Source organism: Crocuta crocuta, unplaced genomic scaffold (assembly GCF_008692635.1).
Source record: "Crocuta crocuta isolate KB4526 unplaced genomic scaffold, BGI_CrCroc_1.0 scaffold14, whole genome shotgun sequence".
In the NCBI taxonomy this organism is placed as follows: domain Eukaryota; kingdom Metazoa; phylum Chordata; class Mammalia; order Carnivora; family Hyaenidae; genus Crocuta; species Crocuta crocuta.
Window position 1 is genome coordinate 4,294,827 of NW_027530209.1, and position 131,805 is coordinate 4,426,631.

The following is a 131,805-nucleotide window of genomic DNA, read 5'->3' on the forward strand; positions in this document are numbered from 1 at the left end:
AATCCAAAGTCCCTTTTGGCTGGTTTACACAGACGTGCTTAAAAATAATAATCATTATAATTCATTCTTTCTGAAGAAGGACAATATTGAGTAGATCTATTTCCAGCCACCCCTGAGATAGAATGAACTAAGCACAAGCATTTGCTAGGTAATTTTATATAACAACAAGGAAAACTGAACTTCTCTTTAAAATCGGGTAATGCCCAGCCCAACGCCTACCTCAAGTGAAATAAATGCCAAGAGCCAGGTCAGAGTGTCTTCAGCAGTAAAAATTCCCTGAAGAAGAAATAGCCATGGAAACAGCCACTCCCATCCAAATACTTTTAGAGGCACACATTCATACACATAGAAGTGGTATTTTAAGAACCCATGGCCAGTCTAATTCATGCAGAAAAATCCCTAAAAAGAACATTTCCATTATTATTGTGTTGGTTAGTATACCTCCTCTATTTGCCTTAACTTGCACTGTATGTTCTCTTTATTCATTTTCATGACTAATTTTATTATTTTTACAAGGTGACATCCCGTTGTAGAAACAATATGTCACTGTATGACATCAGGCCAACAGGAAAAAGATTTTAATTCACAATGACCTATCAAAAGGCTACTGCTTGAAATCATTAGGAAGTACTGGAATACCATCTGAAACTCACCGTGCCTTCAGAAAAGCAAACAAACACAGTATCTTACTGATGAGCACTTATTTTTGCAATGCAAATTAAGAGTGAAAGAAGAGCTATTTGAGTCTACTGATGCTTTAGAATAATATTCATGTTTGGCACTCTGGAGCCTTTATTTGGGAGCACTGCAGATCCAGTATCAGAGGGCAAAAGACAGCTAGAAAAATCTACAAAGGAAAAAAAAGAAAGAAAAAGAAAAACTTCCAGCTGACCAGGCAAAGTAATGCTACAGAAGGGAGCCATCATCTGCATACCTGACTATTCCGGATGGGTGCATTAACAACTCAGGCTTACCCTGGAGGACTCCGACAGCGAAGTACAGCGCTGGTTCTTCTTGGCCCTGAACTCCACTTCCCAATCTACCACCAACCTTGGACACAGCCCTGAGTTACTCTTACAGTTTTTAAATGGCCCAGTAGTACTAACTTATGCGAACAGAAATAAATGTGAGTCAGTATCGTTATATCTGTATCTCTTTGCCCTCCCCTGAATAGAGGTGCTCTTCCCCAGTCTCAAGCCATAAACACACCACCAGCTCTGCTCAGAATTACTCAGAGTACCCTACTTCACCTCCCAACCCACCAACGTGGCTGGTAAACCTTTATACTTCTTACAGTCCTCCTAAATCTTCTCCTCTTTTGAGGTTTCTCCCACGCACTATTTCTCAAACTCTATTCCTCCAAAATGTGGGCCTGACCCATCACGCTGCCTCCCCGTACTCTCACCAGGTCTTACTTCCTTATCTTCGTGTTTCTTCTCCTCACAGGACCCCAATGCCATAGATATCTGGATCTAGCGCTCAGACCCATCACCTTCCCCTAAGGGCCCCATTAGTTCACCCATCTGATTTTGCAACCGGTGGATCAAAGACAATCAACTCTCTCTTTATATCTAGCTAATTCCTTCACTATCTCCCATTTACTAACTACCAGTTATAAACCAAGCACTAGGCGAGGTGCTATTCAGGGAAGGCCGGAGAAATCTAGCAGATGAATAAGAAATGGTTGCATATGATTTTTGTACTTAAAAGTTAACTGTATAAAAAACAGCGCCTTTCGTCATCTTCTGCTTTATTGCCCCAGCTTGCCCTTTGCCTCCGTAATCTCTATTCTTGTAAATATTTACCAGCCTTAGCCCTGTTAATTAAGACTCCTGCATACACACCCCACCCCCATCTCCAGACCTATCCCTGTCCCTTCAATCCATCTTCTACCCTCCATCAAAGTGGCCTAATACACAAATCCAATCATGCCTTTCTATGCCCAAAATCCCTTCTCGTGACTGCTAAGTTTTCAGAAAAGTACATAAACTCCTAAGTCTAACACAAAGGAACCCTCCTGATCTGAGCTTGCCTTACTATGCACCGACCATATTAAACTACTCTAAAATCTGTGACAGAGAGGTGCCTAGATGGTATAGTCAGTTTAGCATCCAACTCTTGATTTCCGCCCAGGTCATGATCTCACAGTTCATGAGTTTGAGCCCTGTGTCGGGCTCTACACTGACAGCATGGAGTCTGCTTGGGATTCTCTCTCTCTCTCTCTCTCTCTCTCTCTCTCTCTCTCTCTTCCCCTGCCTCTCTCATACACACACTCTCAAAATAAATGGGAAAAAAAAAAAAAAAAGATCTGCAACAGATAACATGTTTTGCTCTCCTCTGTGCCTTCCTACTACTTTGTACACCTGCCCCTTTTCTCTGCAAACACTTACTAAACCTTCAAAATTTAGCTAGGGCTTCACCTTTTCCCAGAAGCTTCTCCTAACTTAGGTCCCAAACCCCGATGCTTTTTCCCTGCACTCACTGTCCCGTGCAAANAAAAATGGGAAAAAAAAAAAAAAAGATCTGCAACAGATAACATGTTTTGCTCTCCTCTGTGCCTTCCTACTACTTTGTACACCTGCCCCTTTTCTCTGCAAACACTTACTAAACCTTCAAAATTTAGCTAGGGCTTCACCTTTTCCCAGAAGCTTCTCCTAACTTAGGTCCCAAACCCAGATGCTTTTTCCCTGCACTCACTGTCCCGTGCAAACCTCTAACACAGTGCATCTCTTACTGCTTTATAGCTGGTGAGTTACCTGTCCATCTCTCCCACTGGAATTCAGACTCCTTGAAAGAGGATATGTTCCAATATGTAATTCAGGCGATTAGCTGAGTCCTGGCTTAAAGCAGATGCCCTCATAGCAAAAGCAATTTGGACTAAGAATTTGTCAAGTAATTGAAAACAGCAGTTAAAATGGGGAATCATAAAAACTGATTTATATTTTATCAGGTCTATAGTAACATAAGACATCTAAATGTATATTCATTCACTGACCTTAATATCGTGCCAGGGCCTTTGCTTTGAGTTTAGGTCTACAGATTAACAACTGGCATTATCCACTGGCTATAATGGCCGGTTTGGCTTTCTTAAAGTGGACCAAAAACTTAAAGACACTTGAAAAATAACTGGAGTAGTTTACCATTTTAGATATCTGTTCAAACAATGTTATTAATCCATATCACTCACATTTAATTCAACAGCAAGATTTTTAGGTAACCTCTTTATCATATCTTTCTGAAGATCTGAATATATGGTTTTATAGAAAAAAATTTTTAACACTCATATTTCATCGATATACCTAACATTCCATTAAACACATACCTAGAAAGATGAGAAACTACCAAAAATAGGTTTAGAAATGTACATAACCAACTCATAGCCTACAACTCAACTTAGCAGGATGAAAAGTGAGGATATACTAAAGAGCAGACTGCCATCCAGAATCAGTCAGGTGGGCCCCATCAGTATGTTTTATCCTGCAATGGAAAACATCAGTTAATCTGGTAAGTTGGTTCAATAAGTTGGTAGAAAGCATCTAAGATAAATGTTTGTGCAGCGGGAGAGAAAGAAAGAACGGAGAACTGATGGATTTCCTCCAGCTTTCCAGAACCAGCAACAATTAAGAGGAAGGCACGATAGCAAAATGATGAAGTCAACTATCCCTTTAAATTCTTCAATGACACCCCAGAGTTTGCATTTAATTCCAACCACTTAGTATACAAGTCTCTCCTTGAAATATTACCTGCCTATATTCTTACACAACACACACGCACACGTATGCACACACACACACCCTTAATAATGTTCCTTAGTTCTGGTTTCTGTACAGTTACCTCTAACGTACTTCTCTTGGATATAGGATTTTCTATTTCTCTAACTGATTAACTCTTATTCATCTTTGAAGTCAAGTGCCAGAGTGTCCACGTAGGTCGGCTGGTTAAACCTCCAACTCTTGATTTCGGTTCAGGTCATGATCTCAGGTTCATGAGTTCAAGCCCCACATGAGGCTGTGCCCTGACAACGCGAAGGCTTCTTGGGATTCTCTCTCTCCCTCTCTCTGTCCCTCCCCTACTCATATGCACACTCGTGCTCTCTCTCTCAAAATAAATAAATAAACATTAAAAAGAAATAAAGCCAACTGCCATTTCCTCTAAGAAGTTCTTCCTGATGATTCCCCTCCTCCTAACGAAGGGGGACACCTCTGCACCCTGTTAATATGCAGGTGACCATGTGTACTGACCACCCTGGGTCAGTCCTAGGTTGTGCCTGTTGTTGCTGCCTAAGTGTTAACAGTAGTCCTTTCACCGTCAGAAAGTGTCCCAGTTTGACAATAAATCATATGGTCACCCTAGACATTGTATGATATAAAGAAGACTAAGCAATGGCCTATGCTCTTATTTAAAATATGAATAGAGGTCCCTGGCAAGCTCAGTGTGTGGAGTGTGCAACTCTTATTCTCAGGGTTGTGCGTTCAAGCCCCACATTGGGTAAAGAGATGACTTAAAAATAAAATATTTTTAAAAAAATAAGTTAAATTAATAAAACATGTACATACACGCAGAGTATCTAGCTTCTCAAATATGTATTATTATTATTATTATTATTATTATTCACCTCTTTTTTATTGTGAAAAGTGTCCCAGTTTGGAGGATAAATCACATATGGTCACTTTTTGAATATATGTCACAATACTTACGGTACTATCCTATAAATGTTTTATTCTCTATCTCCTTCACAAGACTAAATTTCTTGTGAAGCAAGAGTTTGCCTTATTTATCTTAATATCCACACATCAGAGCCCAATGTTCAACACATATTAAGTGTATTCAGTAATGTTTGTTGACCGTTATCAATCAATTAGAAGACAATGCTTCTCTAAATAGCTTCAACATAACCAGTTATTTATAAACACCTGAATAATAAGTGATCTATCAACCTTGACTAATGCCCAGACAGTAATTATAAAATGTTATAATCATATTAATCTCAAAACAAAAATATCGTTAGCAGTAATACCATACAGTACATACAGTATTTCATATACTGGCTCAATTCATTCAATAACATGAACATAATATTCTGTCACACAGTCTTACCAACACCACTAACACTAAAAGGTAATTTTTTTTTTTTTTTTTTACAGAACACTGTTATGTCACCAGGCATGTACATAAACCCCCAAAAAAGCTATTGTATTTTTATTTAATAAAAATGCAGAAAACAGCTTGGCAATTCTCTTCTTCAGAGTGCCATTAAAAGCTATGTCTGTCTGGGGAAAACGACATGTGTTTGTACCTAAACATATTTACATGAGCAAGCAAAGCCATGTCATATTTTAGCCTAGTAACAATTGTCAGACTTCTCCCCGATAATATAATTCATGGAGGAAACATACAGACAAAAAGTATGATTTGAAGACCTTGGACTATTTGTTCCCATTCAGTTTATTACTAATTAGTTACAAGTCACAGAGAAAAATGGAAAGCTGTTTTCTGGATAAACAAAAGTCATACTTCGCAAGAATCTGATTATAGAACGAGACAAATGGCTACCAAAAGAATTACAGAGCTACAATTTAGGTCTGCAATTAAAACCAAAGACATCTCTAAAATCAATTATCATGGGGAGTGGGGGCAGAAATGATCCCCCCCAAAAAGTATTTCCTCTCTAATCATAGAAAAGTACAGAAGAAACCACATTTTAGTAAACAGGTCAGGAAATAAAAGGTGAGGAAGAGACTAAACAGTAAAAAATAATTCAGTTCCCTTCTTTAATTAAATTTTCAATAATTTTCATGTAAGAATACAGATATACTCACATATACAATTTACCATAGTTGTGGCAAATGACTGAAATTTCTAAGTAACTTTACAACTTTAGTATGGAGCCTCAATTTCTGTATTTTCTTACAACTAATTACAAGCTTGGTCGATCACTCAAAGCAGAAATAAGGTTGAAGTAAAATGAATACTCTCCCCCTTCAGCCCTCACAGCTATATCTCATGCAACCATACTTTAATGACTGTTTCTGGTTACTTATAAACTGTCATTATCTTACAGGGCAATAGATTGAGATTTCCCAAATGAAAGGGCACAACAGCTTCAGCAAGCCAGAGCAGGGGCCAGAAAAGATTACAATCTATAATGGAATCGCTCAGCTTTCATTTATAACTGCTAACGTGAAGGATTTTCCTTATAAATAAATTGTACAATCATTATACATGTACAAATATTATTACCATCACCCTTCAGATGAGGGGAAGGAAGAGGAAAGGGACACGGATGAGGGATATCAAAGGTTACTACCACTGACTGTACCTACTGTGTGCCAGGCAGTGTTGATAGTCGCGGAGACACAACCATAAAACAACCTGCTTGGGGCTCAGTCGGTTAAGCATCCAACTTCAGCTCAGGTCATGATCTCACTGTACCTGAGTTCAAGCCCCTCGTTGGGCTCTGTACTGAGGGCTCAGAGCCTGGAGCCTGCTTTGGATTCTATGTTCTCTCTCTCTGCCCCTCCCCACACTCTGTGTGTCTGTCTGTCTGTCTGTCTGTCTGTGTGTGTGTCTCTCTTTCTCTCAAAAAAATAAATAAACGATAAAAAAATTTAATAAAAAAAACTAAAACCTCTAATTGCTATATCTGCAAATGGGGTAATCTCCTGAGAGTTCTCTAGTTCCTTAAAACTACTACTCATCACAGAACTCATTATTCAGAGAAGGAACCAGCAACATAAAAATTCCACAAGCATCAGAACCTCCAATGGAAAAACACAAATTTCGTCTCAAAGTTAGTTGGGTGCATAATAATGTTGCCTTTTTTCCTTTAAATAATCCTTAAAATTATATATAATCATATAAGTGTTACTACTATAAAATCAATAGTCAATAAAATACCAATAGAATTTATTAGCCACATTGTAATAAGGTGTACGTAAAATATATCTAATGAAAAGTGGTGATGCAGCACCAGACTACACAGCAAGAGAATTTAATTAGGACTTCACTAGAGCCTACAAAATGCCAGAATTGCTTAAAAATGTAAGATTTGAGTTATCAATTGGTCTAATTAAACCAGAAGCAATACTTTAAACTTCTAATTTCAGAAAACTCTACCACCCAACAAAAATATTTTTCTTATCATTTACACGCTCCAGAATTATCTACCAAAGGGTTTCAAAGGTGGAATGCTATCCAGTGCATGAGAGGAACTGACCCTTTGACTCTAACTAAAAACATTATATTCTACCATGCAGTCTAATCATACATCAAATGAATCTCTTTTCAGCTAAAACTTTTGTTAAAAAGAACAACAGGAAACGACATATTGGCTGGTGTTTTGGAACAGGAAACACATTCAAAAGGATAACGTGGAGTCCTAGAATTCAAATTCCTGTTTTTAACTGACAGCATGCAAGTGTGTTCATAGGATTACATATAGTCAAGATACTCAACTTGACATCTCTACTCTCTCAATTCCTGAGAGAGAAAATCTGTTGATGCTCAATAATATTTTTTTCTAATTTTTTTCAAAAGTTTATTTATTTTGAGAGAGACAGAGATGGCACGAGTCAGGGAGGGGCAGAGAGAGACGGAGACAGAGAATCCCAAGCAGCCTCCACACTGCTAGAGTGGAGCCCGATACGGGTACAAACGCATGAAACCATGAGATGATGACCTGAGCTGAAACCAAGAGTCGGACACTTAATGGACTGAGCCCCCCAGGCACCCCTGATGCTCAATAATTTAACAGATCAAAAACAAAGACATGGTTTCATGTGGGAAAACTGTTAGACTCTTTAAAACACTTATTATTTTTAGTAAGACTACTCATCAAAATATTTTTCACTTTAAATCCAGGATATATGCCCAGGTTTTTTGTTTTTTGGTTTTTCTTAATCCAAAGACTCCTTTAGGTTACACATTAGGGTATCATGAACACAATAGCAATTCAAGGAAAATATCTAACATTTATGCAAGTGTTATCATCATAATTTGAAATACATTGGAAGATCCTCCCTCCATAACATTCACAAGCTTACCCACAAATGTAGGATCAATTTTACCAAGGCTTAAAAGTATATGCACTTAATGAATTCAACTGTCAAAAAATCACCCATTTTCTTAAACTAACACTTTCTTCAGTACTCCATTAATTTATACTCTTCAACCAAAGTTTTCTGTGACATAAGGGTTAACTATTTGAATCTTGGACAATATTAAAAAATGTTGTTGTCAACTTAAGTTATTATTACTGATTGTGTTTCCATTACCTTTTTTTACATATAATTAAAGTAACATATGCCCGTTGTAGAAAATTTAGTAAATCTAAAATAATACAATTTTTCCACATCAACTTTATTCTCTCACCCAGAAATTACTAGAGTTAATATTTCACCATATGTGCTTTTTTAAGTGTTTATTTATATTTTTAAAGAGATAAAGAGAGAGCATACACATGCGTGTAAGCAGGGAAGGGGACAGAGAGAGAAGGGAACAGAGAACCCGAAGTGGGCTCTGCTCTGACAACAGATAGCCTAGTGTAGGGTTTGAAGTCACAAACCTTGAGATCATGACCTGAACCAAAGTTGGGCACTTACCCAACTGAGCTGCCCAGGAACCCCACTGCTGTATGTGCTTTTAATCTTCGTTCTAGGTAAGATATACATACACTAACAATAAAATTGTGATAAAAATGCATATTAAGTACTTAACCAGGTCATTTTACCCGATAACATACAGGGTACAATAATACTTCTTATCTTTAAATTTTTAGAAAACATGACTTATAATAGCTTTGTCCTATTACCCAAATACATGCATCAAAATGAATTTAACCATTCCTCTATTATGAGACATGTGAGTTCTTTTAACTTTCTACCAAGGCAAATAACAACTCCTATTTACTCCTTACTAACAATCATGGATCAAGAAAACACATTGACCAAAAAGGCCTGTAAACACATGAAAACATTTAGCCTCATCAATAAATCAACATAATACATGGGAATTATGAGAGACACTTTTCACCCATCAAACTGAAAACTATAAAGCATATAAATAACACCAAGTGTTGGTGCAGGGATTGTGAGAAAACCATTCCAACGCAATGCTAGTTATACGCTGATAACCTTTTTAAATAATAATTCAGGCAGTGTATTTTAGCCAATTTTTAGAAATCTATCTTAAACAATCATAGATAATTCTAGATCCCAAACCAAAAAAAAAAAAAAAACTGTATATAGGGTTAATCCCCTTTTAATGCTAATTTAGTGTTATGCACATATATCAAAAGTTAATGAAGACTTAATCTATATTGTCATCATTCTTGTGTTCTGCTTTCCCTTATTATATTATAGATTCTCATTTCTGATCCAGTTTTTATTTTTCATAAGGCTTGTTTGTGTGTTTGTTTACTGTTTACTGCTCAATCTTAAAATTTCTAAGAGGAAATGGGTGCTCTAGGCATAGCATATTATAGAATATCGTGCACAACTTAAAGCCCTGTACTCTATTATTCTACCTCCAGAAGAAACTTCGAAAAATAAATACATCTTCTGTATCCGTGCACAAGGTGATAGTCAAACACTCTTCAGTAACTTATGGAATGAGGTTCTTTAACACATATACGTGTGCGTGTGTGTGTGTGTGTGTGTGTGTGTTGATTCAAAGTGAACAGTGTGAATTTATGTCTTTTTCTCTCCACAAAACAACTCTGCACATCCATTTTATCTGAAACAAGTGCCTAGTAAGAGCACCCATCAATACTGCGTTGTCTCACAAGTGGATTTTAAATGCCAACCAATAAACCTGTTTTTCCCTCTCCTCAACTGAGGTCTCTTACATAGGAAAGAAAACTCTTCAAAACCCTGAACAGGGTCCTCTGACTCTGAGTACTATTTAAAATCCTGGTGTTCAAGATTAGATAAACTTTCCAGCATGAATGTACCCCCCACAAAACTCTATGCTGACATACTTTTGAAAGAGGAGTAGAAGTGAAAAGTAATTTTTAGAGGAGAACTCTGAAGTGGACAAGGGTCCCCCTCGCTGTACAGTGACTGGTTGAAGGCACCGAGTCACCCAGTTTCTCAGGGCCAGGCCAGTCCAAAGCATCAAGGGGAAAACAGAGAGCAACTGGAAGCCTCTGACCTGGTCACTCGGGAAAGAAGCCTCCATAATCATGATTTCTTCATCTTTTTGACCCTCGTCAACCTATACATGTTCCAACTAGCCACTGTATTTCAGCTGGTGTAGAAAATAACTTAAAAGACCGCTTTCCACAAAACAAAACTCATTATCGGACTTAAAAAAGGGAGGAGACTAACAGGTCTATGAGCCACTTCACTTAAAACCACTTTTCCTGAGGCATAAATATATGGAGGAAAGTTTTAAATCTACAAATGCTTTTCTCGCTCTCTGAAAACAGACTGAAGTAAAGAGAAAAACTTTCATCCTCCTGAAAAATAAAATTTCCAGATCTTTACACTCTGCCTGTTTCATGGTCCTTTTTGTAAGAATAGATGCGTGACAAAGAGAGAGCAAGTTAGATGGAAAAATTAGGAATTTTGCAAAAAATTATCAATATCTCACTCGTGGTGAACTGTGCTATGAAGCTATTTCCAGAACAAAAGTGAGTGAAGCAATTAATATGTCAGCAACTATATTACAAAACATTTCTTTATTCTTAGGTTCTTCAGCAGGCTGTTTAATATATAGTTCAACCCATACTTTCAAAAGTTGAGTTGCTCTAAAAAGCCACTCTATAAAAGTGTACTCCCTTGGATTTAAAACTTTAACCATTTTAAAGTTTTCACTATAATCTATAGCATAAATAACATTCCCAAGAGCGATGTAAATCCACTTCCAAATTCCAACAAATGATGTCCAAAACTTTCCCTCTGAAATAATAGCATAAACATTTATGATGACGGTTATTATTATACAACTATGTTTAAGAGATAATTGGAGGATCACAAGATGTTAAAGCTCAGAAGGGGTCTTTTACAAGTAAGACAGTCTCAGTTATAAATAAGAAAAGCAAGGCCTCAAGAGGCAGATTTGTCTAGTTTACAGAATAACACGTCACTCTTGGTGTTACTTTCATTACCAGCAAATAATATTTAATGGCAATATATACACTATGCTTCAGTAAACAATGTGCAATTAACTAAATAAATGCCTGCCCCAAATTACTCATCTCATAAATGGTTATATTACAGATAACAGCAAATACGGCACATGATGTCTATATTAAAATATTGGAGAATGGGGAGAATTTTAAATATCAAGAGACTGTCTATGAACAATCTCAGTCAACATAAAAGGATAATGAGAGCAACAACATAAGAGCTGGAGCACGGAAAAAAGCTGATCAGATCATCAGAAAAGGGCAAGGGTCCCTTGTGCTAAAACCATATGTAAAAACGGAATCAGCATTAGTACTATTTGTGCTTTTAAAGATCCCCCATGTTGAAGCAAACACTCAGGCGTCAGCAGTAACAATTCCAGATAACACGCACAGAAGCGCAGTGTCCCACACAAGGGAGTTATTCCAACCATCCTCTTTGCCACAGACGGCATTCTTCCTCAGTTCACAAATACCCTCCTGCCTTCCTGGATCCTGCTGTCTCCTCAGACTTTTTTCCCCCTCTCTCCATGAAACTGCATAAGGGGCAGGGCCACCCCCCTGTCACTTTAGACCATGTCAGCACCCAGAAAATTCTCTTGCCCCTGCTCTTTAGACCTTCCCATAGTCTGCTGTCCTCAGGATATTTTCAATTTCAACATATCGCAAGACAAACTCCTTGTGTCTCCTACATCCATTTTTTTTTTTATGTTTATTTATTTTTGAGACAGAGAGAAACAGGGCGTTAGTGGGGGAGGGACAGAGCAAGTCGGGGAGGGACAGAGACAGAGAGAGAGACACAGAATCCAAAGCAGGCTCCAGTCTCTGAGCTGTCAGCACAGAGCCCGATGCAGGGCTCGAACCCAGAAGATCCGCAAGATCATGACCTGAGACAAAGTCGGACACTTAACCAACTAAGCCACCCAGGTGCCCCCTTACATCCCTTTTAAAAAGCATGCCCCTGATTCCATTTATATGAATGTCCAGAAGAGACAAATCCATAGAGACAGAAAGTAGATTAGTGTTTGCCAGAGGGTACAGGAAGAAGAGAAATTAGGAATGACTGCTAACAGGCACAGGGTTTCGTTCTAGGGTGACAGAAATGTTCTACAATTAAATAATAGTCATGGTTGCACAGCACTGTGAATATACCAAAAACCACTGCATTGTACACTGTAAAATGGTGAACTTTATGTTATTTGAATTTTATCTCAATTAAAAAAAATTGCAAATTAAAAATAAATGAAAATAAGCACATTCACAATGTTTTACAACTACACACACACACACACACACACACACACACTTCTTCTAACTTTCCTTTCACCCTGAAAGATAATAAACTCCCCAAGGTGGAGGCCATTAAAGGTGGAATTATTAAAGCAGAGGCCAAATGATCATCTGTCAGCAATGTGCTATTGAAGAGCTAACTGAAGTGATGGGAAAATTACACTAGATTACTTTGAAGTATTTTTCATCTTTAAGTTTCTATGTCACAAACCAAAATGAAAAAATGAGAACCAGGAGGAAAATTTTTAAGTGACCAGGAAGAAAAAGTATGAATCATTTGTTCCCATTCAAAATGAGAACTGTACAATATAAGGAAGCAAAAGAATAAAAACGAAATAGATCCAAAAAGGAAGAGCACAGAAAATTATGAAAAAAAAATTAAGTAAATTAAATAACAGCACAAAAACCAAGAAGTGGTATTCAGAGTTTAATATACCAATACTTGTTTTGCTCATACAGAATTTATCCCATATCTAACTGTATTTCTCTCGAAATTCCAAAACCTTTTTTGTCCTTGAGTGGTGAAGTAAGATGTTAGGAAAAAAATCTAATGCAGATGAGATTTAAATCAGATTACTATTGATGGGCATGTAACTGGGTTAATGAGGTAAATAAGGTATAGATAACATATGTTATAGAAAATTACTTTCCCCTAAATACAGCTACTCTTACCTTTAAAACCCATTAACTCAACAACTAGCATCCTTTGTAAGGAAGTTTAGATGGGAAGACAAAACATTATGGATGATACAAAAACCGAAAAGCTAAATCTTTCTATCACAAAGAAATGCCAGCAAACATCTATATTAGTTTGCTGTAGAAAAGAATCCCTTTTTAAATACCAAATGACCAACACTTAGTGAATAGAGGAGAGGTATTAGTGTACACACTCAGTATTAGAAAAGGGATTCATTCAGTAAGTACTCTGTAAATTATTTGATTTACAGAGCATACTAAAACACTTTATGTATTTACCTAGTTATAAACCACAGGTTATAAGACATCAAAATTTTAAAGTCCAACTTAAATATTATGACATCAAAATTATCCAAATTAAAAAAAAAAACTAAATAAAATGACCATCCTTATATTCTGTCTAGTTTATTAATTTAGGCTGCCTCCCAAAAGAGAAGGAAATGGAATTTCTGAGTCTATCAGGAACTTCTTGCTCCTGTTCTTTCATAATTAAAAACTTAGACCACACAAGAGTCTAGGATGTGACATTTTAATGACCCAAACTTTTTACAAACTTAGGAATCACAATCCACTCTGGTATCCAGAAACATCATGCACATTACAACTTTACACCTGTTTCAGCTTCAAAGAATATTATTTTGTACAAAAAGCTACAGCAGATGGACCTGGAAAGCAAATGTGTTAAAAGGGCTTCCCCGGCATTTTGTGACCAGCTCCTTTCAGAAGCCAATAGACTGTACTTCACAATCAGATTCCAAAGAGTGATCTGTTGACCAACAGCCTCAGCATCATCCACTTGAGAATGCACAATCCCACCTGAGACCTAATGTTGTGTAAATTTGCTGTATTATTCAAGAATATTAAATTCTGATATAAAGATCAAGAAAAATGAAACTCATAAGAAGTGATAGTCACTGATGGTAAGGAAGCTAATAGTTTATGAGGTAAAGGCAACACTCAGAGAGACTCGATTAGGTATAGATCATAAAAGCCTATGAACTTCAAAAACAAAGGCAAAATTCATAAGATGTGTTAAGAATAGTCAGGTTAGCAAGCCATAAGACATCCCAAATGAAAATACGATAAACAAAGGCAGAGAAGGACAAATATCATACGTTTGCACGTATAGGAGGATTAGGAGGAACTTGACGGAGGAACAAGGGGGAGAAGAAGGGCGGAAATGGTGGGGGAAAGGGAGAGAGGCAAACCATGAGAGACTCTTGAATGCTGACAAAAACTGAGGACTGATGGGTGTGGGGGGAGGGGGGGATGGGCATGGAGGAGGGCACTCGTGGGGATGAGCACTGAGTGTTATGTGGAAACTAATTTGACAATAAACTATTTGTAAAGAAAATACGATAAACAAATGAGAGGTTCACTTGTGGAAAGAAAGGGATAGAAAGCCCAAGTAATCATCATTCTATCTCTGGATGGGCAGCTACGTCATCTCCGTGTCAGCCACCCACCGAGGATGCCCAGCCTAATCTATTCCAGACCCACAGGTGCTTTACCCAAGAAACACAAATAAAACTCAGGCAAACGGGCCAAACTACAGCTGTATGTAAGTGTACTTGTACCTACTCTCTTCTACAGAGCAAGAATATCTCATGAGCCCAGAGCATTATCAGTATGTAGAGCCCTTGCTCAAAAATCAACTCTGGTCCTCATAACCACACCCTCAACGGGAAGGGTGATATGAAATCGAGTCAGGACACATGAATATTGTGTACCCAGGCCTCCGGTAGTGTGGTCCTTTCAATCTTTGCACCTCAAGTGTGTTTTAACTTACCCTACGGTTTTCCTCTGGCTTCTGGCTGCGTGTTTGATACAGTGTGATTCAAACACTTAATTTGGTTGCTGAGCCTATCTATTCCATAACCTGTAGGAAAGCCGGTAGTGTACATGGAGTCTAATCATTGCATCCAGGTAATTTCCCACAGAATACCTACTGAATCGGAATTCTGCACTTTCAAAGATCCCCAGGTGATTCATAAGCATATTAAAGCTTAAGAGCACTGAGGGAGACCATCTGAAGAAAGAGAAAGATGAAACCTGGATCTCAGCACTATACTCTGAACAGTATCCTGAATAAAAAGTCTCGTATATGCCCTGTGTACCAACTCAGAGTCTCAAAAGAGAGAGAATGCTAAGAGACCCACTTTCAACAGGTATCAAGTAAGGTTTAAAGAAGCACTACTTGCCCTTGGGGATTCTCCTTTGAACTCTTTGAGCTCTGTAAAGCTCCATACAGTTTGAAGAAACACTCAAAAAAGTACAGCGCACTGTATCTTGCCTTATCATTAACCCTATAATCTCCTTCTTGCTGGGAATTAGGAAAATACCCTTTTTCATCTATGCTATGTTTCAAGAGCACCTATCCAAAGTACAAAAGGCTCCCGGAAACAGAGAAAGGGTTATGACTTCCTCAAAAAAGGCTGCGGTGACCTTAGAAAGAATATCCAAGAACAGTTTAGCAGAATAGCCTGAGAAGCGTCCTTAATGGGCTGCACACTTCCCATCTTCCAGCGGTTGCTGACCTGATCAGCTCCAGTCATTTTATGTATTTATTACATTTTATTCTATATTGCATTGTTCCTGACACATAGTAAGGGCTCAGTAAATGTTCTGAAATAATGAGGGAAAAAATGAAAAATGTTACCCTTTCTATCCTGGACTCATTTAAGGCAACTTTAATGAACTGAATGTCTTGGTTTTGAGAAATTCCTGAGAATGAAGGCATAATTCCACATCTCAAATTAGCATGGTTCACAAGACTCTCAATCCATATCTCAAACTTGGATTTTATACCTTCCATTATTAATCCCATTTTCGACAACACAATGAAACACATCAACCTATCCATTAAGAAACCATCCATTTCTAAATTTCACCAACAATTATTTATAAGTAATATGCTACACAGGAAAGATCAGCTAATATTCTGAATTTTTCCTAGGCCCAGATGTAAGGTATCTTAGGAAAATACCTACTTAAGACATCTATAGAAGAATTGAAATAAAAACCAAGGACATGGTCACACATACAAAAATAATAAACAAGACATAAAACAAAAGTCGGAAAGTGTTGAGGATATCTACCCCGGTGAAGACTAAGATGAGACTATCAGGAAAAGAATGTAAAAGTTCTAAAGATCAGTTTTGTAGGGAATATGTCACCTATTGTTGCTAAAAGAGGGAGTGTATTTAAATTTCAAAGGAAATAGATTTAGGTTGGAAATAACAATCTACCATCCCGTAAGTGAATCTTTATAAAAAGAATAAGGAAACATTCACAGAGATGGCTCAGCAAATTCCCTTCCAAATGGTCTATCAAATTCTGTTCCTTCCATGCATTTAGCACAGCCAAGGACAGTTAAAGTGCTCACAGGACATTAGACATTTCGGCACAGGTTTTCAGACTGTTACGTGGGTTTTAAATACCAAGTTTAAGAATTGACTCCACCAGCTCACGTAGGAAAGAGGTAAGATTTGTGTGTCTTCTGCAGCTAACAGCATGAAAATACACACATGATAAGCCTTCAATAAATACTTATTGAATTTAATTATTACCACCCTCTGAGGCAAACATCTTAATTGGAAAATAATCTAAACACTACCATCACCACCACAAGTAGAAAAGTAGCTCTCAAAATTTCCAAGTGAATCCACTCACATGCTAAACAATCAGAACAACAACAAAGAGCAATTGTCTTATTCATTGCAAAGGGCTAAGAATGACTCTTCTGTTTGCAAACTTAATCCACTCCAACTAGTGCTGCTAACTGCCCACTAAAACTCAGTGCATTATTTTTGTTTCACAAACCTTAATCTTGATCTATGTTCTTGATAGAATGTGTTAAACTTATATATATGTAATCTACTTCATTCTTTGTTGTATGAAATACAGTTTCTTTATTACATGAAAGTTAAGAGGCAAAATGTTTTTTTTTTTTTTTTTAAGCAATNCACATAAGAACAGCTCTATTTCAATGAGAAACCCTTTAAAATTCACTAAATCTATTACTGTGCAGTTATGTTTTAGGCAGCACAGGACCAAATACCAGGCTGGTGCCCCATTTGGTTGAGTGGGTAGTGTTCGACTTGATAAATTTTCATAAACTGCTATCCCCATTAGGGAGTTAGTCACTGGTTTTAACAAACTCCTTGAAGAGTTCATTTCAGTTATTCCTGCCTTGCTCAATGTGAAACAATTTAATCTTACTGCTTTCTTCCTAAGGGGGGAAAAGATGATGTCCAAAGAAGGGCACTTGGGAAGGAAACAGGCATGGTGAAATTTTAGAGCTCTCTGGTTAGGCTTGCGGGGAAAGACCCCTCTAAGGAGAGAGCCTAGAATTGGGGGAAGGGGGGGGAGTAGGTGAGAGGCTCACAAAGGAAAGTGGGAAGGCACAGCAAAGAAACTTAGCTTACTCAGAAACCCACTATATTAGTTATTTTTGTAACACATCTACAATTATTTTAAACATAGTTTAATTTGACATGGCCCATTCTGATCCAGGGCTTCTGTCTTATACTAATGAAATGAAAGTTTCCCTGCTAACACCTATAAATAATTTCAAAGGTTATCACTTTATTTCAAAATAGTATTTCATAATTAAGGCAAAGTCAAATGTCCCTTTTCTTTGTAAATTACAGACCTTACAACCTTATATGTAAGTTTCAAAAGGTAGAAGTAACAACAGTGATTGTAGATTCTTTTAAAAGATATCATATCAAATTCCAAATCTATGATACATACACACACACTGCATAAGCCAGGAGTCCCTAGAAAGTGGTTTCAGACTACACATTCTACCACCACAACCCTCCAGAGTCCCCGAGGAGGGCATGCCACAATCTTAGGACGGAGCTGGGGAACAAGTACACTTTGAAAAACCACTCCAAGGAGATTGTGATATTCAACCCACCACCCCCTGCCCCTATTGCCATTATCAGCTAATAATGTTTCACCACCCGCTACTGATGTACATTGTGCTATTTCTTCTATACCAAATGTTAACTAAGTGAAGTCATTAGAATACAGAATCTGAATTCAACTGGCATTTATCCAGTTTTTAAGAGGTAAAAATATATCCAGGAATGACAAGTCAATTTAATTTCCTTACATAAAATTCCATTTCAGTGCTACATCACAAATCCTTAACTCAAAGCTACTAACAGTCATAGCTTTCCAATTAAAGCATTTAAGTCCACTAATATATTTCCATGAATCAAACTTTCACTACCAAGTAGCAGTACAAAAAAAAAATACGTTTCAACATTCCTAACAATCCACTTACACTCAAGTAAGAGATAACTCAGATTTTTTTTAAGCAAGTAAATAAGACTATTATTTCAAGGTCACCATAACTCTCCCGTTGTACATTATACATCATATCCTAGAGTGTTTGGATTCAGGAAATTTTATTACGTATGGCTAATTTTAGGTAAAATCAGTTAAGGAGGTAATTCTACCTCAAACTAACACTCCCGGTTTTCAGTGTTCATATTATTCACACTCCAGTCCATTGGAATATATCTCACAACCCCCAAACTTCTCCAACTTTACTCTTAGCCAATACTGGTTTGTGCAACCATAAAGCATATTAAGGAAATATGTGGATCTCTCCCAAACTTTTCAAATCACCTGACAACAGGTGTATCTCAACAACCTCGAAATCCTTAGAGCTGTTCAAATCTATGCTGCAAACATTTAGGCCCAAATGCTAAAAGAACAAAGCAAAACACAAACACAAACAAAGTTAGAAAAAACTTCAAAACCAAACTGAGAAGACATACTTACCTTAATTGGAGCACTACTAAACTTAATTTTCCTGTTTGCTGGGATGTCTTCTTCTTCTGGCAGTCCAACAATTTCCGAGTATTCCATATCAGGTTGATAGTAATTGTTTTCATCACTATCTTCCTGCTCACCCTGTTCCGTGCTGGTCTCTCCCCAGTCTGAATTATACCTGGATCTTACCCTATACACGTTATAGTCACTGTGCATGTAAACATGGGAACTCTCAAAATTATTTGAATCTTCGGGTACTTCCTTTCCACAACTCGATCCAGGAGCATCAGCAGAGGTAAAATCACCACCTGCAAGTTCCTTCTTCTGATGCATTGCTGCCTCACTCCCAACTAAATTAGCTTCAGCATCTTCTAAAGGTTCGTTCTGTGGGGAAAGGATTTCAGACTCTGGCATTGCCTTATCTGCAGCACAACGTTCCTCGGGAATGTCTCTGTCGATTCTGTCAGGAGTCTCTTGGTTAGATGTGGAGTCGTCGGCTTCCTCCTCGCTCTGCTGTGTTTCTTCACCAGGCACTGAAGCTAGAGAGGTACTTTTCGAAGCCACTTCTGGTAGTGGACTCGTATTACTCTTCTGAGCATCCTCTGCATCGTCACCGTGTTTGGTTGGAGGAGACCAAGAATTCGAATCCTTAAGGTGACCAAAGGTGTCAAGATTTGTAACAGTAACAGATGGTAGATTCAGGGGATAATGCCCAGTCACTGAGTATTCGTTTTCAGCCTTCTCAGAAACCATGGCACTGGGGGAATCGGTGTTCTCAAATACTGCACTCAGTTGACTCACAGTTGGGGAGACAGCCTCTGTCCGGGAGCTAAGGCTGTCCAAGGAATCAGTACTGCCTCTGTTGGACTTGGAACCACCCCATTCATCCTGAGGCTCATTCCCTCCAGCTTTCTCTTTCTTTGGGGAATAGCGGTTGTTTTGCCCTGACTCATGCACACTTCTCTCAAACATCTTCCGAGTCTCTGTGAACTTAGAATATGAAGGGCCATCGTACATTGTGTCAAATCTGCTAATTCGTTCTGAAACAGAGGACTCCAACTTAACAACTGAGCCATCTGTTTTTTCCAGGAATTCTTTGGGCCTCACTCTTCTCTGTGGAGATGAAGGTCCACCTTTCCCTCTTGTTTTGGCTATGACTGCAGCATTTTCACTGGGTTCCATACCCATCTGCATAAATAGATTTTTAATTCTGTTGACATTGGAGCCATATTTCCTCCCCCTGCTCTGCTGGGAGCCCTCACCTTCTTTTGTTTTTTGTTCCCCATCTGACTTGGGTTTGTCAAAGGTACTTTTCAGCGCCTGGAACTCAGTTCTATATGCATTCCTGTGAGGAGAGGCACTTCTGAGAGTGGTTCGTTCACCTGAAGACTCGGTTTTCAACATTTTTACTTCAGGGGTGAAAAGCCAATGTTCATAATGACCAGGAAAACAAAAACAAAAAAACAAAAACACCTCTCTTCTCTAGTCACCAAGAGAGTATTTGGTCAAGAAAAAGTACCTCTCAAATGGCATACTGTATCAGTGATCCTCCCAACAGGTGTGTTAGGAAATTATTCAGTCAAGAGTTACACAAAATGGCTTTTTCAAAGCAAGACTAGAGGTTCATCTGTAATAGAAAAGAATGAATTTCTGAATTCATTTACTTATTTGAAAAGTTATGTTTAGTCAAGCAATAATACACTTTTCGAAGTGGCTCAGCCATATATCAAACAGAAGAAAATCCCTTACTGAAATGGGAATTTAAAAGTCAAGAATTTAAAAGTTATAACTCTCACTGGTCTTTGATAACAAAAATGTTTCAAACACCATTTAGAGATCCCTCCCCAAATCACACACTAATACACACACCAGTTACACATAAGCACACATTAGCCTAAGTTTTGGTTGCTATTGTGAATGACCGTAAAAGACACCGGCAGTCCCTAGATCTTTAAGATACTATCAAACTGTCCAGAATAAAAAAAAAAAAATCAATTTCATTTGGGATGCTCCATATCAGGCAGAATTTATTCTTTCTGGATAAGCACAACTCAAAGTTGGGATCTAGGTTTACAAAGTCCAAATTATGCCTACAGAGGCTTAGTTCACTCTTTCTGGTCCAATATTCTGATGTGTAGCATCCCCAAAGCAACATTCGTACATTTCAGACCAAAACAAGCAGAGGAAAAGTTCTCACAAGAAAATGAGTTTCACTCTAAGTTCGGTTACATCTGATATCTGAAAGTTTCCTAAGGGTGGGTACTATTCATTATCGAGTGAGGTGTAGAATATCATGGGAATAAATGTAGGAGAACGTGACGATCAGAAAGCAAATACAACATGAAACCTCCTCTCATAGCCCTGATTTGTTTATTCCTACTTGCCTCTCACTTACTACAAGCTCAGAACGCAACGCAATGCTTGCTTGCTGGGCTCCACTACCCCACAGCTGGATTTTATATCAATAAGCCAGTAATCAAATACTTCAAGAGCTGCTGAGGCGCAGACAATGTCGTGCCAAAGATTTTTCATTTTGTTTTGCTTTGTTTTGTCTTTTAATATTAGGCCGAGCCATATCACCCTCACGCACAATCAGCTGAGGAAGCACACACTTTCACTGAAGCCACCTCCAAACTCAGCTTCCTGGCCCAGCACGCATGCATGGCCCATGCAGACAAACAAGAAAGACTTCAGAGTGTGGTGCCTGTTTTTTTGTAAAGCATCGACAATCTCCTTGTACCCTGACATTTGTTTAAGCCTTACACACCCTCCCCTCCCCCCTACACATACACCCCACTCCCTCCGCGGCCNGGCAGCCGGTTCCCAAGCCTGGTTCGGGACGCAATCCCTCGGCCCCCCGGGGCAGGGCCGGGAGAGCAGGTGACGCCAAGCGCTATGGTAGGAGGTCGCAGTCTAGCTTTGTGCCAAAAAGCACCTGAAGTCCTAACACATTGGCTGCGGCTCCCGGCGGCTGCCAGGNGGGTAACAGGTGCCTCACCTCGGCTGATGGGATTAACTCTAGGGCCGCAGAGAGAGGGAGCCCGGCAGCAAAATCCCAGGAGAGGGAGAGAGAGAGGGAGCCTCTGGCGGCCAACGGAGGGCGAAAAGCACCGGCCCGAGGCGAGGCCGCCCCACCCCCTCGGCCGTGGGCTAGGGGCCTCCCCGGCCCCGGGCAAGGCCTGCCCTTCTGGGGCCTGTCCGCCTTTCTGCTCCCGGGGTTGGTTCGACCGAAACTGGGCCATTGGTCCGGGCGCTGTTGGGCCCCCACAAAGTCTGCAGTTAACTTCATGACCCCAGGGCATCTAAAACCCCAGGCTGCTCTCCAGGCCTGTTAGGCCCACGCCTAGGCCGCCTTGGCCTCGCCCGGCCTAACACCCACCTTGACCTTAAGTCTCCATTGTTAAAGGAAAAGGATGAGGTCTTCTGACTTGCCCAGCCCCCCACCCTCCCCGTTCGTAAATGCTCGGCGCCCACTCCTGCCCCCTCCCCAAATATCCTTTTTTCGCGGCAGTACAGAACTGATCATGACCTTCAATGCAGGTCTTTAAACCAATCCTCCAAAAACTCCGTAGAGTAAAAACGGCTAAAAGATGGTTTTTCAAGAGGGTAAAACTGTAACTCTCATAGACATAGAAAATGAAAACGTGTCCAAAATGTCATTTGGCACATTAATTAGGGAGGGAATCGCCAAATATTACAACCCATTCAAGCAAGGATGTGAAAAAGAGACCTTTAGGGACAAACAGTAAAGAGAGAAAACTGGCTCATATCCTATAAGGCACAGAAATGTAATGGTTTGAATTATCTGTTCTACAGGGCAGTAATCAGCTGTATCGCTAAACAACAAAATAATTTTGCATTTCTATAGATAAGAACATTTACATTACCATCAGTTTCTATAGCCTATAGAATAGTAAAATGGCTTTGTCAAAGGCCGATGGTGCAGACTACTGTAGATAATGTCCAGCCTTCCATTGAAAGGACACGCAGGGATATCCGCCCCTTTCAAAGGCTGACGCCGATTTTTCCAACAGAACTATTATTTACATTTTCCAGATGGGAAACCTGAGGTTTAGGTTTTGTAACTTACCCACAACTTTATCAACTAGTAAAGAAAGTCCGATATGAACTCCAGCGCATCTATACCTACGTACAGAATCTCTACTCTGGGAGCAAAATCTCTTCTTGCTTCATTTCAAAAGGCCTTTGTAGCTACTCAGTGCTATGTATCTTTTATTTTGAACAGTGAAATTTTTTCAAGTCTCACCAAATTCTGGGTGCTTTCCCAAGAAATTGGCATTCTCTGTCTACAAGTGGATGTCACTTCTATAAGCATAAACAGATGTAGCAGGCAACGTGAGGGGGCTGTGACTCTAGTCCCCATTTTGGAAAGAACATTTGTGCTGTCTGGGATAATTTAGTGGAAAAGTTCCTGTCACTTATTTGCAGTATGGGAACCATGTTTTTTTGGAGAATAACCTAAATAAATGCAAGAACCTAATCACTGAGTTCTGTCTGGAGAAGAGGGGGCAGAGTTGGCAATAAAATCAGTCTTACACCTCTCTGCAAAAAGATGATTCATACAGAAAAGCAGCCTAAAGAATTTGGTTGCTTTGGGTTTCTCTTTCTTTTTTCTTTTTCTTTTTTTTTTTTAATGTGAACCTTCTGGAAAAATTCATACTGAAGGAATGAATGACAGAAGTTTTAAAATATCATGCTGATAATTTTAAGATTTCTGGATTGCTCATAACCTACTTTACACTTCTAACACTTGTCTGAATGTTTCAGGGGTCAGTACTAATCCAATACATGTGGCTATTTAAATTAATCAAAATTAAATACAATCAAAAATTCAGTTCTTTACTCCCACTAGTACATTTGAAGGGCTCGATAGCTGCAAGTGGTTAATGGCTACCATATTAGACGACGTAGATACAGAACATTTCGATCACAGAAATGTCCTTTGGACAGTGCTATCCTGAAAAACATTTGCATTTCTATAAATTAGAAAAGATGTATTGACTTTCCAAGGGTTAAAACTTAGTTCAACAGATCATAAACGTATTGGGGATTAAGGGTCATAAGTTTTGCATGTTCCAGTTGGAAAGGAGCTGGAGGAGCATTAGGGTGTAAACGATGATATTTAGTTTGATATGCAAGGTATACAAAGTACAATGTATGGAGGGAGAGTAATTTTCACATATGATTTCTTTCATAAATCCTGGAGAATATTGTGTGCTGTTATTCTTATTTCCTCTGTAACCATTAATATCATGTTTACTAAAAATGGACCATAAGATCTGTCAATAAAAAGTACAAAATGTGGGGTGCCTGACTGGCTCAGTCAGTAGAGCATGCAACTCTTGATCTCAGGATGGTGAGTTCAAGCCCCATGTTGGGCATGGAGCCTAAAAAAAAAAAGCTTTTTTAATTAAAAATAAAATGTATTCTACGTTGCTTCTGGGGTTTCCTCAATGTATGCTTTAAGTTTTCAGAATGGATATTCTGAGTAACTAGTCAAAAATTAAATTATTCGTGTGTGTAAGTGAAACTTGGGGTACAGTTATGAAATTAAGCCTAAATCAAGCCTGAATCAAATGTTAAGACTGAGTTAAATTAAGCTAAACCTGAAGACTGCCTATCACTCCGTAAAGCAGGAAGGCGAAGGGTAATCGTATATTAATAGAGGGTCACAGAGAGAAAAGAATAGAACAAAGTTAAAGGTCTCTACAGTTTCTTTATGGAATAGGCAAAGTAATGGAAGAGCAATTTGTGTGGATAAGTTTACACATAACTTTAGCATAAAATGATATTTTACTCATACCACTGTTTCTTTACCAATACTCGTAAGAAAAATGTGTTGAGGGGTGCCTGGGTGGCTCAGTAGGGTAAGTGTCGGACTCCTGATTTCAGCTCAGGTCAAGATCTGAAGGTTTGTGATTTTGAGCCCCACCTCGGGCTCTGTGCTGACAGTTTGAGGAGCCTGGTTGGAATTCAGCCCTTTCTCTCTCTGCCCCTCCCCAACACCACCACCTTGTGCTCTCACTTTCATTTAAGCTCGCGCTCTCTCTCTCTCTCTCTCTCAAAATAAACTTTTTTTAAAAAGTGTTGATAGTAATGAAATAATGAAGCAACTTATTTACCAAAAGTTTATAACTGCTTATTTTCACATTTGCAAATATCAGGGTGCTTTGTCCCTTTCAGGTGCAAATGTTGGTATTCAGTTATCTTAAAGGTCCATCATTTAAAACAACCATCCCTATTTAAGGGTAAAAATTTAATTCTGTCTTACTGTAGGTTTTAAGATTTTTTAATGTTTATTTATTTATTTATTTTTAATTTTATTTTATTTTTTTATTTTTTTTTACAAATAGTTTATTGTCAAATTAGTTTCCACATAACACTCAGTGCTCATCCCCACAAGTGCCCTNATGGTGATACCTCCCTAATGTTTATTTATTTTTGAGAAAGAGGTGCATGAGCAGGGGAGGGGCAGAGAAGGAGAGAGAAAGGGGCTCAAAGTAGGCTCCACGCTGTCAGCACAGAGTCGGTCGTGTGGCTCGAACCCAGAACCATGAAATGAAGACCTGAGCCGAAGTCAGACCCTTCACCAACTGCGTCACCCAAGCACCCCTATCTTACGGTCTTTTAGACTTTTGATATTTCACACACACTCCACTGTAGAGGTGAAATATTATTTCTGTGCAATAGTGATAGAGTCTTTAGGCTTACATTCAGAATACATCAGAGATCTCTATGATCAGTCTGATTTTGTGGTACTAGCTATAAAATTAATCTTAAATCAATAAACAGATTTTCTAATCTAGAAGGTGTCATTGCTTCCTAGATAAAGTGACAATGATTCAGCATTGCTTTCTACCTACATTCATGGCTTGGGCATGCCATTGAAAATGTTTACTATAATCCTGATCCTTTTCTTAGTCTCCAATACTTCCACTATCTTGACTTTTGAGCCTAAAAGTAGCCTCATGATAGGTTTGGCTATTTACTTTTATTTGCTACAAGTAATAAACTATAGAACTTCTTGGGATTCCTAAAGTCATTTTTCAAGCTGTTATTAATATCTTCATTCTACAAATAAAGCTTAATAGATTTACACAGTGTGATTAGGCCAAAGCGATGCATCTTCTCTTTTTCCCGTTTTTTACTTCATGGGGTTGCCCACACAAAACACAATAAACCAAGAGTTTTATTGGACTAGATATTGGTGAGATGTTTTCATTACTGTCACTGCTTCTAGCTTGAAACAATAGCTGCTCTAATCATTCTTCTCAGTTTTCAGTTTTATAATGGTATAAGTTGCATGTTAAAAGCAAATGTGAGGTATTTATCGATTTCTACAGAAGGCCATTTTACTGTCAGCAGATTAGCCCCTCTGGCAGGATTCTGGTGATGGTACTCCATCTGCCAATTCTCCTCCCACAGGGTGCCCCTGAGCTCTGGCATCGTTGGGATTGACATGTTGTCTACTCTGCCTCAGAATAATTTTATATTTTAAGACTGAAACAAAATGGGAGAAGCAAAGTAATCCTTCACTGAAAGAAGTTAGCAAAGTATCAAATTGAAATTCAAACTGAAAACATTTCACTGGAATTCATATTCACTATTCTTTTACCTTAGAAATGCCAAGCTAGGGGCACCTGGGTGGCTCAATTGGTTGGGTGGCTGACTTCGGCGCAGGTCATGATCTCACCGCTCATGAGTTTGAGCCCCACGTCAGGCTCTGTGCTGACAGCTCAGACCCTGGAGACTCCTTCAGGTTCTGTCTCTCTCTGCCCCTCCCCCACTCACACTCTGTCTCTCTCTGTCTCTCAAAAATAAACATTAAAAAAAAATTTAAAAAAAGAAATGCTATGCTAATTTCTCTAGCTATATGATTGCATGCATAACACTTCTTCACAGCCAACTGTTGGAGGAAATAATTGTCGCAAACACTCTTACTTGTGAAAATATAGAGAAAGGAAACAAAGAATGACAAAGGTATGTCAGCTTCTCTATTCCATGGCATTAGTCTCGATGAATTCATTATTAAAGTAAATAAAGTTTGTCTACAATTTAGCAGGAAATTTTATTTCCATTTGCAGTCTGGTTCTTGTATCAGAACTAGACCTTGAAGAGGTCCATTACAGACTCATTTGGTATAAAATCCAAGCTATAATAAACTGCATTTTTAAAAAACCCTAGTATTTGACCTGCAGATGTGATTATCTATTTTTAGATATAATAAAAAAAAATGCACAAAGCTATTCTTACATTTTCAATAGGTTCTTAGCCATAATCCTGATGTCCAGGATAGACTTTCATCAATTACTATTATTTTAACATAAAGTTTGAAAATATATCATAATGCCTTACATGTTTCTACACTATTAAATTTTTGTATTGGATGAATAATAAAAAGTATTTACCCTAATCACTGGGCAGATCCAGAGAAGCCAACACTTGTTCACATCCTAGGACAGGACCCAGCACTGTACTTGTATATGGAAAGGTTGCTGGCTTTAGTTTCTTGATTAAGTCACTACCATTTCTTCACTCAACTAGTGTCTTTGATTAGACTCTAAATGTGTGGATGGATCACCTACTTTCCGGGCTTTCTTGGTATTGTTAGAAGAAAATACTTTCACACTGAAATTGTAAACTATAGTTTTCTAAAAATATATGTGTAATAAGTTAAAATAAACTAGGTAGTCTAGAAAATCTTGTGTCTTAATCCTCCTCTTGACTTTTGTTTAATCGAGCAAAACACTGTTAAATTCTACATTAATAATGCTCTACCCTATAAACCAAGTGTTTATTCCCTTATACCAAGTTACTTATATTAAAAAAAGTTTTTTTATTGTTTATATATTGTTGAGAGACAGAGAGAGACAAAGCGTGAGCAAGGGAGGCACAGAGAGAGAGGGAGACACAGACTCTGAAGCAGGCTCCAGGCTCTGAGCTGTCAGCTCAGAGCCCGACATGGGGCTCCAACCCAGGAACCTCGAGATCATGACCCAAGCCGAAGTTCGACTCTTAACCAACTGAGCTGCCTAGGTGCCCCTACCAAGTTACTTTTAAAAGAAAGCTATGGACACCATGGACACAATGGTATATGTCCACACAAACAGACAATATGCTATTTATTTCCCATATTGAATTGTGACCAAAACTTAAACAAGAATCTAAATGTCTTATTTATTTTATGAATACAGAAACAGCAGAGTGAACAGCTGAAAACAGCCTAACACCTAGCTAGATCCTCAAAGGAAATGAAATTCATATTTTATGATACTGAGAATAGAAACAAACACATTAACGTGAGATGAAACTGAGCTGATATTAATTAAAATTTTAGAAGGGAGTTAAATACTACAGTTTCAACAAAACAAAAACAAGATACCATCTTTGCCAGAAATATAACTTTGACCTGTTGTAGTTTTAAAGGGAAGGGAACCAAATTTCAGGGATTTTTAAAGAATTTTTGCATTGCTCTAGATTTTAACAAGCTACTCTGACATGATTTTGTGAAGCCTGAATAATTTTCTTGTAATAAATTACATGTATTTAAGTACAATGTGCTATGATATAATTTAGCAAAGTATAGATATTTTGCAAATTCATAAGCTGAGCTCATCTCAAGAGTCTCAGAGATGAAGCAAAGCCAACAGCATACAACCAAATGACAGACTACCACATGCTCACCCAGAGTAAAGTTGGACCAAGGCCAAAAGAGGCATTTAGATGCATAAATAAATAGTCAGTTATTATGTGATGTAGCTTTATTTTTTGAAAGCCAGTGCACCTTTAAAAACCTGGCACTAAGCTTAAAATTGACACTGAGATACTCTCAGATGAGTGTTGACCCAGAAACTTACATATATACATATAGACAGTTTCCAAAATATTTGTATGTAATCATCACCTCACTGAAACCTTTCTGATCACAAGGTCAATGCATACTATAATGACTTTTATTTTGCTTTCAGTGAAATTTTCTCCAACTATGGAAGATGTGCCTTCTCTGTAAGAGTCTAACCATGTGGTGGGGATGTAAACCTATGAAATACAAGAAACAAACCATTTAGACCTGACACAAAACATTTCTTAGAAATTACAATCTTTTAGGCTCAACATGTAGAAATCAGATACACAATTGATTTTTAATAGTTCTTGGTAGGATTTAGAAATTAAAAGAAAAAACATAAATGCCTTGTATATTAGTTAAGTTCAAAAGAAAACAGTTATGTGGCTTATAGAAACTTTAAAAAAATTTTTTTAAATGTTTATTCATTTTTCAGAGACAGAGTGCGAGCAGGGGAGGGACAGAGAAAGAGACATAGAATGCGAAGCAGGCTTCAGGCTCTGAGCTGTCAGCACAGAGCCCAACACAGGGCTCAAACTCATGGACCAGTACTCACGGACTGCGAGATCATGACCTGAGCCAAAGTCAGACACTTAGCCAACTGAGGCACCCAGGTGCCCCTAGAATCTTTATTATATAATAAAACGCTGCTATATTCTTTGCTCGTAGAAAATTTGACTATCTAGATTCAATTCTCTGGCATAGTGTGAAGCATGAAAGACAAACGTTAGCTATCCTTGGCTTGGTAAAAAATCCTCGGATAACAATGTAAGAAAACGCATAAATTACATTGCAAAATTTAGAAAATATTTCTCTTTGTTAGTAGTATCGTATCCACTAGCTCCAAACCTTGTGTGAAAATCACAATCACCTAAAGAACTTAATCAGATTCAAACACCTGGATCCTATGCTAACCCTCCTCATAAGAATCCCTGGGGTAGAATCTAGTAAATTGCAAAATGCCCCAAAGGTGATTCTGTTGTACAGCTGGACTGAGGATGGATGTTTGGGAAACACTAACTAGATGACATAACTGATATTAGAATCTAGTAAGTTGCTAATGTCTAGTACATTCAGTTCTCATTCCTGAATCACTATTTGGTGACCGCAATAGAGAGGGTTGTCATCCATGTGGGGAAGCCTCTGGGACCATGTGTTGGAGGTATCAGAAACCACGCTACATCATCTTCCCTGCTATGTTTTTAATTACGGAGGTCTACTCTTAGCTTAAGCTGTTAAGCTATAACATTATTTTGGTTAAGATAATAATGACAACCATCGCTAAAAGTACTGTTTTGATTGGCTTTCTACAATGATCCAAGTAGGCTAGAAAAATTTATAAATGTGGTACTCAACATTTCTAAGAATTGAGAGGTCTCCTTGAGTCCTGCTCAAAACTTCCCTCTAACTTCAAAACTATCCAGGAAATGTTTAATCTCTTAGACAGAGTGTCTTTAAATTTGAGGGGCACCTGGGTGGCTCAGTCAGTTAAGTGTCCATCTCTTGATTTCAGCTCAGGTCATGATCTTGCAGTTCATGAGTTTGAGCCTCACATTGGGCTCTGTGCTGACAGTGCAGAGCCTGCTTAGGATTCTTTCTTTCTCTCTCTGACCCTCCCCTGCTTGCATTCTCTCGGTCTCTCTCTTTCTCTCTCTCTCTCTCTCTCTCTCAAAAGAAATAAATAACCTTTAAAAAAAGAATGTATTTAAATCTGAGAGCACAGTGATATGTTAGCAACCTTTGTTGAGATTTCAAAATTTTAGGGACCAACTGATGGGTACTTCTCAGAGCCCCTGAAACTGATTCCCTCAGAAAATGCAGAAGCTTTGCAGGCAGACAAATATTGAGCATGTTATTGAAAGAACATTTTCAAACAGATAAAATCATGACTCCCATGCATATTTAAAAATAAAAACATGTTCATGATTTTCACTCATTAATGAGGACACTGGCAAGATATTACAACCAGTTCAAGGGAGATTATTTTTTAAAAACACACACATATAGATTAGAAATATTCAATTGAATGCATACATGAAAACAAAAATGGTAGGTCTGTACATGGGAACTATTTTGCATTGCTTTCAGCTACCTATACTTTAAAGAGTTGTAAAATAGCTCAAAGACAATGAAAAACTAGAATCAGATCCCTGAAGGAATGTGATCTAAACAATGCATAGTTTTCTGTTGAAGCACAGTGTTCTTACAATGTCAGACATCCATAAGGTTTCCCTTCTTTATTTTCAAACACTTACATCGGTGATCTTTGGCCTATATATAGAAATGTTTATCACATCATTATTAACAAATAGCCAAAGAAGGAAAGCAACACAAGTGTCCATCAAGTGATGAATAAATATAATACTGTATATCTATACAATGGAATATATTTAGCAACAAAAAGAAATGAAGTACTGATACCTGCTATTACATGAATAAAGCTTGAAAACATTAAGCCAAATTAAAGAAGTTGATTACAAAAGGCCACATACAGTGTAATTCCATTTACACAAAATGTCAGAATAGGTAAATCTATAGACGGAAATTAGATTAGCTATTGCTTAAGGCTGGGACTAGGAGTGTGGAGCCGAGACAGCTAATAGGGTATGGAGTTTCTTTTAGGGGATAAAAAGTTGTTCTAAACTTCGTGGTGGTGGTTGCACAATGTGAATATGCTAAAACACATAGATTTGTACATTTTAGATGGGTCAAGTGTAGGGTATATATATTTTATCTCAAAAAAGCTATAAGAAAAACTCTTTGGCTAATCTATAATGAAGTCCACAGCTCCCCTATCAATTGCCTAGATTTAGTATGATCTCCATATTTCAAACTGAGTTAATTTTATTGATTAACACTGTTGTCTTCCACTGAACGGTTCTCTTAAGGTACTAGATATATCAGTCAGGGCTAATTCTCATTCTACCCTAAGAATTGCTAAGCTACAGTGTGCCTGGGTGGCTCATTCAGTAAGCGTCCCACTGTGGCTCGGGTCATGATCTCACGGTTTGTGGATTCGAGCCCTGGGTGGGGCTCTGAGCCGTCAGCACAGAGCCTGGAGCCTGCTTCAGATTCTATGTCGCCTTCTCTCTCTACCCCTCCCCTGCTCTTGCTCTACCTGTCTCTCTCTCTCTCTCTCAAAAATAAATAAACATAAAGAAATTAAAATAAAAAAGAATTGGTAAGCTAAAACTAAGTGGAATAATTTAAACTTTACAGTTATATGAGAGCCTCGACACCATAAGTCAACAAAATTGGAAATAAAAATCTGTTCATCAAAGTATCATGAAAAAAATGTTCATCAAAGTATCAAAACATTAGAGAAATAAATACATTCTGTATTGAGATTTACAGAATCTGTGACCTGGGCCGAAGTTCACTATTCTTGCCTAAAATTATTCTTAGGAGGCGCCTGTGTGTCTCAGTCAGTTAAGTGTTTGACTTTGGCTCAGGTCCTGATCTCATGATCTCATGTTGGGCTCTGTGCACTGATTGCACAGAGCATCCCTGGGATTCTCTCTCTCTCTCTTGCTCTCTCTCTCTCTGCCCTTTCTCCATTTTTACTATCTCTATCTCTCTCAAAATAAATAAATAATAAAAACAATTAAAAAATTCTTTTTGGAATGTAGTGAAGGTAAATAAATATATATAGAAGTAATTCTTTGCCTGATTTGATGTATCTAAAACAATAGAAGGAAATATTCATGGGCAGATAATCTCTGTAAACATTAAATTTTTTAAAATTTATTCTCTAAGATGTCTCACAATTAGTCAAAATTTTTATATACATAAATAACTATGTATCAGGCAATGTGAGTGATTTTTAAACAACTATGTATAAAATTTGTATCCAAACAAGTCTTAATCTCAAAGCAATCTTCTAAGTCTAATTAATGAATGCCTTCATTCTTTGAAATACAATTTGACATTTATAAACAATCTAAAGTCATTTGAATTAAATATGATATGAGAAATGAAAATAGTGAATCCAGTTTTATTAGGTAGCTCACTGACTAGATCAGAGGCTAGTTCATAATAGAACAGGAGCTCAAAAGGATAATTTTTGGCATTATTTGAAAAAGCATATGCTTGGAAAAGGATAACATTCATTTCTATGCAAAATTTATGTGTTTGTTTTATTTTTCATTTTAAATTACATTTCATTATTGCCATTGTATAGATTAACAATGTTTTAGTACTAATTATACAACAAATACTATAAAAATAAAACAATCATTGTTTATGATGTAGTAGGTAATACTACACAGTTTCCTTATACAATAGGAAGTTGTCCCTAGCACACTGGATAAAAACGTAGAAGAGGCTGACACAGAGTAGTATCTCAAAGTCAGTTTTCATTGTTAAAAGTGCGATGGTCTCCTAGTCAATTTTCGTTTTTCATTTTCATTGTTAAAAGTGTGATTTCATAAATAAAAACTTAAAAAAATTTTAAGAGGCGCCTGGGTGGTGCAGTCAGTTAGGCATCCAACTCTTAATCTCAGCGCAGGTCATGATCTAACAATTCATGAGTTCAGGCCCCACATCGGGCTCTGCACTGATGGTGTGGAGCCTTCTTGGGATTCTGTCTCTCCTTCTCCTGACCCTCCCCTCACTTGTGCTCTCTCTCTCTCTCCCTCTCTCTCTCTCAAAATAAATAAGCAAGAGAGAAAACATTTTTTAAAGTGTGATTTTATCTTGAGAAAGAAAAGCAAAACTGAAGGCTTCACACCTTTTGATTTTAAAACATATTGTGAAGCTATAGTAATCAAAATACTATGATACTGGCAAAAAGATATAGAGACTAATAGAACAAATAGAGTCCAGAAATAAACTCTTATGCATATGATCAGATGATCTTCAATGAAAGTGTCAAGACTATACAAGGGGGAAAGGAAAGTTTCTCCAACTAATGATGTAGGGAAAGTAGAACATAAAGCTGTATAAGAAGGAAGCTGGATGCTTATGTTACATCATACACAAAAATTAACTCAAAATGGATTAAAGACCTAAATGTAAGACCTGAGTCTATAAAACTCCTGGAAGAAAACATGTGAGAAAAGCTTTATGACATTGGAATTGGCAATGATTTATTGGAAGTAGTACCAAAATGACAGGTAACAAAAGTAAAAGCCGGCAAATGCCACTATATTAATTTGAAAGTTCGGTGAAGCAAAGGAAACGACAGAGTGAAAAGGAAACCTACAAAATCGAAGAAAATACTTGCAAACCATGCATCTGACAAAAGGTTAGTATCCAGAATATATAAAGAACTCCTACAACTCAATAATAAAAAAAATAATAATTAATTTCAAGAGGAGTAAATGACTCAAATAGACATTTCTCCAAAGAAGATAGAAAAATGGCTAAAAGGCATATTAAAAAAGATGCTCAATATCACTAATCATCATGGAAATGCAAATCAAAACCACAATGAGATATGACCTCATACCAATTAGAATGGCTACTATGAAAAACAAAACAAGAAAAGTCTCACTGGTAATGAGGATGTGAAGAAATTGAAACCCTGTGCACTGTTGGTGGGAATGTAAATTGGCACAGCCACTACGGAAAAAAGTATGCAGGCTCCTCAAAAGTAGTTTTTTTAGTATTATATAGCTATATATAATAAAAAGTTATTATTTTTTAATTTAAATTTTAGTTAGTATACAGTGAAATATTGGTTTAAGGAGTAGAATTCAGTGATTTGTCACTTACATACTACAGTTAGTGCTCATCACAAGTGCCCTCCCTAGTACCCATCACCTATGTAGCCTATCTCCCACCCACCTCCCTCTGTCAACCCATAGCTTGTCCTCTATCATTAAGAGTCTCTTAATGGTTTGTTTCCATGTCTTCTCTTCCCCCCTACCACTTCCCATATGCTCATCTGTTTTGTTTCTTAAGTTCCATATATGAGTGAAATTATATGGTGTTTGTCTTTTTCTGATTGCTATTTCACTTAGCATAATACATTCTAGCTCCATCCATGTCATGCTAAATAGCAAGCTTTCATTTTTTTTTGATGGCTGCATAATACTCCATTTTGATAGATAGATGGATAGATATAAAGATAGATATAAAGATATACATACCTATATCTTTATATATACACATATATCTTTATCCATTCATCAGTTGATGAACATTTGGGCTCTCTCCATAGCTTGGCTATTGTTGACCCTCAAAAATCTTTAAATAGAATTGCCAAATGTTTCAATAATCCCACTTCTGGGTACTTACCCAAAATAATTGAAAATAGAACCTTGAAGAGATATTTACACACCAATGTTCATTGTAATGTTATTCATAATAGCCAAGATGTGGAAACAACCTGAATGTCCATCAACAGAAGGATGGATGAAGAAAACGTGGTGTATGTGTACAATGTTCAGCCTTTAAAAAGAAGGAAATCTTGTCATCTGCTACAAAATCTGCTACAACCTTGATTGCATTATGCTAAGTGAAATAAGCCAGTCACAAAATGACAAATACTGCATGATTGTACACATATGAGGTAACTGCAATAGTCAAACTCTTAGGAGCAAAGAGAGCAGAATGATGGTTACCAGAAGCTGGTGAGGGGAGGCAAAAGAGGAATTGTCCAATAGACAGAGTTTCAGTTTTGCAAGCTCAAACAGTTCTGGAGTTCTGTTGCACCCCAACGTGTATATAGTTAATACTACTTTGTTGCACAATTTTTAAAAGTTGATTAAAAAATTATGTTATGTCTTTTTGACCACAATAGAAAGAAGTGTGATTTTGTTGCTGCCAGGTGAACCTATAACAAAGAAAACCAGTTTTACGTGTATGATAGTCCCTGAAGAATCATCAAAATCAAGGTTAATTGGCAGGAGAAGGTAACTGATACACAAGTGTACTTTGCCAGGTTCCCCATTTCTAGCTTCGCAAATGCCTCAGAAGGTGTGGAAATTACTTCCTTACTTTTCAGGAACTTTATTATGCATCTGGTTTATAAAATCTGAGTTCCAAATACTTTGCAAGTATATAAATGCTTAAGCTCTTTTAACCTTGACTTTTGTACTTGTAATTGCAGGTCTGACTGTAGTATTGCAGAACAAAATGTCAAACAACTATTTCCTCATAAATCCAGATGCGATTTTGATTCTGATTCCTCTTCAGCGTAGTGGATTAGGTGGAGACACTGTGTCCACGTCTCATAAGGAATTATTTTAGCTGGTCTGATCAAACTCAGATTTATCTTTACTCTAATGAACGAGATACTATCAGTTCTCTGGTATTTCTTCCATAAAGTTAATCCCCTAAACTTGAGCCAGAGAGGTATCCAATAGTGTTGAACTCTGGAGTTCTAATGTCATTGGGCCTTACCTCTCCCTATCTTAAAATTCTTTCTCTCTCATCATTCTTACCAGCAAACAACAGTAGACACTGTGTATCTAGTTAACCTTGAACATCTATAAATGGCAAATACATGTTCATGTCACTGTTTGACTTTAACTTAAGGAATCAAGTTGCATTTATTTACTTTCTGAAAAGCAAATTAATAATACATTTTACAGGTCTAGTACAAATCAAGCATCTTGGTTATTTGTCTGTAACTTTACATTTAGTTTTATTAAATATTAAAAATTTTAAATATTTCTTGTAAACTACACTGAAATTCCAAACATATTAAAACCTTTCCTGTATATTTAGGTGTCTACTAGTTTTTTTAACAGATTTTTTAAAATGTTTATTTAAAAAAACTTTTTTAATGTTTTATTTCTGAGAGAGACAGTGAGAGAGAGATCAAGAGAGACAGCATGAGCAGGGGAGGATCAGAGAGAAAGAGAGATACAGAATCTGAAACAGGCTCCAGACTCTGAGCTGGCAGTCAGCACAGAGCCCAACCCAGGGCTGGAACCCACGAACTGTGAGATCATGACCTGAGCCGAAGTCGGACCGTCAACCAACTGAACCACCCAGGCGCCCCTAATGTTTATTTTTGAGAGAGAGAGAGAGAGAGGGAGAGAGAGAGGGAGAGAGAGAGAGGGTGAGTGAGGAGAACGGTAGTGAGAGAAAGGGAGAAAGAGAGAATCCCAAGCAGGCTCCACACTGTAAGCACAGAGCCCAATGTAGGGCTCAAATCCACAAACCATGAGATCATAACCTGAGCCAAAATGAAGAGTTGGATGCTTAACCAACCAACCATGCCACGCAGATACCCCAGTGTATACTAGTTTATAAAACAAATGTGAGAAAACTGAGGTACTGTATGTATGGTGAACTGATAATGCTTAATTTAAAAACAGGCTTTGCACAGGGATTAGGGGGGCTGTGGTTTGCAGTATTTGTCAATTTCCATGGTGTCATTCTTCCAACCATGGCCAATTTCAATTTTTTTTAATGTTTTATTTATTTCTAGGAGAGAGAGAGAGAGAGAGAGAGAGACAGTGTGAACAAGGGAGGGTCAGAGAGAGAGCGAGTCACAGACTCCGAAGCAGGCTCCAGGCTCTGAGCTGGCAGTCAGCACAGAGCCCGACGCGGGGCTCGAACCCACGAACCGCGAGATCATGACCTAAGCGAAAGTCGGGCGCGTAACCAACTAAGCCACCCAGGCGCCCCAACCATGGCCAATTTCAAACTACCAACATATAATTCATGTAAATTTAATACTCAACTCTCAAGCCAATAGGATCCAGTTCCAACTCATTCATCACTAGCTAAAACCCATATATTGTCAAAAAGAATATATATTTTTTCAGGAAAAAATATATGTGTGTATATACATTTCAGTAAATTTTAAGCAATATATTGCTCAAAGTAAAATATAAGATTTAAAGTATGTTTGAGACTATATTCCTTCTGTATGAATTTATAAAAGACAAATAAAATACAATAGTGGGTTATGTCATCAGCAACAACTTCACGTTTATCGGATAACATGATTTGCACTGTTATTTCTTTTAAAATTCGAGACATAGATGGATGGTGTGAATGTAAAAGATTATTCAATAAAAGAAAGTCACTGAGAGATTCAAACAGTTAGATTTGGGACTTGGTTTAATTTTGAATGTCCAGTCTTCTCCAAAGGTGGTTTATAACGTAGATTATTATTCAGACAGATCAAGAGATGATTGCCACCGTCAAGATGGTTTGTGACTCATAGCAAGGAGGGAGGCACACCTCGCCACACAGGACCGCACAGGAAAGCATCAGTCCGGAAGCAGAGGGAATGAGAAAGAAACATGGTAAGAGCCTCTCTGTGTTTTCTGGGGGAATAACAAGTGAAAGGGTAAGCAGGTTTAGGATAGGATTTAGTTTGAATAATCTCAGCAGGCTCTGGGGTGTAAAGGCTGTCTCTAGCTGTCTGATACCTGGCCTTTGGGTGATTAGGGCAGGGGAATAGTGGCCCTGGGTGGGAAAGCCCAGTAAAGGGGACCTTCCTGGGTATGGGCTCTGGGTTGGTTGGTTTGCTTTTGAGAGGCGCTCCCACAGGTACATTGTTAACGATAATCTCTATGCAGTGGCTTGGAGGAAGCAGTCCCTCCAGGGTCAGTAAGGCTCCGATGTCAAAATATCAAAAGCCCAGAAAATAAACAGGTTTGTTTGGTACAAATGAAGAAATATACTTGACAACTTTCTACCAATCTTCCAATAGTTTTTCTCCCTACAGGGATTGTAAGAAATGGGCAATTACTAGTCTAAGACATATTCTTTGGTAGGAATTTGAAGTGAACATATTGTATTTTGCCAGACAAAAACAGACTGATATGCTCTGACAAGCAACTGATTGTTGAAGTAGGAAGATCCTTCTTATAAAAATTAAGGCCACCAAGGAGTCACATATCTGAATAGAGGGCCACAGCACAAGAATCTATTTTTAGACAAAGCCAAGATTTTCTTCCAAAAGTAATTCTGGATCTTCTTAGTACTTAGATAAATGGATGAGGGAGGCCTCAGTGTCCTACTTTAGAGAGCAACAGTATATTACCATAATTATTTTTGCCTGGGGAATATTTATAGGAAATGATACATAAAATAACTCAATAAAGCACCCATAAAATATTGGGCTTTTTAAAATATGATATTCTAGTGACCCTCCCAAGATGTAGTTGCAAAATATACCTTCTACGTATATTAACTTAATCTCCTATATAAGATCAATGCTGTATCATTAGCTATAAGTTTATCAAATATTGGCAAATATCTACCCCAAATAATAACTTACATCTAATACTGGTTGCTCTTAAATCTTTCTTTCTGGGAACGATTTAATAGTAAGATAATGAGTTGTTTGTTGACAATAAATCTATTTAATCAGGATATAGAATATTCATATTTATGCCCCTTCGGTCAACAATGATTTGCAGAACATTTACCATATATGAGGTATTGTGCTAAACACTAGGAACTATCACCCATAAAAATTTTACCAAGTCATTGACTTTTTTAAAGTAGGCTCCATGCCCAATGTGGGGCTTGAACTCATGGCCCTGAGATCAAGAGTTATATACTCTACCAACTGAGCCAGCGAGGAGCCCCCAAGTCATTAATTATTTAGTTAATATACTTTCTCTGATCTTTGGATACACCTATGTTTATATATATATATATATACTCAATAAGTACTGACCAAAATACAAATTTTAATTTAGCTCTATCTCCTGGGTATTTATGTTTATTGCATAAAGCAAACTATATCATGTATGAGTATGCTAAACTTACACAAGTGATCAAATCCACAAATATAAGCACACAGATGCATGTACACAATTTTAGGCTTGGGTTTCTTAGTCTGTAAGTCTGTAAGTGCAGTAGCTTCTCAAGTTTAAGGTTGATGAGTAGAGGGAGTAAGAAGCAGTAATAGACCAGCCCAGATGGCAAACTGTGTCTTTAGTTCATCAACATAAATGTCTGGCTGGTTCTGTTAATACTCTTCAACTCCCAAGGCACCTTGGAAACTAGTCACCTTGTTTTCTCCTGGCCACAAACATTTCCTTTCCCCAGTGGGATCTCCTAATGCAGTGTTTCATTTTTGGACTTCCTCTTCTCCAATGTCAAAACTTTCCAGGCTGGTGTTTCATCACAGCAACTTTTGGCTATTGTTGCCAACTAAGCCTTGTTGGCCATTCAACAACTGTTGAATTCATTTTAAAAAATGTTTGTGGTTCTCACCAATTAAAGGCAAGTGGCTGGACCTTGGGACAAAGTGGTATGTTACAATGAAAGAAACTCTTACATAAAATTCTAGGTCTGTTATTTTATTGGGGTTCGTGCTTTTTCCTTGCTACATTACCTATTAGTTCCTTTCTGGTTCTAGACGTTCTGAACATCACATGTCCCAATATGTCATGTCTCTAACTTTGATCCTTAATTTTAACTTACTCATGTTCATCTCCTTTTTTGCCCTGCAATCTGTGCCTTTTGAGTTTTCTTTAAGAAGTCATTCCTTATCTCAATACCACAAAGATATTCTCTTACGTTACCTTTTTTTAACGTGATTTGTTTGCTTTTCACATTTAGGTCTTTCATCCATTTGGAGTCTGCCTTTTGTAGTGTTAGGTAGTGATCATGTTTCATAATTGTAGATTATTTTTACGGGAAATTACCACATACTCATTGTAATAGCCAGGAAAAAATAAGGAATGAGTTAATTGGGTTGCAGAAAAAATATTTTGTACAAGAACAAAAAAGTATAATAATAGCCCTGTTTATTGTCTTTAAGCTATTTTGCACCTCTTTTTAAACTGTAGATAATGAATGGATATGCAAACTCTGTTGTCCAGTAGAGTTTTGTTTGCACTTCTCTAACTCTGTAGAAAAACCGGTTTTGCCTCCCTTTCCAATCTAATTTCTTTATTCCATATAAATTTGTGCTTTTTGACTTTTCCTTTGAACCAATTTCAACATCTGTCTGGTTCTCTCATTGATTAATCAATAAAATAAAATCTTTAACATCATATGAGAATCACTGTTTTATACCTATATGACAGTCATTATTTTATTTTCTTCTGAGAATTCTCTTTCAATACAGAACAATTATTCATATATTAACTAGCCAACAACTTTTTTCTCCAGATTTAAAAGTGTCATATGTAAATTGAAATGGTTCTTAAGATGTGACAGTAATATAACTATGTTTTAAGGAAGAAGCCTTCATTGATCTTTTTTTTAAGTTTATTTATTTTGAGAGAGAGGGAGAGGACCTGGGAGGGGCAGAGAGAAGGAGAGACAGTATCCCAAGCAGGCTCTGCGCTGTCAGCAAAGAGCCAGATGCAGGGCTAGTACCCATGAACTGTGAGATCAAGAGCCAAGACCTGAGCTGAGATCAGGAGTCAGACACTTAACCATCTGAGCCACCCAGGCATCTGAGGAAGCCCTTCATTTATTTTAAAGCATATCATATATTGACCTCTGGTCTGCTTGTGTATATGAGATGCTTGAGCAAGTGATTCTGAGGTTGCTTTTTTCAGTTTGATGGCCCTGGATTTCATTCCTTCAGCTTCATTTCCATTCCTCTAATTCCAGACAAATAGAAAAGGATATAGTGGTTTTCTAAAGAAATATTGTAGCCAGGGTGCAGGGGTGCAAGGGTACAAGAGCACCTACCTCCAGGGGTCCCCAACAGATTTGGCCACTCACTGCTGACAAAATCCAAAGTCAGAGAAATGACTGGTGTTGAAACAAGAAAGGAACTTATTTCAATGAGGCCAACACTGGAAAGACAGTGGACTAACGTCTCAGAGGCTGCCTCCAACATCCCCAAATACGTCCAGGTTCATACAAGGAAAATGTGGGGCAAAGGTGGGTGGGTAAGTGCAGGTAGGCAGTGAAGGTCAAATCCATTATTGTTTTGGAGTCTATCATGGGTGGGGTCTTGCTGGCTCAAGGTAATCCTTATTGCTTGAGGGGCTCGTTTCAGTTCCCTCCAGGGAATGCTTTACCCTCAGGGTATTCCACCAGAGCCTAGAGACCAGCTGAAAAGAAGAACCCAGCTAGAAAAGTTTGAGGTCAAAATGGAGGCAGTTGAAGTCCTCTTTCAGTAGAAGTTAAAAAAAAGAAAAAGACTAAACTTGAGAGTCAGAAGTTTGGAGTTCTAGTCGTATATATCATTAACCAATAGATCCTGGGTAAGTCTCTAGCATCTTTGGACCCCAGTGTTCTAATCCATCAAATGTAGAGGCTGGACTAGCCTTGTGACCGACTTGACTTGATTTCATCGTTTATGATGAATCAGGACCTTTTTTGATAGTTACTATATGTAGCCACCAATATTTAGAAGGTAAAGCTAGCACAACCTCGCTATTTGGTGAGAGGTGTTACAATGAAGGAAATCTCAGACAAAATTCCTCCACACACGTGCATACTTATTAGGAAGCAGACACAAGCAGTTCTGTGAGCTCATGGAAGTTCCAGTTCTCTGTTCTGCTCTTTTAGGCACTCCAACAAGCTCCTTGTATGGAAGTTTCATTTGGGGATGCTGTACAATATTATAGCAGCAGGGTTCAACTAACATGTTAGGAGGAAGAAGACAAAATCTTAAGTTACATGGTTGAATATGGAACTCGTTCAAAATATTAAATCTAGGATGCCATTCACCGCATTTCAATCTTTAAAGTACATACAAATCTTGTTCAAATGCAGATCTTGTTAAAAACCTAAATCTGCATCTGTAGATCTGGAATGCGGCCTGAGATCCTAGATTTCTAACAAAAACCTTCCTGTTGCACTAGCAACAGGAAGTCTAGACCACATTAAAAAAAGTTTTTTTCAATGTTTATTCATTTTTTGAGAGACAGAGACAAACAGAGCATGAGCAGGGAAGGGGCAGAGAGAGAGGGAGACACAGTATCTGAAGCAGGCTCCAGGCTCTGAGCTGTCAGCACAGAGCCTGATGCAGGGCTTGAACCCACGAACCGTGAGATCATGACCTGAGCCGAAGTTGGAGGCTTAACTGACTGAGCCACCCAGGCGCCCCTAGACCACATTTTGAGTACCAAAGACACAGACCATTGATCTTGGTAAATTCTAAAACCCTGTTCATGCAGGGACAGGAGGGTCTAAGTAGTCTTCCTAGCCAACCACATGTCTTGGACACCAGCGAAAGGTTGCCCATATTTCTTATGCTATTTTTAAACACACCTGTGTTGATAGTAGTTAGAATAGCTGCCTCTCTAAAGCCCAGAGTATAGAATTGCTTAGCCTTTCAAATAGAAACAACCTCTCCCTGGGCTATGCATTCAGGATTAGGGTGCTTGAAATGTTAGCTTACTTCTCTATTACAATGCTTATGCTGGGGCATTTGATGGAAACTAGGCTCTTTCCTGCTCTGAAACTCTAAACTTAATCCTCCCCCTGCCCCTTTCCTTTTCTTCTCTGTGTCAGATCTGAAAGTTAAGATTTCCTCCCTTACTACCCTTCCTCATTCCCAGTTTGAATTATGGCTCTAATGCCTATTTTCTCAATCCTGGCTGCCATTGTATAAACTGGGTAACCTCAGAACAATCCAGTGAGAGTTTCTGGAACTGGATCTCCAGGTAGCTGTCTTTGTGAACTGTCCCTATGATTCTAATATGGAGCCAGAGTTGCGAATCAGGACTCCAGCGAATGGGGATCCTTAAATGTAGTTACATGTTGTAATCCCTTAAGGACCTTTTAAAAAATACTTGGGTCCCACCCCAAAAGATCTCGACTTCATTGTTCTGGAGTGTGGCCTGAGCATTAGGATTTTTTAAGAGCTCTCCAGGGAATGCTAATACGTCTCAGAATAGAACTCAGCTTGGTTCTGTTTATAACCGCAGTTTCCAGGCCAGCATTACCTTGATTCTCAAACCAGACAGAGACCCCACAGAAAAGGAGAATTATAGACCAATATCCCTGATGAACATAGGTGCAAAAATTCTCAACAAGATACTAACAAATTGATTTCAACAGCATATAAAAAGAATTATTCACCATGATCAAGTGGGATCTGCAGGCCTGATTCAATATTTGCAAATCAATCAATGTGATACATCACATTGATAAAGGAAAGGATAAGAACCATATGATCCTGTCAATAGATGCAGAAAAAGCATTTGACAAAATACAGCATCCTTTCTTAATAAAAACCCTCAAGTGAGTCGGGATAGAAGGAACATACCTAAACATCATAAAAGTCATATATGAAAAGCTCACAGCTAATATCATCCTCAATGGGGAAAACTCGAGAGCTTTCCCCTTGAGATCAGGAACACGACAGGGATGTCCACTCTCACCACTGTTGTTTAACATAGTGTTGGAAGCCCTAGCCTCAGACAACAAAAGGAAATAAAATGCATCAAAATTGGCAAGGAAGAAGTCAAACTTGGACTTTTCACAGACAACATGATACTCTACATGGGAAATGCTAAAGACTCCACCAAAAAGCTGCTAGAGCTGATATATGAATTCAGGAAAGTCGCAGGGCACAAAATCAATGAAGAGAATCGGTTGCATTTCTATATACCAATAATGAAGAAACAGAAAGAGAAATCAATAAATTGATCCCATTTACAATTGCACCAAGAACCATAAAATACCTAGGAATAAACCTAACCAAAGACATGAAAGATCTGTATGTTAAGAACTAGAGAACTTATGAAGGAAATTGAAGAAGTCACAAGGAAGTGGACAAACATTCCATGCTTATGGATTGGAAGAATAAATATTGTTAAAATGTTATTATTACCCAAAGCAGCCTATACATTCAATGCAATCCCAATCAAAATTGCACCAGCATTCGGCATTCTTCTCAAAGCTGGAACAAACAATTCTAAAATTTGTATGGAACTATAAAAGACCCAGAATAGCCAAAGTAATATTGAGAAAGAAAGGAAAAAATGACTAGCCATGTATTATAGGAGCACATGTGTACTTACCAATGATATTGGTTGTATGGGAATCATGCAAAGTTGTAATTTTAGTGTCAATTAAATTTGATTGGTCAAAATAAATCAGCAGTATGCTTAGCAATCTCTTTTACATAAAGGAAAAGAATTCCATCTACTTCCAAGACACAATTTATGACTTATTATGTAGGCCTTACTGAAAACCTGGTAAATGTTATTTGTAAGAACATTATTGCTTGTTGTATGATATGTATGCCTAAGGATACATTAGTGGAGTCCTTAAATTTTAAACTGCATAACAATCACCTGGGATGGTTGTTGGTGATGAAGAGACAGATTGGAAAGAGGGCCTAGTAGTCTGCATTTTTAAGGAGATACGCAGTTTATACTGAAAGCATTTGTGAGGTCATGGTGAGCATACCATGCATATAGAACTGGCTGAGTAAATAAGTGCTTGGGTAGCCATCTATCTATATGGTGTCATGTGAAGTTGAAGAAAATCAAGATGTGCCACCCCACAAGGTGCCACTTGGACTTGCTATCGTGATGATAGTTTCCACTCTGGACTCACTCCTAAGTTAAGGGATCTTTTCTCCAAATACAGGTAAAAATGCCAGTATGTTACCTGAAAGTCTGTCACTGTTATCTACCCCTTTTGGTTGGTATGTTCCCTATAAAATATATAGGATAGGGAAGTAAAGCAATGGAACCCAAATAAAAGGTAAGTGATATTTTTAAAACAATGGAGTCAAGATGTATTAAAAAATAACACACAAACAGGAAGAGGAAGGCCAGAGTGGAAAATACTAGGCTCCATCAGATACCTGGGGGAAGGGATGGATGTGGAAGTCATGGGGGTAAGAGAATGAGCAGATAGGTAAGCATGTGCTGTATTTTAGATGAAAACAATAAAAAGCATTAGGAAGTAGTGAGTAAAGAAAGGCATGCACCTTCGCCTACATTAATATTTGCCCTTTTGCTAAATAATAACTACCATTTACTAGGCAATGTGTATGCTAGGCACTGTACTAAGCATATTACATTGATTCATATCATATCAATTTCTATTAAGACCTCTATGCAGAAAGCTGTATTTTCCTACTATGTTAGGGAAAAAAAAGTCTCTAAAACTCAGAGAGTTTACATAATCTCCCTAAAGTTATTAATATGGAGTAGGGCAAGAATATGAACCAAACTAGCACAATTCCAAAGCCCTCTTTCCTCCCTAATATCTTCCATTATAAATTTAAAAAAAAATTAAAATTTTGTGGATGAAGAAAGAAACCCAGCAGAATCTAAGCTCTATTTGTTTTAACCAGGGTGATTGAATTAACTAACTCATCAACATTTGCTGAGAACTCAGGAATTGTTAATGGGATTGTGAAAGTTCTGTCACCTTTGCTGATGTCTACTTGAATACAGCTCCTTCATTTAACTCCTGGGTATTTAAATCTTTTGGCTTCTCAGAAGCTTCATTTAATAGGCCTTGACCTGGAAATTGGCAAGAGCTCTTGACAGTAGAATTGGCCACTACACCAAGAAAACTCATTTCTTGTACTATTAAGAACCAGAGCAAAAAAGAAGACTATTGTTGAGTACATATTGCTCTTTTGGTCCAACTTATATGTCCTGTAAATTATTAATGGTAGGCACACATTACCATAAAAGTAGAAAACAACACAAACAAAAAGTCCTTATTTGAGACACAAAGTAGCTTTACAGACTCCCCAAGACTATAGAAGTCAGATGCTGTGGCTTCTTCCTCTATATTGCCCCCATTCCTTTAACACTAATGGAATTGACAGCTCAGGGGCATTATAAAAAAGCAAATGAGGCTGACAACTCTAGAAATAGTTTGAAGTACAGAAAGTACGCTGGCCCAAACCCCTTCATAAAAATTCTTGAGTTTGAGCCCCATGTCCATTGCACTTTGTGCTTTGGATTCTGTTTCTCCCTCTCTCTCTGCCCCTCCTCTGCTTGTGTTCTGTTCCTCCTCTCTCTCTCTCTCAAAAATAAATAAATTAAAAAAAATTTTAAATAAAAGGGAAAATAATGACTAGCCATGTATTATAGGAGCACATGAGTACTTACCAATAATATTGGTTATATAGGAATTATGCAAAGTTGCATTTTCAGTGTTCCTGAGGAACTACAAATAAATAAGAAAAAGAAGAAGAAGGAATAATTATGAAAAGGAAGATTTACTAATATTTAATATCTCTTCTTTTTGTTGTTTTTTTTTTAATGTTTTTTATTTATTTCTAGGAGAGAGAAAGAGAGAGAGAGAGACAGCGCAAGCAGGGGAGGGTCAGAGAGAGAGGGAGTCACAGACTGAAACAGGCTCCAGGCTCTCAGCTGGCAGCCAGCACAGAGCCCGACGCGGGGCTCGAACCCATGAACCGTGTAATCACGACCTAAGCGAAAGTCGGACGCTCAACCCACTAAGCCACCCAGGCGCCACAATATCTCTTCTTACTGAGGCAGAATAAATGTCTTATGCCAAGCAAAGGACAAGAAAGGTCTTATTTATTTCTTTTAGTTTAGATTTCTTAGAAAACCAATCTCAGAGATAATTTGTGAATCTTCTTTGGGTGATTGCCATGATAACTCACGGGTAGTATTCTTTTTCTTTTCTTTGACAATCTGTATCAGCCCACAGAAAATTCAGATGGAATTTTAATGAATTCCTAGGTTTTTGTAATCAGCATTTTAGATATTTAAATGAACTCACAGATAACCTAATCCAATGTTTAATAGTATTGTAGTCCAGAGACTTCCTGAATCAAAATTCATTGGAATGATGAATAAAAATGCATACTCCAAGAAATCACACCAAACACTGAATCAAAATGTCTCCTGGAGGAAAGCTTGCTAACTTGGAGTATATACAATGCTTTCTTTATTCATAGACACCATAGGGGACTCATGGAGGAATGCCCACGGCTCTTCTCTTCCCATATTTCCCCCAAGGTCAGAGGATTTGGTTTGAGCACCTACTGTTATGAACTGAATGTTTGTGCTCCCCCCCCCTCACCACCAATTCAAATGTTGAAACCTCCCCTCCATGTGATGATATTAGGAAGTGAGGCATTAGAGTATAATTAAGTTTAGAATCAGGTTTAGATGAGGTCACAAGGGTGGTCACAGTCACCAAGAAGGGATTTGTGACCTTAAAAGAAAATGAGACCATAACTTCCTCTCTCTCCCACATGAGGACTCAGCAAGAAGGTAGCCAACTGCAAGCGAGGGGGAACTGAAGCTGAGGCATGTTGCTCTCAGACTTCCCTGCCTCCAGAACTGCAAAAAATAAAGGTCTGGTGTTTAAGCCATCCAGTCTATGGTGTTTTGTGATACAGCGCAAGTGAGACCTTCATCCCAAACTTGTCTTCTATGTGGTTTTTTGTAACTAGGACATGTTTTTGCCTTTAATCTTCTATCAAGTGTCTATAAGATGATTGTCATAAGATGATTTCTTGTTGCACATATTTCTATTTTTATCAGTGGGAGAATGTTCAGACTTCGTAAGAATAATAGGCATTTGGGATTTGTAAGACCTCTGCCTGTTGGATTTTAAGTTTTAGGAGGTTCATACATACTCTTGAAAACCAAGCATGTGTGATCTTTCCAACTTGGCAAGGGGCATAGCCAAAATTTAAACTCATTCCTGACTCGTTACTTTTGTCTATATGATACCATCTCTAACAATTGTGAAGACATTACACAATTTATGCCACATGAAGATAGTGTTACGGTATTGAATTAAGAACCACTACAACCATGAAGGTCCATTAAGTTGTTGTTCCTGTTGCTTTTGATTTAAGTGAGCAAATTATAAAAAAGGATTTGTTTCAATAGAGGATTACAGATTACAAGGATTTCTTTTAAAAATAATAAAATATGATCTTCTTACTTTATATGTGAGGAAAAGAAAAGATTAATAATCGATGCTTCATCATGAAAAGTGTTAATACTTTAGTTGCCATAAAAGGCTAATGAGGAAGGTAGAAGGGTGGATTATTATTTATTTTTGGCTAATGAAATATATTTAGAAAACTATTAATGAAAAAGAGAACCACACCTGCACTCTACTATCAAAGTATGACAGGTAAACAAAAAATACTTCTCAAGGCTAACTTAATAATTCTATAAAGAAGATCTAGTACTATTGCAATTTAAAAAAATGAGTGATTGTTTAAGGAGGAAAACCATAGCATTAATAGCCATAATAAAAAAATTCACGTGTAGATGGATTTGAACACCATGTATCCATTATTAACAAAGAGCAGTGTTCACAAAAATTAAGTATTCATTCAGCAAATATTTGTTTGTCTACTACGAGTTTGAATGTACAAGAGTATTTGAAATTCGGATAGGAANCTTGCTTAAGGAGGAAAACCATAGCATTAATAGCCATAATAAAAAAAATTCACGTGTAGATGGATTTGAACACCATGTATCCATTATTAACAAAGAGCAGTGTTCACAAAAATTAAGTATTCATTCAGCAAATATTTGTTTGTCTACTACGAGTTTGAATGTACAAGAGTATTTGAAATTCGGATAGGAAAGAGACAGGTTCTTAACCTCTAATGCCAGAGAAAAGAGAAAAGAGAATCCCATGTAAATATGTAAATATCTCTTAAATAATTTCAAAAGTGTGATAGTACTAATAATTAGTAACTATGAAGTATATTATCTTTCCAATGACCCAATAATGCTTAGCTTATTAACCCTGCTGTAAGAAAAAGAAATCTTGAATTCCTTTCAGTAGTCAGCAAGAAAAATGCGGCCAGGAAGTTTTGTGTTTTAATTATAGCAACCAAAAGGTAAACTAGAATTAAAAAGAATGTACCCAAAACTTGGATATGGGGGAGGGGGGGCATGTATTATTTTTCAATATGATATAGGCTACTGTAGTAAAGGCTCACCCAAGGACTATTTAATTCTCTAAGAAAATGTACCTGTGCTGGAATTTGCTATTTTCCTGCTTAATTAGAACATACATGCTACGAATGACATGTTACCTTATAGATTCCTATCTGTCAGAAATGGTAACGATAAAGGTTATGGTTTAATTGTCCTATAGGACATTAGGAAACATTCTTCCCCTACCACTCCCAAAATGCCAGTAAGTAACCAGTTTCTCAAAATGATCTTTGAACAAGTTTGACCTAATATATCTATGGCAAGTATTTATTCTATATGTGTATAAGAATCATTTTAAATTTTTCAAAAATTGTTTTTTGACACTATGCTAATGATTCAGAAATTTATTGAATTCCGTAATTATGATAATTAAAAATAACATTATTACTCTGAATTTCAAAAACAGAGTATTTTCTGACGAATTCAGCAGCCAGTGATTAATACTTTTATAGCATCCTTTGTGGCCCTCATTGTGCATTTTATATGGAATGATGACTTTTTCTGTGTATAATCTCTCACCCTGTCCAGATTTTAGAATATCACTCTTGTTTGCATCCTTCAGGATGTAAAATGAGTAAGCATGATAGATTCTCACTATTTATGTTGGCAATAAACTGAGTGAAATATGTAAAACATTAATGTGCATGAAGCAAAAATGTCCAGATTGGTATTTAGAGTGAGTTTTAGACAATTCTAACAAAATAGAACTGGAATTGGCTGTTAGGGAGTGAAAGAGAGAAATGGTAAGATTTACGTGTTTCATACAGCTGCAAGCCTACATGTCTGTGTGACTAGTTTGAAGAAGTTAAGATTTCATGGATGACAACAGCAAAAAACTTACAAGGCCTATAGTGATGTAGCATATATTAATTAAAAGCCGGGTAAAAGAACAAAGAAAGTGGGAATTTTAATTAAGGCTGGAAAAAATTGGCTCAGAATGACAGATGCTGACAGATATAACCAGGATTCCAAATTAAAAACTGATCACAGTGAAGGTAAGCAATTTCCTAGGCTTGCTCTGTCTATGTACAGTCATGATAAGGAAAAGCTGTTTTTAAAAAGCAGAACTAGGGGCGCCTGGGTGGCTTAGTCGGTTGAGCGTCGACTTTCGCTTAGGTCATGATCTCGCGGTTCGTGGGTTCGAGCCCCGCGTCGGGCTCTGTGCTGACTGCCAGCTCAGAGCCTGGAGCCTGTTTCAGTCTGTGACTCCCTCTCTCTCTGACCCTCCCCTGCTCATGCTGTCTCTCTCTCTCTCTCCTAGAAATAAATAAAACATTAAAAAAAAATAAAATAAAAAGCAGAATTAATTAGTTCTTTACTTTTAATATTATTATACTGCTATTAGAACATAAACATTCTAGTTAACCCTTTTTTCTCCCCATCCTCCTAGGCCCTATACCAGTATAAGCAGTATTATACATTAAAGATATATTATTAAATTACCAAGTTTTTTTGTAATCTTCAGGTCAAAAATTTGTGGAGGTCCCACTTTTTCCTCAAAAATGGCTTAGAAGGATAGAGGTGAAAGGACAGAAGAACACTTGGTAATTGGCCAAATATTGGCAATAAAATTAATCATTCCTAACCAGTCCAAATCATCTCTGAAGTTCTATTTTTGGAATAAGCTGTACGCAGTGCTCAAATAGGAAACATTCACAGCACTAAGAAATCGAAGATGACATGCAACTCAAGGTATCAAGCATATTTAATTAAACAGCCTTCGTGAAAAATTCAAGTAAACAATTGTTTTAGAGCTAGCAAACAACCTTGTATAGCTTTACTCATTTCATGTTTGCTTATTTCACAAAGACATGGTTTTTCTTCTGATTTGTTACAATGCCAAACTGCATGCTGGGAACACTCATAACAGTTCTGCAATTTAGCTAAATATTTGTACAGTTTTATTACAATGTTGATTTTTGTGAATTTGTTAAATTATCTCCCCTGCAGCATTTGCTTAGTTCCTCTTTTATTTCACAACTGTAGTCAACTCATTTTATCTACACTAATGCTTAAGAGAGAGAACGCTGATATCTTAAAACAAAAGAGGATCCAGGGGCGCCTAAGAGTATCATTTACTGTCATCCTGCTACATTTCAACCTCAAACCTGCACAAAACATCCACCTTTACCCAGCCTTAATGCTCTTCTGGTTTTGCCTTACAGCACTCTGTAGGGGAAATATCCAAGAAAATGGTGAAATGAAAGAGATAATTTGTGAACTTGGCTGAAAGGTATGAGGGTGATGCATATTGTGTGTATGAGTATTCATATGTTTTAATAGTACACTTGCCGAGAACATGATGAATCGGGATACAGATATCATATACATCATTTGGGATACAAATGAGTGTAATATTCTGTACTCTGGCTAGGGAGATAAAATACAAACAGGAAAAATTATCAAGCATTTGATTCAATCACTTGATTTGAATTCCACCAAGAATCCTCCAAAAACCTCTCTGCTGAAGTATCTGCATTGTTACCAAAGTTTTGTTATCAATGATCTCTCTTGCAAGCACATGCCCACAAAGTGTGAGTGAAGTTTTGCAAAAAGTTAAAAAGACCAGGTAGGTAAAACAACAATCTGTTGTTGCAATGTTTCGGTCACAGAATAAAGTATGTTCAGCATGTTCCAGAGTATGTCTCATCTAGCTAACTGCAATGACCTCTGGCTGCCCAGGTCCCTTTGATGTGAAGTGATGGCAATAGCCCATCTCCACCATCTCCACTGTCACCCTGGTGTTAGTCATTGTAGAATCCCTGTTGGTTATACTGTCCTCTGCTGGTGCAGCCCAACATTTCCTGGTCATGCCTTCTCTTAGGCATCCAAGTCATCCGCTATCTTTGGGGGATTTACAGTAACAAACATCTCATGAACGTCAATATTTGCCAGGCCACTAAGCACCTTAGATATTTGCAAGAGAAGTTTTAGGAGTTTTAAAAATCTAACTGGTGTTCTCAGCAGCCAGTTTACACTGCAATTTTAGCATCTGGGTGCTAGATCTATGGGAATCTAGCCCTTGAACTAACTCCTTATTTTACAATTCAACCCCTACCCCAAACACTGGACTCAGTAGTGGGGTCAGTGTGACTCCAAATGCCACCTATCTCATACTCATTCTAAATCTTAGAACAATGGACAAGTAATAGAGAAAGTAAAAGCAAAAACTCTTTTGAAAAGAACAACAAAATTATATGTAATGTATATAATATATATGTATGTATAAATATACAATTCTATTCATAGTGATCTAAAGAAAAAAAAAGAAAAGAATATAAAAATTACCCATATCAGGAACAAAAAAGGGGATATCAACCTATACATCCTACAGACGTAGAAGGTGATAAGGAAATATGAACAACTTTATGCTGATACATGTAATAAATTAAATGTCATAAAATAGCAATACTAATTTGAAAAAAATTAGAAAATATGATTGCTCTTATCCCTTTTAAGTATTAAAAAAACCCTCTAGGCTCAGAATGGTAAAATTAATAAACACTTAGAAATGAGATAATCCCAATTCTAGACATCTCGTTCAGAAAACAGAGAAGGAAGAAACTCTTGTCAGCTCACTTTATGAGGCTAGCATTACCCTCCTCCCAAAATCAGATGAAAACATTACAAGAAAGGGAAACTACAGATCAGTATTCTTCATGAACACAGTCACAAATATCCTTACCAAAATATTAAGATCCCTTTTGGTTAGGTGATTTTATTTAACTATGTTTGGTTAATGTTATGGGTAGAATCTGTATGTATCACTGCTCTGTTGAAACATTTATTGCTGATATAAAACTCTCCAAAACTATTTCTTTCCCTCAGCTACACTTCAGAGGCATTTTTTGAGATGGTAGCTATTCCCTGGAATGAATCTGCAGCTGAAGCAGGACTTCCAGTTGACCTGCAAAGGACTCACTGTGTGAGAAAAACAAAAACAAAAACAAAAGCAAAAACCATCCCAATCAACCAAACAAAAACAGCTTTACTGTGTACAGCCACTGAGATTCTGAAGATAGTAGCTATTCTCTGTTCATGCAGCAAAACCTTTACTCTCCTGACTGATATGCTATGAGATGTGCGTGTATGTTCATCATAGACATCAATTTTGTAATACCTATATTAATGTTATTGTGATATGTAATCATGGGATTAATAAATTTTAAATAAATCCTACAAACTTGATAAAACATGAGATCATTCTAGATCAGGACCCCCAGAAGATGTGGTGAAAAAGCTTAGAAGTGAACAAAAGTGATGAGTTTGGGTTTTTAGCTGATTCTAGAAGATTATACAATCCTGTCACCTCGTCTTGTTCTTCCTGACTGCCCTGTGTAACCACTGCCCAAAGATCCAATTTTGTTTATTATTCTCACTCTCATTACTGCCTTGATTATTTGTCTGTCCCTTGCACTAATATCATACTGCTTTAATTTTTACAGTTTTATAGTAGGTCTTAAAATCTAGTGCCACATGCACTACATGGGTCTTTTACAAAGTTGTCTCGAGTATTCTACATCTTTGTAGTTTCCTGTCCATTGTTTTCTTATTGCAAGGTAGTCATCATACAGTATTACATTAGGTTCAGGGACACAACACAGTGATTTAACATTTATACACATGACGAAGTGATCACCATGATAAATCTAGCCACCATCTGTCACCACATAAAGTTGTTACATATTATTAATTACATTCTCTGTGTTGTATCCCCATGTCATATATATTTTTAAATCAATCTTTCAATTTCCTCCGGACATAACCTTCTGAGATTTGAACTGGAATTGTATCACATATATCAATAGTTTTGCTAATAACTAAGATCTTGAAAATATTGTCTATGGGTATTTATTAAGGCATTTTAAGTTTTTATTTGAGAAGTGCTGATGGAGCTATAGAGAGCCTATTTATTTATTTATTATTATTATTTTTTAAATGTGTTTGTATGGGTAAGGCTTCCTGAAGGAAAGAAAACTGAAACCTGGGACAAAACACAAGCCTTGGAAATTACATAATAACCAAGTAGTGAGAATTGAAAAGATTTACTTTCACACAGGTCTGAGTTTTCATTTCAAGGGGATGAGTCCTGAAGCCCTGGAGATAAAAACCGTGGAGGTAAACTCAAAGGTGCCTTTCTTATCTTCCTCTAATGACATCCATTCCTGTTCTGAAAGGTAAGAGTCCAGTTTCATTCCTTTCTCTTCTCAAGGAATGTTTACCTTAAAGAGCAAAGTTTTCTCTCCTTTTCTCTGAAGGGAAAGTCAGGCCACTCTCCTTCTATTTAAAGTTTCTGTTCATATTTTTATGGTTCCTAGGCCACAGTATAGACCTCAGTCCAGTACTGTAAGGTGACATCCAGTCTGACTCTTTTCATATCTTCTCAGAAAAGAATTGGGACAGAGGAGAATTAATATGTTTACCGCTATGAGTATGTATCTGTCCTGCCCTAGAAGACTCACTTTAGCTTCCAGACAATACAAGTAAATATAGTTACTATGAACTTAACAGTATTTTATACTTTTTAGTGAAAAAGCTTTTCACGTCTTCAAAAGATTATATCTGAGAATTTAATGTTTTTCAAATTCTAATATAAATGGTATCTGTAAATTTCTTGTTCCAGTAATTTGTTGCTAGCATAGAGAAATTCAATTGATTTTTTTTGGTATATTTACCCTGTATCAATCTTGCTAAATTCATTATTAATTTATTGGATTTTTTTGTAGATTATGTGGGGGCTTTCTGCATATAAAATAATATAGCTCAGTGTCTTTTCTTTCTTTTCTTTCCCTTCTTTTTCTTTTCCTTGTTTTTCTTTTGATTTTGTGGCTTTTGTTCTTTCTTTTTCTTTCTTTTTTTCTTTCTTTCTTTCATGATTATATTAGTAGTAGTAGTAGTAGTAGTAGTATTTTGTTTTGTTGTATAGACAAAGGCCTCCAATACAATACTGGATAGAATTCTCTTTATATATAATTTGTCTTGTTCTGGATTATAGAGAGAAAGTATTCAATATATCCCCATTAAATACGATGATAGAAATAGATCTTACTAGGTACCCTTTTTCAGATTAAGGACATTCTATTCCTAGCTTCCTTAGAAGAATAGATTGTCATAACATGAACAGAATTTTAATCTTTGTTTAAATGCTGTTTTTCCCATTTATTGAAATTTGTTTTATTAATGTGGCCAATTAACATTGTTTCTTTTTCAAATATTAAACTAATCCTGCATTCCTGAAATAAGAATCAATTGTTTCTGATGTAAAACAATAGCATGATAGGATATGTATAATGGTTGTGTATAACATATTCATATTCATTGTTAGATTTATTTGGTAATATTTTGTTGAGGATTTTAAACTTTGTATTCATGAGAGATGTTGCCTGTAATATTTTCTTCTAATGTCCTTGCAAGAATTTGGTAGTTTGGTATCAGGGTTATGGTAGCCATGGAACTGGCTGGGGAGACTTTCATTTTTCTCTATTATGTCAAAGATTTTGCATTAAATTCACATTATTTCTTCCTTAAACGTTTGAAAATATTTGGAAGTCATTCTTGCCTGGAGTTTTCATTGTAGGATGGTTTCAGTTACATTAATAAGAAAAAGACTATTCAGATTTTCAATTTTATTGTTATATTTTTCAGGAAATTGTTTTTATTTTAACCCACTTGTTAAATTTACAATATTCTCTGATTTTTTTTAATACATATAGTATAGAGTACCTTCCTTCCTTTTAGTAGTGATATCTCCTTTCCATTCTGGATAATGTAATTTGTGTTTTCTCTCTTTTTTTTTTTATAATTTCTGGATCAATGTTCCAAGGTATTATCAGTTTTTAAAATATTTTCAAATAAGTAACTTAAGGTTCTATTGATTATTGTGTGTCTGTTTTTCATTTATCTTATATTCTTACTTTTATTATTTCCTTCTTTTTATGTTTTTTAGGTTGAATTTATTTTTCCTTTTCCATCTTCTTGAGATAAAGGCTTCATTTCTACATTTTTCATTTTTTCTAATACATGAATTTAAAGCAAGCAATTTCTCTCTATGCACTTAACTCTATTCCTCAAATTTAGTCATATATTTACATTATGTTCAGTTCAAATGCTTTATAATTTTCATTGTGGTTTTTTTCTTACCTATGTTGAGAATGGCGTTAATACATTTGGAGGATTTTCTGCTTCTGTTTCTGCTTTAGGTTTTCAATTTATTATTCCACTATTCAGTCTTTTGTAATTTTTGGAGACACGCTTTCACAGTACAGGATGTAGTGTTTTTTGACAAAGGTTCTTGTGTACTTAAAAAAAAAATTTATTCAGCAACTGTGCTATGACACAATCCAAACATGTTATTTAGATCATGTTGCTTAATAGTTTTATCTACTTCTTTTCTATCCTTGCTGATGTTTTTGGCTTGCTTGTTTTAATAGTTGCTGAGAGAGTTATGTTAGTATCTTAGTTGTATTAACATTGTTAGTATTTTATGCTTTCTGGTGGGTTGACTCTTATGTTCAGATGTCTATCTTTAACTATGGCAATGACACCTGCATCAAAGATTTGTCTTATATAATGTATCTACATAGGCTCTCTCTTGGCTAATATTTGCATGATATATATTTTTTCATTCATTTTTTTCAGTCTATCAGCTTTCATATTTTAAGTGTGTTTATTGTGAATAGAATATGTTAAGCCATTTTTAAAAATCTGTCTTACCATCTCTTCATTTTTCATCATATTCCATCAAAGTGTGATTACTGGTATAGCTGGATTTAATCTGCCATCTTGTTTATTTTTCATTTTTGTTCCATCTATTTTGTTCCACTTTTTCTCTTCTCTGCCTTTTTGTTGTATTAAACAATATTTTAAAAGTTATTGTATTTTATCTCTTCCAACATTTTAGTTATACCTTTGTATTAATCTTTAACTGGTTATATTTCCCATTATGAGTCATCATTGGACTTATTTCAGACTTTGTCATATTGGTAATTTTACCATTTTATGGAAAACTCACAAATTATTTGACAGTTTAACTACATTTACCAATATCCTGCCCTCATGCTATTACCAACATGTATTTCACTTCTACATTTGTTATAAACCCTAGAAGACATTGATTGTTACTGATTTAAACAGATCATTCTTTTGCGTTCATCTACATGTTTATATTTCCAATATTTTTTATTCCTTTCTGCAGTTTTATGCCTCCACCTGATATCAGTAAAAAAATCTATTTTACTATTTCGTTTTTTAAAAATGTTTCTTATTTATTTTATTTATTTCTGAGAGAGAGAGAGAGAGAAAGACAGCATGAGCAGGGGAGGGTCAGAGAGAGAGGGAGACATAGAATCTGAAACAGGCTCCAGGCTCTGAGCTAACTGTCAGCACAGAGCCTGACGCGGGGCTCGAACCCAGGAACCGTGAGATCAGGACCTGAGCCAAAGTTGGATGCTTAACCGACTGAGCCACCCAGGTGCTCCTATTTTACTATATCTTGTACTGTAGGTGTGCTGACAATTATTTCAGCTTTTGTGGTCTATAAGCATCTTTACTTCACTTTCATTTTAAATGATATTTTTGCTGAGTTTAAAAATTGTAATCTGGTGGGATTATTTTCTTTCAGTGAGTTAAGAGATCATTCACTTGTCTTCTGCTTCTGTTTCTTTTGAAAAGTAACCTGTCAGCTTTATTTCTGTTACTATAATGTAACAGGTCTTCTTCTCTGGCTGCTTTTATGAGAATTTCTTATTTTTGTTTTCAGCAGCTCTGCTATAATGTGTCTAATGTGTGGTTTTCTTTATTTATCCCACTTAGAGTTTCTTGAAGGTCTTGAATCTCTTTATATGTTTTGCTGGTTTAAGGAAATTCCTGAATATCGTTTCAAAGACTGTTTCTGCCTCATTTGCCCTCTCCCTCTCTCTTCCATCTGGGTCCTCAATTCCTTAAAATAAACCACTTGAGCCCACTTTCATTTATTTTTTAAAATATTTTGTTGTTACTGCATAGAAATGCAGCTGACTTTTGTATGTTGATTTTGTATCTTACAACCTTACTGAATTTATTAATTAGTTCTAACAGTTTTTGGGTTGAGTGTTTAGAATTTTCTATATATAAGATCATAATATTTGCAAATAAAGACAAATTTACTTCTGCCTTTTCAACTTGGAATGGTTTTAATTTTTTTTTAAGTTTTTAAAATGTATTTATTTGGGGGCCCCTGGGTGGCTCAGTCAGTTAAGCTTCCGACCTCAGTTCAGGTGATGATTTCACATTTGGTGGGTTTGAGCCCCACATAGGGCTCTTTGCTGATAGCTCAGAGCCTGGAGCCTACTTCAGATTCTGTGTCTCTCTCTACCCCTCCCCTGCCCATGCTCACTCTCTCTTTCTCTCTTTCAAAAATAAAATAAACACTAAAAAAAAATAAAATAAAATGTATTTATTTTGAGAGAGATAGAACACAAACAGGTGAGGGGCAGAGAGAGAAAGAGAGAGGGGACAATCCCAAGTAGGCTCCGTGCAGTTAGTGTGCAAAGCCTGACACAAGTTTCAAACTCACAAAATTGGAAGATCATGACCTGATCTTAAATCAAGAGTCAGATGCTTAACTAACTGAGCCACCCAGGTGTCCCCGGTTTTTTGTTTGTTTGTTTGTTTGTTTGTTTTGTTTTTATCTTCCCTGGTTGCTCTAGCTAAGACTTCCAGTACTTTGTTGAATAGGAGTGCTAAGAGTGGGCACCTTGTCTTATTCCTGATCTTAGAGGAAAAGCTTTCAAGCTCTGGCCATTATATATGATGTTAGCTGTGACTTGTCATTGATCATCTCTATTATGCTCAGGTATGCTCCTTATATACCCAAGTTTTTGAAATTGAAATTTTGGAATTGAAATTTATGAAAGGATGCTGCATTTTGTCAAATGCTTTTACTGCATTTATTGGAATGGTCATATGATTTTTATCTTTCATTCTATTAATGTGGTAAATCACATTTATTGGTTTGTGTATGTTAAACTATTCTTCACCCCAAGGATAAAAACCATTGGCCATGATCCTCTTAACATGCTGTTGAATTCAATTTGCTAAAAAATTTTTTCCCAAAGAAATCATACAAATGGCCAGCAGGTACATGAAAAGACACTCAACATTACTAATCATCAGATAAATGCAACGAGATATCATTTCACATCTGTTAGAATGACTGTCATCAGAAAGACAAGAGATAACAAGTGTTGATGAGGATGTGGAGAAAAGGGAAGCCTTGTGCACTGTTGGTGACAATGTAAATTGGTGCAGCCAGGATGGAAAACAGTATGAAGTTTCCTTTAAAAAATTAAAAGTAGATCTACCATATGATCCAGCAATCCTACTTCTGGATTTATATCCAAAGGAATGAAAATAGGATATTGAAAAGATATCTGCACTCCCACATTTATTGTGGTATTATTCACAATAGCTGAGATATGGAAACAACCTGATGGAAACATCCATCAGTGGATGAATATATATACTACACTACACTACACACACACACACACACACACACACACACATACAGCCATGATAGAGAAAGAAATCCTGCTATTTGTGACAACTTGGATGAAACTTGAGGGCATAGTGCTAAGTGAAATAAGTCAGACATTGAACGACATATACTGTCTGATACCATTATCTGTGAAATATAAAAAAGCTAAACTGATAGAAATAGAGTATAGAATGGTGGTTGCCAGGGGCTTTGGGGTGGAGGACTTAGGGAGATGTTGGTCAAAGAGTACAAACTTCTGGTTCGAAGATGAGTAAGTTCTGGGGAACTAGTGCATAGCATTGCAATTAGAGTTGACACTACTGTATTTTATACTTAAAAATTGCTAAGAGAGTAGATCTTAAATGTTCTCCCCAAAATAAATTATAATTATGTGACATGATGGACATATTAGCTAATGCTACAGAAGTAATTATACTACAATATATAAGTGGCGTCAAATCAACACACTGTACACCTTAAACTTATACAATGTCAATTATATCTCAACAAATCTGGAAAAAATTTAGAGACTCGCCTCTAGGAGTTTACAATCTGGTCAAAATGATAGGACCCACCCATTAAATAACCCTCAGGTATACTTACAAAGCAACATCAAAAAGTGTGCTAATCAGTGGAAAATGTAAAAGCGAGAAGTTGATTAAATTGGGCAGAACTCAATCAAGGAGGTTTGGACCAGATGTTGAAGTAGAGGAAGACCTTGTAGTGCTAGAGTGCTAGCAGGAGTGAAGAAGTTATTTTCAACTGGAAGAAGATCTGGAACAGAGAGAGAATAGGAGACAGATACATTCTCCTGTTTTAAAGGAACAAGCAGACAAGAAAGTTCATGCTGTTCTCCTGGTAGGCTGTAGTCTCTGCAAACAAGACTTAGGTATTACTGATCTGCATTTCATGGACAGCATGCCTTTGTCCTGCTTAAAAAAAAAAAAAGAACCTGATACATTTACTCCAATACCTGCAGATTTAATTGCTGTTATCAACTGCTGCCCACCTACCTCACATTCTCTTGCTAAGCAGTTTTAACTCAAGCTTTGCTTATGTGTGCTATCAATTTGATTTGGATGCTGGGCATGCTGCTGCCCTAATTCTGTACAACACACAGACACCATTCAGCAGTATTTCTCTCATCTGTTCTCATACGTGTCTCAGCCAGCTGACTTGTAGTGCTGTGAGTTCAGCTTTTCAGTGTTAGCAGATTGACTGCATTTGTGGGCCGCAATGTAGTTCTTTCTTAAGGTAGTGAAGATGAAGAACTTTGGGAGGGCTTTAGTCTAGGGTGGGCAACGTCAGTTCCATGATACTGCACTGACTCCCTTCAGCTCTCTTGGTTTTAGGGAACCCACCTCTGTGAACTTTACTCTGTTGGCTTGGACCTGGCCTCCTTAACTTCATCTATCCTTAGAATTGTCTTATAACAGCAGTCTGGCCACTAGCCAGCCCTTCACAACTTCTTTGTAGAATAATCAGGAAAAATTGGTCTTATACAATTGTTTTATTTTTATTCTTAACTATTGTGATTCATGTGGTGTGAAAGCTGAGTGCCGGAAGCAGAGCTAAACGTCTATTTGTCTGTTTTATGAATTTGTTGGATTTTATATAAAACAATTTTTAAATTGTAAAGGTAAGCACAATTGTAGGTGGTTAATTATTGGATACATTTTAGTTACTCCAGACAAAACATGTGCACTAACACGTTATGCAAATTTACAAACTTATTAGCACAATAATCATCATCCTAAAATATTGAAGTATTTTTTTTAAAGCACAGTCTTTGCTGATTCAGAAGCCTCAAAAGTCATGTTGCATCTTCCCTGGCACATTCTACTCATAGACAAACCTTCTCAGGTTCAAGCGGAAAACTCATAGAATGGGAGAAGTCAACGAATTCGTTTATGTCAAAGAATTTGTGTAAGTGCTTAATAATCACCACAGTTGAAGACCCTGTCCAAAATCCAGATTTTTTTTGTATTTTGGTAGATTCCATTATTGGCCCAGTTCTTCACGTATCCTTTTAATGACAATCTGTCTTAGCTCCATCTGCTGTAATAAAATACTAGACTGTGTGACTTCAACAGCAGACATTTGTTTCTCATAGTTTTGGAACTTGGACGTCCAAGGCACTAAGAGATTTGGTAATTGTAAAGTCTCTCTCTCTGGCTTGCAAGAAGCTGCCTTTTTTTTTTTTTTTTAATTTTTTTACATTTGTTTATTTTTGATAGGGAGACAAGAGTGTGAGTGGGGGAGGCAGAGAGAGAGGGAAACACAGAATCCGAAGCAGGCTCCAGGCTCTGAGCTGTCAGCACAGAGCCTGACTCAGGGCTCAGAATTCATGAACTTTAAGATCTTGACCTGAGCTGAAGTCACCCCAAGAAGCTGTGAAGACGCTCAACTGCCTGAGTCACACCGGCGCCCCAGGAAGCTGCCTTTTTTGACTGTATCCTCATATGGCAGGGAGATGAAGCTTTGGTATCTCTTTCTCTTCATATAAAAGCACGTATCTCACCATGGGTGCTCCACCCTCATGACCTTATCTGAAGCTAATTATCACCCAAAGGCCCCACATCCCAATACTATTACGTTGGGAGTTAGGGCTTTAACATATGACGTTTTGTGGGGACAGAAACATTCTGTCCATAGTGCAATTTTTCCACATGACTTTGCAGTCCCTTCTACTACTCCGTAGGAGGAGACATTTTTTCCTGCCCATTGACGTTGTCCTTGAACATGCAGACTTGCGTTGGCCAACGATGTATTCGCAGGAATGATATAAGCTGAATTTGAAATGCTTTTGAGTCACAGGCCTGTCTTTTGAGCTCCTGCCACTGCCAGTAGGAGAACATTGTCCATGTTTACTAGACTCCCAGCAAAGGATGAAGCACGTGTAGAGCAGATCTGTCCCCGTCGTCACAATCTGAAGAAGCAGCACCCCAGTTTGCAGAATCGTAGGGAGACGCAGAGCTGCCCAGCCAAGCTCCTCACTGGCCAGCTACACCCCAGCAAAACTACAACGAAGTAAATATTTTAAGCCACTTACTTTTGGGGTGATTTTTTAATGCAGCAACGGTCAACCAAAATAGTCTTATTTTATTAAAGTCTGTCTTGTGTTCCATAGCAGAAATGAAAAATAATTTTCATATATGTCTTATATATGTCCTTTCAAGTATATACCTAAGGTTTTGCTTATACATTCTTACTTTGAATAAAATATTCACCACTGTATTTTAAAATTGTAAGTAGCAAAGCAATTAAGATTTAAATATTAATTCTGTGTCCAGGCACCTTACTGAACTGTCTTATAATTACTAATACCTTTTGAATATTGATGATAAAAAAACTGCATTCTAGGCGCACCTGGGTGGCTCAGTTGGTTAAATGTCCGACTTCAGCTCGGGTCATGATCGCTCGATTTGTGAGTTCGAGCCCCACACTGGGCTCTGTGCTGACAGCTTGGAGCGTGGAGCCTGCTTCTGATTCTGTTTCTCCTCCTCTCTCTGCCCCTCCCCGCCTCATGTCTGTCTGTCTGTCTCTCTCTTTCTAAAATAAGCACTAAAAAAAACCTGCATTCTATTTTGTATGGATTCTAGATGATTATGTTTCACTGTATTCAAATCCAACACCATAGTTTTCATGCACCATAGTGCATTGTTCCTTTACCTATGAGTTTGTTATTTCAAGTTGTCCTTTATGTAACTGGACTGTATCCTCAATAAACTGTATGCAGACATAATTTGTATGCAATAAAGTACCCATACTTTAAGTGTACAGTTTAATAAGTTTTGACAGATGTATACAACTGGATAACCACCACTATAATCAAGATACAGAATGTTTCAATTACTCTAAAAGGATCCTTTAGCTCTGTGAAGTCAAACTCTATCCTGAACCCCAAAGCATATATTGATCTCCTTTTTGTCACAATAGATTATTTCTGTCCCTTCTAGAATTTGGTATAATTAGAATCATACAGTATGCTCTTTTGCATCTGGTTTCTTTTGCTCAGCGTAATATTTCTGCAGTTCATCCATGTTATTGTGCGTATCGGTACTACCCTTGTTATTTTTTAAATTGCCAGGTAGTAGATGCTCAACATCTTTTCACATACTGAGTAGCCATTCAGATAGCTTTTGTAAAATATTTAAATCTTTTGTCTATTTTTAAATGATTTGTATTTTTATCAGGTAGTGGAAGTTATGTATACATTTTGAGTCGCAGAAAATGTTACATGTATGTATTATAAATATTTTTGTGTGTCTGCCCTTCTTATGGGTGCACTTAACAGTATCTCTGGAACAACAGTTTGAGAAGGCCATTCTTCATAGGTTTCTCGTGTTTCTACATTTATTGTGAGCAAGTTGCTAATTGAACTTTTCCCTGGAGTATCTTTTAATGGATGTTTGTAGAGCACTCAGCCTTGAAAGAGAGCGATAGTGTCTCTCTCCAGAGCAGAGGGCAGGTATGCTGACTGTCCAGGAGAATAAAGGTAATGTTTCCTTCTGGAGCAAAGGGCAGTCATGTATACTGCACATCATAAAAGATTGAGTTCCCTAAGGTCAGGGTTGCTTCTCAGCAGTGCAACTCAATGCATGTTCAGGCATCCATCTGGGCCCAGCTGCCTCACCCCAGTGGGATTTGGGGACAAAAAGAATTGGGGGAAATAGGCTAATGGTCACGCTTCTTCTGTTTTGTGAGTAATTAAGTGCTGATGCGAGAGTCTTGCGTGACAGCATCCATGGAGCCCAGGCAGGCTCACTTATTGGTTGGCAAGTTAGATAAAACATCAATTCTTTCATAGTTCCTGGCAAAAGGCATTTTTAATGTTGATGAAGTAGATTTTGCCAGTTTTTCCTTTTGTAGTCCCTGCTTGTTCTATTAAAGAAACATACCCCAAGATTCCTAAGATTTTCTTCTAAAATTTTGTAGTAGTAGGCTTTATGTTTTGGTCAACGATTTATTTCAAGTCAGTTTTTGTGTAGGTTATAAAGTACATATTGTTTCATTTAAAAAGTATTGAAATTGAGTTGTTCTAGTGCCATTTTGTAAAGACTCTTCTTACCCTCTGAATTATCTGGGCAGCTTTGTGATATTGCAGGACCGTGGATACATGGGTTTACTTTTGGGTTCTCTACCGGGTCCATTGGTCTATTTATATCTACTTATGTACTATAGCTTTCTCATGTGTCTTGATATCAAGCAGCTTAATACCTCCACCTTCATAATTTAAAAAAATTAATTTGGCTCTTCTAGGTCTCTGCTCTTTCATATACATTTTTAAATCATCTTGGCAATTTCTACAAAAAGCCTTGTTGTGGTTCTCATTGGGATTGCATCAGATTTATTTATAAATTGTGGGAAACTGAACCTAAATATTTAGTTTTCCAGTCCACTAACAACCATCTATTTATTTCAGCCTTCTTTGATTTTTCTCACCAGTGTTTGGTAATTTTCAGTTACACTACTTTCAGTTACTTTGCTAAATTAATTCATAAGCATTTCATGCTTTGGGATGGTATTGCAAATGGTATCATTTTATACAATTTATTATTTATTTATAGCATAGAGAAATATGATTGCTTGTATCTTGCCTTGAGTCCTACTATATTGCTGACTTCACTGATTAGCGCTAGTAGCTTTATGTAGATTCCTTAGCAGTTTTTACATAGATGATCATGTTATCTGGGAATGAAGAAAGATTTACTTCGTCTTCACTGATCTTTTTGCCCTTTTATTTTGTTTTCTTGCCTTTTTGCACTGTGCAGTTTCTTTGTGGAAGGATATTTAATTAGAAATTTAATTTCATTAGAGGTGCCTGCCTAATTTCATTAGTAAGTTACCTTCAGTCAGATAAGTGTCCAACTCTTAATTTTGGCTCAGGTCATGGTCTCAAGGGTCATGGGAATAAGCCCCACATCAGGCTCTGCACTGACAATGCAGAGCTTGCGTGAGATTCTCTCTCTCCCTCTCTTTGCCCTTCTCTGCATATGCACACGTGTGCACTCTCTCTCTCTTTCTCAAAATAAATACACTTAAAAAATTTAATTTTGCAAGTACGGTCTTGTGGGGGGAGGGGAGAGGGGCATGGAGGAGGACACTTGTGGGGATGAGCACTGAGTGTTATGTGGAAACTAATTTGACAATAAACTATTAAAAAATAAAATTAAAAAAAAAAGAATAAATCACTGGAATCCCCAAAAAAAAAAAATTTAATTTTGTTAATAAGTTTAGGACTTTCTGACTATTTGGCTTTAAGGGTCTGTTTTGTAAATGTGTTTTTCTTGGAAACGTCCTCAAGCAATTTGGCTTTCCTGTTTCCTTTTGAGTCTATTTTGTAACTTGTGTTTTTCAAGGGACTTGTTCATTTCATCTAGGTTACTCAGACTACCAGCATACATTTTTTAAGTAATCTCTAATTCTTTTAATGACTGGCATATTTTTAGCCATTTTTCTTCCTTTGTACCTGATGCTGATAATCTGAGTTGTCCTTTTGTTTTGTTACTGTTCAGTTCAGCCAGAACCTTGGCAACTTTATTATTCTTCAGAGAACAGATTTTTGTTTCATTAATTTTCTGTATTTTTTCTGTTTTATTGATTTCTGCTCTTATCATTATCATTTTTACTGCTGTCAGGCTTAATATCACTCTTCTTTTTATACTTTCATAATGGGGAATCTTGAAAAATAGATTTTAGAATGTTACTTTTTTCTAATATAAGGATTAAAAACTACAAATTTCCCTATAAATAATTGCTTTATTTGCATCTTATAAATTGTATTATGTTTTCTTTTCTTTTTTTTATTTTAGAGAAAGAGATAGAAGCAGGGTAGAGGGGTAGAGAGAGAGAGAGAGAGAGAGAGAGAATCTTAAGCAGACTCGATGCTCAGTGTGGAGCCCAATACAGGGCTTGAGCCCACGACCACAAGATCATAATCTGAACTGAAATCAAGAGTCTGATGTTCATTCGACTGAGCCACCCAGGCTCCCTGTTCTGCGAACTCTGAAAATTATTTCTTGTAGTGCATGTCTTCTGGTAACTAATTCTCTCAGCTTTTGTTTATCTAGGATAACGTCTTTAGTTTGTCTTCATTTTGGAAGACAATTTCAGGTTGACAATACTTTTCTTTCAATATTTAAAATATGCCATTTCATTGATTTCCAACTTATTTTATTTATGACCAGTGATCTGTGCTCATTCTTATTTTGTATACTTAAAAGGGAAGGTATGAAGAAGATAACCCTACAGCTCACTGCCTGGAGACAGGGTTTGCTTGGCAGCACACTGAGGCTAAAGCCACACAAAGCTGAACACGAGTAGTGTTGGTGAGTAAAGGATATGGTTCAAAGTTGGTAGAGGCTAAGGCGGCTACAATTTTCAGGATGTTATACTGAAGAGGATGCAACTGTCAGGGAAGAGTTCTGTTCTTCTTTCTCATAATTGATTTGGCTATTTGTGGTTCAATAAGAATTATAGAATTGTTTATTATTATTTCTATTTAAAAACTATCATTGACTGGCTCAGTTGGTAGAGCATGACTCTTGGTCTTGCAGTCATGAGTTCAAACCCTATGTTGGGTGTAGAATTTACCTTGAAAAAAGTGTCATTGGAATTTTGATAGAGATTGCAATGAATCTGTAGATTGCTTTGGGTATTAAGGACATTTTAACAATATTAAATCTCCCAATCCATGACATGAAATGTCTTTCCATTTGTTTGTGTCTTCTTTAATTTCTTTCATCAGTGCTTTGTAGTGATAAATATACAAGTCTTTGACCTTCTTAATTAGGTTTATTCCGAAGTATTTTACTTTCGGTAATTTTAAATTGGTTATTGGGATATTGTTTTCCTAATTTCCTTTTCAGATAGTCCATTGTTAGTGGATAGAAATGTAACTGACTTTATTTGTTGGTTTTTTATTCTACAACTTTATTGAATTCTTTTATTCTATTCAGTCTTTGGGTGGCGTCTTGAATGTTCCCCACATATAAGATAATGTCATCTGCAAACAGAGACCACTTCACTTTTGACTTTCTGACAGATGTACCATGTATTTGTTTATTGATTTAGCTTAATTTCTCTACCTAGATTTCTGGTACTATGTTAAATAGAAATGGCAAGAGTGCACATTCTTGCTACATTCTCAATCTTAAAAGATTGAGATATTTTCCTAGTTTGGTGAGAATTTTCATTATGAAAGGGCATAGAGTTACCAATGCTTTTTTCATGATTTCTTGAGACAATTATACAATTTTACATTTTATTATGTTTTTAAAAAAAAATTTTTAATGTTCATTTATTTTAGAGAGAGACAGAGTGCAAGCAAGGGAGGGGCAGAGAGAGAAGGAGACACAGAATCTGAAGCAGGCTCCAGGCTTTTAGCTGTCAGCACAAAGTCTGATGTGGGGCTCAAACTCATAAGCCATGAGATCATGAACTGAGCCAAAGCTGGAAGCTTAACTGAGCCACCCAGGAGCCCTTACACTTTATTTTGTTAATGGGATATACGACATGAATTGATTTTCTTATGTTGAACCATCCTCAAATCCCAGGGATAAATCCTACTTGATCAAGATATATGATGCTTTTAATGTGCTGATGAATTTGGTTTGCTAGTATTTTGCTGAGGATTTTGGCATCCATATTTATCAGGAATATTGGCTTACAGTTTTCTTTTCTCATAGTGTCTTTGTCTGGCTTTGGTATTGGAGTAATGCTGGTCTCATAAGATGAGTTTGGAAATATTCCTTCCCCTTCAGTTTTTAAGAAGAGTTTGATAATGATTGGTGTTAATTCTTTGTTAAATGTTTGGTAGAATTCACCAGTGAAGTCATCTGGACCTGGGCTTTTCTTTGTTGAAAGGTTTTTGATTATTGACTCCATCTCCCTACTAGCTATAGTTCTGTTCAGACTTTCTGTTTTTTATGATTCATTCTCAGCAGGTTGTATATTTCTAGGAATTTATCCATTGCTTCTAGGTTATTCTGTTTGTTGGAATACTGTTCATGCTAGTCTCTTACAATTCTCTTTATTTCTGTGACATCAGTTGTAATGTCTCTTCTTTCATTTCTGATTGCTTCCTAAGCTGCCTTTTAGTTCACATATTTAGTCTTTCTTTATTTCTATGATACCTCATTTGTTAATTCAATGAATTTTTGTTGAGACCATTGTATTTTACACATTGATGATGCAGGTACAAAAACCAATCAGACAAAAACTCTCCTCATATGGATGTTGGAATTTATTAATACGGTTATGACAATGCTTTTGTCTTTTGAAATAAAATGAACGTATGTTAATACCAAGTTAAATTCTCTTTATTTTCCTCATCCAAATCCAGCCTCGTCCAGTTCCACTCCAGCCACATTGCCTTCCTCTTCTGCCCAATAGATGTCTCCCTTCCTCTCACATACCATTACATTATCATTCGTATCAATATGCAGACCTTATGTCACACACTCTCAATTTAATTAATTAAATGTACTATAATAGCATTTTTATTCTGCATTTTTTTGTTTTTTAAAAAAGTTTTTATTTAAATACCAGTTATTTAACATACAGTGTAATATTAATTTCAGGTGGTCATTTTTAAACATTTTTGTTCACACAAAAGTATTATTTTTAGGTCTGTCAGAGATAAATATAGTCAAACATTATTTAAAGTATTGAAAACTGATTTTGTTGCATACATACAGACAGCAGGGGAAAGAACTGAGCTCCATTCCAATTTGTGCAGAGGTGGATGAATGTCTTGAAGAATGAGGGATTAGGGAAAGGGTGTACCCAAGCAGTGTCTGGGGAGTGAAAAATTACAAAAAGTAGGTAAGAGGGTGGATCAATTAGGCCAACTGTGTCTCCTAGCTAGCAATTATTGAGGTTAGGATTATGTCCTCCTACAAGGACTGGGAGACAAAAACCGCTCTCCTTCCTGAAGGTTACATTTCAAAGAGATGGCTTCAGATTCTTGAGAAAGACCTTCCTAAATCGTAGGAGGTAAGCATATATCTCAAAGGGACAGGGTAGGATTTACAACTGTAAGATCTATCGATCGATCGATTTATTTATTTATTTATAAATATTCTAAGAAGGTGGGGGTAGGGGCCTATTGTCAGGTGTTGAACAGAACAAACAATAAATTCCTTTGACAGCCTTTAGTTTTTTCAGGCAGGAACTCATAGAAAGACTGAGTAGTCCCAGAAATGTGGCCTTAGGCTGCCAAGAATCATGATAGGTTTGGAAAAGTCTCTTAGTGTAGGAACTTGAAGTAGTTATGTACGGAGAGTTCTTTTGTGCTTCTGAATTCCCATCCTCGTATCCCTTATGTTGCAACATTTTTTACCTCAATATCAAGGAGTCATTGTCTCACCGCTTTGAAGAATGAAGAGGTGGACACAGAATGAGCAATAGGCAAAAGTTTATTAGAGTGTTAGATTAGAAGATAAGGATAATAGGAAAGCTCTCTTTACAGGGAGTGGGCATTCGAAGGTGAATCCTATAGGCAAGGATTCTGGTTTTATAAGGTTCTGGTCAGCACTCCTTCCCCTTCCTCCTCCTTTCTTCTTGGGTTCTACCCTTACTGGCTGGATAACTCTAGGTGCTGGGCTGTCCATTCCTGATTGACTCGACTTGACTCCATTATGTGAGGAGTCGGACTGGTCATACTGTCCCTCCTGTAATGTAGGTTTTATGGTTTACTTTTTTTAGTTAGGTATTTTGATTGTGAAATTCCTGAGAGAAATCTGAGGGGGAGCAGATGGTGTCTGTTACATTCTTAAGAGGGACCTTACGCTAGAGGGGGTTTGCTGTAGTCAAACGTTCCCAGCATTGTTTCAAAATATGTGTTTTTCCCCACCCGGGGACGTCAGGTCCTAAACTTTCCCTCTCTGCCAATTTTAACCTATCATATCCTATCATACTTACACAATATGTCGGACACATAGTAGCTTCTTGGTGAATGTTGACCAAATTCGTTTAAATACTAATATTCCTATAAAATAACCAGATCCCAATCTTTTTTTTTTTCTGTTGGTATCCATTGGCCTGCTCTACTCATCACTGATACTCAAGACCCCCTGCTAGAACTGTCTTGTACAGTTTATATACTGCACAAATATGTCTGGATGAAGGGGTTTAGGGTAGCTTAAATCCAGCTTCTGCTTTACTTTGCTGTGAGCCCTAATATTAGCATTCATACCCTCTAAATCACACAAATACATCATATGGGCTAGTGGCTGTGCTGTCAGTTACAATACCTGGGTCACAGAGTTCTAAATAAGGCCACTGGATGTGTTCTAACTTCTGTTCTGGAGAGTTGCCATGAAAGCAATTTTAAACCACATTTTTCAACAATTACCTTGATTTTTGCCTTCTTTGTAACAAGTTTCATTTGCCAAGGTCAAGTGTTTGAGCACTAAGGAGCACAAGTTAGTCCTTTATAAAGGTCTGTTTGATATAGATTCTACTGAAGGCCTTCAAGAGATTGGATTTGTAGCCAGGGCCTCTCAAATATAATCATGACCTTGGTAACCACGGTCACAACCAAGAAAGACACAGATTCCTCTCTAGAGAGTTAACTGTCCTTTTTGTTGATTTTGTTTTGAGGATTTATCTATTTTTGCTATCTTTTGTTACATACGTTTATGTACAGATACTTGCAGGTAAGGTCATAATTTGTTCTTGAGTAATACTAATTTTCTTTTTTATGTTCATGGGTATTTTTTTAGACTTTGAAAGGCTGGACCTACTTTCCAGCTCAATAGTTTGCTGGTGTTTCATTCCTTCACATACTGACTACATTCCCATTAACCCACCCCCAATTTTTCTCTACCAAAAGCAAATAAATTCCTCATACACACATAAAAAATTAAACACCATTTTGACTTTTTGCAGTGTTTATAAACAGCATTTAAATTCTTTAGGAAGAAACTAAAACATTGACAATAACAGTGGAAAGTGGTGTATTTGTTTGGATTTAGAAAATTGGTTTTTAGAGTTCTTCATGGTAGTGTAAAATACTTAATATCAGATAATAATATATTCCTTCTTTTGGAAAAAATTATCTTGAAAAGGCTAAAACAGTTGGGATATATATCAATATCTTTTATTATCCTCAACTTTACTAACATTTACCTTTTAAATTTTGTGTAATTGACAGAACTAGCTTTTTTCCAGCTTTTGTCTAAACCAAAATAGATTCAAATGTCTTCCATTAAGCATCAGAGAGCATCCAGCTTTAAGCATTAAATTGTTGCCCACTTGTAAGAAGCAAGAATTCTTATTTGTCTGTTTCAAGACTCATCAGAGCACATTCTCCAGTTACCATGGAAACTATCTCCAGCTAAATTTGAGAGGGTCTCTGAACAGAACTGAAATGCCAACAGTAATAGAAAGAGCCATGTTTTAATTCTGGAAATTATTTGCCTTTTTTTTTTTTTGGTCTTAGTTAAGGTGCCAAATTATTCAGACAGAACACAATGACTTGGCGATTAATGATTCTGAAGATAATACTTGAGCGAAAATTTGTTTTGATAGGAAAAGAGTGAGAGAATTGGAAAACAAAGCTGACAGAATTCATACTGATGAACATATTTTTTAGTTTTCAAAGTTGGGCATCTCAGCTACGTACATTTTACTATTGATTTCATATTCATTTGTATTTGTGTGTTCTCAGAGAAATAAGTGACAGCCTGTGAGATGCTTATTTTTAGACATTATTTTATAATCTTCATCACTTGATATATTGCACTTTTAGCCAGTACATCAAAAATATTGCAGAGTTTCCAAGTGTAAGAAATATTTACAATTTTGTTTTACTTGGTACAGTTACAGGTGATGTTACCATAAATTGAACATTTCTCCAGTAATAGAAATTCATAGTTGTATTATAAAGGTTATTTTAGCTTTTTGTAGTAATGTAAAAACTAGGTATAATTATGACAACTATTTTCTTTTTTCCCCCAGTAGAAATGCTATTTAAACTTTAGATGTTTGTTTATGTTTTCATAAGTGTATGAATTTTATTTGGAAATTATTTTTCATCACAGATGGGAAAATTTAGAGAAGGCAATGAATTGTGAGACGGAAGAGAGGAACCTAGACATTTTGTAGAAGTCACTCCAGCCCTCCGGTGTTCCACTTGAGGAAAACAGTCCCCGGTGATTTCTTACTTTCACCATGTCACATCTATAGCATTAGTTCTGTTGAAACCTGAGTGTCTTAGTCCCCAATCCAGTGTGGTTGGCCTTTCCATGTGACCTATTTCATAAGTCATCTTTTTATTTGAAGACTGTCCAAACGATAGTGTAACGTATGCCTATTAAAGTAGTCGAAACCCCAAAGGCTTACTAAATTTTTTTGGCCTTTTGGTTGAAAGCGATATTTGCCTTTATAATAAAGGCATTACTTGAGTAAAAGAATGATACACCTCTAAGTTTTCTGACTATGTATACTTTGAGAAACCTTAGTGTGGGTGGCACTAAATATTTTCGACTAACTGTATGTGGGAGACAGAAGTTGGGTTTGTCAGGAAACATATAAATGTAAATGGACATGGAAATATATGGTCACTTCTTTGCAGGCGGGACCTGTCTCCATTTCAAGTGTCATACAAGTTAAGAAGTTTTCATTTCTCATGCTAATGTTTTTATTGACACGGCTAATTCAGAATTTACTATATATGCAAACATCCTGTTCCTGTGGAATTAAACTCTGAAAACATTGTTTCCCATGCTGAAACATGAAATGAGGTTTTAATAAACCCTGATATCAAATAACCAAAAGTTAGAATATGGATACTATCATCTTTTGGAGAAAATGCTAAATGTAGAGTTAAAAGTCTTTAATTCAAATGTTAGCCATGCCACTTACTGGTTCTTGAAAGTGACTTGTAAATTGCAGATTCTGTAAGAACCTAACAAGTGAACGAAAGCAGGAAAAGCAAGGGATTTTTCCTGGGACAAGATTTGCACTTATGTGACTGTTTATTTGTAAGGTGTTGACTGCCTTATGTAAAGGTCTAACAATCAGGGCCTTCTCGTCCTCAATACTGGCTACACCACCACAGGTATTTTGCTGACATTTCTTTATTTTGTCCCAGAAACTACACTTAGGAGGGTTGCAAGGACGACCATCACCTTATGGGACTTTATTCCTGGGCTAACAGAGTAGCCAAACATTTGTTCATGAATTTGTCTAGATAACTATTTAATAACATTTAACATAGTAGTTACTCTGTCCCCATTTTATGTATTTTAATTATTTAACATATTTCACCTTGTGGTTATTATATCACAAAAGGGACAATTTATAAAACTGACAACTTGTTAAATAATAATGTTAATTATGTTAGTTCCCCCTGTATAATTGACAGATTAAAATCTATTTCATTCCCTGAGGATAATATTTGATGAGAAATGAGTAAATACTAGCCTGCCTTGGATTCCGTGTCTCCCTCTCTTTCTGCCTGTCTCCCACTTGCATATGCATTCTCTCTCTCTCTCTCTCTCTCTCAAAAATAAACAAACAGTAAAAAATTTTTTTTAAAAATAAATGAGTAGGGGCGCCTGGGTAGCTTAGTCGGTTAAGCGTCCGACTTTCGCTTAGGTCATGATCTCGCGGTTCGTGGGTTCGAGCCCCGCGTCNATAAAAAATAAATGAGTAAATACTGATTTTCCTTAAGAAGTGGTTTTCCTTTAAAGCGTAAAATGTTAAATAAACAAAAGCATTTTCTCTATCTGCTTCAAAGCTCTGCAAGCTTCTGGTACATTCAGCTTGCTCACGCATCTATTCAACTTGATTCAAAAATCAAGCCACTTCTGTTCTGTCAGGACTTACGGAGCTCACAAACACTGTCTTCAGCCACCTCATAAGCATAAATACCTGCCGGAATTACTGGCAGCAGAGAAGAGGTGAACTCTAGTGGCAGTTGGGTCGCTCTAAACCAATGAACCTATGCATAAATCTTTTCTCAGTGACCTGTTTGGCAGGTTGAAGAATATATGTGGAAGCCCTCACCCAGAGAAGAAGAGTAACTAACTTTGAATTATTTTATTATAGCAGGATTCTCATAAAATTTAGAATCAACGTGTGTCGGAGATGTAGTTGACTTATCAATAAGGGGGGCAGCAGAATGGTTAAGCTAACCTAAAGAATGTTTGAGATATATATACACTCGTAATATATGTTATACATACATATTATGTATCTATATGTGTATATCTACCTGTGCACGTGTGTGTACATATATACAGAAAGAGACAGAGATAGAGAGAAAGAGATTGAGATTGATTTGTATTAAGTCAGTGAGGAAAATAAGACTTGCTGAAATAAGTATACTCAGCGAGAGACACAACTGATTAGTATCCTACAGGGCAATAAAAACTACAACCTTTTGGGTTATCTTTTCTACCAAAGAGAGATCATTTGCACCTCTACTGGAAAAAAAAAATCCATATCATTGACACGTAATTCACAGAACCTGGGCCTAATCAAATGTAACTAGTAATTCAAATACAGGTACAGCCCCTAGAGAATTAGGTAATCCTTGGGCGGTTGTGTTGGACAATGTTCTGATAGTATATTGAAAGGGTGTATTGTTATGCTTTTGTCCTGTTTTGAATTAGTACGATTTTCTTTGGTGATACCAATTTCTTCTAATATCTAAAGGCTGCTGTCTGTAGTTCTAACAGCATCGTACTCTAGTGAAAGCCCCTATTTTGAACTGAATTATCCCCCTTTAACACCACAGAACAGAATTCTGCCCAAATGGAAAAATAATTTTCTTTCCGGAATTTGGCTGAGGTTACGCAGAATTTTAAAATCTGGGGAGAGTCTTTGATCTTAATAAGTATGCCCCAAACAGAGAAACAGGAATTGGCTGTAGATTTCGATAAATATGGCAAACAGGTCCCCAAATATATCCCTATGCCACGTGGAGAAATTCTGAAAAAAAGTGAAAAGCTTTATTACATAAATGTTTATGAATATTTTCAAATAGTGATGTGCTTTTTTTGTTTGCTTATTTTGTTTTGCTTTGCTTATTTATTGTACTTTCATTTTGCCCTGGCTGCTACCATTTAGCCATTGTTGGAATAATGTGTACCGTGCTGTACTTGGTGTTCCTCATTTCAGGGTCATGTTCAGCCCTGGAGACACACAGTTGTCACATACTGCGCTGTATTTTGTTTATCTCACAAGGCACATCTTCCTTTTCAGAGCAAAAGTAATATATGTGAGATCTGCATTTTGAATGCAAGATTTATTTGAACCTATCATGGGAAGAACTAATGTCCTTCACTTAATAAAGCTGAAAATCCAACTCCATAATGTATTGTTGCGGAAGAGAATTTTTATTAAAAAATATTGCAATAAGAGGTTACCGAACAGTGTACTGGAGAGCATATGTGGAAGTTCTCACCTGAGGGAGTGAAAGTAAATAACTCTGAATCATTTTATCAAAAGAATGTAGTTAACATTGCAAACCAAGGAAAGAATAATAAATCATAACTCAATACAATTGACCTTTAGACTGCTAAGAGTTTGTACACACAATCCCAAATCACGTGGCTTTTTATAATTCAAGATATACTTTAAAAAATACAGACCTCATTGTATAAATTTTAGACTTACAGAATATTGAGATTATACTACAGAATTCCCTTATATCTCAGTTTCCCTTGTTGACGTATTACATCAGTATGGTATATTTGTCACAACAAACTAACACTGATATATAATTATTATCGAACGTCTGTATATTATTCAGATTCTCTTAGTTTTAACCTATATTCTGTTGTAGGATTTTTTCCAGGATAACATATTGCATTTAGTCACCATGTCTCCTTATACTCTTTTAGACTGTGACAATTGTTCAAGCTTCCCTTATTTTTGAGGACCTTGGCAGTTTTGAGGAGTGCTGGTCAGGTATTTTGGAGAAGTCTTTTCTGTTGGAATTTGTCTGGTATTTTTCTCATCATTAGATGGGGGCTATGGATTTTTGGAAGGAAGACCATAGAGATAAAGTGTCATTTCCATTACTCTCTACAAACACACTTACTATTAATATGATTCCTCACTATTGACATTAACCTTGACCAACGGGTTGAGGTAGGGTTTGCCAGGTTTTTCCACTGTAAAGTAACTCCCTCCCCCCCTCCTTTTGATACTGTATCTTTTAGGGGCAAGTTACTATGCACAATCTACATTAAAGTGGGGGTTATGCCTCCATTTCTTTTATTTTTAAGCTTATTTGTTTATTTTGAGAGAGAGCATGTGTAAGTGAAGGAGGGGCAGAGAAGAGGGGTGAGAGAGAGAGAGAGAGAGAGAGAATCTCAAGCAGGCTCTGCACTGTCAGTGCAGAACCTGATGCAGGGAGTGAACTCACAAACCATGAGATCATGCTCTGAGCCAAAGTTGGATGCTTAACCAAATGAGCCACTGATGTGCCCTGCCCACCAGTTCTTGACAGCAGAGTAGCTACACAAATGATTTGGAACTCTCTGCATGGGAAACTTGGTCTTAAGCTCTATTTATTTATTCAACCAAATACTATCAGGATGGACTCTTGAATACTTATTTTATACTTTGTCTTATGATCCAATCCTGTTTTCTTTTCTCAAATTGCTGCAGCTCTGACCATTGGAATATCTTTCATTTTGCTTATGTGGCCTTTTGATATGCCTCTCTAATTTTTTTTCCCAGCACTTGCATAGTTTGGGCATTACAAGGTGCTCCAAGCTCATCTTTTCTACTTCCTGCCCCAGCCCTAAAATCAGACATTTCTCTAAGGAGCCCTGAATGTGGATTATATGTATGTATGCACTTGTCTAAATTCGTCAATTGCAGACTTAGGTTTTTGTGCAGCTAACTATATATATATTTTGCCTCAAATCAAATTTGTGAACAAGCTTCTTGTTAGTAGGCTTACTTTCCTCAGTGGAATGAGTTAACAATTCTGAAATTAACTTCTGTGCATTCTAGACTTGTGCAAATAGGTAAAAGTATTGAGGATAACGGAATCCAGATTTCTCACTATTCAGCAACAGTGAAAGAGGGATAGTATTATAGGAAGAGGAGAACCATATGTGACCTGTGGTATTGACTTAAAAGTGTAACTGTAGTTATATAGATATAGAAATAGAAACACAGATATTGCAACAAATACAGATATAATATGTAGATATGAATTAAGATATTTCCCAGATCTATGGGGAAAGGAACCAGAAGAACATTAGTAGCAGTGATCAAAACTACCATGCAGATCTCAGTATCAAAATGCCATTCTTTACTAAAAACAGTCAAGACATCCTGGGAAAATGGAAGTAAGTGTTCAAAGAATCATGGAGATATGTCAGAATGAAGAAGAGCCTAAGTGGAAACATGGACTGCAATACCTGGCCATGAGGGAATTGTTCTTTATCTGAGCAGAGAAAAGAACAGCCAGGGACATTGGTTGGGAATGATTCCATAGGGGCAGAGTCCCCAACAAATACTGGCTCTTTGAGAGCACTTTTAGCAGGCTCATTCACAATGACAGTTAGGTAGCAAATTAAGAAAAAAACAAAAACACCACCACCATTACAAGTCAAGAACCAGAGACCACAGGAGAAAGAATCCCAGTGTACATGCAAAGAGGGTTAGAAAAATTCAAGACAAAGAGAACAAGAAGCAACAGAGAATTTCCCTTCACAAATGTATAAAAGTGGATCTGGACTCCTCTTTCATTTTGTATACCTGGGACAGAAATCTAGGAAGAAATTACATTGCCTGTGGACATTTACAAATGCATTGATGAACTCAAAAATAATCCTGTCTACATCTGAAAAATGAAAGCATGGAGTGTATAAAGATCTACAAACTCTTATAAGTGAGAGTAAAATGGTTCCTGAAAACCAAAATTTGTGATGGATGATACAGACTTGTGGCTTAAACATGAAAATAGGTGGGGTTAGAACAGTTACAAATCTAATGAGGGCCTCCTCCCATGTCATAAAAGAAAATACTTATCCTAAAGATAAAACTCAACAGATGCTTTTCCATAAGGAGCTGCATTAAAAACTAAGATGGTGAAAAACAAGAGAGAAGGCTGGTGTGTTTGACATCTAATAGGATGTTCTGTTTTACCTGTAAATTATTTTCTAACGTAGAAACCTTCTTACCAGGTCAGGATTATGCTGTTTGGAGACCTTTGAGCAAAAGGCTGAAATTTAATGAGGCATCTCCTATACATCAACAATTCAGTATACCCTTGAGTACACACAGAAACAAACTTAACAACAGGAAACAGTAGAAGCTCTAGTGAAACAACAACATAATTTGAAGGTTAAAAAACAAAGAAGAAAGAAGACAACTTTAAGGGACTCACAGTGGGTAATTTTGGAATGAGTTGTAATCAAAATAAATATAGTAATGGATTACAACTAATTTAATAACATAGGAATCCATGACCCCATGCAGGTATAAGTAACTAGGGGAAAATACATAGTCTTTCTTTTAGTAGACTGTCAGTAAATGCAGAAGGAATGATTGAGTTAAAAATCATCAAGAGATGTTAAAATTAGTAAATGAGAGGGATCAGGACATTTTCATAGCCTCAGAGTTTCTCTTCACAAATTACTTGTTCCTGACAAAGGGATACACAATTGCTCCAAAGTGTAGAAAGCTGCAGATACGGCCTTAACCAAGTGATCCAAACTAATGTCACTTTACCCCATACGTCATGCACTGACAATAACACAGTATCATTTCTGTGATATTTTTTCCAAAATGTATGGCCCACATCTTAACACAAGGAGAGACCAGACAAAGTCATATTGAGAGCCATTTTGCAGAATAATTGCTCAGAACTCTTCAAAATTTGAAGTCAAGAAAGATAAAAAAAAGACAGGAATTCTTCCAGACTAAGGAACAACTCAAAAGATGTCCTAACTGAAGCAATGTTATAAAGGACATTATTACAGCACAAATACATTTTGAATACAGACTATGGTTTATCAATAGTTTATCAATGTCTAACTTCCTAATTTTAACAACTGCACTGTGCTTACAAGAAAATATCCTTGTTCTTAGGAAATGCATATATTTAAATTCTCTAATATTTAGAGAAATATAGGTATGTCTTCAACTTGGTCCCAAAACACTTCAGAAAAAATTAGTATAATGTATATTAGCACTAGAAACACATATATATACATTTTAGATATAGCATATTTATATAAAATAATACAAACAATGGGCAAAATGTAAACAATTGGTGAATTTGGGTAATGAGCATATATGGGAGTTTCCTGTCTTACTTATCAACTTTTGAACAAGTTTGAAATTAAATATATTTTTTTGAAATTAAATATGTTAAAATAAAATTTTACCAGGAAAGTTTTTACAAGTATTGATTAAAGAAAAGAGAGATAAATATAATAACCACTACATATCCTAATAAAAAATAGTAGAAGGTAAACACAAATAAACAAATTTATGAATGAGGAAGTAGATAAATACATAATCCAGTGGATACTGAAAGGTGAAAAGAAATTATTAGCACAACTCTACTGATACATTTGAAAATAATTCTCCAGAAATATGGAAAAAAATGGAATACTAAGTAGCAACAAAAATTATGCTGTTGAGGAATACTAAATAGAATGAGAAATGGTTGTGATATATACATTTAAAAATATAGAACAGTTTGCAAACAGATTGACTCTCACATTACAAAAATAGATATAAAATCAGAATTAGAATAATATGTAAAAAACAATCTGATAACAGAAATTACCTCTATGTAAATTGTTTATGGGTATTTTCTTTTGGGGGGGGCTTTTTACATTTAGAAATGTTCGGCAATATTGTATGCTACTTTCACAAGAACTACTTTCACAAGACCCTCCAAGAATTTATGAAATATCTACGAAAACACACATTAGGAAAACATGTGCAATGGCTCTGGAAACTAAGGATTAGAATTTATCATATATCAGAATTTTGGAAGGATTTATACTAATTACAAGCAGATGTTAAGGTTTAAACTAGTCTAATCATAGCCAGTGAATGCTTGACCTTTTGCCCTGGAACAATGCAATAGGGAATGGATACAGTCCTCTAACAGGAAGAGGGTCAACAACGAGGAAATTGGCGGGACACCATCTTCTCACTGCAGATACTTTCCGAGGGAGGAAATTCTTCTCCCTGTACCCAGCCCCTCATTAGTTCATTCTTTCTACATTTGTTTAGAATATCTAAGAGACCTTAAGAATTATCGGAGTGGATATTTTGCCTCCACAGCTCTGCTTTGTAACAAGCTCTCTCAAAGACCAGCAATCCCAGCATCAGAAAAAGCAGAGAGAGTGACATCAAGACAACTGCCACAAAACTAGTCTAAGCAAATTCAAGAAGATTGACATCATATCAAGTGTCTTCTCCGTCCACAATAGCATGAAACTAGAGATCAATAAGAAAAGGAGAACTGGAAAATTCACAAACACATGGAAAACTAAACATTTTCTTGAACAACCAATAGAAGGTGATCAAAAGGTACAAACTCTCAATTGTAAGATCAATTAATACTAGAGATGGAATGTTCAACATGATGACTATCACGAACACTGCTGTGTGACATGTAGGAAAGTTCAGAAGAGAGTAAATCCTACGAATTCTCATCACAATGAGAAAATATTCTTCCTTTTTCCTTTTCTTTCTCTGTTTCTTTTTCCTTTCTTTTTATTTTATTGTAACTATAGGAGAAGATGGATGTTGGTGGAATCCATGGTGATAATCATTTTACAGTATCTGTGAATCACATCATCATGCTATGTATATCTTAAACTTACACATTGATGTATGTCAATTATTTCTCAATAAAACTGGAAAAGAAATTCAAGTTAGAGAAATAAATCAAAAGATAAAAAAAAAACACAGAGAATGATAGAAAAGAGAGTCGAGGCAGAACAATACAATGATTATTATTCCATTTTGGCAGATCAGTAGCAAAACTTAGAGGCTTAAATATGATTCATTAAAACATCAAAAGAGAGTAATATAATGGAATAATTTATTAAGGAAAGAAATTTTTTAAAAGTTCAGTGCAAGAAATATATGAAGGGAAAACTAGTCTATATCAAAATAAACTAAGGAGTAAGTATAAAATAAGTTCAATGAAACAAAATAATCTTGGGGTGGCTGGGTCAGGCACCTCCTGGCTCAGGAGGTTAAGTATATGACTCTTGATGTCAGCTCAGGTCATTACGTTATCTCACGGTTTGTGAGTTAGAGCCCCCATGTCAGGCTCTGCACTGGCAGTGCGCAGCCTGCTTGGAATTCTCTGTCTCCCTCTCTGTCTACCCCTTCCCTTCTCCTGCATGTGTTTCTCTCTCTCTCAAAAATAAGAAAACTTAAAAAAAAATCAAACTGAATAATCAATTTGGTTAAATTCCCTCGTAAAAAAAGATAGACATTCAGATTGGTTTAAGAAGGAAAGATTGGTTTCAGAAATAAAATCCGGAAACAAGAAACAAATAAATAATGAAAATAAGGAGATAGAGAAAGATACATCAGGCAAAGGTAAACTGAAAATTCAGGCAATGATATATTTTTTTAAATATTTTTATTTATTTCTAGGAGAGAGAGAGAGAGACAGCGTGAGCAGGGGAGGGTCAGAGAGAGAGGGAGTCACAGACTGAAGCAGGCTCCAGGCTCCGAGCTGGCAGTCAGCACAGAGCCCGACGCGGGGCTCGAACCCACGAACCGCGAGATCATGACCTGAGCGAAAGTCGGACGCTTAACCAGCTAAGCCACCCAGGTGCCCCCAGGCAATGATATTTTTAATATCAGATATGATAAAATTAAAAAGTATTCAACAAAAGTGATATTTACAATGATAAAAATATAATAGAAATTGATATGATGTCACTAATATGTATATACCAAATAGCTAAGTATACAGAGATTTTGAACAGAACAATCACCAACATATGTATACGTATACTGTATTTTGTATCTAGCTATCTCTACCACTACACGTGTTTAGTTTTATTTCATTACTTTCATAGAACAATTGTTAAACATTATCTGAAATTGGGCAGATAAAATACTTGGAAAATCTTTAAATGAAGAGAGTAATACTCTTTCACTAAAATGTGAAAAAACTAAAATCAGTAACAAAAAACAATGTAAACTTGGTTGCTTTGTAACTAAGAACACTCTTTAATATGACCCCAAGAAGAACTATGAATTTTATAATTAATTGTAAAATCATTAGGAAATTAATGGAAAACATAATATACTTGATAAAAACCTAAAAGAACACAGCTAAAATTCTATTTGAATAAATGTTTCAAGTAGAAGTCTTGGTATTCATTTTGGTAAAGTGAGAAAAGAACAAGAGTAACTAGGGGCGCCTGGGTGGCTTAGTCGGTTAAGCGTCCGACTTTCGCTTAGGTCATGATCTCGCGGTTCGTGGGTTCGAGCCCCGCGTCGGGCTCTGTGCTGACTGCCAGCTCAGAGCCTGGAGCCTGCTTCAGTCTGTGACTCCCTCTCTCTCTGACCCTCCCCTGCTCACACTGTCTCTCTCTCTCTCCTAGAAATAAATAAAACATAAAAAAAAAAAAAGAACAAGAGTAACTAAAGTAACAACAAAGAGTCAGCAAACTTCAGCCTATGGACCAAATCTGGCTGCTGCCTGTTTTGTAAATAGTTTCATTGGAACATAGCCACATTTATTTCTGTGTGTATTTCCTACTATTGCTTTGCAGAACAGTGCCAGAACTCAGTAGTTGAAATAGAGGCCATAAGGACCACTACCTTTCCCTTTATGGAAAAAAATCCATTGATCCTAAAATAGAAATAGCAAGAGAATTACAGCTTTAAAAAACTGATGTAAAGCAAATAAATCAATTAATGAGATGGCAAGTACCCAGAAGAGTCATGCTTAGATAGATTGGTCAGGGAAGGCTACCTGAGATCTAGAGGTCTGTAGGATGAGACCATGTTCAACATGTGAAGAACTAAGCAGAGCGCATTCCTAGCAGAGATAACAATAATTAAGAAAGACTAATGCTCTCAGGAAATAGAAGGTGGGTGGGCTAAGGGGATGGAATAGTAGTAAGCAAGAGCCAATGTAAGAACCAGACCTGCAGAGCAGGAGATGAAGACTGGCTTCTACTCAGCAGTAGAATTTACAGTAGAAAGACAATTATAGTTAGGTGATCTATCAATGTAACATTTGTAATTATAAAAAGCAAAAATATGTAATGATATTTAATTGGTAGTGGTTTTTTTTTTTAATTTGGTAAAACTCACCACCCGTTCCTGATTACAACTCTAACCAAAAGGGAACAGAAAGCAATTTTTTAAAGACGGAGTCTTTATCAGAAACCAACAACAACAGAAATTACACGAAATAGGAAAATACTGAAGTCGTTGCCATTAAACCAGAAACAGGACAGGAATATCTGCTATCAGTACTATTTAATTTTTTCCTAAAGATTCTAGCTACTGCAAGGAGCACAAGGAATGAGTACCACTATTGAAAGATGAGAATTATTATTATTTATAGTTATTATCAATCTAGGTCTAGAAAATTCAGGAAACTCAACTTTGAAAACTATTATAGCTACTGAGAATTTAATAAATGGCTAACAATAAACCTATAAAAACCAATAGTTCTTATATTAAAAATCACAGATAGAAATTAAAGTAGAAAAAAGTGTTGCATCCATATCGGTGAAAAATTATATGATATGTAGGAATATGTTTGACAATAAAAATAAGATTTTGGTGAAAAGAGCTTTTGAGAAAATGGTAAGTACCATAAAACAAATCTGATTAAACTGAAAGACATCGTTTTCCAGGTTGAGAAGACTTCGTGTCCAGTCTTCCCAGAAAACTACATACATCTATTGTAATGCCAATTGGAATCTCAAAGATATTTAACTTTTGCACTCAATAAAATCATTCTCACGTTAGTGTAAAAGAATAAACACATGAAACTTTCCAAGAAGTTTGTGAAAAAGTGTAGCATTGAAGAAGTTGTGCTACTAGATGTGAAAACTTTTCTTGAGGCTGCTTGATGAAAATGGTAGGAGACTGGTATAGAAACAGAGAAATAGATCAAGAGAGTCTATAAATGAATCCATGTATATACTGAATCCTAAAGAGAAAGTGTGGAGAGTGGGGGAGAGAAATGTAGCATTAAAAGTTAGTGGAAGGAAGAATATGTTATTCAATAATTATGTCAGTGCAACTGGTTAAACATTTAAAAGAGAAAGGTTTTAGGTGCCTCAATCTCTCACACAGAAAACGTAAGTTATAGATGGAATTAGAAGAAAAATATGACAGAATAATTGTATAATCTTGAGGTGAAGAAAGTACTATTAAGCAATACAGGAAACCCAGGATATAAATAAACAAACAAAAAGGACAAAATTGCTAATATAAAAATGAAATTATCTGTCAATAAGACATAAACAAAGCCATAGACATGCAGATCATCCCCACGTGGATGATACAGACACGTATATGTAAAAAATATTTGAAAAATCAGAAAATGAGCAAAAATTTATAGGCAATTAGAAGAAAAAACAAAAGTGGCTACTAACAATAGAAAAAGTTGCTCAGTCTGAGAGTTTATTGGATCTCTTGGAGGAATAGATTTGTGTCTTTCTTAATTTGGAAACATTTCAGCCATTTTTTTCTTGAAATATTGAGTAGTTTTCAATATTCATCTTGCCCCCCCTCTTCTGAGCTATTCATTATGTGTTTGTTGATACGCTTGATGGTATTACGCAGATGGTGTTCTCTTAGACTCTGTTCATTGTTCTTCATTTTTTCTTTCTGTTCCTCAGGCTGTATAATTTCACTTGACTTACCTTTAAATTCTTTTATTTTTTCTTTTCTCTGCTCAAATCTGCTATTGAATCCCTTCAGTGAATTTTTCACTTCAGTTATTGTATTTTTCAGCTTCAAATATTCCACTTGGTACCTTTTCAAAAATGATTTCTCTTTGTTGGTATTCTCAATTTATTGAAATATTGTTTTCCTAGTTTCCTTTATTTCTTTGCCTATGGTTTCCTTCAGCTTGTTGATCACATGTTAAGACCATTTACTTAAGTCTTTGTCAACTTAAGTATAATGTTTGTGCTTCTGCAGGGACAGTTCTTGTCCATGTTGGTTTTTCTTCCTGGGAAAGAGCCATACTCTTTTCTTTCTTTGTACGTCTCATAATCTTTTATTGAAAACTAGACATTTTTAAAAATGTTTATTTATTTATTTTGAGAAAGACAGAGAGAGAGAGAGAGCCAGGGAGGGACAGAGAGAGAGACAGAGAGACTCCCTAGGAGGTTCCACTCTATTAGTGCAGAGCCCAATGTGGGGCTTGAACCCACGAACCATAAGATCATGACCTGAACTGATATCAAGAGTCAGATGCTTAACCAACTGAGCCATTCAGTTGCTCTGAAGACTGGACATTTTGAACATTACAATGCGAGAACTCTGGAAATTAAATTCTCCCCTCATTCCAGTTTTGCTTTTTGTTTGCTTCATGCTGTTGTGGTTGGTGTTTGTGATTTTTCTAAACTATTTTTGTGTTTCTTTCTAATGTTTCATTTTTATTTTTGAGAGAGAGAGAGAGAGAGAGATAGTACGAGCGGGGCAGGGTTGTTTGATGTTTCATGAGTGTAATTTTGACATTTCTGTAATACCATGTGATTAGAAAATATGGTCCCCAAGCTTTTTTTTTCTTACCAGAAATGCTCTTAATAGACCAGCTAGTGGACATGACTGGACAGCCACTGGATATTTACTACTCACGATCCATACCTATGGTTACAAGGTTAGTTTTCAGAGCTGACTTGGAGAGTGGGATGACCATAATCTGGTTTCATTAAAGAGAGAGAGGCAAGCATGGATAAGTTAGCTTGCCTCTAAGGACCACTGAATTTGAGACCTTCATCATTTTTGGATAAACTCATAGTCACGTGCAGCTTTGGGCACGTATAAATGATTACATATATATAAGAGTAAGGCAAAATGCCTTTTTTACTCAGATGCATTGACTCTGGTGTTGGAGATCAAGTAGCATAATCTTTGTAACAGCTCTGGGTATGATGGATGGGGCTCAGGAATTTTTCTCTGTTAGAAACCAACATTTTTCAAATGGGAAAATTCTGAATGGAGGATGTAGAATGAACAAAGATAATCCAAGTGAGAATAGACAGGAGTTACTTACTCAGTTTGCTCTATCAAAGCAGTCAGCTCCTATCACTTGCATTTGGCAGGAACTCAAAGGCAGACAGGGTAGTATAAAAGCCTTATGGTAAAAAAAAAAAAGGGGGGGGCTAACTAGAAAGAGGGCATCTCATGTGATTCGTTTGGGGAAATTATTTAGTTTTCTCTAGTTCATCCGGAGTTTGAACTGAGGGCAAAAATGAGGGAAGCTGACAGTCACTGACTAAATTCTGATCGTTCTGGGCCGATTGCAGCAGGGGTGGTGGTCAGAGTTGGATTACATTTAGGGTCTGGCCATCGTCAGTTTGATATTTGGTCTCCCAGTCTCCCTCCCCACCAATCTTTGGTAATTTTCTCACTTGTGAGAGGTTGACCAATTCACAGATGGCTAGAGATCTAGATCTTCACCAGTTGGGGACTGTTCAGTCACCTCTATTGTCAACTGTACTGAAAGACCTCCTTCAATTCATGAAGAGATGTTATAAGCTCATAAAGATTTGGCACCAAATGTCTACGATATCCAGTGAAACATTGAAATCCCCTCAACCATCTTCTTACAATGGGTATAGGATGCATTTGGGTCATCTTTCGTCTATTAGGAGAGAGCGTTTTTCCCTTTTTAATTAGATCATACCCTAAATAATGAGGGATGTTTTAGTAAAACTGTAACATCTTTTGAAACTTCATGTCTCTTTTTTGCTATGGCTGAGAGCAAGTAATCTTTTCTACAGGCCTCCTCACTCTCTGAAAAAGCTATGACATCACCTACGTATCGTAGCAGAACTAAATCACAGGGGAAATTTAAATCGTTCAAATGTTGATTGAGGACCTGTTCCTATAGTTTCATGTTTTCTCTGTTTCCATAATTCAATTATGGTCCAATCAAATTTTACTGGAAATGTTTCAGACATGGCTTTTAGAAGACTTTAACCTCATTTTTGGGCTTTTTTCTGACTCTCAGATTTACTGTCAAAAGAGAGAATTTGTAGGCTTCATTCATTCTGAGTTGATCCAATCAATGTTTGCCATCCAGGATTTGGTGTCTGAGGTTCTGATCAACAGGTGCATGTACATGTAAGTCAGGTAACCCTGGGGTACATGCACCTGAAAGAATTCTAAACTCATCTACACATAGCTGTAAGTTTTGTCTGGGTGGAGGGAAGCCCTGGATCAGGGGAGGAAGAGGAAAGAGTCGGTGGAGGTACAGAAGGAGAGAGATCAGAGGACGAGAGCAAGGGGGAGGTTGGCTCTAAGGAGGCAGCTGGAGGACCAAGGGGTAGAGGGTTTACTGGGGAAATGAGTCCAGTCTGTTTTTGCTTAAATTATTTTTGTTAAATTAATCCCTGTCTTTGGCCAAAGACTCTTCTAATAAATTTTTTATTCAGAATTTCATTTAGGTCTCTCTATTTCCATCAAAACTTGCTGCTCCTTAGACCTGAGAAATCTTATTCCCTCTTTTTTCTCATGTACCTCTCAAGTGAGCAGTCTTGCCCATATCAAGTGTTGCCAAGTAGAGCCACTGAAGGCCCAATTATGCCATTTTGAAAGACAGGTGCAAGAGTGAAGACTGTGATGAGGGGTATATAAGAAGACATTGTACTTGGGAGGAGAAGGTTTTGGCTGAGAGTGGCCAATAGAAACGTGATGCTCATGCACCTAATATTTCAGGCCTCTAACCTGAAGGTTGGCCTTCAACTGTAGAGCCACTAATCTGCCCCCCCGAACTCCCCCTCCTCCCCCCATAGGATAAAACCAGAGGAAACACTCTTTCTGGATCAAAGGCAAGCTTTTAAGACCAAAGTCAAGACAAGAGGGGAAACTTTTTGGTTTTTGGCGACTCTATGCAGAGTTTGTCCAAACGGACACCTTTCCAGTAAGAAGAGGAAATTCACGACTCCGCGAGGTCAGCTGGAGCACCAGGCTTCTAGGGCCTGGGCCTGTTTTCACCCATGATTTTCCTCCTTAAAACAAACAACACTTCCAGGTAGCACAACCCAAAGCAGAAGCACAAAACACAGCAAAAGGGATGAAAATAAGTGATCTGATTACATCAAGAATGCCAAACAGATGGGAACCAGTAACAAAGTCTGTCTATCAAACAGAGGACGAACAGCCAGGGAACTTATTGCAAAGACAGCAGAGTTCAGACCCGGTGCTGACTTCCCATGTGGGCTGGTATTCTGCAGGTCAAGGGCAGCAAGACATCAGGGGCCTCCATGGGTATGCGAGTAGTCAAAGTCTGTAGCAACAGGTGGTGCTGATCATATCATATCTAGGTGGGGCTCCCAGTGAAACTGTGGAAATAAGTGAATACCACCCAACTAAGAATTTTAAAAGACTATTCAGAGCTTTCTGTGGTTGCAGATGGGCATGTGGGTCAGCCACCATCACTTGACTTTGGCAGAGACTCCAAGACAAGGAAGCTTAGCTAATTTTTTTTTTTTTAAATAAATAGATGGGGAAGGCTTCAGCTATGCTCTGATTGGAGGTTGCTGACATGCGGAAGCCAGAGGGGCTAGCTTGACGTGGGGCACCTGACATGACTGATTTGGCAGATATACCTGGCTTTCTCTGGTTGGTCTTTAGCCGGGAGCTAGGGCAATAATTAGAGGAAGCTGGCAGTCGTTAAGCCCTGATCATTTGGGCCTGACTGCTGCAGAGGTTGTGGGCAGAGTTATACTGTCATATATGGTCTGACACTGCCCGCTTGTCTTTTCACTCTCTCAAGGAGAGCAGTGATTTTTTTTAAATCTGAAAAATCTCCACAGAACTGACAGTTGGATAGGTCTTGTGCTTAGTAAGAGGTATAATTTGGGACAGATTTATCTAGTCCCTGCTTGACATGTTCCATTGGACCATTGGTCGGAGGATTTCTTTGGAGGCACTTTCATTTTTATAGTGTACTTCTGGTTCTCATTTCCTTCCCTCTTCTGCTGTGTGACCTGGTGCCCCGAAGCTGACATATGGCTACAGCATGTTGGCCTGGCCTTGCCCGCCCAGAAGTGTTCCATATTCCAAAAAGGCTGTTAGGAACTCTTTGAAGTCCAAGGCTTTTCCTTTTGTTATTCTTTTAAATTGTCAATAATACTAACACAGTCATCTACACACAGAGAGTGATCAATAAGTGATTCAGAGTCATTTGAAAATGTGCCTCAGATTCACCAAAGCCCACAGCTCAGAGAGAAAACTGGCTCATTAAAATGGTATCACACCAGGTCATCCTTATTATCTTCCCCCCAAATTATTAAATGTACATGTTACTGAGCAGGGTGCTTTGCAGATTACTTAAAAAGCAAAGAAAATCTATTTTTGATTCTGAGAAAATCTTTGAGAATCAGAGACATAGTCAGTTTCAAACTGCTTTTCGCACCTGAGCAGAATTATCAGTTACTCTGTCCCGGGGAGGAAGAGAGAATCAGGTTGTTCATTATTAAGGCTCCTGGTACCCTTCGCCCCACGGGTTCAGGCTGACCCTCGAACTCACAAATTGCCTGCTGGTGAGGCAGTTAATGAATAAAGAACTGAGTAAAGGTTCTGGGGTTAAAAATTACCAAGAAGGGTTCGATGTAGTTCAAATAGGAAGACAAAGACTCGACATTTACATTTTTAGCCATGGTTCTCTGTAATCATTGAACGTAGCTCTATTTCTGTTCTATAGGATACCTGCCTGACTTGCTTACACTTTGTCAGTGGGACTTGTTAACTCGCTACGATTCAGTTCTCTTCTTTACAGAAAATATCATTACCAGTGTGAAAGCAGAGTTTGCTTGTTTGTTTTTTTTTTTGAAAATGAGTTTTTGATGCCCTCAATAATAGCTTTTATGCGGGGGAAAGACCACTGAGAGGTTTACTTAGGTATCTTTGTAAATGACTATTTTATGTACTTGCTTCTTTCTTAAACTTTTAATTTATCTCATACTCTAAACTCTTTTTAAAAGTTTAGCAAATTTTTACAATTGCTCTTAAGGGGGACTTTCGACCCTTGTTAAACTCCCTTAAACATCTCAACTTACTAATTTCCTTTTATGTTTAACATTTTACGTTAAAAATTTCAATTTTCTTTTCAATAATACAATTGCCCAACTTAAGCGGTCTTCCTCACGACTTAACTCTGATATTCTCATAAACTAGATTTATAAATACATTAAGTTATCTTAAATCTTTCAAGAAAGTACACAAATTTAATAAGAATTGAATTTAATATCACTATACGGATACACTTTAGAAAATGAAATTACAAGGCAAACATTGTAATGAAACATAGTAGCAAATATGCAAGATTCCTTAATGCAACATATACACCATGGATTTTGTTCTTTTAAGATGTTTATATAAGCTCCGTATTCTTCCTGGGTGAAAAGATGCACCATCACTAAACAGGTATTTATGTCATACCAAAAAATTGTTGGAAATGCCTTCTGAAAAAGGTGAAGTTCTAGAATGATTCTTTCTCTCCCTTTTGGTCTTTTTTATTGCAGTAAAAAATACATAACATAAAATTTACTATCTTTACCATTTCCAAGTGTACAGTACAGAAATATTAAGTATTTTCATATTGTTGCGCAACCAATCTCCACAACTTTTTCACGTTGAAAAAGTTGAAACTCTATATCTGTTAAATAATTCCCCATTTCTCCCCTCGCAAACCACCGACAGCCACCTTTCTACTTTCTCTTGCAATGGATTTGACTGTTTTGGAGACCTCACAGAAGCAGCATCATACAAGTTCCAGTGTTTCTCTTTGTGTGACTGGCTTATTTCACTTAGCATAATGTCCTCAAGGCTCATCCATATGTCAGAATTTCCTTCCTTTCTCAGGCAGAATTCTTTTTTTTTTTAATTTTTTTAATGTTTTATTTATTTCTAGGAGAGAGGGAGAGAGAGAGCGTGAGCAGGGGAGGGTCAGAGACAGAGGGAGTCACAGACTGAAACAGGCTCCAGGCTCTGAGCTGGCAGTCAGCACAGAGCCCGACGCGGGGCTCGAACCCACAAACCGCGAGATCATGACCTAAGCGAAAGTCGGACGCTTAACCGACTAAGCCACCCAGGCGCCCCTCTCAGGCAGAATTCTTAATGACAACAGTGACAAACTAAGTCTTAGTTATCATCACTCTACCTTTAAAGGAGGATGGAGAAGAGTTTCACAGAGTTCACGTCCATGAATTTAAGTTACAAATAAGTAACAGGTTTCCTAACATAGACATAAATGCTGATTCTCTCCTGAGTTAAGATCTTTCCACTTGGCTTGTAATACCCTGAACTTTCTCTCTCAAAACAATTTTTAAGCTGGTGTTTATGGGGTGGGGGAGAGTATATTTATGTCCCCCAAACTCAATGCAATATTTTTTTAAATCAAAATGATGAGAGGGAAGAGCCTTGAGTTGAGGTCCAAACACAGTTGACAGAATGACGGGGTCCATGTAGAAGCCTTGACAAGTATAACATCATGCCAATAAAAGAGATGTGATTCTTAGGATATCTAAGGCATAAAGAGAGACATTACAGCATTACTGCATATGATACAACGTTTAGTTATAATAGTTTCACATCCTGATAATAGAGTCTGTTACTCATATGCATTGGTTTCCTGTATTAAAAAAATGATTGGAAGCACTGAGTTGATGGTTAACATATTAAAATCTTTCAATTTAAAATATTCGGGCATGAGTCTCTGTTAAAATTGTGTGTGAAAGTGCTGATTGTCAGGAACGGTTTACTGACATTAGTCAGGGAATGCTTGAACTTGTCTTCTAGAAGTGTGCGGCCACACTGGGAGTGTCGCCCCTTGCTTCATCCTATCAGGTGGATTTACGTTTCTTCGTCTCCTGGGATATTTAAATATCTTCCTTTCCACTTTCATCGATCTTTGACTTGACCATATCTTACATTCTTTTTGTGGTTTATCTTCTAGGATCATAATTTTTGTAAATATTGTAAGATATTTATAAAATGAAGTTTAAAAGCCAGGAATCCCCATGGCCTTGTCTGGTTTCGCTATTGACTTTTGTTTTTTAAATTATTTATTTAAATTCAAGTTAGTTAACATACTATGTAGTATTGGCTTTAGGAATAGAACCCAGTAATTGACTACATACATATAACACCCAGTGCTCATTCCAGTGAGTGCTCTCCTTACCGCCCATCACCCATTTAGCCCATTCCCCCCTCCAGCAATCCTCAATCTGTTCTCTGTATTTAAGAGTTTCTTAAGGTCTATCTCCCTCTCTGTTTTTCATCTTAGTTTTCCTTCCCTTCCTCTATGTTCATCTGTTATGTTTCCTAAATCTCACATATGAGTGAAATCATATGATATTCGTTTTCCTCTGACGGACTTATTTTGCTTAGCATAATACCGTCTAGTTCCATCCACGTTGTTATAAATGGTAAAATTTCATTCTTTTTGATTTCTGTACATACTCCTGACTTTTAAGATCTTTCTGCTGACACTTGTGCGTGCAGTACCATCATTTTCTTTATAGATCTATATTGCCTGTCTATGTCTGCCTCTTAATCTGGCTTGTCACACTAAAAAGCTTTTTTGGATAAGTTGTAGAAATGTTTTTGATATTTACTGGGTCAAATGATGTTGTAATTTCTCTGTTTTAATAAATGTAAGCAGTAAAATATGTATAGTAGGCTTCCAATCCAAACTGCTTCACTGAATTACTACTGACAGACATTTTTGCTTTAGTCCAAAACAATGAAATAGTTCCTGTTACAAAGTAGTCTGAGTCATTGTCATCTATAATCTTATTTACCCGTCAGGTTAGAAGGAAAATGTCCAAACTGTTTGCTTTACAAAAGAGTCTTAAGGGCAAGCTAATTTTCTTTACCTAAATTTTTATGTAAATAACTGCAAAATAGGGGCACCTAGGTGATTCAGTCAGTTAAGCATATGACTTCTGCTCAGGTCATGATCTCACAGTCGTGAGTTCGAGTCCCACTTCAGGCTTCGTGCTGACAGCTCAGACTCTGGAGACGGCTTCAGATTGTCTGTGTCTCTCTCTCACTCAAAAATAAACATTAAGTTAAAAAAAACAACTGCAAAATATTAAAATCAGAAGAAATTGTTACTAGCCTTAGAAGTTTGGTGAATTTTTGGGGGGATGCCTGGGGTGGCTCAGTTGGTTAAGTATATGACTCTTGATTTTGGCTCAGATCATGATCTCACAATCATGAGATAGAGGCTGGTGTGGGACTCCAAGCTGCATGTTGGAGTCTGCTTAAAATTCTCCCTCTCCCCAGCCCTCTGCCTCTTCCCACCCCCTCAAACTTTCGAACCTCTTCAAAAAAGAAAAAAACAAAAAAGTTTGGCGAATTTTTGCTAGATACAAATGAGAGCAAGTTCAGGAAGGATAGAGCAGTGTGCCCAGGAACGCTAAAAGGACATGAGATCCTAACTCTGATGAAGCCTCTTTTCACTTCAATGTATTAACACCCTTGCCAGACAATGGAAACAGAACTATTACTAGATAATACCACCCTGAATAAGGGTATATTACAAGGAGACAGAAGAGAATTATTCCTCTGAAAAATACGAACTGATTTTTATGTGGAACAGCATCTTAAGGCAATAGTGCCTTGCAGGTACGCCCCTCGGCGAGCTGCAGCAGAGTCACAGAATAGAAAGGCTCTGAGATCTCAGACCCCCTGTGCCATCATGACACACTGTTTGTTCCAGAGGACTCTGGTCCGGGGAGATAAGACTATAGATCAGTAAGTTTTACTATTTGCCCAGGGAATTTCGGCAAACTAATTTTGTCCCAGCAAATACTTGGCTCATTTGGCTAAACACATCTCCTCTCAGGACAGTAGGTAGCTGAGTTGGGCAAGCAGCTTCCTTATCCTTTAATGGTTTACTCATTAAGACACCTTGCTGTGTCCATCAGTCACAAATTATTGTATCAAAACTATCGAAGTCAGTTACTTGCCATGCAAGACTGGCTCTAAACCTCCTAAACCTAGCCACCTAAACTCTATATACTGTTTCTTGAAATCTCCCTTCTGAGATGAGACTTTCTTTGAGGGTGGTACTCTCCCTTATCACACTAAGTCTAATAAACTTAGTTCTGCTTGATCAACAGACTTTTCTGATGTTCTTCTAGGGGATTGACATTGACAGTCCTGGAGACCATGAAAAGATCTGATGGAGAGCCCCTGGCCGACACTGCCCAAGGTCCTCAGCTCAGAAACCGCATGTACCCTTGAGGTTTGAACTTCATGTCCAGGGCTGTCTCCCCCTGCAGCAGTGAGGTAGGTCCTGCACAGGTACTTAAGACCAAACGATTTATGTGAAGTCCTCTCTAAAACAGTTTATTTTGTGTCCTGGGAATGAGGATTCCTCTCAGAAATCCTTTGGTTATCTGGTCAGCTTTGAAAACTCTTATATTTGGAGGGAGGGCTGGTGTGTTATCAATAAAAGAATGTCTTGATTCTTTTTTTTCTTTTTTTTTTTTTTGTCCTGGTCACTTTTTGTCATGAGTCCATGAGAGAAAATTTGGAGGGGAAGGGATGAACGTAGCTTCAATAGTCTGTCTCTCAATCCATCCTCTAGGGCTGATAGGTTCAGAAGGTCCCATCAGACCAGCATCCTTACTGGACCAGTTTTGCCATGGGCCACCTATCCAAACCTAGTAAGACCTTTCCTCCCTCTTGCCTCTGTTTCTTCGATAATTACTTAAGGTAGTTTCTTTGGCTTGGAGCCAGCAGTCTCAAAGCTGTGAGACTGGCTCATCAGCCAGATTCCTACAGGTGCTGCAGAAATTTCAGGGTCTTCTTTGACACCCTGAGCTACACCGGTGCTGCCTTCACACTTTCATTCAGGTGCATATTTCTCTCACTGGCCTAATATTCACCAAGGAGCATTTAGAAGTATTGTGACCACTTTGGGATATTTCTGACATGAACTGGCTAAATCATTTAAGGGACCATTTAGAACAAGAAGGAAGAAAACCTTGGGAAGACATTTCTGACTTCTTTGGCTAAATAACAGATCATTTTTTATCATAAGAGAGAACCTCAGGTTTTCCTACTTTGGTGATGAGCGGGTACGAACTTTTTAATCCTATGGTTTGATTGAATCGTTAAAGACCCTAGTTATTGCTTCAATAAGCTGTACTGCTTTTTCTTTGGTGTGTATACATGTAAAAATAGGGTTTCTTTCACCTAATCCTCCTTTCCTGGTTAGAGTTTAGGTAATTAGCCTTTTATAGTGACATTTTGTAACTGTTGTAAGCTGGCTTCCTCCACTTGTTTCTTTTATTTTCTTCTCTTTGGAAATTTGGAAATGAATCTGTTCATGCACATGCTCTGTCATTATGTGCAAATACTAGGACTATCTGGTGCAGTCACAAAGTGAAGGCTTTCCAAAAACAGAGGAGGAGCAGAGGGGAAATACTAAATTGTGCCTCTTCTGTATGTTTTCCCTTGCCAAGAGCGAAACTCAGAGAAAAGTTAACTGTGAATTCAAGTAATAGACGTGGTCCTGAGCTAGAAAGAAAGTTTCGACACTGAAAAGTTTTGGCAAAACTCCAGTCTTTACATTTTTTGATATGTTAATACAGAGATTTATTTATATTTGAAAAATCAGGAAATGATATTCTTCTTGAATAGACAATTCCGTGGACAAATTAGAGTAATTGTAGCTTAAAATCAACATTGTCTTCTTACTAATTTTATCAACTTGGAAAAATCTTTAGCAAAATATTTTAGTTAGTATGAGGTGAGTTTAATTTTTCATCATTTAAATATTTAAGATTCCCTACATTAGTTCCATGGATCCAGTAAGTTATCTTTGTTTCCACAAAAATTTTAGGATTACAAAAATAAATAAAGCTGTGTTTCAATGAAAATGTAATGAGAGATGTCTTTGGAAAGAGCTTAATCTTTGAAATTGTTATCTTCTAGTCCAAAATGTCAACAGTACCAAAGTGGAGAAAACCAAAATTATGAATCTAGTCTAATTTGTCTAAGATTTCACCTTGATAATGTGGATGTGGATTCTTATGTAAAAGTGCTTCTGAACTAAGTCCTCTAGAAAGATTTTTTTCAAAAAGGTTTTTTTTTTACATTTTTTCATTTATAAAATATTAAAATTTAGTTTCTTTAATTTCTAGAAATTCTAGGAATATATTATATTATTGTAACATTAACTTGTATAAACCAATCAGAATAGAGCTCTTTTCTTTTGTGAGCCTTTGCAATCTAATTTATTAATACCCTCTGGAATAGGAAAACATTTGAAGTCACCCCCCAGAAAAGCTAAAGACTTTCCTCAATCACAAAAGCACAGAGAGAGCTTGTAGCTTTGGGTCTACAACCTCAAGTAAAAGTAAACACAGAACACAAAAACTCCAGAGTTCAGATATCAAAGGGCTATTCTCCCCTCCAACAAACAAAAATATTTTCTTAATTGATATGAGTTCACAAATAGTCAAACAGAAAAATAAGCCAGATTCTCTGTTGTCTCTTACCTGACAAAGAACAGATCTCCATCACCCCTTGAAGATTACTAAATGACAGGACCATACGAACAGACTACCAATAATTGTTGCAATCAATTAGGAGACATTTATTGGCCACACACAAATCAAGTTCATGTAAACACAAGGTGCTCAACTGACTGCACTGTCAAGACTGACTATTATGCCATTCCTCCCTGCTCTTGGTTATAGAAAGCAACCAACAGACTTGACCAAACACCAAAAATAAAGCAAAACTCGGGGGGTGGGGGGAAAGGAAAGGAAAGAAACAGTGTAGAAACTGTGAGTAAGCAAAGATAAGTTTCCACATTTGACTGGGAAACCCTGGGGAGCCAAGAAAAAACATGGCTTGGCCTAGCAGGTCACTGAGTTCACTTCCTGGACAATGCCATTCTATTGAATCCAGCAGATAAGTCCACTTGGGTATCTCAGTGGATGACCTATCAACATGTTAAAGTACAATATGTTCACAGAATTGAAATACAGCTCTTATAGAAATATAAAATGAATACAAGTCAAATATTTTGTCCAACTGTTTATTTATTTATATTTTTAAAAAAGTAATCTCCATACCCAACGTGGGGCTCAAACTCATGACCCCAAGATCAAGAGTCACATGCTCTGCCAACTAAGACAGTCAGGCATCCCTTTTTGTCCATTTTTAAAATATTGAAATTGTCAAGAACTGTGATGGGTCTGGGGCACCTGGGTGGCTCAGTTGGTTAAGGGTCCGACTCCTGATTTCGGCTCAGGTCCTGGTCTCACAGTTGGTGAGATCCAGCCCTGTGTGGGGCTCTGTGCTGGCAGCATGGAACCTGCTTGTGACTCCCTCTCTCCTCTCTCTCTCCCCTTCCCTCACTTGTGCATGAACGCATGCATGCTCCCTCTCTCTCTCTCTCTCATGCTCTCTCTTTCAAAAAAAAAAAAAAAGGATCTGAGATTTTACCCTATTTGCAGGCAAAACAGTTACCTGCAGTGGATTCATGGATGCTGAAAGAAGACACAAGTTGCCTGGGACAAAAACAAAAAGAAATGTATTACTTATGGCATAGCAAGCAGCATGAGCATAAGCATATTTGGTGCCAGTTCTTCAAACCCTAATTTCTACACAGTGATATGAAGATGGCCCGGTGCCACCCGCACATGTAGTGGGTTGCATTCTAGGAGTGGAACTCTGGGTAACACACACCAAGCATGCCTGACCCCCAGCTCAGGAGGGAGACCTAGCTCTACCTTCCAAGGCTGTACGCAAAACTGCACTTCGTTCTGGAAGCAAGTAAATGTATCATCCAAGGCTATTGCTGTATAAACATTTTTGGAATGATAATTCAGAACAAAGGCAGTTAGTACCTCTACTCATAAGACACACAGGTACATGAGAGACCCATGGAGAATTGTCTCCTAACAATAACAATTAAAATGGTAAAGCTAATTCTAAAAACATTTTGAGAAACTACCTATTTATAGGCTTGAGTAAAGTAATGTTAGTATAAAATTGTTGGGTTAGGTATAAAACTAGTTCCCTCACAGCAAGAAACAAAGAAATGCAACACAATTTTGGAAGTTAACTTTTCTTTCACACAGAAATCTGTAAGATAACGTGAATTTCACGGTGTCTAGACTCTAATCACACAGTGAAAGAAACACTAAAACACAGGTAAAAGAGCTGTTTAATTTTCTTAAAGAATTACATAATTCTCATTTTTAAAAATTTAATAATGATCCAGTATGACATTGAGAATATATCTGTACTCTCTTGGCTTTATTTCCAAGCTTTGGATAAATTTTCATAAACTGTGAATATAAAATGCTTGTTCATAGTTTCATGTCTCTGTATGAATACTGAGAATATACTTCCTTTCACTGCTTATACAGTAAACACCTTTGCATCCTTCAAAATCATACCCAAAGCTGTTAACAAAGACTAGTGTTCATGTTATCATGGAAATATTCAGAGTAAAATATAATATCTAGAACGCTGAGATATCCAATTTTCCTTGATAAGTTTGCTCACATCCCAGAAGGAAACAAACAGCATGTCTCCTATCCAGGGATTCCTCAATTGTATGAATATTTTCAAAGAACAAACTTTTTACTTTGTAACTTTTTTCTATTGTTGTTCATTTTCAATTTCATTGATTTCTGCTCTCCTCTTTATTGTTTCTTTTGTTTGACCTATTTTGGATTTAATTTTTGTTTTAAGGCTTCTGAGGTAGAAACTTAGGTCAATGTTGTTAAATGGTTCTGCATGTCTAACATAAACATTTAGAATTATAGATTCCCCTCTAAACAGTGCTCTAATTGCATCTTGAATATTTTAATATAGAGTCTTTTCATTATTATTCAGCTCAAAATATTTTAGAATTTTATTGTGGCTTTTTCTTTGACCCGTGGTTTATTTAGAAGTGTAATTTCCAATTATAAATTTCCAAATTTCCTCATGCTCCTTTGCAATTTATTACCTCCCTGCAATAGATAAGTTAAAATGATTTAAAAGATAAACTATGTAGACAATAAAAGCCTCCAAAAACTTAGTGTGGTATATTAATACCATATAATGTAGACCTCAAAACAAGGAACTACTACCCAGGATAAAGAAAAATATATAAAGATCATTAATAAACATGGAACATTCTCTCCTAATACATCATACTATGGGTCATATAACAAACCTCAAAAAAATTAAGAAAAAATGAAATCATATGAAATGGAAAAAAAAAGAGAAATACAACCCTTGACAATCAGGACAGATAGCCTGGCATGTTTTTTGAGGAAAAACAAAATAGATTTGTTGTGAAGTTGAGTTTGTTCCAGAACGTTAAAGAACACAGTAAAGGATAAAACTTAAGTGTGTATAGCAAGTTATAGAAGGTTTGAGGAAAATGAATTTTATTTGCCATGCTTTATATCTGAGTCTGAAGGAAAACAGACAAAATATGTGAAGATTATGGCAAAATTTGCTTAATTTTGATGTGTTTTTTAATATTCTTTACTGCCAAAGACTAAATTAATGCAACACTAGAATTTTGTTTTCTCCCTATGAAAATATGAATTGATCGCGAAATATTTAGTCTGCTTTTAACAGAAGTAATAAAAGACTGTTCTTTACCTTCTGTGTAATCTGAGTAGTTAGCAGAAATTCTATATACCATCAGAATAATTTCCTGTCATTTGAGCTGACTTTATTTTATTCTTGATGACTTCAAAAAAAGTACATCTTTTCAGAACAGCTAAAATTCAGTTCCTTACCATTTTGTTATCTTCTTCTGTTTTTATTTTATATTGTTGTTACTTTGATTTATGTATAGTTAAGCTATAGCTTGTCACTGCCCAAACAAATGACCAAATCTTTTTTTTTTTTCTTTTTTTTGAGAGGGAGAGAGGGTGCAAGTGAGCAAAGGGCAGAGAGAGCGAGCGAGAGCGAGAGCGAGAGAGAATCCCACGAGGGGCAGAGGGAGAGAATGAGAGAGAGAAGTGGGGCTCACCTGGGGCTCATGCTTACCTGAAACAGGGCTTGTGCTCACCCGACGTGGGGCTCGCGCTCACCCGATGTAGGACTCAAACAAACAGACCATGAGATCGTGACCTGAGCTGAAGTCAGATGCTTAACAACCGAGTCTCCCAGGAGCCCATGACCAAATCTTTTCTTATAATTCTTTATTTTGTTTCCTCGAGATCAGATCCTAAATTCAGGAAAAGAAATATGTATTAGGATTTTTTCATTTTTTAAGGTGTGGTAAAATATGTATAACATAAAAGGCACCAGAATAACCTCCTTAAGTGGACAGTTCTTTCTGTAGCATGAAGCACAGTAAGTACTTTCGCATCTATCACCACCATCCATATATCCAGAACTTTTTCACCTTCCCCACTTGAAACTTCATGCCCATTAAACAATATCTCCCCGTTCCTCCCTTCCCTGCGGCTCCTGGCAACCACAATTCTGCTCTCTGTCTCCGTGAATGTGACTACTCTAAATAGCTCATGTGAGTGAAATCATACAGAAGTTGTCATACTGTGACTGGCTTATTTCACTTGAAATGTCTTCCAGCTTCATCCACATGTAGCATGTATCAGAATTTTCTTGCATTTTAAAAAACGTTTTGTTTATTTTTGATAGAGCACAAGCGGAGGAGGGGCAGAAAGAGGGAGACAGAGGATCCGAAGTGGGCTCTGAGCTGATAGCAGAGAGCCCGATGTGGGGCTTGAACTCCTGACCTGAGCCAAAGTCAGATGCTCAACTGACTGAGCCACCTACCCACCCCAGAAATTTCTTGCTTTTTAACGCTTAATATAATATTCCACTGTATGTAAATTCCATGTTTTGTTTTTATCCTTCTCATCCTTCAATGGACTCATGGATTGCTTTCACTATTCAGCTCTTGTGGATAATGCTGCTGTGAACATGGGTGTACAAATACCTTTTCGAGAGCTTGCTTTGAAATCGTTGGGTATATACTGAGAAGTGGAATTGCTGGATTATACAATAATTCTATGTTTAATTTTTTTTCTTTTCAGGAGCCACCATACCAGTCTTCATAGTGGCTGCACCATTTTATATTTGTACCAGGAATGTCAAGTGTTCTGTTTTCTCCACAACCTTGTTAGGAAAACACTTGTTACTTTCTGTTCTTTTTGAAAATCATTGTCCTAATGGTGGTGAGATGATATCTCATTGTGCTTTTAATTTGCATTTTTCTCTGTTGAATAGTGACTTGAACATTTTGTCTTGTGCTTATTGGCCATCTGTATATTTCCTTTAGAGAACTGTTAATTCAATTTCTTTGCAATTATTTATTTATTTATTTATACTGTATATTTTTTTATGTAGACTTCACACCTAGTGCAGAGTCCAATGTGGGGCTTGACCTCAACAACTCTGAGATTAACCTCTCTTGGCCCGTTTTTAAATCTGCTTGTTTATTTTTTTGTTGAATAGTAGGAGTTCTTTATACATTTCTGTGTATTAANAGCATGAGCTGAGATCTTAACCAACTGAGCAACCCAGGTACCTCTCTTAGCCCATTTTTAAATCTGGTTGTTTATTTTTTTGTTGAATAGTAGGAGTTCTTTATACATTTCTGTGTATTAAGCCCTAAGGAGACATAATGACTTACAAATAATTTCTCCCATGTTGTGGGTTTCCTTTTCATTGTGTTGATAGTGTGTTTCGATGCACAAAAGTTTTTAATTTTGATAGAGTCCAATTTACTTATATTTTCTTTTGTTGTCTATGCTTTTGATGTCATATACAAGAAGTCACTGCCAAATCCAATGTCATGAAGCTTTTCCCATATCTTTTCTTTTAAGAGTTTGGATTCACTTTAAGCCGGTCTCTTGTATATAATATATTGTTAAAGTCCAACTTCATTCTCTGCATGTGAATATTTACTTTTCCCAACACCATTTGCTGAATAAACGTGGAATGTTTTACAAATCTGTGTGTCATCCTTGCCCAGACGCCATGCTAATCTTTTCTATATGGTTCCAATTTTAGTGTATGTGCTCCCAAAGCAAGCAGTAGATGTCTTTTTTAATTAAAATTAAAATTATATTTGAGATTTCTGAGCCCCTGGAAAATCACAGTGATTTATGTATTTACCTTATAAAAAGAGAGATGCCAGAAATATTTTAGGTTGCCCTGATATAATTTATATTTCTGAATTAGACTATCAGTATTATAAGAAATTCCTGGGGAAAACTGTCAAGTGAAAGGATAATTTTGTACAGATAAAATATTATCCATATAACATTTTCTGAGACTGTACACTGTACCAAACAAATTGATAGCCTCAAGAGATTTGTTAATGCTTTCATTGTCCATGATATAATCGTAGCTGTAAAAAAATTTTGATAAAATTCTTTGAAAGAGTTATGTATTCTAGTGCAATGGAGAAGTTGACTCTCTTCAATTTTATTACTGTTTATTACTATAATAAATCAATCTTATCATTTAGTCCAATAATCAGGCAGTTCTGCTTCTTTGGTAGTTATAATACAACAAGTATTCTTTACCAGATCCAGAAGCCATATTCTTAAATAATTCTTCAGGAGAAAGGCTTCAAAGTATAATTTGTAATCCATGAATTGTGACATAATAACTATCCATCAAAGTAATTACTTTATTTTTGGAAAGATCTTCAGAAATAGCCTGAAAACACAGTTTTTGCCTCCTCAATGAAAAGTAAATTTAAAAAATTTTTTTAAATTTATTTTTATGAAGTGACAATATTTTTTTTAATGTTTATTTATTTTAGAAAGAGAAGAGAGAACAAGCAGGGGAGGAACAGAGAGAGAGGGAGACACAGAATCCAAAGAAGTCTCCAGACTCTGATTTGTCAGCACAGAGCCCCACGTGGGGCTGGAACTCACCAACTGTGAGCATCCACTGAAGTCTGATGCTTAATCAACTGAGCCACCCAGATGCCTCCTGCCGAAAATTGTTTTAATGTTTAAATACTTTTGAGAGAGAGAACGCTAAAGCAGGCTCTAGGCCCGAGCTATCGGCACAGCCTGACTCTGGGCTCGAACTCACGACTGACTATGAGATCACGACCTGAGCCAAAGTCCGATGCTTAACCTACTGAGCCACCCAGGCACCACTAAGTAACTGGAATTTACATAAAAACTTTAAAAAATGCTTTAAGCTCTTCTTTCTCTAAAGAATACTTCTTGGGGCACCTGGGTGGCTCAGTTGGTTAAGTGTCTGACTTCAGGTCAGGTCATGATCTCATGGTTCCTGGGTTCTGGCCCTGCGATGGGCTCTGTGCTGACAACTCAGAGCCTGGAGCCTGTTTTGGATTCTGTGTCTCCCTCTCACCCTGCCTTTTCCCCACTCACACTCTGTCCCTCTCTCGCTCAAAAATAAACATTAAAAAATGTATTAAAAAATAAATTCCAGTTAGTTAACATTCAGTGTAGTATTTGTTTCATGTGTCTAATACAGTGTTTCAGCAGTTACGTACAACACCTGGTGCTCGTCACAGCAAGTGCACTCCTTCATTCCCGTCACCTATCCTATACTATGAATAACAAATGATATTTTGCATATTGAAGATGCCCCATTCTCCATCTCCCACTACCACCAGTCAAACCCAACTTATTATTGAGCCTAAGATATAAGAAACAACCGAATGAATTACTGTTCATTTGAATATCTCAATAGTATAAGCCCTACGTGATGAGCAACTATTTGGTGTTACCTAGCAATGCTTAAAGAAATGGAAGAGATGGAAGAAGAAATATAGGCAGGCATCAAGCCACTACAAAGCCGGTTGAATTTTGAGTGCAAGACCAGTTACATTATTGTGCATATTGCACTAAAGGGTCTTATCAGAAAAAAAGTATCAATGAAACCATATTTCAGAAACATTTTTGAAAAAACTGCCTCTCTAGAATGTTATTTCCTGCGATTCCCGCTCCAGCTGGATCCCATCATCCACAATAACTGTTAGAATCCTAATCCGAAACCTGGGTGTTCATACATTTATCCAGCAAACATATTTATTAGTTACACTGCTGCTAGAGTGCACTGATGAGACGATGAGGGTCTAGATCAGGCAAAAGGAACAGAAAAGAAGAGTTGAAAATACATTTGAGGTAGAATGTATAGAATATGGAGACTGATTGGAATAAAATGAGAAAAGGAAGCTTGAGATTTTAAAAGACGATGTAATCATGACTCTCATACGAAAAGAAATTGGACACCTGCCCAAGATTTTTTTTCATTCATTAACTAATGAGGAAGTCATAGATATTACAGTTGATTCAAATGAGATTAAGAATCACAATATATTAAGGTTAAGTATGCTAAAATCAATTTGCAAATGGTTGCAAAACTGACTTATTCCATGGGAGATAGAGAGAAATCACCTGCATTTTTCCAGATGAAAGCCATATGCTTGATTTTAGAAGCAATCATTTGTAGGAGCTACTAGTTATCTACAACTTATAAAAATGGTAAAAAGGAAAAAAAACCTCAAAGGCAATGAAAAGTACAGAGAACCTATACAATCAGATGCCGATAATGGTGTGCTCAGACAACTGTTTGGTTTTGTTTGTTTGTTTAGAGAGAGACTGTGTGAGATGGAGATGAGTGGAGAGGGAAAGAGAGAGAGAGAGAGTGAGAGAGAGAGAGAGAGAGAGAGAGAGAGAATCCCAAGCAGACTCCCATGCTCAGCAAGGAGACTGACATGGGACCCCATCATAGGACCCTGGGATCATGACCTGAGCCGAAATCAAGAGTCGGATGCTCAACTCACTGAGCCACCCAGGTGCCCCCAAGAATTGTTTCTGTTTCCATTGAAGATCTCCAGTAATCCTTATGGTCCATCTCAAAAGACAAAAGGTAATGAATCTTAAACAAAAATTTTAAGAATATGTCTTTTTCAGAGACTTAAAAATAAATACTGACATGTGCTCTCTACATTTGGCATTTGGAAACTGGTGTTACTTTTTCAGGGAAGAGTGATAACAAGGCTCATAGTCTTGAGAAGATTTATTTATTTGAATCTACCAGAAGGAACACAGTAAAACATTGTAAAGAAAATAGACCTTCAAGTTAGATTGCCCAAGTTCACATTCTGACTTCATTACTAACTAGCTCCTGATTTGGGGGAAGTTATGTACTTTCTCTATAACTCAGTTTCTTCATTGCTCAAATGAGAATGATAACAGGATTTAATTTATAGGACTGTTGAGAAGATTTCGTTAGATAATAAATGTCATGTACCTGACATATGGTAAGCACTCAGTAAATGCTATCTATTAGTATCTTGAGAGAAAGGCTATTAATATCACCAGAGTTCTTATAAAGAGTACATTTTGATGGAAGCTTAAATGAGTTCAAAATCCTTTCTCTGATTACAGCATTTTCCAGTTTCCTGAATTTTCCATTTGCACACCTCCTCAGCCCTATCACCTTCAGAGCCGACTTCGCGAGATCCAGGTAAGAGCGTTATCATGAGAGATGGAAGGAACAACCACTCGGTGACTACAACCGTGAAGTCTCAATCCCACCATCACTAGTGTCCTCTGGGCATCTAAGGTCCCATGGCACTCACCTGTCAGCAGTGAGTGTTTTGCAGGTAAATTCAAACTCTAATATGGTGGCCCCAAAAGCATTGCTTGGTATCTTCTCCATAGCAAATATTTATCAATCAAATAAGTTGTTTTTAATCAGGTAAACAATTCCCAAATTATATAAACCATACATGTCAACATGGGAAAATAAGCATTCTAAAGCAAAAGGAAGACATATTAGTAGGATGTGCTGAATGACGGATGGCTTGAATAAATCCTACTGCCAGAAAATAAAGGGAAAGAGATACTGAGCAAAGTAGTTTTATGCATGTATCCCAGCCACTTAAACAAGGACTCCGCAATGCCTGTTATAATTTCAAGTAAAGCCTTCAATAATTGCGGTTATGTTTTAAAAATGCTTAGAACATCTTGGAAGAACATGCGTCAAAAATTGAGTCAGGATAAGGAGTTCATTGGCTTTTTTTTTTTCTCACTTTTTTTATGTTTTACTCTGCTATCTGAATTTCATATAATGAATCACTTCAGTGTTTAAAAGTAGAAGAAACCAAGACCCACAAAACCCTCGAGATGCCTTTTTGAAGCCTCAGACAGAAGAGAGAAATATAGACACACAAAGTGAAATAAATTGTCTGAATTAATTTAATTTTTTTTACTAACCACCATATTGCTATGTCAATAATGAACATTTCCCTATATCGTTAATGTAGAAAATATTGCTCCTGTATTGGGAATACGCTTGAAGAGTTATGGAGCACCTGGCAAAGAAAAGTAGCCAACTTTATGATAGAAAGTTCTGTATTCCCCTGGTAAATGTACAGTTGTTATTCCAGCGTTAGCAATAGCAAGTGAGCACTTCTGTTAAAGTTACCAAGTTACTTACTCCCCCGGTTTCCATAGTAACCACTTTTTTTTTTGGTACATGTGTAAGAATCGCAAAATTAAGAATGGAGTTTCTTCCAGAAGTAAGTTCCACAGTACCAGGAGGAGAGGTGGGTGGTGATCTGTGTTTGAATGGACCTTAAAATAGATCGGCACTTCTGGTCCCTTTGTAAGGATCATAATATAACGCTCCTCTGTCAAACTAAAAGAAGATGTGGAAATGGGAAGAAACAATCAATAAGGGATTCAACTTCAAAAACAGGAAAAAAAAAATACTGCTTAAGACAGCATGCTAATGGGCTGTGAAGGTGAGTCCCTCACAATGTTTTTCTGCTGGCCCCCAGAAAGGAATGCATAGGTTACGCACATAAAATCCCTTTTTGTATGGTAATGGCAACTTTCCCCAGGGCAACAGGAAATAGGAAAGGAAAATGTTTCTGCAGGTCTGAGGTGAAGTTAAATAGAATTTTTTGGTAACTAATCACACTTCACCAACTCCAACACTCTTGCCACCAAGGATCCTACGCTGTATTGCTCTTTTTTCTCTTGCCTTATTGTATCAAAGCTTACTCTTTACAATCTGGAGAAAAGTTCTTTAAAAAGTAAATACTTAATCATAGGTCATTATTTTAGATATTTACTCACAGTAGGAAATATGCCCATAACCACAAGGACTGATGCTCTAAGGTTGGCATCTAAGACATAAACACAGGCTAAAGAGAAAAGAATCCTTCGGTGAGCCTTAAATTACATTCCTGTAGCTGCCTTTTTATAAAGCCATAAAATTAGGCCTATCCAGAAAGATTTACATATTTCTTATTCTTTTTTAAAAATTTTTTATTCTTGAGAGAGAGAGACAGAGCGCAAGCAGGGGAGGGGCAGAGGGAGAGGGAGACACAGAATTAGACGCAGGCTCCAGGCTCTGAGAGGCCAGCACAGAGCCTGACGCGTGGCTCAAACTCACAGATTGCGAGATCGTGACCTGAGCTGCAGTCTGCCATATAACCAATTGAGCCACCCAGGTGCCCCTACATATTTCTTATTCTTAATTGTAATAAAAAACACATATAATATGTCATCTTACCCTTTTTGAAGTGTGCAGTGCAGTAGGGTTAAGTATATTCACATTGCTGTGCAATGCATCTTCAGAGCTTTTTTATGTTGGGGAATAAATTCTATACCCATTGCATGACAACTCCCCATTTCTTCCTGCTTACACCCTTGGCAACCCCTATTCTACTGTTCTATGAATTTGACTACTTTAGATACTTCATATAATTATACAGTGTTTGTCTTTTTGTGATTGGCTAATTTCACTTAGCCACAATGTCTTCAAGCTTCACCCATGTTGTAGCTTGTGATATGATTTTCTTCCTTGTTAGGGCTAAATCATATTCTATTGTGTACATACCACCTCTTTGCTATTGTGAATAATGCTACTACTATGAACTTGGGGGGGGTACAAAAGCTCTTCAAAATCCTGCTTTCAATTCTTTGGATATCTGCCCAAAAGTGGGATTGTTGGATCATATGTTAACTTTGTTTTTAATATATTGAGGCACCTTCGTACTGTTTTCTATGGCAAATGCAACATTTTGCATTTCCACAAATGGTGTACAGAGGTTCTAACATTCTTGCCAACACCTGTTACTTTCTGGGGTTTTTTAGAGTAGCCATCTTAATAAGTGTGAAATAATAATATATCATGGTGGTTTTGAAGATTTGTATTTTTGATACCACCTTTTTCCCAATTTATAAACATTGCCTATAACTTCACTAAGTTCTAATATCATAAACCTGCAAATATTTGCACACAATGCTTGGCAAATAATGATACACAAGAATTTAAGAGCTTTGTGATTTCCCAGTACTCACAAGAAATTGGTGATAATTTGGGAGTTGAATTTGAAGCTATAAATTCCCCAGCTATTTACTTAATTCCTGAAAGTATACATAAACTTCTGGTTTCCATGTTCTGGTATTATTTCTCTTTGCTAAAATATGTATTTTTTACATTAATGCCACCAAATTTTTATGAAGAACATACACAAAGTTATGTATTTTTCCACATGTTAACATAAAAAGGACTCTTTACAATAAATTACTTAAATGAAAATGAAGAGAAAATGATTTCTGATTAATAGTAACCATCATACAACAAAACTCTTTTTTCTTTTTAAGATTTAAGAAATTTCTCCACCAAATGTGAGACTCGAACTCACAACCCCGAAATCAAGATTCGCACTCTCCACTGACTGAACCAGCCAAGCACCCTAACACAACTTTTTGATACAGCTTTAAGAAAATGTAAAAGCACATAAATCTGAGACAACAAAAGGAAATCCGTTAAAATAACACAAGAAATTTTGAAGTAGTTTAATGTTTTACAAAATATGTAATTTTCTATTTAAAAAAATTTTTATGTTTATTTACTAAATTACTTTTTGAGAGAGAGAGAGAGAGAGAGAGAAACCCCAAGCAGGCTCCACACTGTCAGAGCAGAGCCCGCCAGGGGGCGAACCCACAAACCGCGAGATCACAACCTGACCTGAAACCAAGAGTCAGACACTTAACTAACGGAGCCACCTGGGCACCCCCGTCATTTTCAATTTAAAAGATGTTGGTGTGTGTACAGTGCTTGATAAAAAATTACATAATCAAGTCCAAAAGGGGACCAAAATTCAGTCAAAATTGATTGATTTATCTGTATTAAAGTACAATTGTACAATGTCCATTGGATGGTTTTGACAGACACGAAATTTGAGAACTTTTTCCCTAGATAATGCTTTGGTAGCTGTCACCTCAGTATGACACCAAAGGGACATTGTATCCAACTTTTCACCTCACTTTCAAATTTTGCCTATTTTTTCATAGCAAATAAAAGTGTTAATACCTGTACTCTTTATTCTTCTGAGGTTTTGAAAATGCCTCCCAATGTCACCGTCACATTTAGAGTCATCATCTATTTCTTACTCCTCAGAGCTTTTTATATGGTGAGTCCCAGATATTAAGTAAAGGGAAAGGCTAATTTTATCATTTTTAAATAAAATATTTTAATAATAAAATTAAAATGTATTTAAAAATAAAATTAAATATCATATTTAAATAAAATAATCTGTGTGAAATACATAAATTTCGTATAATTTATGGGAAAATTTGAGAGATGTGAGTTGTTAGCCAAATTACAATGAAGCCTACAGAAGCTTTGCATTTGCCACAGTAGATCTTAGAAGAGATCCCATGTTATGATGTTGCTAATATATTATTTCTGCTGCATAATAAATGTTATTGTTAAATGAATGTTTAACATGGATTCTTTTGTTGCACATTCCTAACAAAATTATAGTTCTTTTTAGGTGTGCTGACAGGACTAATTTCCAATCTCAGTTTTTAGAACTTTGTTCTTCCTTTATACAACACTCTGAAATAGTGCTAACTGGTCTATGGGGGAAGAAACTTCCAGCAGTAACACAATCTATTTCACACTGATTCTGATGAGTCATCTCAATAATATGTTGTTTTGAAGGTCAGCAGCTGGCAGGAAAAAGCAGAAAAGAAATAATGCATGAAGATTTAAACTTCATAGTACACCCAAAAATCTCTATGCAACTGGTGAAGATAAGACTGTTCATGTTTTTAGATTTTTCCATACCTTAACTATACTGCTCAAAAATGTGATTGCTTCTCTCTGTAGCCACAGGTGTGGTATAACATTCATCCAACAAATTGAAGGAAAATGAAAAAAATACACTCATTTTTAATGTCCCGTTTTAATTATACATATGTTTAGTGTAGAAAATTTGCAAAACACAATCTAAAACCAAAGATAACATCACTCAAAATTCCACCTTCCAGAATAAACAGAATAAATATGTTCATCTCCATATGGAAAATATATTTATGTTAATAGACATATATATGGTTCAGAAAAGAACTAAGAAAAACTTTCTCTGAAGTATTGAAATGAATTGTACAAACATCAAATAATACTTTGCCTTTTTACAGTAATATAGTAAAGAAGCCTAAGTCTAAGAATCTTGGCATGAGTACAAATTCCAAATGTACCAACGGAAAAGCTAAATTTTCTTTCTTTTGTTTAAAACTGAATTTTCAATCAGACCAGTGCAGATTTAGCCTAAGCTAACCTGTTCATTCTGATTTTATCCATTGATATATTTACCCATGTGAAGTGGAAAAAAACCAAATGCCACCACCACACTGAGATGACATTTTATTTTCATCTGTAAAATCTCCTTGAAAAATAGGAGTTGTACAAGAAAAGGAACAAATCTAACACAACTGGAGACAAAGCACGGTGTGCTTATCGTACAGAAAATTTGAGGAATTTCTTGAGAATATACAGTAGTGGGGTGAGTGCTAGAAACCTCAGAGGAATGCAAAGCACTGAGCCAGCAGGGTTAGTAATGTGAGCTGGCCACAGTCCAGTTAGTAAGCCAGTTCATTAAAGAATTGTGCAATCGTTGGGGCAGTCCCAACTTGAATGATCATTATCTCACAGGCTAAATTCCGTTAGAAGTGCTAAGGTGGAAATTCTGACTTATGGGAAATGAAAATCTACCATGAGACTCTGGGCTTGAAGAAGGTCAAAAAGTAAAATCTGACCCTCAAATGGGCATGAGTGGTCATGAGGAAAACAACAAGGACATGTAGCTTTAAGTTCAAATGAGTTGGACCACAGTGATCCTTTCCTTATCTCACCATCTCAGGTAGCTAACTCAGTAGGTTATCTGGTTATCTCTGGGCCCTTCAGAAAAGTTTCCTTTTATCTCCTGCAAAGAAGCATTCCGTAAGTTTTTCTCTGCCAACCTATAGTCACTTCTTCCTGGGTGGCAGTTCTCAACAGGACAGAAAGCTTGAAAATGGACAAGGTTCATGACTACTATACTGATGAACCAAATCTTTCACTTATAAATATGAATACAAAAAAATGAGTTACAAGGCATTTTGAGGAAAATAAACAGCAAAAGAGACACCAAAGTCAATACATAAATATTGAGGAAAAAAAGATGATCTTCTAAAAATTTATTATTCATACCTTCAAATAGATTTAAAAGGTTATTGCATTCAAAAACTGAAACTATCAGAATAAGAGAATTTTTGGAAGTTAAAAGTATGGCCCTATGATATTTTATAAAAAGAAAAGAAAACTCCTTTGTAGGGCTGAAGGGCAATAAAATATTTTCAGAACAACCTAATGACTGAAAGATAAAGTAGAAACAAATTGACTGTTTTAGGCACTAAGCAAAGAGGTGGAGAGTATGAGAAAAAATAATATGAGAAAATATGTAGTAGACATTTGTCATTCTAGCTACTCAGCAATTTTGAACAACCTTCCAATATTTGAGGAATTTCCCACCTTATGAGCATCACCAGAATAGAAGCCACTTTCTTTCCCAGCCTCCCTTGCTGTTTAAAGGTAAAATTTAATTGACAAAAATAAATACTGCAAACTATACTAAGTTATTTTTTAAAGAGGCATAATTAATATGCTAAACCATAAGTGGAATCACAAAATGTCCTGTTGAAACACAGAAAACAGAAAAAGAGGAAGGAGAAGGGAACAAAATAACAAGTTCAACTGACTAGAAAGCAGTTATAAACAAGGTAGACATTCATCAAACTATATAAGTAATCATTCTAAATGTGAATAGCCTAAATACACCAATTAGAAGACAGAGATTTCAGAGTGCATAAAAACATTCAAACAAAACATATGCTGTTTACAAAAAAAAAAGGCACTTTAAATATAAAGACACAGATGAAAAGTAAAGGGATAGAGAGACATATACTATACTAACATTAAAAAAAAGAAAGCTGGAGTAGCTATATTGATTTCAGAAAAAAGCAGACATCAGAAAAGAAGACTTTTAGGGATAAAGACATACATTACATAATGATAAAGATATCAATTCTCCGAGAAGATCTAACAATTGATATATTTGTACTTAACAACAGGACTTCAAAACACATGAAGCGAAACTGATAGAACTGTTAGGAGAAAGAGATAGATCCAGTATTACATGTGGAGACTTCAACACCCCTCTGTAGCTCATACATAGATCAAGCAGGCAGAAAATCAATGAGAATATAATTGACCAGAACAGTACTATCAATCAAATTGATCTAATCGACATTTATAGAATACTCTATACAATAAGAGCTGAATGCACATTCTTCTCAAGTCCACCTAGAGCGTTCATGAAGGTAGACGACACTCTGGGACATAAAGGTCACCTTTAAAATTTTAAAATAATAGAAATCATACAAAGTATGGTCTAGGATCACAATGGAATTAAACTAGATCAGTATAATTCTAGATTTGAAAAATTCCCTAATATTTGGAGATTAAACAACATACAACACATAAGTCAATAAAGAAACCTCATAAGAATATAAAAATTTTGAACTGAAAGAAAATGAAAAAACTTATCAAAATTTGTGGAATGCAGGGAAAACAGTGCTTAGCAAGACATTTATAGCACTAAATGTCTATATTAGCAAAGAAGAAAATCTAAAATCAATAATGTAGCTTAGGAAACTAGAGAAAGAAGAACAATTTATACCTAAAACAAGCAGAAGAAACGAAATAAAAATTAAAACAGAAATTAATGAAATTGAAAAGAGGAAAATAGTAGGAAAAATTAGCAAAACCTAAAGTTGCTTTAAAAAAATTAGTAAAATTGATAAAGCTTTGGCAAGGTTGGCCAAGAAAAAAGAGAAGAAGGGCACCTGCGTGGCTCAGTTGGTTACGTGTCCAGCTCAGGTCATGGTCTCCCTCTTTGAAAGATGGGACCCCACATCTGGCTCTGCGCTGACAGCGTGCAGCATGCTTGGGATTCTCTGTCCTCTGTCTCTATCCCTCATCTGTTCTCTCTCTCTCAAAATAAATAAACATTTAAAAAGTATTAAATAAATAAAAATAAAAAAGAGAAGATATAAATTATCAACATCAGATATAAAAGAGGGGTCATTGCTACATATCCTATGGACTTTAAAAAGATAATAAAGGAATACTATGAACAATTCTATGACCATAAATTTGATAATTCAGATGAAGTGGACCAATTCCTTGGAAGACACAATTTGCCAAAACTTACACAAGAAAAGACAATAGTTATATCTATTAGAGAAATTTTATCAACAATTAATAACTTTACATTCCAAACAGAATGCACCAGGTCCAGATGGGTTTACTGGTGAATTATACCAAACATTTAAACAAAAAATCATACCAATTCTCTGCATTCTCTTTCAGAGGATAGAAGCAGAGAGAATAATTCTAAACTCGTTTTATGTTAGCATTACTCTAACATCAAAGCCAGACAAAGGCATTACAAGAAAAGAAATTATAGATTAAGTTTCTCTTGTGGACATAGGTGCCAAAAAACCTCAAAAAAATTTATAGAAAGAATTATTATACACCATTACCGATTGGGATTTATCCCAATTATGCAAGTCTGGTTTAACATTCAAAAATCAATTAATGTAATCCAAAATACCAATGAGTTAAAAAATAAAACTGACATGATCATATCGATAGATGTAGAAAAAGTATTTGATAGAGTCCAACATGCATTTATGACAAAAGCTTTCAACATAAGATTAGAAGGGAACTTTCTCAACTTAATAAAGAATACCTACAAAAATCCTACAGTTAACATCATAGTTAATGGTAAGAAACTCGAAACTTTCTACGAAGATCAGGCACAAAGCCAGGCTGTCCCCTCTCATGACTCCTTTTTAACATCATACTGAAACTCCTAGCTAATGAAATAAGACATGAAATACAATGTATACAGAATTTGAAAGGAGAAATAAAACTGTTTTTGTCAGCAGACGACACAGTCATCTATGTGGAAAATTAGAAAGAATTGACAAAAAGACCCGTGCCACTAACCAGTGGTTATTTAAGATTTGGACATATTTGAGACAAGACCAGCATAAAAATATACTTCAAAGTGTCAAAATTAAGATCATGTGAGTTTTAAGGTGATAGAATTATTGTCTAGGTATAAGGCATGAATGACATGTAAAAGTCAGGATTCTTATGAAGAGCACAGGGACGATCAGGAGCATCATAAGCAAGCAGAGGGACAAGTTTGAGTTTAGTCGTTGATTATGTTTTGGGAATGGTGAGAAGATATTTCTTCCGTGAAATTATTCAGCTTGACTTGATGAGGGAACACAAAATTTGTTTGAGCAATAGATGCTTTTTGAAGACCCAGTATCTTTGACTGCATGTCTCCCACTACAGGTCTCTTGCTATGGGCCCCCAACAAGAAAATCTAGGTAAACATGTTAGAAGAGAAATGTCAAGTTTTCCCCATCAGTGCTAGGTTTCCTCTTGATAAAAAGGAAAATGGAGCAACCTTAGAAGCAGGTAAAAAATGCAAACACTCAACTTAGGCCGGTCAAAATGAATGAGTAAATGACAGGGAAAACGAAATGGATCCTAAAGGTTTATCCCACTTGATGCTGCAAAGGAGTATTTCAAAGGAGGATCTCTGATGCAATCGAAGCAACATCAGTAGGCCTGGGAAGATAAGGGTTCGAAGGGTGCATAGCAAAGGGAAGATCATATTGCTCTTTATTGGATCTCTGAGGAAAGGCTTTGGAGTTATCACCAGCAGCTCCAGTTCACGATTCTGAGTTGGATTCTCAGGTTGACTAGATATGAGGCAAGTAAGAAACTGCACCAGAGGGGTGCCTGGGTGGCTTAGTTGGTTAAGCGTCCGACTTTCGCTTAGGTCATGATCTCGCGGTTCGTGGGTTCGAGCCCTGCGTCGGGCTCTGTGCTGACTGCCAGCTCGGAGCCTGGAGCCTGTTTCAGTCTGTGACTCCCTCTCTCTCTGACCCTCCCCTGCTCACGCTGTCTCTCTCTCTCTCTCTCTTAGAAATAAATAAAACATTAAAAAAAAAGAAAAAAGAAAAGAAAGAAACTGCACCAGAAGACCAGATTCAAAGGCCTAAGAATTTCCAGGATGCTAAAAAAGAGAACCACAAATGCCTTGGGACTTTGCAGGAAATGAAGAAACACAGACAGTAGATTTGGAGAATGAAGAAAGCAATGAAATGAATTATACTTAAATAATTCCTTGATACAGATGTGGAGAAATATATTTAAAACAGGACAGGGAGTATTGCCATGATTTAAACCTCATGCTCAGTTCATTGCTGGGGGCCAGCAGCAGAAAGTACAAAAGAGGGGGCAGGGAAATAAGTGTTTTAACTCTGCATGATAGGCCGCAGGAAGAGACCACATTGCAAATTTTTTAATTTTTCCAAGACAAGAATGAGTCAAATAAAATTTCTGGACAGTAAAGCCTCATGCACAGTTGGATATTATCCCCCAAATATGTTGAAAACATGGCAGTAGAATTAATATTTTTAAAGAAGACTACGTTCAATTGAGGTGAATTTCATAGGCTTGGGACTCAGAAGAGCTGGTTCTGAATTAACTACTGCCATACAGGCAAGGTTCAAACCAAACTGTTTTCTCTTTTTTTGTTCATGATTCTCTTTGCTCACCTTTCTTCTCGTTTTCTTATAATTTTTTAATGTTTATTTATTTGAGAGAGAGAGAGAGAAAAGAGGAGCAGAGAGGGAGACACAGAATCTAAAGCAGACTCCAGGCTCTGAGTTGACAGCACAGAGCCCAGCATGGGGTTCGAACTCACCAGCTGTGAGACCATGACCCGAGCCAAATTTGGACGCTTAAATGACCAAGCCACCCAGACACCCCTATTCTCTTACTACAAGTAGATCAGAAGCAATGTGGATCCGGATTGTACTATATGTTAGAAACTAAGTTGTCTACTCTAGCTTCATCAGTTATTTTCTTTTTCCTTAGAGGCAGATCTCAAAGTTTTAGCTGGGGGCGAAACATGTGGAATGAAATATTACTTTTCTATCCTCCCACACCTCTACCCCAATATGTAACCAAGTTCTGACCAATGAAATAATAGTAAAAATGTGTGGGATTCAGCTTAAAGGGAGCTGACTCAGCAGAGAAGGACCACTTGTCTTTTTCTGCCTTTCCTCCTTCTTCTGGCCAGTGGTCATCTAAGACTGGAAGATGGTAGAACAGCAGATGGGAGTCTCAGTCTCTACAGATACTATGGAGTCACTTCACCAACCCTGGACTATTTTTTTTTTTTTCAGTCTTTCATTTGAGAGAGAAATAACGTCTGTCTTGCTTTAGCTACTAAGTTTTCTTTTGTGTGCAGCGAAAACTAATACTGACTGATGCACACCATGGATTAAGGCCTAAGAATAGCTTGGTCAGTCCTTAAGGAATGTGGGGTATGGTGTGCATATGTAATGCATATGTAACTGTAATACAAGTATCCCTCAAAAATAGTGTGCGTTCAGTTCCAGACTACCACAATAAAGCGAGTGTCACAATAAAGCGAGTCAAATAATTTTTTTGGTTCCCAGTGCATAGAAAAGCTATGCTTACATTATAGTGTAGTCTATTAAGTGTGCAATAATATTAGGACTAATAAAAAATGTACGTACCTTAATTTAAAAATATCGTATTGCTAAAAAATGCTAATCGTCATCCGAGCTTTCAGTGAGTCATAGGGAATCTTTTTGCTGGCAGAGCATCTTGCCTCAATGTTTATAGCTGCCGGCTGACCAGGGCAGGGTGGTGATCACTTAAGGTTGGAATGGCTGTGGCAGTTTCTTAAAATAAGACACCAGTGAAGTTTGACACACAGACTGACACTTCCTTTCATGAACGATTTCTCTGTAGCTTGCGAAGCTGTTTGATGATAGCCTTTGACCCACAGTAGAATTTCTTTCAGCACTGAAGCCAGTGCTCTCAAATCATGCCCCTGTTTTATCAACTAAGTTTATGTAAGATTCTAAATCCTTGGTTGTCCTTTCAACCATTTCCCAGCATCTTCAACCAGAGTAGATTCCACCTTAAGAAACACTTTCTTTGCTCATCCCTAAGAATCAACTCCTCATCTGTTCAAGTTTTAGAATGAGATGGCAACAACTCACCCACATCTTCAGTCTCTGATAATAACATCGAAGATCGCTTATCACATAACGCCATAACAAATGCAATATTAATGAAAAAAATTGAAATATTACAAGAATTACTAAAATGTGTCACAGATACACAAAGTGAACAGGTGCTTTGGGAAAATGGCACCCAAGACTTGCTTGATGCAGGATTGTCACAAACCTTCAATTTTTTTAAAAAAACATAGTATCTGTGAAGTACAATAAAGTGAAGTGCAATAGAGTGAAGTAGGTCTGTCTTCTTATGTGTGCTGTTGACTATTGTTTTCAAAGGGACACATGAGAGACTGGAATCTGGGATTGAGTTTGAAGGATGCCAAAGAGAATACCAGCATCCCTTCAGGACCAGATAGTCCAAACTTAAGGGAACCCTGCTCCACCCAGAGGGCAGTGGCGTCCCACTGAATAGACTGAATGGAATAAGAAACTAGAGAGGACAAATTGTGAATTTTGACCCAATTTGGAAGGGTATTTCTTTTCACTTTAATTCCTCCTAGAAGCAGCAGGGGGTTCATACATTCTAACTTGGCTCTCATATCATGAATCTCTAAATTTGTCTGTACAACCCCAAGTGTGCTTTGTTGGGCACAATTTGAGGTTAAAATGATAGGGGCGCCTGGGTGGTTTAGTCGGTTAAGCATCCGACTTTCGCTTAGGTCATGATCTCGCAGTTCGTGGGTTCGAGCCCCGCCCCGCGTTGGGCTTTGTGCTGACTGCCAGCTCGGAGCCTGGAGCCTGTTTCAGTCTGTGACTCCCTCTCTCTCTGACCCTCCCCTGCTCACGCTGTCTCTCTCTTTCTCTCTCTCCTAGAAACAAATTTCAAAAAATTTTTTAAAAAACATAGCGCTAAAATGATAAATGGGATGAAATTTTGGCTTAGGTTATAGAGTGTTTTAGAATTAATTAACAACCTATTATGACCCATTTCAGAGATCTGCGAATACAGACTAAACTGCCCATCACTGGGCATAAAATAAACAAAGTAGCAGTGTGTGGTGTTGGGGAGATGCCCAAGGATAGGTATAGGCTTATCTTATTAAGCTGTTTGTGGCCCCTTCTCCAAGTGCGACAGCCACCCCACACGTGTGGTTGTTAACCTAACCAGATAATAGGATGAGAAGCTGAGGAGAGTAGAGGGAAACCATTCTCTATCTTACGCCACTTCATACCATCTAACAAGGGCTTACCCTCTTTGGGGCATTCTGGTGAGGAAACTCTCCCCTGTAGCATTCGAAAAATGGAGGTGAAGGTCATCGCTTCTTCATGGCTCAACACACTGCATTTGCTCCTTCTTGCTGAGGACTGCTGACAACAGAATGCTTTCTATTTCTTTGCTCTAGCTCGTGAATTGCAGAAGCCCACTTACATTGAGGTGAAGAGCAAGGTTGTACAACTATGGTAAACTGTACTATAGATAATCCACTGGTTTTGATATAAAAATGTAAACATCGGGGCACCTGGGTGGCTCAGTCAGTTGAACATCCAACTTCAGTTCAGGTCATGATCTTGCAGTTTGTGGGTTCAAGCCCCAGATTGGGCTCTGTGCTGACAGCTCAGAGCCTGGAGCCTGCTTTGGATTCTGTGTCTCCCTGTCTCTCTGCCCCTCATCTGCTCATGCTCTGTTTCTCTGTGTCTCTCAAAAATAAATGTTAAAAAAAATCTTAAATGCAAACATCAACCAGAGAGAGTGTGTTCATATTACTCATATTTATTTTAGTATAATAAATACCGAATATGTGTATATATTTATGCTTGTCATACCCATATTCATATTACATTATACTTACATTTATTTAGTATTTTACATGTATACTATAATGTAGAACACATCAAATAATTATATAATATGACACATAATATATCCTGTTTACAACTTACCATATTAGGCTTACATTTATTATACTATACTACTCTAAAATTATGATAAGTATATAATTTACAGAACATAACATAGAATTTTGTATTGGTATACTAAGGCTGCCATAACAAAATACCACAAGCTGGATGACTTAAACACAGGCATTTAATTTTTCAACAGTTCAGGAGGTTGGAAGTCCAAGATGAAGGTGCCAATAAGATTGGTTGCAGATGACCATCTTCTCCCTGTCATCACGTGGTCTTTCCTCCATGTGTATGTGCTGTCTCCAAATTGGGAATTAGGGCTTCAACATATGCATTTTGGGGGGACACAATTCAGCCCATAACAAATATTTTATATAGATTTTATGGATTACCATTTATGGAATATGTAAGTGTGGAATTCATCAACATTAAATCTAATATAAAACTATTTAATCCACCTAAAGTTAAGTTAAAAAACTCCATTTTTAAATTAACAAACACCACACACACACACACAGACACACCTTTGTAGTGAGTATAGAAGGCTACCTTTTAACCTCTTCAAAGTGGCCCACTAGGCCATCACTGTGGATTGGAATCACTATGCAGGCTTTTGTCACATTGACTTTCAGAGCTTCTGGCCAGAGATATGATCTTTCAATATGAGAGGAAAAAAGTGACACCAGATACTATGCAGCAGACGTAGATGTCATCAAGTTCTAAATGACAAGAATTAAAATTTTTTTTTTGATGTTTATAATTGAGAGAGAAAGAGAGCACAAGTGAGGGAGGGGTAGAGAAAGAGGGAGACACAGCATCTGAAGCAGGCTTCAGGCTCTGAGCTGTCAGCACAGAGCCTGACGCAGGGCTTGAACTCACTGACCTCATTGACTGCGAGATCATGACCTGAGCCAAAGTCAGACACTCAACCGACTGCGCCACCCAGGCGCCCCAGAGATGATTTTAACCTAAGGCCTCAATAGCATTCTACAACTTAGCTTTACTATAATAATGATGCATTTTATGTCAATGAAACTAAGCTGGTTTTTTAAGTTAAAGACAAATCTTTAGCTAGACTCAACAAGAAAAAAAGAGAAAGGACTCAAATGAATAAAATCAGAAATGAAAGAGGAGACATTTCAACTGATAGCACAGAAATACAAAGGATCATGAAAGACTATCATGAACAATTATGCACAAAAAATTAAACAACCTAGGAGAAATGGATAAATTTGTAGAAACATAATGTACCAAGACTGAACCATGGAGAAAAACAGAAAATCTGCACAGACCAGTCAATAGTAAGGAGATTGAATCAGTAATTTAAAAAACCTCCCTACAAACAAAAGTTTGGGATCAGATGACTTGACTGGTGAATTCTACCAAATACCTAACAAAGAAGTAATAGCAATTCTTCTCAAACTCTCAAAAAATAAGAGGGAGCAATTCCAAACTCATCGTATAAGGTCAACATAACTGTGATACCAAATTCAGGAAAGGACATACAAAACAGGAAAATTATAGCCTAATAGCCCTGATAATCATAGATGTAAAAATCTTCAACACAACATTCACAAACTGAATTCAACAATACATTAAAAGGATCACACAACATGACCAAGTGGGATTTACTCAAGGGACGGAAAGGTGATTTAACATCTTCAAACTAGTCAATGTGATATACCACATTAACAAAATGAAAGGAAAAAATCACAATCATCTCATAGATGGAAAAGAAGCATTTGACAAAACTTAACATCTATTCATGATAAAACCTCTCAACAAAGTGAGTATAGAGGGAATGTGCCTCAAAATCATAAGACAAGCTCACAGCTAACATCATACTCAATGGTGAAAAACTGAAAGCTTTTGGGTGCCCACTCTTAACTACTTTAATTCAACATAGTACTAGAATACCTAGTCATAGCAATCAAAGAAGAGAAAGAAATAAAAGGCAGTCAAATAGGAAAGAAAGAAACAAAGTTATCTCTATTTACAGATGACATGATATTATATGTAGAAAACCTTAGACTCCACTAAAAGTTGTTAATACTAACAAATAAATTCAGTAAAGTTAAAACATATAAAATAATACATGAAAATCAGTTGCATTTCTACACACTATTAACAAGCTATCAGAAAGAGAAATTTACAATTTCTCATTTACAATTGCATCAAAAAGAATAAAATACCTAGGAATAAACTTAACCAAAGAGGTGAAAAACCTGTACATTGAACACTAGAAAACATAGATGAAAGAAACTGAAGAAGTGGAGTCTGGGTGGCTCAGTCAGGTGAGAGTTGGACTCTTGACTTCAACTCAGGTCATGACTTCACGGTTTGTGAGTTTGAGCCCTGTGCCAGGCTCTGTGTTGATGGTGTGAAGAATCCCTGGTTGGGATTCTCTCTCTCCCTGTCTTTCTGCCCCTCCCCTGCACTCCTCTCTTTCTCTCTCTCTCTCTCTCTCCCTGTGTGTGTGTGTGTCTCTCTCTCTCAAAAATAAACAAATAAACTTAGAAGAAGACACAAATAAATGGAAAGATATTCCCTGCTTAAGGTTTTGAAGAATAAATATCATGAAAATGTCAATACTACCCAAAGCAATCTATAGACTCAGTGCAATCCCTGTCAAAATTCCAACGTCATTTTTTTTTTTACAGTAATAGAGCAAATAATCCTAAAATTTGTATGGAACTACAAAAGACCCCAAACAGCCAAAACAATTTTGAGAAAGAACAAAGTTAGACACATCACATGCCCTGATTTCAAACTATATTACAAAGCTATAGAATCAGAATGACATGGTATTGGCATAAAAAACAGACACAGGGATCAGTGAAACAGAACAGAGAACCCAAAAATAAACCCATGCATGTGTGGGCAATTTACTATAAAGGAGGCAGGGACATACAATGGGGAAAGGACAGTCTTTTCAATAAATGGTGCTAGGAAAACTGGACAGCCATGTGCAAAGGAATGAAATTCGACTACTACAATACCATGCACAAAAATTGATTCAAAATGAATTAAAGACTGAAATTATAAAACTCCTAGAAAAAACTAGTAAGCTTCCTGACCTCAACCTTGATGATGACTTTCTGGATTGTACAGCAACAAAAGGAAAATTTAAAAAGTAGGATTACATCAAGCTTTCTGCACAACAAAGAAAATAATAAAATGAAAAGCAACCAACTGAAGGGGAGAAAATATTTGCAAATTGTATGTCTAATAAGTAGTTAATATCCACAATATATAAAGAATTTATAGAACTCAATAGGAAAGAAAGAAAGAAAGAAAGAAAGAAAGAAAGGAAGAAAGAAAGAGAAGGAAGGAAGGGAGGGAGGAAGGAAGGAAGGAAGGAGGAGGGAAGAAGGAAGGAAGGAAGGAATGAAGGAAGGGAGGAAGGAAGGGAGAGAGAGAGGAAGGAAGAACAATCTGATTAAAAAACAGAGGATCTAAATAGACATTTTTCCACAGAAGACATACAGATGGCCAACAGGTACATGAAAAGATGCCTAACATCAGTAATCATCCGGGAAATGCAAATCAAAACCATAATGAGAACATCTCACATCTGTTAGAATGGCTATCATCAAAAAGACAAGAAATAACAAATGTTGGTGAGGAGGTATAGAAAAGGGAACCTTTGTTGCACTGTTGTAGGGAATGTAAATTTGTGCAGCTACTATGGAAAATAGTGTATGGAGGCTCTCCAAAAAGTTAAAAATAGAACTACCATATGATTCAACAATTCCACTTCTGAGTATTTATCTAGTGGAAACAAAGATAAAACCTGGAAAAAAAAGTGCATCCCTATGTTCATTGCAGCATAATTTACAATAGCCAAGACATGGAAATAGCCTGACCATTGATAAATGAATGCATGGATACATACACACATGCATACACATATACACACACACATACATATATACATATATACATGGGATATTGTTCTACAATCAAAAAAGAAAATTTCTGAGGACTGATGGGTGTGGGGGGGAGGGGGGATGGGCATGGACGAGGGCACTTGTGAGGATGAGCACTGGGAGTTATATGGAAACCAACTTAAAAATAAACTATTTGTAAAAAAATTTTTTTAAAGAAAAAAAGAAAATTTTTACCATTGCCACAACATGGAGGGACCTTGAAGGCATTATGCTAAGTAAAATAAACCAGACAGCAAAAGGCAGATACCATATGATCCAAGTGACATGTGAAGTCTAAACAAACAAACAAAACCAAAACCAAACTCATGGATGCAAAGAACAGATTGGTGGTTACTATAGGTGGGGGATAAGGGGGTGAGGAAAATACATGAATGCAGTCAAAAGGTATAAATTCCTGTTATAAAACAAATAAGTCCTGAGGAGGTAATGTACAGCATGGTATCTATAGTTAATAATATTATATTTATTGTATATTGGAAAGTTGCTAAGAGCATATCTTTAAAACCCTCATCATAACAAAAAATTTTTTAAACTGTGTGGTGATGGATGTTAGCTAGATTTCTTGTAGTGATTATTTCATAACATATACATATTGAAGTATTATGTTGTACACATGAAACTAATATGTTATATGTCAATTATATCTCAATTTAAAAATAATTCTGAAAGAAAAATGCTTTTTAATTTACGTCTAACTTCCTGTGTTCATTTTCTAGTAGGTTCCAAAGGAGAGAGAGGTAATCAGTGAACACTCTCCCAACCCCAACATTGGAATTTGATGAGGGTTAGCCCCTACTAACAAAGCTTAAACCTAGTCCTCAGAAATGGGCTGACACATTTCAGTGCTGGACTGATGGAGTAATTTGATATGTCAATTTTGTGGTGCTAAAGCTAGTAAAATGCCATCACCCTACTGTGATTAATCTTAAGAACTGCAGGTAGCGTTGAAATTTGGGGTGGTACTCAGATGACTCAAAGTTATAGAAACGAGTAAAGCATAGTCTTAAAATAAATTTTGGCCTGGAATGTAGGCTGTTGTGCTATTTTATTAAATTTACTCTAACATAAAGTTGATCTAAATAAGATTTAAATAAGGTTGTAACCTTAGTGGTTTTATTATTTTTAAAAATAATTGATACCTATAATGAACTTTCATGACGAGCTGTTTTTGAGTATAATGCCCCGCTATTTTTTTCCTGGCATGACAGAAACTGCTTGAGAACAAGGATACAAAGTTATACAAGTAATAATTAATTTGAATTCAGTCATTTTCTGATCTAAGGCCTGATATAAAACAGTAATTGATGATCTTCTAGAGGTTCTCTTGCTTTCTCTTTGGAGTTATTGTCATGGGTCCACATGGTATTCTGTAAACTATACTGACTTGCCAGAAAATAGCATTCTAGGTGTACCTGTGTCACCCATCTCTAGGGATTATCTGGCAACAGAATTAGAGAATTCGTTCCTTGGGAACTCTTTGGGAGGAAAGAACCACGTAGCTTCCTTTTCTCTTATTGATCCTTCCTAATTCTCAATTAAGCACTAATCAAAATAAAAACCATTTAAGAACTTTGGCATTTTCTAAAGAAATAACTCAAATTAATAGAGATCCTTTGTTTGCACTGAAGGATGATTACAATATATCTGTTCAAAGATGACTGGGGAAACTATGGTGCCTAAGAGCAGTTGGGGTATTCTAACTGGGGAATCCTTGAGTCCTCATCCTTCACCTGTACTCGCCCAATGTCTGTGCCCATCACTGTGTCCCCCAAATCCTGGTCTAGTGTCTGGCACAATGAAAGAAATCAGTGAATATTCAGGCACACAGTCACACTGACACACAGACACAGACAGACAGACACACACACTTATTTATTTGCATCCAGACTCTTCTCTATATTATATTGAAAGGAGCCAGAAATTAATAAACACACACACACACACACATACAATCTCCATCCATTTATTTATTTCTATCCAGATTCTTTTCTACATATTCAAAGAATCTAGAAGTCAATAAATATGCACATATGTACACACTTATTTATTTATATCTAGATTCATTTCTATGTATATTTAAAGAAGCCAGAAAACAATAAATGTACAGACATACACACGTATTTAATTAATTAATTTTCATGAAGCTTCTTTTCTACATATATTTAAAGAGCCCATAAGTCAATTATTATACACACACACACACACACACACAAAGATACACTTGTACTTTATCTATGTATTTCCATCTACATTCCTTTCTACATATACTTAAACATTTTTTAATGTTTGTTTATTTTTGAGAAAGAGAGAGTGCAACCAGGGGAGGGGAAGAGAGAGAGGGGGACAGAGGATCTGAAGCAGGCTCTATGCTGACAGCAGAGACCCATTGATCCAGGGCTTGAACTCAGGAACCAGGAGATCATGACCCAATCTGAAATCAGATGCTTAACTGACTGAGCCACCCAGGTGCCCCCTCTGTATATATTTAAAGAAGCCAGATCAATAAATACATAGACATCCAAAGGGACACATGATTGATTAATTGATTGATTTCCAAATACATTTCTATGTATATTGAAAGCCACACGCACACACAATTTATTTATTTATTTATTTCCCAGATACATTCCTATATGTGTTTAAAGAGTCCAGAAATCAATAAATGTACAGACACATAAAAAGACACACACATCTATTTATTTACTTCCACTCGGATTCTCTTTTACATATACTCAAAGAAACTGGAAATCAATAAATACACAGACACAGACATATACACAATCACACAGACATACATGTACTTATTTATTTCCATCCAGATTCTTTTCTACATATATTCAAAGAAGATGGAAAAAGAGTTAAGGGTCAGAGTTGGGTGTTTATTTCTTCAAGAAAATATTGGGAACGTGGGTCCCATCCCACAATCCTGGGATCATGACCTGAGCTGAGATCAAAAGTGAGAAACTCAACCAACTGAGCCACACAGGCATCCATAGTGTATTTTTTGATATATGGGTCAAACGTGATTCTTTTCCACACTCACATTTGATTACTTTTATACGTTTTTAAAAGTTATGTATTTTCCCATTGTTATGTAACTTATTTTGTACTACTAATTTATTCAAGAAAGGTAAGAGCTCCAATCAGTGAAACACAGGTCTCTATCAAGATTGACCAATGAAAGTATATTTATGTGTGTTAAGTTAAACAATGTGTTAAGTTTAAACAATTATTTGCCTCATAATTTGATTAATTATTTGCCTCAACTAGGCTTGATAAAAGGGATTCATTATGTAATTTGTAGAGCTACAAAACAGACCTTGTTGATACCTCTCTGGGAAGCAGCTTCTTTTGTAAAACTGTTAATGGATTTTAACAAATATTGCCATTGCTGTACAAAATAAGTTTAATGATACTTTAAGTGAGAATGGCCTTGTGATACTGCTGCATAATCTAATTTAATACAATGTTAAGGCTCAGCACCTTTTTGTTTCCCTGAGGCCTTGTTTAATTACATGTGTTTTTTTTTTAATGTTTTTCATTTTTGAGAGAGAGAGAGAGAGAAAGGGAGGGGCAGAGAGAAGGTTACAGAGGATCTGAAGTAGGCTCTGTGCTGACAGCAGTGAGCCAGATGGGGGGCTTGAACTCAAGAACTGGGAGATCATGACCTGAGCCAAAGTCAGGAGTCAGCTGATCCACCCAAGTGTCCCTACATGTTTTTAAAAACATTTTTAAAGTGTTTGTTTATTTTTGAGACATAGAAAGATAGAGCATGAGCGGGGGAGGGGCAGAGAGAGAGGGAGACACAGAATCCGAAGCAGGATCCAGGCTCTGAGCTGTCAGCACACAGCCCAACACAGGGCTTGAACTCACGAGCCACGAGATCATGACCTGAGCCTAAGCCGGACGCCCAACCAACTGAGCTACCAAGGCACCCCATTTTTTAAAAATTTTTTCTCCTTAGAGGGAAAGAGAGAGAGTGTGTGCCTGCAAGCGGTGGAGGGGGACAGAGAGACATTAAGCAGGCTCCATGCTCATCTCAGAGCCAAAGAGGGAGCTCAATCCCACCACTCTGGGATCACGACCTGAGCCACCCAGGTGCCGCTAATTTCATGGTTTATGGAGAGACGTGGAGGTCAGTATGGGAAGGACCCTACGGGTCATAAGATAGGGGTGAATTGGATACTTCCATTTCCTTTCAAAGTGATTTGGTTGATAGGTTTTGCGTCATATTGTGTAAAATATAAGTAACCCCCATGCAGGAATTTGATTGTGCCCCCACTCCCAATTTCCCCAGTGTCACCCATCACTCTACACACCTATGAAAGTCTGTGGACTCTGGGTTGAGTAGACAACTATCCAGGGTAGCCTGCTTCCAAGGTGAGAATTGCTTATTGTGTGTTTTCATCATTAGCCCCAGCTCTTTTCATTTAGTCACTATGTCCCACGTATCCCTCTCAATAAACCATTGTTTATGTGACCATCATGTCATATGAACCCAGCAATCCTTTGAAACTCACATGAAGAGTCCCCTTTTTCAGTTTTTTATATACAACCTATTACAACTCTGATGTCATTCTGACACATTTGTCACTTTTCTTCATATGACTTTCATGACCTTTATGAACTCTGTTAATGTTAATTGGTATTTAAAAAATCCACACGTCTCCAATTTATTTCATTAGTATGTCTTCCTTTCAGTCCTAATGATTTTATAATTTTTCTATTAGTATCAAGTATTCCATGAAGGATTCATATGAAAAATAAAGTTTTTTGTGTTAATACAATCACTATTATGTGGCTTTATATGTTAAAGTTTTGCATCTTAAAGTTTAATAGAGCGTTAATTGTGGTGCTTTATTTCAATTTTATATGTTCGAGTTTTGCATCTGGGGATAATTTCGTTGATTTCCTGGAGTATTCTGGGTAATTGATACTGTTTGATGTGTTCTTTATACCACCCCCACTTCCAAACTTACCCCTACCCTCCCTCTAGTTTCCTAGACCCTCCCCACTGCACCCCCCCATTGCTCTACCTTCCCATCTCCCTTCCTCCCCTCACCCACCCCACTGCGCCCCCCATTGCTCTACCCTCCCACCTCCCTTCCTCCCCTCACCCTCTCCACTGCCCCACCCTCCTGGCTCTACCCTCCCATCTCCTTTTCTCCCCACCCCCCCATCCCTACCCTGCTCCTTTAATGTTGACAGACGCTGAAATGATCAGGACACAGTTTGCACTTAACCACTAAATCTTTATTAATTGAATTTTTATTATAACATCAATACAATATTAGTAAATAGAGAGAAATACAGCAATAAAATGGGGAAGGGTGGGGAGGTGGTAGGGATAGGGAGAGGAGGCAGGGGTAAGTAGGAGGGCCACTGACAAGGGCATCATCACTTTCCTATAACTTCCATGAATATTTACCTTCCATCCTTACGAGTTTCATCCCAGCAAGAATTTCTCAGAGTGTCTACTCATCCTGTAACTCTCCAAAGGCTTTGCTCACAATCTGGACCCTGGAGTTAATACCCAGGGCAAAAAGCCTCTTCTAAATGATTTATCCAATCACCCTTCAACTTTTTCCCACTAGAGTTTTGTCCATGTCCAAACTGCCCTAAATAGGTTGATCTCTATGCAGTTCCCTCTGAGTTTATTTGAAATCTTTAAGGGTAGCAATCATAGGGTAAAGGATCACAAGTAAGTACACATGTCCACTTATAGTTACCTAATACATAATATCATGCTAACTTTTAAACTAACCCCACCCACTTAAGATTACTTAATAGTCCCTCCCACCTTAAAATACTTATTATATATATCCCCTATTACTTAAAATGATTACATAAAGAAAAACAATGCAATTTCCACAGACCAATTCAATGGATCACATTCTACAATCTGAAACAACAAAGAACTTTCAATCCCACTAGATGTTCATTCTTTCGATGAACGGTTCCCACCCAGGTGTTCATCTTGACAGGTGATTCTTCCTTTCTGCCCAGGTCTCTCCAGAGTGTTCTCTGTTGTCAATCTTGTAACTGCATCTGCTGTTCGATGTCTGTGGTGGATGACAACCAGATCAATCCAGGAGCCCAAGAGGTACCTGCAAACTTAAACACAAATCCAGACTGCACAATATAGATGTGCCCCTCTTTATTCTGTGCACCTCAAGTACATTGTGCCACTTCTCATGATTGAATCAAACTCCTTTTCCAGCACCTAATACAAATACCTCATTGCTCAAACTAGATTGACCCTCAGAAATGTATGTAAACTTTCTCCATTTCAATATCCTAGTGTGATGACCTTCACGAGTTCTCTCCAGGGTTGCCTAACAATGGGAGCTCAAATCTTCTTCTTCCTTGATTTAATGAACACTGAAAATTTGGGTCAAAAGTTAATCACCTTTGCCAAGTTGTTTCAAAAAGGTCGACCACTGGCTTTGCTGATGTTCTGATTTATTTATGTCCCTTATGCTTTATTTTGCTCCCTTCCTAACTCCCTTAGAGATTTCCTTTGCTCTTTCCTTTCTAATGAATAAAGGCATTTTTGTGAGAAAAATGCCAAAAAAAAGCTAAAGTGTCCAATTAACATAATCAATAGCAACAAAATAAATTCAGTGAAAGGAAACTTATTAAATCCTGATACTATAGAATAAATTTGAAATTACTTATCCTTAACGCCTACTTTTATAGATAGTATAATAGATAGTATATATAGCAATAAAGCACAGTACACACTGCCCAAAGTTTTTCCCAAGCTTTACTAAACAGCCAAATGTGTGTCAGGGTCTTCATCCACACCACTGTTGCTCTCCCTGACAGCGGCTGTTGTTGGTCAATGTCTCCAGACTTTTGCTTGCAGTGATGGCAAATGTCCGTGTGCACATGCCGGGGCTGCAGANGAGCTTTACTAAACAGCCAAATGTGTGTCAGGGACTTCATCCACACCACTGTGCTCTCCCTGACAGCGGCTGTTGTTGGTCAATGTCTCCAGACTTTTGCTTGCAGTGATGGCAAATGTCCGTGTGCACATGCCGGGGCTGCAGACAAATGACCTATTTCTAGGTCTTCTGCAGCTTGAAGATCAATTGACAACTGTAAGTTTGACACAAAACAACTTGAATTCAAATGTATGGATGATGGATTGATCTGAGGTAAACTGAAGTGACGCTTCAAAAAAGTCCAGAAGCACAAACGCACCATTTAAAAAGTACTTACTCTAAAACACGTGGGTGACTGACAAGCCTTCTGATTCCGTTGAAGGAAAAAACGGGGGGGGGGGGGGGGGGG

The 131,805-nt window shown here is 36.9% G+C and overlaps 1 protein-coding gene, 1 long non-coding RNA gene and 1 other non-coding gene across 11 annotated transcripts in view; 1 reads left to right on the top strand and 2 right to left on the bottom strand.

The window, feature by feature from the left end:
* The window catches only part of PPP1R9A (protein phosphatase 1 regulatory subunit 9A), a 321,919-nt gene extending 299,972 nt beyond the window's left edge, over nucleotides 1-21,947 (bottom strand). For all 8 annotated transcript variants that reach the window (XM_077765379.1, XM_077765381.1, XM_077765377.1 and 5 more), the window contains exons 1-2: nucleotides 21,900-21,947; nucleotides 18,911-20,528 (exon numbers count right to left, since the gene is read on the bottom strand). In XM_077765379.1, coding sequence (XP_077621505.1) covers nucleotides 18,911-20,305 — 1,395 coding nt within the window. In that variant the 5' untranslated portion in view covers nucleotides 20,306-20,528; nucleotides 21,900-21,947. The remainder of the gene's footprint in view (nucleotides 1-18,910; nucleotides 20,529-21,899) is intronic.
* A 32,664-nt stretch (nucleotides 21,948-54,611) lies between these two features.
* Nucleotides 54,612-102,624, top strand: LOC144232501 (uncharacterized). 2 transcript variants are annotated; one of them, XR_013335416.1, is made up of 4 exons: nucleotides 54,646-54,699; nucleotides 67,265-67,369; nucleotides 95,366-95,513; nucleotides 102,260-102,624. It is a non-coding gene; the product is annotated as an uncharacterized LOC144232501 (long non-coding RNA). The 2 variants fall into 2 exon arrangements; XR_013335417.1 differs by lacking the exon at nucleotides 67,265-67,369 and having other exon boundaries at nucleotides 54,612-54,699.
* A 531-nt stretch (nucleotides 102,625-103,155) lies between these two features.
* Nucleotides 103,156-103,258, bottom strand: LOC144232558 (U6 spliceosomal RNA). Its single transcript, XR_013335444.1, has one exon. It is a non-coding gene; the product is annotated as a U6 spliceosomal RNA (small nuclear RNA).
* Between the last annotated feature and the right edge of the window lie 28,547 nt (nucleotides 103,259-131,805).